General features: G+C 40.7%; 1 long non-coding RNA gene across 2 annotated transcripts; it reads left to right on the top strand.

Moving 5' to 3' along the window:
• The first annotated feature begins 6,707 nt into the window (after positions 1-6,707).
• Positions 6,708-75,021, top strand: LOC123370610. Of its 2 annotated transcripts, XR_006579478.1 has the most exons (5): positions 6,708-6,828; positions 24,753-24,826; positions 59,136-59,230; positions 73,303-73,434; positions 74,813-75,021. It is a non-coding gene; the product is annotated as an uncharacterized LOC123370610 (long non-coding RNA). The 2 variants fall into 2 exon arrangements; XR_006579479.1 differs by lacking the exon at positions 73,303-73,434.
• The last annotated feature ends 52,445 nt before the right edge of the window (positions 75,022-127,466 follow it).

Here is a 127,466-nt window from a genome sequence, read left to right as displayed (position 1 = left end):
GTAAAATAACAGAATCCACTAAATACCAGGTGCATAAACTATGTCAAAATTGGATGAAATCTCATTTGCAGAGTATTTAGTTTGTGAAAGATTCTCCACAAAACACACATATTTTGCATTTCTAAAAAATGATAGCCAGCATACTTAATATATCCAGCTATGCTATTATGGATTTGCAGATCAATAAAAGCATTAAAAAGAATCAGACAATTATCTGGCTGAGAAGAGACTGAGGAGAGACCAAATCCTAGAGATCAAGAGGAATCCCAGAAATTTAGCTAACACAGAGGAGAGGAATTTGCAACTTGACAGTGAAGAACATGGCTCTAGGTAAACCAAATAGGATGGTGTCCTTCCTGGGTACTGGGACAAGGGATGTGATGACAAGAAAAAGTACATACTAAAAATAAAGAGGAATTCCCATTTCTTGTAACCCATATGAGAACCAGAAACTTGAATGAGTGAAGGTTTGATGGAATTAAGAATAAATTTAGGGAAGAAAAAAGAAGACTGAGCCTGTGCAAGTTGTCCTCTGAGAGACATTTAAAGTAGCTAGTGTTACTGAAGAAAGGTAATCAATGACACAGAATCAAACCTGGTATACAGATTGTACAGAAAAAATACTGGATATGTGAAACAGCGATGAAATGCCTCCTTCTGACTTTTTGGGTAAGATGCCAATATATTCAGAAAACACAATGCTACCAAAAATATATATAAGCATATTAACAAATGAGAAAGATGAAGTCAACCATTAGCCAATATGTGTTATTGGCTATGTCAGTGCAACTCTATTGATGTCCTCTGGTCAGTGGAGTTCCACCAGTCTGAGTAAAAATTAGCTGGACTTTTAAAAGAGTGGTTGTGCTAATGAACTGTTTTCTAAAAATTGTTTTCAGGAAGAAAAATGAAAACAAATTGCACAAATAATTATGAAATAATGAAGGCCTCAATAGCTGTTAGTATAGGTGTTGAATTAAAAAAAATCAACAGATTACTTTGAAAAACTAAATATATAACAGTAAATAATAAAATACATCTCAAGATCTGAAAGACATTAGTAAGTGCACTTACTGAACCACTGTCAATTATTTCTGAAGAGTCATAAAATGCAAAGGTGGCCGGAGAATTGGAAAAAGGCAAATGGTAGCACAAATCTTTCAAGTGCTACTCTAAGAAGAGATTATGTAAAAAATGAGACATTTTCAATCCATAGACCTGCTCTGTATGTGTATTCAAGATCACAGTTGCTTGCTTGAGTTACAAAAATAACTTCCTTCTGCTTTTTAGCATGGCAGACTCAACAAACAGACTGAGCTAGATTCTTATTTGTTCTTGTACAGTAAAACCTCAGAATTACGAACACCAGAGTTACAAACTGACTGGTCAACCACACAATTCATTTGGAACTGGAAGTCTGCAATCAGGCGGTAGTAGAAACAAAAAACAAACCCCACCCCCCTACAAATACAGTACAGTACTGTATTTGAACGTAAACTACTAAAACTAAAGCAAAAATGTAAAAAAATATTTGACAAGGGAAGGAAACTGTTTCTGTGCATATTTCATTTAAATTAAGATGATAGAAAGCAGTATTTTTCTTCTGCATAGTAAAGTTTAAAACTGTATTAAGTCAATGTTCAGTATTAAACTATTGAAAGAACCATAGGATTTTGTTCAGCATTACGAACATTTCGGAATTCCACTCCCAAGATGCTTTTAACTCTGAGGTTCTACTGTACATCACAGGATTGGCCACATAATTAATACACAGTCAGTTATAACTGGGCAAACCTATTGATAGCAACCTAACATAATTTGAAGATTATGGGGTTCCACAGGTGTAATTAACAGAATAATTTGGCCTGCAGAACTTTAATTACTAGTGATGATGGATGAGAAGAAAACAAACATGCTTGAATATGAAAGCATGGGTAAAATATGCAGGGATATCAGTTACAAAATAATACCACTTACAAACAGTGTGCATTTGATATGGAAACATTAAGAGATAATAAACTTGGAATCACACAATGGCACTTTCAGAGTCACTTTTCAGAGCAGGAAAAGGAAAAAGAACAACCTTGGAAATGACTCAGCATTATTAGTGCTGGTCAAACTTTCTAAAAATGTGATGAAAAAAATGGGGGAATTTACGAGTTACATTTTAATTTTCTACCATTTTTAAACTAGCTTATTCCATCTCGCTTTGATAATTTGTTCCTTATTTGACAAGGCAACAAATATTAAATGTTGTAAGCTCTTACAGGATAATGGAAACAGTAAAAGCAGCATAAGTTTATCAGCATAAGTTTCCCAGACACTTGCCCTTATAAATATTCATGGTTTATGCCTTCAGATCTGTGGCTTCCAAGGGCAGAGCAATTGTCCATTCTACCCAATGTAGAAAACATCACCCTCTACAGAACTATTTAGAGAAAATTTCGCAAGAATAGTCTCATGGAGTTTTCTACTCCCTGAAATCCTTTCTCAGAGGTATATTCAGGGACTGATCCCCTGCTGTGGAAATGTTATGCAAACTGGACACATTTTCCTCCTAGTTTCCCCTGCTCAGGAGGGTTCAACTGATGTAACAGAGGAGAATTTAGCTCTCTCTACACAAGGCTGACTTAATAAAACTAATACGTTTTAGGCACAAAATTTATATTAAGATTTACATTACCATTGTGTGTATGGAAAGATTAAGGGAGCTCTTATTTCAATGTGAAGTTCATTACCAACATTTAATCTAGAGAAATGAACTTCAGTTGACATTAACAAATAATTTTGCATCATATAAAGAGTTTGCAGTATAGCTCAAAAAGAAGCAGAGCATATTCAGTTCTACTAGAACCTGGAAAAATACATTAGTTATTGAAATTATCAAATACACCTTTTGTGAGGGACCAGGTCCTGAAAAATATAACATTGTACATATTCAAGCATTCAGTGTTATCAACTGACCCTTTACCAGATAAGTGGAGTAAAACCCATAAGATCTGGCTTACTTGTGTATAAGCATGTGAAAAATGTCAGATTGACAGCCCTGGATATGGAAGTCCTCTCTTGACACACAGAGCAGGTACATCACAGATTGTGATGTCACAAACATTTCCTTGACAGTATAATTTCTCTCTGCCATGGAAGAAACATGTAGGGCTGAGAATCTCTCTATACTAAGTCAACCCGGCTTGCCGGAACTGTGAATTAGTGGCAGTTTGGGTGGTGGTTTTTGGAATGTGAACACCTGTTCATTAGGAATTACCTAATGTAGCCAGAGGCTTCAGATGGTGCAAGCATTCCATTGCTTAAAAATTTGGGCCAGAATTGTACCAGTAAATGAGAGCCTGATTGATCTCCTCCTGTGAAACAGTGGTGATTTGCAGTTTGTGTAACCAAAAGGTTGAGTACCACGAAAGCTACTTCACACACACACAAAATCCCCACAAAGATAGTATTGCAGAGTTCTTCGTAAATCATTTTGTTGGATTGTAGGGTTTGTTGTCTCCCCACCCGTGCTTCCACAGTAGGCCACAATTCTGTCTCTAACACCTTCAGATGCTAAAAATACATTAGGCCAGGGCATTCTGTACAGAGTCCCCGTGACTCTTTGCTGACCCCGGAACTCTGAGGCAGGATGGTCCCAAGGGCCCATAGAAAAAATATAATTGCTATAGATTATTACTATTTCAGGCCTAATCTCAGAGGCAGAAGCCTTCCTAGCCTACTCCCACCCAATGCAGAGTAACGGATGACAATGGTGTAGAACTATGTGGTCTTTGCCCCGATACCTAGAAGTGGAGAGATTTATGGGAGCATTCGCCACACAAGACTGGATTTCAGGAATACACTGTGCCCCACAGAGATGGAAGAGATTTTAAATCTGGTTACCAGATGCCTAATCCTCCAGTCTCCCATTCGTTTATGTTTAACAGACATTAGAATTCTAGTACAGGTCAAGGCTTAGTTGCTTTAGAAAAACACCTCTTGTTTTTGCTGTAGCATCTTTCTGAGAACCTTCAATCCTGCTGCTCTCAGAAGCAATCTTTTGTTCCTATCACTAGAGAGGCCCACCCTTAACTACTTTGGTTTCTTTGAAAAGTCTTCTTTTAGTATGCATTATAGGGCCCTATTATCTTCTTTCCTTAAAAACATACAGTAGATACTGGGAGCTAAACTCTCATTAGAGCTTTTTAAAAAAAGTCAATAGTTACAATGGAGGAAGCAAGTAGGAAAATGAAAAGGTTGAAGTTCATTGAAATATACAGGTGCTTATAATGACCTGAGGAAATGTATCAATTTATTGATGAAGCTGATAATCTCTCCAGCAAAATGCTTGTATAAGAAGGGCAACCTAGTTGTTTTTAACATTTTTTGTATGAAACTGCAGCTGTTTCCTGAAAATGCTGCTTCATGCTCACTTTATTCCTTTTTTGGAGTTTCAGGCCCTTCTATGTTTAAATAGGAACCATCAGTTTTCAAGCAGGTAAACCATGTAGTGTGTGAAAAAAGAAAACAGATGTGCTTTACTTCTAATCATCTTACATTTGCTTAGGAAAAGTAGAGGATGTATTAGCAGTATCTGAATATGAGGTGGAAAGCTAAACAGCTTTTTAACTTCAAGATGCAAGATTTCAGATATTTGTGATGGGGCTCTTTCCAAAAACTGAAATTAATTTCATAACAACATTTTAATTATCCCTCATTTTATCCTTCAAACTGTGAATTTTTTTGTGGGAAAGATTTTTTAAAAACTTTTATTCTGAAGTTCAAAGTATTCATTAAGGTAGTAGTTATATAGTAGTTATATGAAAAATACTCTTCTCTGTCTTGTCCCATCAGTTGGGTGTCATAGGCTATGGTTCTTACTGTTCAAGAAAATCTTCCAAGCTGACACCAACCTTTTTCATGTCCTCCAGCATCTGGAACCACCTTTTTCCTAGGTCTTCTTCATAGTCTTTGGCCCATAATTACTAGCTCTGGCACATTTTGGCCAACATATCATCTTCTTGTCTCACATAACCCATCCATCTCAGTCAATACTTGCTCAGCTTTTCCGTGATGAGAGCTACCTGCATCATAGAATCATAGAATCTCAGGGTTGGAAGGGACCTCAGGAGTGTCATAGGTCTCACCCCCTCTTGGAGCTGTTGGGCTCCAATGTGGGGACCTGACTTGGTTTCCCTCTAAACTAAAATCCTAGTTTAGATCTAGTAAGCTGCCACCACTCAATCAGATATGTGGATTGAGACACAGTCCTTCCCCAAAATCCTAGGGGATTCCAAGAGCCCCAAATCCATGGAGTTCTTACACCCAGGAGAAATAAACCATTCCCCCTGCTTCCTCCCCCCTCCCTTTTCCTAGGAGAGATACCGGGATCTAACTACAGAGGGATACCTCCCCCTTCTCTTTCCCTGAGAATCCACCCAAGGAAAGACCAAACAAGTCCTTAATAGAAAAGAATTTATTAAAGAATAAAAAGAAAGTCACTTGTCTCTGTAATCCAAGATAGAACCATACAGGGTCTAAACTTATCAATCTCTGGAGAGAATCCCCCCCTCCCCCTTTCTTTCTCAGTGAAAGCAAAGTAACAGCAAACAGGAATAAAGAATTTCCTTTAGCAAACACACAATTGCAAATGTAGAAATCAACTCATAAGACTAATTCGCCTTTCTAATTAATACTCACTATTAAATAGTAGAAACTACTCCAGGAGAACTTGGAGACATGACTGTCCTCTCTTAGATCCAAAGAGAGCCCTAACAAAGAACACAGACAAAGGCTTCCCTCCTCAGAGATTTGAAAAAAATCTTGTCTTTGATTGGTCCTCGGGTCAGGTGGTCATCAGGTACTGCATGTTAACCCTTTACAGGTAAAAGAGACCTTAACCCTGATCTGTTTATTTATGACAAGGAGGTCATCTAGTCCAACCCCCTGCTCAAAGCAGAATTAATCCCCAACTAAATCATCCCAGCCAGGGCTTTGTCAAGCCTGACCTTAAAAACCTCTAAGGAAGAAGATTCCACCACCTCCCTAGGTAACCCATTCCAGTTCTTCACCACCCTACTAGTGAAAAAGTTTTTCCTAATATCCAACCTAAACCTCCCCCTCTGCAACTTGAGACCATTACTCCTTGTTCTGTCATCTTCTACCACTGAGAACAGTCTAGATCCATCCTCTTTGGAACCCCCTTTCAGGTAGTTGAAAGCAGCTATCAAATACCCCCTCATTCTTCTCTTCTGCAGGCTAAACAATCCCAGTTCCCTCAGCCTCTCCTCATAAGGCATGTGCTCCAGCCCCCTAATCATTTTTGTTGCCCTCTGCTGGACTCTCTCCAATTTATCCACATTCTTCTTGTAGTGTGGGGCCCAAAACTGGACACAGTACTCCAGATGAGGCCTCACCAGTGCTGAATAGAGGGGAATGATCACATCCCTCGATCTGCTGGAAATGCCCCTACTTATACAACCCAAAATGCCATTAGCCTTCTTGGCAACAAGGGCACACTGTTGACTCATATTCAGCTTTTCGTCCACCGTAACCCCTAGGTCCTTTTCATAGCTTGTACTATTTCATTGCATAGCCTATCAGCATTCGGCTTACCCAGCATCCATCTGAACATTCTTATTTCAGCAGTGTGACATAGTAGTCCTTCCTGATTGGCCAGCATTCCAATCCATGCATCATAGCTGGCGTAGTCATGGTCTTATACTTTTGCTCTTTAGGTTACTTTGCATATTCTTATCACAGAGAATTCTTGTTGACTCTCTTCATGTGGTTCCTAGCATCCTCATCTACATTCCCATCATGGATGAACACTGATCTGAGGTATTTATATTGTTGCAGACTAACTCTGTACCACCTAGTTTTACTGGCTTCTTGTTGTCCCTCTGGAAGCATATGTATTCTGTTTGTCAGCTGATTCATAAGTCATTTTCTTCAAACGCAGACGTCTATAGTTCTTGGTTCCTTTCAAGTTTGCATTTATCTTCACAGCACATCATATCATCACTGGCTTAAAACATGATCTATGGAGCCTCTATCCTAATCTCCTGTAATGGACACCTTGATGCAATCTCACATAGAAATGGGTTTAAGGCTGATCCTTTCTTTAGGCCTATCCTCATAGCGAGTCATGCACTGTAGCCACAGCTGCTTTTCATAACTGCTGTGGCTACCCTCGCACAAGTCCATGATAGTCTGAACATATGTCTATGTTTAGTATGGAAAAATCCTATGTTTTATAATTAAATATTATTACTAGAGAAATAAAGTTGTTATGGTAATGAATCTTTGAAAGGACAAATGAGTTTAGAAAATGTTTAGGCTCCCCTCCCACCCCACCCCAGGGAATATTTTTAGTATTTAAAGCTTTTATAAACAAATTATTTTTAAAAGATTTTAGATGATGAAAACATGGAACAAAGTAACAAGAAAGAGGAAAATAAAAAAATTATTACACACAATGGGTACTGAACAGATAACATTCCTATGCTCTAAATAAAGGCAATACAAGGTAATGTAGAAATCAGATTCATAGAATCATAGAATCATAGATCAGAAGGGACCAATATGATCATCTAGTCTGACCTCCTGCAAGATGCAGGCCACATTAGCCGATCCCCCCACTCCTTTAGCAAGCGACCCCTGCCCCATGCTTCGGAGGAAGGCGAAAAACCTCCAGGGCCACAGCCAATCTACCCTGGAGGAAAATTCCTTCCCGACCCCAAATATGGCGGTCAGCTGAACCCCGAGCATGCGGGCAAGACTTTCCAGCCATACCCTCTGGAAAAAGGTTAAGAATATCATATCATTGACTCATTGTACTATTTACCAGTGTGGCACTTAATTAACCTGTTGACTAAGCCTGGCATCCTATCATACCATCTCCTCCATAAACTTATCTAGCTTAGTCTTGAAGTCATGGAGGTCCTTCGCCCCCACTGTTTCCCTCGGTAGGCTGTTCCAGTATTGCACTCCCCTGATAGTTAGAAACCTTCGCCTAATTTCTAGTCTAAATTTCCTAACTGACAATTTATATCCGTTTGTCCTCGTGTCCACATTAGCACTGAGCTGAAATAATTCCTCCCCTTCCCTGGTATTTATCCCTCTGATATATTTAAAGAGTGCAATCATATCTCCTCTTATCCTTCTTTTGGTTAGGGAAAACAAACCGAGCTCCTCAAGTCTCCTTTCATACGACAGGCCTTCCATTCCTCGGACCATTCTAGTGGTCCTTCTTTGTACCTGTTCCAGTTTGAATTCATCCTTCTTAAACATGGGAGACCAAAACTGCACACAATACTCCAGATGAGGTCTCACCAACGCCTTATATAACGGGACTAGCACCTCCTTATCCCTACTAGAAATACCCCGCCTAATGCATCCCAAGACTGCATTTGCTTTCTTAACGGCCACATCACATTGCCTGCTCATAGTCATCCTACTATCAACCAGGACTCCTAGGTCCTTCTCCTCCTCCGTTACTTGCAACTGGTGCGTCCCTAGCTTATAACTAAAATTCTTGTTAGTCATCCCTAAATGCATAATTGCATCTAGATTGACCTAGATATTGATTGTGAGATATTGATCTCACATAATCCAAATTGTAAGACATAATACAAACCAATAAACTCCCCCAACAAACCAAAAAAAAATATTCTGGTGAGATGTAGAGTGATTATTGGTTTGATTTAGAAATCTCAGAATAATCAAACTCCAATTGTATTATATTCTTTTACTAACTACTATTAATTGTTGTATACACACAATTGATGTAGGTAGATTTAGATCCATCTAATGCTATTTGTTGGTTGGGACTGTTTTATGCACTGATGCTGCACATCTGCTTGCACAGAGCTTCATTGTCTGCACCGATGTAGCGGTCCACCTGTATGCAACAAGTTGCAGAATCAGGACCTAGGCTAGTAGAAGGGCCAGAGAACCAAAGGAAATAATTTGTGGTGGCTGATGACCTCTAAAGTGTACTGTACTGCTCAATATAGTGGCAGACTCAGGCCTATACAAGGCCTGTTCCTATGCAACCGCCTCTACATAGGGGGTGTTTCTGTGCAGGGAAGGGGTGTGACTGGAGTGTATTGCACTTTGACTGTCCCTTTCTCATGGATTCCTTCTTTTGAGCCATTACTAGCTGGCAGATGCTTGGCAGATCTCAACTCAGTTGAGGCCCAGTATGTAATTGGCCTCACTATCAGGGAGCTATAACTGGGCACAGTAGGGGATGTGGGCCTTTACACCTCAAAAAAAAAAACAAGTTACAATTCAAGAATAAATTTTGTCATTGACTTTAATGGCAGCAGTTTGCTCCCACAGAGTTCTTACATTTATTTCTTCATCATCCTCAAGCCGTCCAGATTTTTTCCCCTAGCCTGAGAATCAACCTACTTACAATTTATAATGTTATAAGCATCTGAAATGCCTTAGAAAGGAAACACTACTTAAACTTTAACTATAGGAGTCACTTAAGTGCCAATAAATATTAAGGGGGTGAAGAAGAGAAGGTTCAGAGTGCAACTAGATTATATGTAGATATTATCCTTTTTGACATGAGTGATTAGCCAATATTCTAGGTCTTTCAGGTTGTTTCCTTTAGGAGGAGAAATTTATGATGGAGTCAGATATTCTTTTGATGCAATCCTGTTTATTTACAAAGAATGTACCAAAGTCCATGCATCAAGGTAGCTGCATCGAGGCACCCCCTTATGGCCAGAGGTGGTTTTGCAGCACCCAACCTGTTCCCCATCTTCAGGGCCCCTTAAGAATGCCATAGTCTTTCTTGTAACTAATAGCACTCCCACCCAACAATAGACTGTAAATTCAAAGATGAAAATAAATCCAAAGACATCCAATTAGAATTATTAGGCTTGCAACGAGCAAAGGACAACTTTCTCTGATTTTAAAGAAAATGTTCCTAATAAGAACGTCTACTGAATTGTGGAATAACTTCCCAAGGAGTCCCAGCATGTGAGTCATTTATAATTGTACAATACTGGATAAAGCACTAGAAAGTACAACATTGTGTGAATATTAACTATTCAACATTTGAGCTACTTCTAGTGGCCACAAAGGTCAATGTTATGTTTCTGCTTCCTGATTGGTAAGCATAGCTTTAGAATCAAGTTTCCATTGTGAATAATTGCATTTAAATCACAGTTTTCCTTCCATAGCTATTTTCCAAAATTTGCTTAAAATTTGCTGTTGCAGAAAATATTTCTGCCAGTAAACTTATATAAACTAGAATAGTCATAGGGGACAAACATGAAACATCAACTATAACTGAATGACTAACTGTGAAAAACTGTATGCAATATATGCTGCCCATCACTATTATTCAGTAACATAGTCACTAGCCTTTGAAAAATGAATGTTATTTCCGGCATTCGTTGACACTGCACCAGGTTTTAGTCTTCTCCAATGCTACTAAGAAACTTCTACTATACCTCCTCATCTGACTGTAATTAGTGTTTTGGAACATATCTAGTGTTGGAACAATTCAAATTGGTCCAGTGTTTTAAGTGCTTTTTTAGAACATCCCTTTCCCTTCCCCAAATGGATAGGCTACTTATTCATTGATTTGGGGTGAAATTCACCATAAGGCCTACTCAGGATATTCTGTCCTACTTAAATCCTACTTATTCTCTGTTGCTCTGAATTTAACCCCAGGGCCAAATCCTGTTGCTAGTCAAAGTCTTGATCCAGCAAATCACTTTAATACATGTGTAACTTTAAGGATCTGAGTCATGTACATGCTTATGTGCTTTGTTGGATTAGAGACCAAGTCTGTTACAATTCTCCCATTTACTCAATGGAAGCCGTATCTGGTTATTAAAGAATTGTTTATCAAATAATGTGACAAGACTTTTGCCAAAGTTTTATTTCGGGGCCAAATTATGCCATCTTACTCACAGTGAGTACGCTTGCTCCTAAGAAGAGTGGGGTGAAATATTTTTGTGACACCAAAACTTTTCATGATTTTTTTGATATTTTAATTGAATTATTTTTGGTCAAAAAACCTAAAAGCTCCTCTTCCCCCCGAAAAGGAAGGCTTTTTTCAATTTTTTTTTGAGTTTTTAGGGTTTTTGACCAGAAACAATTCAATCAAAATGAGAAAGTTTGATATTCCAATTCCAGATAAAGTTTTGATTTTTCAGTTCCAAACAACCATTCATTTCAATTTTCCTTTTATTTTGTTTTTACTTTTTTTTAATGCTAAATCTTAAAAATGTTTAATGCTGGGCTAAATATAACATTTTGTTCAAACCAAACAGTTTTTCACATGATTTTTTTTTGTAATTGCTAGTGAACAACAAAAAATGTTATTCACCCAACTCTACTCCTGAGTAATTCCTAGCAGAACCTATCCTTTACTAACTTTGCCATACATATGAGAGAAAGAACTGAGTTTGTAAATTTCCTTCCGTTTTTATATATTTTGCTCCTGATTCAAGGCCCACTGAAGTCATTGACTCCTGTTGACTTATTCATCTCAATGGGCTTCAGGTGAGGCCTTTGGACATCTATTAAAGGGATAAAAATCAGTAAGTTATGAACAAGTTACATGCTCTTTATTGTAGAGCAATGATTTTCTCTTACATGATATAAAAAAATATTTGCTTCACAAAAAGTCATGAGTGTAGTCTGTAAATTTTTAAGAGATAAATAATGGGAAAGTGAAAGGCAAGTGTGAGTTCTTTCCTTCAGGTTTTATGGACTAATACACTCAAATTCAATGACACTTCAAACTGAAAAATAAATATAGAATCAGGCCCAAGAACAGAACAAAAAGTTATTCACATTTGACATTGATTTTTCTATTAGCAAAAGTGGAAGTTCCAATTTTCTTCAAACAATTCTGTTTCACTTTGTAAGTAGAGGATCTTTACAAAATATATTTTAATCTGACCATCCACATGATTGTAGTAATTTATGTGGTCAATCCCGTCTTCCACAAATTGAACTCAAATATATTATAGTGGAGTTTAAGACGTAGTGCTATTGTGGATGGAAGTAATAGTCAACATACATAAAGACATCAGAATCTGGCCCTTTTAAAGGAATTTTTGGGTCCCTCGAAAGACAATTATATTAAGTTTGCTTCATCAAATAAAACAATGTTTTGTAGCCTGTAAAATAGCTAAATAATCAGATTATTTGGAATCTGTATTATTCATTGCCCATTTCTATTTTTATGTATACACAGAATACCTCAGCTCAAAAATGCAAATATATGCAGTGCTATTTTACAGTTCTGAAAACTGCCGTTTATATATTCTAGCTATTTGGAACATTTTCAACAACCTTCATTATTTTAGACATTTTGAGAATATATTGAAAGCTTGAGTAAATTGCCTAACCACTGAGTGCCTAGAGCAGCTAAGCACTGTCTGAAGACTCAGTGAATTGAGTGACTTAAATTAGAAATTTGCATGGTTATTTTTAATTAATTACCATAGAAAATGTAATTAGTATGCACCACTTATCGTTTGAATAGCAGTTGGCAATTTTTTTTTATTTGTTTAGGTAAATTCTTCTTACAGCATGCAATTCACAAGGAAAAAGGGAACTCCGGGGGCTGATGTCAGGAACAATCAGGAGTGATTTAACTGGCTATTTCTCAAGATATAGCAAGTAGTTTTTCACTCTCCATTGGTTGTCTTTTTGGCTCAGCCGTACAGAATTGTTGACGCTCATCATCTTTCAGTATTGTTTTTGAGTGCCAAATGCTTGGCTAAGAGGATGATGAAGAAATAAATGTAAGAACTCTGTGGGAGCAAACCTGCTGCCATTAAAGTCAATGATAAAATTCCCATTGACTTCAATGAGTAAAAGTTTGCACTCATATGAAGGAAAAATGTCTAAAATTGCTGCAAATCATCTGCAGAAACACAGAGGAATAAATAAATGCTGATGCATTCACAGGCTCAGACAACAAACCCTGTCATACTTGTTAGGATATTATACTCACTACAGCTGTATTAAATGTCACACTGAGCTAAATTCTGTACCCGATGCTGCAGAATGCTCAGGGCCTATGCTGAGATGCTGATTAGTCCCAACTCCCATTGATTCAGTAGCTTGCAAAAGGTGCTCAATAACTTACAGTATTGGGTCCTTCACTCTCAAGATCGGGAGTAACTCAAATGAAGCTCTGACAAAGACAGTTCTAATTTTAACTCCATAAAGCAACTGCACTGCACTCAAGAATGTGGCCTTGACTTTCCATAGAAAATAATTTGGTTCAAAGGGAGGATTTAAAGGTGACCTAATCTAAAGGTATATTAATTACTCTATCTTACTTAATGACAGGTTTCAGAGTAGCAGCCGTGTTAGTCTGTATCTGCAAAAAGAACAGGAGTACTTGTGGCACCTTAGAGACTAACAAATTTATTTCAGCATAAGCTTTCGTGAGCTACAGCTCACTTCTTCGGATGCATAGAATGGAACACATAGACAGGAGATATATATACATACAGAGAACATGAAAAGGTGGAAGTATGCATACCAACAGGAAGAGTCTAATCAATTGAGATGAGCTATCATCAGCATCCTGAAAACACCATCCTGGCCACTATGGATGTGGAAGCCCTCAACACCAACATTCCACACAAAGATGGACTACAAGCCATCAGGAATAGTATCCCTGATAATATCACGGCTAACCTGGTGGCTGAACTTTGTGACTTTGTCCTCACCCACAACTATTTCACATTTGGGGACAATATATACCTTCAAGTCAGCGGCACTGCTATGAGTACCCGCATGGCCCCACAGTATGCCAACATCTTTACAGCTGACTTAGAATAACGCTTCCTTAGCTCTCGTCCCCTAACGCCCCTATTGTACTTGCACTACATTGATGACATCTTCATCATCTGGACCATGGAAAAGAAGCCCTCGAGGAATTCCACCGTGATTTTAACAATTTCCATCCCACCATCAACCTCAGCCTAGACCAATCCACACAAGCGGTCCATTTCCTATTCACTACTGTGCTAATAAGCGATGGTCACATGAACACCACCCTATACCGGAAACCCACTGACCGCTATACTTACCTACATGCCTCCAGCTTCCATCCAGGACACACCACACGATCCATTGTCTACAGCCAAGCTCTAAGATACAACCGTATTTGCTCCAATCCCTCAGACAGAGACAAACACCTACAAGATCTCCATCAAGTATTCTTAAAACTACAATACCCACCTGCTGAAGTGAAAAAACAGATTGACAGAGCCAGAAGAGTACTCAGAAGCCACCTACTACAGGACAGGCCCAACAAAGAAAATAACAGAATGCCACTAGCCATCACCTACAGCCCCCAACTAAAACCTCTCCAGCGCATCATCAAAGATCTACAACCTATCCTTAAAGATGATTCCTCACTCTCACAGATCTTGGGAGACAGGCCAGTCCTCGCTTACAGACAGCCTCCCAACCTGAAGCAAATACTCACCAGCAACCGCACACCATACAACATAAACACTAATCCAGGAACCTATCCTTGCAACAAAGCCCGATGCCAGCTCTGTCCACATATCTATTCAAGTGACACCATCATAGAACCTAATCACATCAGCCACGCCATCAGGGGCTCGTTCACCTGCACATCTACCAACGTGATATATGCCATCATGTGCCAGCAATGCCCCTCTGCCATGTACATTGGCCAAACCAGACAGTCTCTATGCAAAAGAATAAATGGACACAAATCTGACATCAGGAATCATAACACTCAAAAACCAGTGGGTGAACACTTCAACCTCTCTAGCCACTCAGTGACAGACTTGAAGGTGGCAATTTTGCAACAAAAAAACTTCAAAAACAGACTCCAAAGAGAGACTGCTGAACTCAAATTAATATGCAAATTAGATACAATTAACTTAGGTTTAAACAGAGACTGAGAATGGTTGGGTCATTACACTAATTGAATCTATTTCCCTATGTTAAGTTCTCCTCACACCTTCTATGGGTCATCTCAATTATCACTTCAAAAGTTTTTTTTCTCCTGCTGATGATAGCTCATCTCAATTGATTAGACTCTTCCTGTTGGTATGCATACCTCCACCTTTTCATGTTCTCTGTATGTATAAATATCTCCTGTCTGTGTGTTCCATTCTATGCATCCGAAGAAGCGAGCTGTAGCTCACGAAAGCTCATGCTGAAATAAATTTGTTAGTCTCTAAGGTGCCACAAGTACTCCTGTTCTATCTTACTTGCACATATTGGCCCAATTTCACAGCCATGCTGCAGTTGCTGATATGCCTGAACTAGCCATCACCTACCCTTGGGGGTAAAGAGCTGAACAGCTGCCTGCAGGATTGGAGGTGGCACCCTACTTCCCTGGCTATCAGGTGCATCCTACGATAAGATCCTAAGGCACTCAGGAATATTCTTCTCTCTGATTTAAACAATAGCACCTATTGTGAAGCTTTAGGTGCTTGAAAATAATTTTGTCATACACAGCCAAACAAAATTAAAATACTAAATCCAGCCTATAACTAGCAACCCAAACCATTAAATACAACAGAAATAACCCATCCCAGGAAATCCTACACACCCCATCCACCCTGTGACACTAGTTTCCCTCAGAAGCTTCTAGTGAATTTAGCAATGTGCTCTAATGAGCTAGACTAGAAGGAGCAGTGAATTCTAAATTTAAGGGCCATTCTCAAAGATCATCTTTTCACCAGCTCCTCTCCCCCACAGCTACTAGAGCAGATGGCTGGTTTTGGTTAGTCTCCTTCCCTCTTCTACTTAATATCCTTTGCTTGCCAGTGAACACTCTTTCTATTTTTCCTCTCTTTCTTCTCCCAGACCGAACATTCAGAAACAGGGCTTGAATACATTTTTACTACCTCAGTAGCTGGCAATAAAACCATTTCCCCCTGTTGAGACCTTTTTACATGCTATTTGTTTTAAGCTGTTTATATGCTTGTAAACAGTTCCAGAGTGCTGTAAATTGATCTACCTAACACCCCTCTTCCTGGTATGGATAGCTGGGATAAAGAGGGAGAGGTTAATTACAAAGAAGATGTGTTAATGGTGTAATTAACATGTTTCACAGAAGCAAGGCAGAAAGGAAGAGGAAGATAACTGGGAAATTGAGTGAAGTACAGTAGAGAACAGTTTACAGAGCACAGAAAGCAAGGGACTAGGCTTGACAAGACACCACACCTGTATAAATATCCCCTGTCTGTGTGTTCCATTCTATGCATCCGAAGAAGTGAGCTGTAGCTCACGAAAGCTCATGCTTAAATAAATTTGTTAGTCTTTAAGGTGCCCCAAGTACTCCTGTTTTTTTTGTAATGCCCCTAGTAAGCTGTTTAAGTCAGCCCAGACATTTCTTTCCCCCTGTCATTCAAGCCAACCTAAAATAGTGATGAGTTTGCCTTCTTGTCTATGGGCTTGACTGTGTGTGGCTCCTGCTCATGGGGCAAGTGGGAAGGGCTGGGTGGGAAGGAGACCTCCCTTGGTGCCCAGAAACAGGGGCCAGGAACTCCACTGAATTCAAGTGCTATTGGAACCTGGCATCAGTAATGGTGCTAGACATTTTGAAGTGGGAGCAGGACTGGGAACACAGCCCCCACTCTCAGCCTCTGCTCTGGGGGAGTGCAAAATGCATACTTCCCCCTGCATCCCAAGCAGTCACACTCCAGGAGCTCCCATAGGGTAGGCTAGCTCCTCACCACTTGCATTTGAAGACTGTAGCTCAATATCACTCTGGGTATGTGTATACTGAAGTTAGACCTCCATGGCTGGCCAGTGCCAGCTGATTAAGGCTTGTGCTAAAAGGCTTTTTAATTGCCATGTAGATGTTCAGGCTTGGGCTCCAACTTGAGCTCTGGGACCCTCCCTTCTTGTAGGGCCCTAGAGCTCAGGCTCCTGCAAAGTGGGAGGGTCACTTTGAGCGTGAACATCTACACAGCAATTAAACAGCCCCTTAGCCCTGTGAGGCCAAGTCCATTTGCATGGGCCAGCCACAGATTTTTAGTTGCAAATGTAGATATACCCGGCCTAAGTGTTTTAGGTCTTCAGTGCTTGGGGTCTTGTTTTAAGACTGTATAAGGTAGAGTTGTAGATAAAAGGTTATTACAAAGGAGAAAAATTGTTCTTGTTAACCTCTGAGGATAGGACAAGATGCAATGGGCTTAAATTGCAGCAAGGGCAATTTAGGAAAAACTTCCTAACTGTCAGGGTGGGTAAGCACTAGAATAAATTGCCTAGGGAGGTTGTGGAATCTCGGTCATTGGAGATTTTTAAGAGCAGGTTAACAATCACCTGTCAGGGATAGTCTAGATAATACTTAGTCCTGCCCTGAGTGCAGGGGACTAGACGAGAAGACCTCTCGAAAGCCGTTCCAGTCCTACACTTCTATGATTCTATGGATTAGTGGAATGTACTCATTTGTTTATGTAAAATGAATTTGGTGGTCTCAGTCCAATCCTTCAAATATAGTTGTTCACACCATAAAATCCCTGCCCCGCCCCCACAAGTGATACTAAATGGCAACCTTTTTGGCCACCTCAGCAAAAAGATTCAGAATTGATCTAGCAAAAAGGCTGAACTATCCTCCAACCTCTACAGATAATACCACCAGTTTATGTTTGGGGCATATTTCTGGAACACAGTGAAACACCTGTACTTTTCCTACCCATGCTGTACCTGTTATGTGCTTTTTTCCAAAAAACTTCAATTACAAGGCTACCCCGCCAGCATTTTCATGAAAATTAAATTCACAAAAAAAAAAATCTTTTAAATAAACATTTGAGAAAAAAGCCCCTATTTTAATGGTATCTGCACTGTTCAGTGAAGTCACTGAATTACTGATAAATGTTTTGTTTTAAACAGTTTTTGCATTTTGAATATCGATAACTCCATGCTATTTGTTGTTTCAAAGTCTTCATTTTCCGTGATACAAACATGCAAATTTGGAAATAAAACAAGAATAAGTCATAACCTCAGCGAATAAAACATTACACACAGCAATTTTGTTTAGATATCTAACATTAAATAAAAATATTACTAGTATTGCAATTTTATTCTGATTTATTTCTAAATAACAAAATAACTAATTAAACTATATGTATGATGTATATCAAGTCAATTCTATGTTCCTAAACATTTTATCTCCAAGGGCAGGGGCGGCAAGTTATATGGGCCTGTGGTACCCATGCTCCAGAGATATGCAGGGCCCGGGGTCCCGGCTCCACCAATGTTCAGGGTGATTACCCGGGTGGCGGGGAGGGGAAGGAAGCTCCCTGGAAGGGCAACAGCAACTCAACCTCTCTCAGCTTCTAACTCCACATGCTGACTCCACCTCTTTTCATTCTCCCAATCCTGGGATTTACTGGGGCTGGAGAGAGGGCCCCACATGTGGAAAGATACTTGAAAGCATATTTATGTCTGTCTTCCTCAGTGACTTCAGTGAGTGAAAACTCCCGTGGCCAGAAACAGAGCTTTTCGGGCTCTTTATGCAGGGCCCAGCAGTGAATGACAAAACCGGGTAGCTGCCCTCCAAGTACAAACCCTGGGTGTGTTTTAGGGCTGACTAGCCCAGGCCACTTCTGCCTATGCTACCGTGGCTACACTACTATTTTTAGCATACTAGCTCAATGAAAGCTAGGACGAGTATGGCTACATTATCCAGGAATCACACCCCCAGCTTCAGGTGTAGACGTAGCCATAGATGTAAGCTTTCAAAGTTTGGGGAACTTTCTGCATGGTATTGGAGACTCAACTCCCACTGGAGTCAAAGGAAGCTGTGGAGAATCATTATCGGACCACTTCTTCAGGTGCCTAGATGTGGCTTCAAGTAACTTTAGGCACCACAGTTTGGAAAATGTGGTCTATGTTTATGCACCATTATTATCTGTTTGTATTATGGTAGCATCTGTAATCCACAGCCAAGATTGGGAGCCCATTGTGTACAAACTCACAGTAAAATACAGTCCATATTCTAAAACACAAGACAGACAAAGGGATGGGAGAAAGTGTAACAGGCTTGGGGAAAAGCACTATGTTAATAGTAGATTTAATATTCTCTCCTCCATCCCGTACCTCAACTTACCTCTCTGCTAAAGTACAGACTACAGTTTAGTCTTTTATGGGCTTTGAGATTGTAGGTAGGTAGATAGGTAGGTAGATTTGAGGGGGGAGGAGCTGCAAGAGATGGAGAGGGAGAGAGATCTCTATGCTATATAGAGTTAAATCTGTCAGGGAAGAAAAGAGATGCCAAATCACTAAAGGAAAAACATTTACTAAATCTCTCTTTATGTACTGTACAGAACAATTGTGAATACTGTCAATAACCATTTTTAGAGATAACACTTTCAGGGCATTTTCCCAAAATTGTAGTACTTATTACTACCACAAGTTCACATGCAAGATGTAAGTATGCATGTGCACATTTACATACCTGCCCATAGGGCTCTCCTCTGGGCAGATTTACCCTTCTCAGTCTCCATGGAATGGTGTCCGAACCTTCTGTACAGCATATCAGTTCCTTAACATTAAGAAACAAATCTCCTCCATAGTCTCCTTCAAACACCCTTTCAGTTTTTGTGATATCAGTCTACAATTTGGAGAGCCTGCATCAAATTCTAGTCTTCTTCTTCTCAAGTAGGGTGAGGGAGCCAACAGTCCAAATCCAATAAAACCAGCAAAGTCCCTAGAATTCACTCCTTTCAGTAGACATTACTGCTCTACCACTGAGTTCTCCAGTCTAGCTCCCACTCTTTTTATGTATAAATTCCCCCCTTTGAACTCCCATTGGTTCCACTCTCAGAGAGTGACTGCGGGTGTGTCCTGCCAGGCTGCCTACTCATAATGGAAATGGAAATCATGCAACTAGCATCAAATAACTAATGAAATTGCCTATTACTTGCCATACCCAGTTTCTGGATGATTCTGACCCATCCAGCAGGATCATACCCCAGCAGAATCACACTCTGGCAAGTGTCAAGGCACACAAAGAATCCCAAACAAATCCAAGAACTATGTATCCTTCTCACTATTTCTCCCCTCGCTCCCTATTTACACCACTAAATGCTGCATCTGGGTTAAAAAGGAAATACTATTATCCTCATTTTGCAACTAGGCCCCTGGTGCATAGAGATTAAGGCTCCAATCCTGCAAACAATTATGCTATGTTATGTCTAACTTTAAGACATAAGATTAGGACTGTTGGGTCCCTCACCCTACCCTAAGGGTATTCCCAAGTAAGTCAATGAAAGTTAAAGTTAAGTAGGAGCATGAGTATTTTCAGGATCTTAATTGATTTTCCTGTGGTCTCTCTCTCACACGCAGACACACACACCAAAAAAACCCCACCTTTATGGGAAAGCCAGGAGCTGAAGCTACATGTCTCGAGTCCTTGCCCAGTGCATTAACTGTAAAGCCATCTTTCCTCTGTGTGTGTGTTTGTTTTATTTGCCATTACTAAAGAACTGTGGGGGCCTTTATCGAGGATCTAAAATGTGTGCCTGTATTGCATGCTTTGCTAGAAAATGTCTAATAATGCAGTACTTCAAAATACCCCATAAGCCAGCAGCTTCAGACCCTGTTTAAAACATCCATATATGTGAATTGGCCTTCTCACTCTGCTCATATGCTATTAGCACTGTTGTCAATGATCAAAAATCCAGGAAAAAGACCTTGGGAGGTAAGCAAGCTATGATTTATACTTGAAGCTTTGATCATACTATATACTAGCTGCTGCATGATCTTTGTGAAAGCTGGAATTGTAAGTCCCTGCTAGCGATGGAAACCAAACATTTCTGGAGTGACATAGTAGATCCAATCCTGCTCTCAGTGACGTCAAAGCCAAAATCTGGGAGCACAATGGTGTCCACAATCAACGGTAACATTAATGCAGTTAACTATATCTTTTTGTCTGTGACACTTTTGTGATTTGTTTGTTACATGTCTCCACGCTTTCTTTGTTAGGTATAAGGCACTGATTTTGTTCAAAATGTTCCTTGTACCTCAGTATTGCATAAATGTCTTTTTTTTTTTGACAATTCTGTGGCACTGTTTCCATTTTCTTTATGCTCACTGAACATTGTTCAGCTTGTCCACTACAAAATAAGAAAAATTAAATTATCTGAATGCTTCTGTATATCAACATGTCATTTGCTTATGAGAGGCATTTGACAACTTCATTTAATAAAAAACTGTCCTGTTAACTTTACATCTGTACTCACCAACCTAAAAACATAGCGGGTCAAACTTATCCCTGGGATAACTTCTATTGACTTCCTAAATGGCCATAGATAGTAAATTATACAACTGACTTTCACCATTGTCCAATGACAAGGTATAACTACATGGCCAATTATCCACTGACATTTCAATTTTAACCAAGATGTAATTTTGTCATGATAAACTTGTAAGGAAATGATAAAAATTATATCCTCTATACCAGCAGAGAGTTTAGGCTTTAATTTAAACATGTTAAAAGATGAATTTCAGTCATCCATTCCAAATACCTGTATCTTTACAGGACAGTTTCCATATTTTTTCCCCATGTAACTGTTATTTGTAATTTAAAAAGTATTTTCCATAGTTAGGTTCACAGGATAATATAGCCGCATATACAAAGTAGACAGACAGACAAGGTGGGACTTTCAAAGTCACCTAAGAGATTTAAACATAAAACTCATTCATTGCTATGGGAATTATGCCTCTAGACCTTTGGGGAAAAAATCCACCCATAAATGTTATAAGTGATAAAATTGTTTCTTTTGATACAGTGCTGCTACATTCAGTTTGGTATACAGGCAATTACAGCAATACTTTTATGTTCCATGAAAAAAGGAGCATTTTTGTGGGGTAGCATATTTATCTTTTTTTTTTTTTTAATTTGTGTCTGCACTACATTTGTCAATTAATCCTTTAGATCTGCCCATTTGAGGCAAATCTACCCCTTGCCAGTCTGCTCTGTAATGGCAGTAATGCAGGCAGAGGAGGAATTTGTAAAAATTGAAATTGGAGAGTTTATATTGTTTTAATTGTTCAAATGATTTCAGATCTGAGATCCCAAAAAGCTAATCTAAATGAGTCAAATTATCCTGTTCCCTTCATAGAGTTTGTAAAGCATACTGATCTCATGGGAACAATATGAAAGGATGATAACTCCACTCATAATGATATTGTATATGGGTATCAAAATGCAAGCAATTAAATATTTCTGGTAGGCTGCCTGATAACATATGGTGAAATTGAGGAGAATCATTTCCCCAGGATTCTATAGTATGCTGCAGACATTTATCTTTAATTCTGCTAATTTAAATTCCTTCAGTAAATCTGGAAATATATGTAGCCAGAGATTGAAAAAAAAGATTTCTGGAAGTTTTAAGGGTCAGATATTAGGATAAGATTAGGAATTTTATGAGGGCATTCTTTTTAATTATTTCAGTTTTGTTTGCAAAAATAAGATGCAATGTGGAACATTTTTTTTTTAATTTGGTCAAATAATTTCTGAATAATTTTGTCACATAATGACTTTGTGTCTGGTTGTACTGTTACTCTTAACTAAGGCCCTACCAATTTCACGGCTATAAATGAATGGATCGGTGGACGGACGGATGGATAGATAGTGGGATAAAAGCAGAGTTCTTTTATGGTATCCCGCTTACACTGTGCACTCAGTCTCCTTGTAGGAGTATGAACCAGTTTGGGCATATGGATGGGGGGCGGTATCCCTGTCACAAAGAACTTGCAATCTAAATATAAGACAAGAGACATCAGATGCATACGGACAGACAGATGAGGGAGTACAGGGAAACAGTAATACAATATTCATCAGTATGATAGGCAGAGGTTTCAGTACACAAGCAGCCTATACCTGTAGGCATCATGGCAAAGTAGGTAATAGTAAGCATGCCACTAAGTATTATGTGAGAGATGCTACATGGTAACAAGGGATGATGCTAGCATTGTGATGATAGATACAGCCTTCTAGATGCCGTAAAATTAAATCACACTCTCCCTTCTTCTGTTTGGCATAATATCAAGGTTCCCAATAAGCTTAAGATGTGAGAGTTCAACTTTTGGCAAGGAAAAGAAATATTTTATACTTAAGATTTGTTTTATAACACTAGTTATTACTTTTGTATACAACTGTAAGAGATTTGATCTGCCTCTTCAAAACATATTTCCATATATACAAAGAGAAAATTGCTTAAAGCCCACTTTGGGACCTGATACACCAGTGACTCTTTTAAATCAGTTACAATACATCCTCTGAGGCATAATATTGCTGATGTTTATCAATTGCTTTAGCAATAAGGAAAGGCTTCTAATAATACTTCCCATTTGCCTTGGGACACAGAGTTACATACACATTATTCTTCTAAAGATATTAAAACTAATTCTATTCATGTGCTTATACCATGCTCATCACAGTGGTATTTGAGCACATTCTAGCAATGCATTAAGCTATGTGACTAGCATTCATCAGATTTGGCTGTTTCCTTCTTCCTATTTCTTGTACAAAATCCTAAGAGATGATGAGCTCCCTCGCTGATCTCAGTGGAAGCTACAGGAGCACTATATGTCTTAGGGTTTGGCCAGGAGGAAGATTTTTCCTCTGACTACAGCTACTTTTATTATATCCCTGCATTGCTTATGTGAGGTTCTATGGATAACAAGCTGACTGCTAGGCCACAGGACTCTGGTTCTGCAGGACAAGCGGCATTTGAGACAAGCCAAAGGAAGAGCGACCATTTTACATCATGCATTCCTACAGCAGAGTGCAGTTATTCTAGTGGATGCTTATACATAGTACCTGCCTGAATGTGGCAGCAAGGTTTGGAAGAACAACCTATTCTTCTACTACCATGGTGGGCAACCTGTGGCCCATCAGGATAATATGCTGGCAGGCCATGAGACAGTTTGTTCACATTTGCACGGCCTTCCACAGCTCCCAGTGGCCACGGTTTGCCATTCCCAGCCAATGGGAGCTGCAGGAAACGGTGGCCAGCACCATTATTCCATCCCTGTTTTACTACATCAAAACATGTCATAATCCTCAGTTTGTGAAATCTCATTGGTTGCTGTGGAAATCATTGAAAGTAGTAGTTACGTGAACATCAGGTGTAGTCATAATCTGTTCGAAGTGCAGACTCCCACATTCATGCTCTTAGGTAATTGTAAATGCATTCATATTGCCTGTGAGTTCATATGCAGATAAAGTATTGCTGAATTTGGCTTATGGCCCCATCCTCAGACAATCATTGGACTGAAAATGAGCATATAGAAGCTGAAGCAAGTAAAATAATCTGGTGGCAACAGCAGGCTCCAAAACTGCCATACACAACAAACTGTTCTCAGTGTGTAGCCATTACAGAGGCATTATTTAACCTTACTTTTGCACTGCACAGAGATACCCAACCCTCTCGAAAAGGCACATACACCATTTTATAATATTTTGGATTCTATGACACTTTACCACAGATTTCCTGTCTAGTTTAGAAAAATTCAATGGATGAATTCACTCTGAAACGTAGCAACTTTTGCGCATGTATGCAGCACATCCAGAGTTTTAACTGTAACTCTCATTTAGCAGCATTTCCTGCTGCACATGCATTCAGGCGATAATATATATAACTGGCGTTTTACAACAAAGTTTCCCAAAATTTAAAAAGTTTTTCCTTTTTAAGTACATGGGGCTGAAAGTGTACATCAATATTTAAATGAGGAACACTGTTGGAACTGGTTCTCTCTCTTAGACTGGAAGAAACTTGAAGTACATCCCCTGTACTACACAATGAGCTGATTGATTGGAAGCCCACTGAAGCACGTGGTGAGAGAGATCTTTTGCTTTGAATTAACTTAGCTTGTTAAGTCAGGTATTAGTTGCATTTTACCTTTTATTTTGTCTTAACCAATTTTGACTTTTATGCCTTGTTACTTGTAATCACTTAAAATCTATCTTTCTGAAGTTAGTAAAATCGTTTTATTTAAACTAGTGTACTTGGATTGAAGTGTTTGGGAAACTCCATTTGAGGTAACAGGATTTGTGCATATAATTTTCTATGAATAAAATTACTTTATATGAGCTTGTGTTGTCCAGGAGAGGTATGGGCAGTACAAGACACATATATCTGGGCAAAAATCTGGGAATGGAAATTTGCTGGCATTGCTCTTCAGTGTAATTCAAGAGTGGCTGGCCAGAGCACTCATACAGTATAGCTGGGAATCATTTACATGCTGGTGGCTGCGTATTAGCAGATTAGAAGTGGTTATGTTCACACTGAAGCAGTGTGAAAGGTACCACAGGCTGAAAAATTGTGAGGAAACACAGCTGTTCAACAATCCAGACTCTACTCCGGGTAATGTTAGTCATATTCACATTTATTGACATGGGAATAATATTTATTGTTTATATTACAATCACTCTCATGTCAGTAGTCCCATTGAAATGATAGTTTTTTACTATATTTCATGTTTAAAATTGTAATGGACCTACTCAAGTGAGAAAAAATATATACATGCTTACATGTTTACAGGACTGGGACCCATGTTTATTATTTCAATAACTTGCAGATTGTATTTGTTCAATTTACATCTAAAAATATATTTCTCCCATCTGGCAGCCCTAGCAATATAGTCTAGGACCTGAATCTCATCGGTGTTCTTTTCTGCTTGTGCATCACTTAACCAGTTGAGGTTGACTTAAAGTGGAATTGAAGATTATCAGTCACGTGGTATCGTTACACTTCCTTGTTTGGTTAAGCATATGAGCAAAGATTTTTCCAGGGAAGTTAGATCAACTGAATGTTCACTGAAAGCAAATTGAAATGGGGTGAATTGGCTATAGCCAAAGCTAGTTAATTTTAAAATGAACACGTGTTCACTATTTTTTTCTTTCCATTTTTCAATAAGCAATACTCAAGTTTCCAGACTAAACTTGTTAGAGTACAGCAAGAAAAAAATATAATTTTGGAGCAGACTCTGATCTCCTTACTCATGTTTAATAGTATTTTAGCCCACAAGTGGTCCACTGAAATCAGTGGGACCAGTGGTGGAGTAAGGTGCTAGTACATCTCAGAATCCAACTCTTTATTTGGAACTGAGTAGATTTTATCCGACATTACTGAATGTCAATAGACATGGAGATCCACAATGTTATTTTGATACTCATTCTTCTGATTCGAGCCATTTTAAGTGGCAATGGCAATAACTTTTATGACCAAAGAGAAGCACTTACCTTGAGAAAGAACCTGTGCTCCTGTGATTAGAGCATGGGGCTTGCAGTCAGGAAATGGGGGTGTTCTAATCCTGATCCTTGTCCTGCAATTGCAAGTAATATTACACAGTGTCAGTAATAATTCCAACTCATCAACCTGCTAGTAGCAAGCAGGTGGTAAAACAGAGAAGAGAATAAGCTCTCTGTCATACCCATCAGCCTCCACACATTCGCAGCACCTAGCTATGATAACTTTACCTTTTAAAGAGTCAGTAACAACAATTAGTTTATTTTTCCATCTGGCTGAAAAAATGAGCTTGAAATTATATACATTGTGATCAATCCTAAAGCAATTAAAGACATCAGCAGTGAACTCAGGAGAGTTATCAACTGTATATTTTATTCCAATATTCCTCCTCTGCCTTAGAGCAATTGACCTATGGTGTGAAGGGAGTTCCAGATAAAAGATACTGTACTACCACAGCTTTTCAGATGATGGATTACCTATGCTTGAAAATTGACAGTGACTCATGAATTTGCTGTGTAAAACCAACAGCCGTATATCTTCACAAGCTAGAATTCAAGTTTTAAAACAAAACTACAAGATCTTCTTAGTTAGGTCACCAACTAACATTCTACGATACTTAGTGAGAAAATGAGGAAAATTAAGTCCACTCCCAAAGATATAAGATATGCAAAATCTCCCTTGAGCAAAATGAATACCCTAATTGGGTCCATGGATGTTCTTTTCCAGGCTCTACAATGTTATGCAGCAAAATCTTTGAGAGATTGATTTTAGCCGCCAAACTTTTAACTGCATGTGACCTTTTGGGCATTAAAACATAGAGGGAACTTATCTGAATGAATCTTAGATAGTTATTACAGAGAATGACCCCATGTCAGGTCAGTGCAAATAAGGAAAATCTTGGCTGGTCTTAACCTAGAGAGCTATAAAATATGTCAAATGGATGTCTCTCAAGTGTGTGATAAAAGTGCATCTTCACTGCCTCCAGCAATATTGTATCTGACCTTAGAGCATTAGTGAAGAGAGACCATACTGAATGCTTTCATTTCCACATAAAATGCTGATCCTAATAGTTCAGACATGCCAGATGGCAGTAATAGTGACAAATGGTGTTGATGCCTCAGGAGAAATGAGCTAGTAAAGTTATATTATATTCAGTTGGGATTTAAAACATGTAATATAGTCAAAAGTGTTATTCTCCAGCAAAATCTTACACCTCATATTTCAACAATGGGTCATATGTGGAGAAAAAATGCTCATCCTCGTGTGCCATGCAAGATGAGTTTTACTCTTTCCATGTTGTAACAGAGCAACTGTGCGTCTGCAACCTTACACACATAAAAATTAGCTATTTGTGTAGGAAAATTCAACCATTATTTCTCTTCTACCTGCTGTGCTAGGGGGCTTTTTTTTTTTTGCCTGGGTAACTCTGTGGCTCCTGTGAAATAAGGACATATCATTAGACTAAGTGGCACTATTGCCATAACATACATATATGTGCCCATCCACTCTATGAATTGTTTAGGATGTCTGAGGTTAACCAGAGTTAGCGAGATGCTTTTAGAACTGTAACTGATCTAGGCTGATCCTGCAAAGCTCCTTTGGGGGTAAGGTTGTTTCTCCCGTCCTGTGGATGGGTTTGGCCCCAAAACTCTACAGACTTTGTAAGCTTGGAAAAAGCCATCCACACAGAGGCTCTGAGCGTCCCTTGTGCTCCTGTGACTCTGTAGCTTGCCTCAGCTCCCTGTCAACACGATTCCATTAAAGCCTTGTTCTTAATGTATTTTCCACTATTGGCTGTCCCTTTGGTCCACCCATAAAAGAGGTTCCAGCATACAGAGGAAGCGTGGGGGGAAAGGAAGGCTATACAAAACAGGGTCTGTATTATTTGTGGGCTTGGATTTTATTTTGTAGAGTTCTGAGCTAGGGTCCCTTCTCCCTGCAAACTTCCCTCGGGCTCCCGTGACTTCATGCACAGAGCCCCAGATTCCTCTGTGGAATATGGGTCAGGGAGGACATAGTGCCAAGAAAGTGTCTGATCTACTTCTTCCATGTAAGAAAGGTGTGATCTGTTCATGGAGCGAGCCGTTCACATGCAGATCTCTGGGGAATGATCTCAAAGCCTTTATTTTAGTAATCAAAACCAACTGATGCAGTTAGAGGCCTAGATTATATCTAATAACATCATTGAATGAAATACATAGCTTAAATTATTGGCAAGAGCCAGCCAAAAATTAAACAAAAACAACAATAACCGCCCCCGTCAATCTATCCATATCTGTCAAAGTCACAATGTGTATAACGATCATTTTATCTATGTTACACATAACAATACATAATAGTCATAAACCTGAATTAACCTTGATTCTTGTTTGAGCAATTAGATTTCCTGAGAACAATTAAGAATAGCAGGTTAATGAAAAATCAGTGTAGTGTGAAACAGAAAATGAGCATGAATGGTAAGGATCTATCACTTTAAACTTAGAGAAGTGAGAATAACCAGGAGTCCGGTGGCATCTTAAAGACTAACAGATTTATTTGGGCATAAGCTTTCATGGGTAAAAAAAACCAAAACACTTCTTCAGATGCAAGTGGATTTTTTTACCCATGAAAGCTTATGCCCAAATAAATCTGTTAGTCTTTAAGGTGCCACCGGACTCCTCATTGTTTTTGTGGATGCAGACTAACACGGCTACCCCTCTGAGAAGTGAGAATGAAGGCTAAAACTCAACCCACTTCTGATCCTAATAAGATTTATCAGCCCTTTAGCATCACATGCACATTCATATTTTGCACATGGCAGGGAAGAATTCACAGTGGGGAAGCATTATACAGTAACTGTGCCACTTTAAACGTACCAGTTCCTAAGTGATGTAAGTCAGGAGCATGAACACTGGAATTGTAGGCATACAGGAGATGTTAACAATTGTACCTGGGCAACCACTCAAGCGGGGGCTTCATGGTACTATCACTCAGGTACTGTCACAACATAGGTAAATATTGCACTTTCCATTTTTTGCCTTCTGTGGCACAGCTGACACTTACACCAAGCTGTTTTACTCCTGTCCTTATATCAAGCCCAAGGCTTACAACATTTTTCTCAGATCTGGTCTCAGTAAGAGCTGAGTTGCCCTCAGTTACATGGCTACAATTCCCATGGATAACAATAGTGGATCAGATGCTGATCTCTGTTACATCGGTATAAATCTGGAGTAACTCCATTAGCTTCTATACCCCTCATGCAATATTTACAATGACCTACATTAAACTGAGCACTACATTAGCACATAGATCCCAAGAGCTATGGTCTTTATTTTCTGCTTGTTTGTTTGCCTGCTTCTGGTAAAGACAGACTCAGAGAAAGGAAAGAGATGTTATTTCTCCAAACGTCCCTTTACCTGAGCTGTCATCGTTCTCTCTCTTGTCTTTGTTCATCTTGTCACTTTTGAGATTACAAAATCTTCAGGGAAGGAATATGTCTTAGTCTGTTTGCACAAGGCTATATAATTCCATACCACCACACATGTGATTACTTTTATTGGGCATGGTGATAAAAACAACACTTCTCGTCTCTTTTAGAGGGACAATCCCACTTTGGGCCAGACTGTATAACTTACAGCCTGGCCTGCACTGGGTGTGGTGTGCAGCTGCATTACCTCAGGAGTCACTGCAGGAAAGACTGTGCTCAGAAGGTATAATCCCTCCCCCAGCTCTGTGGAGCCCTACAGCATTAGTTTGAGCTCCCGTCAGTGCGACTAGCTTACTCTGTATGATGATGCAGGGGGGAGGGCTATCCTCTTCCCTGTACCACCTCCCCAGAACACATATACCTCCTTTGGTGGGATTTGTACTTATGCACGCACTAGAAGGGATTGCTGTTGTGTCTGATCCTTCTTGGGATCCCTCTCCTGTGTGGCTCTTCCTCCTTATGAACCCAGGCTAGGGCCTAATATATCCCTCTATTTGCTAATGCATTCATTGGTGTTTCTAAAAAATTGAAAGTTATTAGGTCCAACTCAAAGAGGGTATAATTTGGGTGTATTCAGCAGAAGTTATGCTGCTTACCATAGTGAAGCCCTTGCACTAAGATGGTACAATGGGAGCCTTAACTCTGAATTTTCATACTGGATATAAATCAAATGCTTTACAATTTTGTACCTGAGAGATTTAGTTTCATTTGCCTTAGTTTTCTTAATTAATTTGTTTGAGTAAATCTTACCCCTTTTAATACTCTTTTTTCTTGTATATTAAATACATTTACATATGAATGATTCTCCCAAAATCTTTATGGCAGTATTGAAGAGCGTGTTTGAATTCTAAGGCTCAGAGCATTGGTTCTTGCGAGTGACCCATATTGAGGAATTTTATACGATTGACTGTTGGACTGTATATAATTATCCCCAGCATCTTCAGGTCTGTGGGAATCCACAAGTCCAGGGAAAGGACTCCCTCTAATTACTAAAAGTGTCTACAGAACTGTGTTATACATAAAACTGGGCAATTGATAAGGGATACTTGCTATGGCAGATGTTTTCTGTAATGGATTGGGTGATGGATAACAAATAATTATTATTACTGTTGGGTTATATAATGGATGAAACAATGACCCATTGAAAGATGTATTTAACTCATTGAGAACTGTTGGTTTCCATAGCCATTACTAATAATGACTGGAATAGAGATTCCTTTTGACTCATCAGTCAGGTAAACTTAGGTCTGTAAAACAAACCCCATCAATAATTAGGAAAACAAAACACATGGTAAATTTAACCATGGGAAAGTATTTTTCCCTCCAAAAAGGAGTTTCTTTGTCTCATACCCTATAAAAGACAGAAGATTTGAAAGTTAGGTTGGTGAGTGCAAACTACCAGCATCTCACCAGTTACACAGGAGAGAGACACAGAGGCCAGCTCTTTACCTTGCACCAAGGTGGTAATGTATCTATTCTTTCTGTGTTTTGTACAGTGGTGTATTAATCTCTGATTAAATAATTCTATTTGAGCCTGTTATTTGACAATCTCAAATTGTTATTAAATTCAAACTCAACAAATTTTACTAATCAGAAGAAAGCTGGATTTAGAAGAAATACATCATAAAAATATATAAGAACTGAAACAGTAGATGAGTCTATCATGTAAAGATTAATTTAGACAATTTCAAAAAGTATATTACAGTATTTTATAGCAGACAAGTGATCCTGGGCAGATGGTCGTTACAATTTATCACTGCAGGAAGCTGTTAAAACGTCAATGTGGATATGTGTAAAATGTGATGAAAAAAATTACAGGAGATAATTTTCAAATGTTAATAACTTGTCCTTTTTAAATTAAAAAAATCATCAGAAGAGCTTATTCCAAAAGTCAATTTTAATTTTAAAGTGTGGCAATGGATATGTTCTAGGAACACAGACATACCATCTACAAATGGCAATTTTTTACTTTCATTTCATGATATACTTCTAAACTTTCCCTTCAATATAAATGTTTTTTTTAAAGTGACTTTTCTTTCTAATTTGTTTTAGTGGGGAGATTTGCAAAGACACAAAGGGAGTTAGGTGGACACCTAACTGATGCCTTTGAAAAAATCTCCCCTTCATTTTTCTTTTGCAATCATATAGTTTATAAATAGCAGCCAAATGTATTATTTTGAGGTTTAAAAGAAATGTTCTCAGGCACTGATCAGCTATATTGAATTGCTATGGCAGAGTTATAAACTTCCCAGTACCAGGGTTTATAATGGAACTGCTTAAAGTACGCTAACTCCTGTATGCTAACTTGCACTACCGGACACTGCTGAATGGACTCTCATTATAAACTAAAGAAAGAATTTTGAAATTCTCTCTTTATTGCTGCTAGCAGCCAGTTGTTGCCTCTTTTCAACAGCAGCCTGGGGGACATTAAGGATGCTTTATGTCTGTCTGTCTGTCTGTAAACATCTTCGGAATCTTCGGGGAATTTTTGTTTTAAAGATCTGTCTGTGGCAGCTAAAACGTTAATTAATATACATATTAATTAAAACATTAATATGTTTGTATTATGGTGTTTTCTGTTTATTCTTGAGTGGAAGGCGGTATGTTGGCAGTGTTGGGATGCAACAAAGAGTATTTCTGCAACCGTCGAATGATTCAGGGATGATGGCAGGAAAGAAGAGTAGAGGGACCTCTGAGGATGGGGAAATGTTCAACAGAGCATAGCAGGAGGTAGCAGGAAGATTGTAAACATTTTGATGCACTGCCCACCTTTTTGTTATATATTTGTACACTGCCTAGCACAATAAGACTAAGGTCTGTAGACATTACCAAAATATAAATGAACACCAACACAGATCTGGTCTATACTAGAAAGTTAACTTGGCTTAACTACATTAGTCAGGGCTGTGAAAAATGTAATTAAGCTGACCTAAGCCCTGGTGTAGACACCATTAGGTCAACAGATACATTCTTCTTTCGACCTAGCTACTGCCTCTAGGAGAACTGTGTTTACTACAGAGATAGAAGAACCTCTTCCATTGCGATAGTACGTGTCTACACTACAGTGGCACAGTAGCAACACTGAAGCTGTGCCACTGTAGTGTAAATATGCCCAAAGAAGGGGCCCTTTGTGGCAAAGGAAAACTTCAAAAGAGTGGGGAGCTCTAGGACAAGGAAAAGGGCACATGAGACAGGCTGGGCAGTGGATGGGAAAAGAAAGGGGACCAGACTATATTTAAAATGGCCACTGGTACTGATAGCTACAGCCATATAAAATATTTATTTGGACATTTACATTCATCCAAAACCATTTAAAAACAGACTCCAGATCATAGAAGCACCACAGACCGCTCAGTGCTGGGAGGGAGCGGGGGGAATGAGAAAGAACTCCTGGCTGGCTGCTGGCCCTGAACATAGAAGAGCCCTGAGGTAAGGGTGAAGCTGTGATGAAAGCTGGGGAAGTGGCCCAGGGAACTGAAAACAGTTTTCTTAAAGGGACATGCTGGTGCATGGCTGCTATTTTTAGGGTCCCTGAGTTAGGACCTGGAGTAGTGGGTGGGCCTGGGTCTCCCTCATAGGCCACTGGGGAAGTGGACTACAATTGTACAGTGATTAAACCCCTAGAAGGGGATATTAACTACTTAGTGGAAAGCTGGGCTCAGTAAGGCCCAGAGAGGGCAAAACCAATGCCTCCAAGGACGAAGCCTTTGGGGTCTGGCCTAATCTCAGAGCAGGGAATGTTTAAAGAGAACAGTCACACTCCCCAAGAAGGGGGCACTCATGAGAGGAGGGTGTCATGCCATTACAATTGCTGAGCAAAAAAACCTCAATACACTTTTCCCCTCTACATTTTTTGTTTCACTCTTTGGGGCAAAAGAAACTTACAATAAACACATCCTGTTAATTGTGTCTGTCAAAACTTATTTTTAAAAGTGTTACTTAAAATTGGCTTTGCTTGTTAAAATATTTTTTTCATAAAAGATATTTTAAAAGCTTGATACACACTCCAGTATGGGGTATCAGCATGCATATATATATATGTGACATCTTCAAATGGCATTTTGTACTTCATTGTGTATATATATAATTTGTAATTCATTTAAAAATAATTAGTGCTCTATTACATTCATTTTGACTACATTAAATCAAACATTACTTGTAGCCACATAGCCATATAGGAATGCTTGTCTTATTCCAACATGATGTTGTGAGTAATAGGTTTTGAACTGATTACTAAGCAATGCAGTTGTGCTATGCAGACACTGACAATCACTGATAATTAGTCCAGTGGCAGGAGATACATGGATGAGTATTCATTAACTTTATTTAAATATTATCGGAATTAGATCCCAGTGTTTTATTCATATTGGATGCTGATATTCAAAGCTGTTTTAACAACACTATTGCCTGAGTAAAATGATTGTGTTTTTGTGTGTCCTGAATAGCATGCATGACATTCATATCCATATGTATAACCTTACTACATTTTCTCCTGTCATTTTCATACATTTTTTAAATGAACAAAAGTCAAAACACAGACTCCCCAGGTCACTTTTTGACATCAGTTATGCTTTGTACAGGCACTCTTTGCTAATTGAGTGCATATTTTATTTAAACAGGCCACAAAATTTAAAGAGATACCATCAATTTGAAAATTGCATTTGTCTGAAAATTCTGTATCTGCTATATAATTCCAACACCTAATGGCCTTAATCAATCCTACTCGGAGACACACCTGGACAGTTCTATCAGCTCAGGGCTTTCCCATTGCAGCACCATCCTCTCCCCTCTTTTCCCCCAGGCCACACAGAAAGTACTCCAGAGGTTTAGGGTGCATACAGGGAAGAGGGTACTGACTGAGTTGGACAGAGAGAGGAGGCTGGGTAGCAGTGGGGCCAATAGGACACACACATCATTCCCCACTGATCCTAAAGATCTTAGGTGATCTCAGGCTGTATTATCTTTTTCAGTGTATGCTCACCACTAGAGAGATCAGCCACAGATAGGGGAGTCCCTGAGTGTGGAAAGAAACAAGGACACTGTGGAGGCACAAAGCCTCTTTGCAGATGCTCCAGGCATCCCATAGATCCATTTCTTTAAATTGGCCTCATGAAGTCAGACAGCAAGGCACTGGGGAAGGTTCCAGGCAGAAACTCTGCAGTGAAGCAGAGAGAGACAGAATAGCTGTAGGGATAATATTGTTTTCCTTATTCTAATAAAGCTCTTTGTTCAGTAGAGCCAGTCAAAATCTTTTGAAGGAAAAGATTTTAATAAAAAGGCCTCTATCAAAAGCAGCTTCCATGAAAAGCTTAAGACTTTTGTTCCCCACCCCAATGCAGTTTTTATCATTAAAAAAATATTGAAATTGTTGTGGAAATGTTTCCATTTACACAAAACTGGGGAGTAGATAAATGAAACTTTTTTTGTTTTTAATTGGTTTGGGGCAAAAAAAAAATGTTTGTTCATGTTTTCAAACAAATATTTTGCAAAACAAATTCCAAGTAGCATAGAAGATCTGAAGGACCCTAAAATATTTTGGGTCTTGTCCACTCAGTGTGATAACTGATGGCTGTTTTTAGAGAGCAGATAGTGCCAAAGGCAATCCTACTTTGTGATCACACACAGTATACTGTACTGGCAAACATCTGCTTGGAGGGACTCAGAGCAGACTGAAAAATTATACATCAACAACAAAAACAACCAGCCCCTGGAAAAAAAAATGTATTCTAAATTAATAATGCTGAGCATAAAAGTCACCTGAAAGTCAAACTATCAGAAATTGCTTTTTGAGTGAGTTGACGATCTAATAGAAATCAATTGATCTTTGTACTATGAGAAAGAAAACATTTTTGCTGGAGATTACTTTTTATTTGAGAGTTTTACTAGTTAATTAACACTTTTCCCCATTGCCTTTTGTGCTGAAGAGATTTACTGGCACAGATTGCTTAGAGGTTTTAATGCTTTCATTGAACAAGGGGGGAAATGTGGCTGAACTCCACCTCAAGTATTTAAATACCTAGTCATAGCATTCTCCAATGGCTGTTAATCAACAGGCTCTAATTTTTACCTGCCTGATCCAGAACAGTGAGAGAATCTGCATTACTTAGTGCTTACATCATTCCTTGGAGAAATGACCCTAATTTATTGTAATTTCCAGTTGGAAGTTTACCAAATTGGTTCTGAACCTAAGTATCCCTGTGGGTGCACAGTCATTTACTGCTGTCTTATATGAAGCACACCAATTAGTCTTTTGTAATTTGAAGCAATCTGTGTTATTAACTTACACGTATTAAGTATATTCCAAAACCCCCTAAATATTTACTACTATCTTGCATTTATATAGCACCTTGCATTCCAAGTTTCCCCAAAGAATTTTACAAATGGAAATACATTCTGTATTTTACATCTATCTCAATATCTCTATATACATAGAGATCATTTTGCCCATCGTTAAAATGCAGCCATTTCTGGGGTGAAGAACATTGGCTGTTTAACCAACTGTTTAGGTTAGGAAGAGAATAACTTCTTTACTTGAAACTGAGAAGAATTTAAGAAAGCAAAATATACCAAGTTATTTTTTTCTTTAGCACTGACAGCTTATGAGGCACCGTACAAGGCACTAAGGAAGTCTTTGCTCTGACGAGTTTAAATCTAACTAGAGAAGAATTGAACACACACTTTTGGAGACCCACAGGATGTTGCTAACTTGGAATATTTTTTAAAAGTCTTTTTTGTTTCATAATTGACAGAATTTTACTTACATGGGTCAGTGTTCATGGGCTTCACAGAAGTGAGTTTTAAGGAGGACTAGAGGTGTGAGAAATAAAAGCAGAGATGCAGGCAGGATCAACAGTATGCAGAGATTTGAAGGCTGGGATGAGATGCTTAAACTTCATTCAGAAGATGAGTTGAAATTTGGAGACCTGTGCTGTATTTTGGACACAACTACTCTTACAAGAAGTGCCAGGTAATATTTAGTAGCAATAAATGATCAGGAGCTTGCTCTTATATCCCATATGAAAGATGATAGTCTTGTTAAAGGTTCCCAAATGCAGTGGAGCTATCTGATGGAAGATTTCTAGTGCTTCAAGAGCACTCTTCAATACCAGAAAAAGAAAGTTACAATATTGTTGGTTACAAATAATGGTGGAGTATATCTATAAAAACATCACAGAAGCAAAAGGGCTTAGAGGCAAGGACAATAGAGGTCTCAATCCTGATAGGGAGCCACAGATGCTACAATACTAGTATTACTTCTAATAACAAATCACCACCAATGAAGAGGTTCAGCAAACTGAAACATATTAAAATCTGTGAAAGAGTCCTACAACATTTATGATTTCTGATTGATATCTTAGATGTCACTGTACTGGACACACTCACCAGCTTTCACAGTATACTCATGTGATTTGAAAACTTGTGGGATCAGTGGAGACCAGATTTTTTAATCTCACCGGTAACAAATTATTCCCAGTGATTTTTTCCCATCCCCACAGAATTTTTATCACAAACCTAAAGGCCCCTCACTTTTCTTCATGTAACCTCCTTCCCTCAGTTCTCTAGGAAGCCTTGCATCTGGCTACCATTTTCCTGGTTGAGGAAGGTTAGACATGATTCACTTCAGAGCCCATGAACAACTTTTGATCATTCACCAGCCTGTTGTGGGAATTTTTGCTGCCAACAAATATCCTCATTTTTCACTTTGTTGCACTGGGCTCAAGGTTTTCTGATTGCAGCTGTTTGATCCATCCTATAGGGACTATACAATAAACATCCCACAGGAAGTCCTGATAAAAGCTTAATACTGGGTAGATCCTCCGTGAAGAATTCTCACCACAGGAAACTCCAGAACAATTAAGAATTCTTCAACCGATGAAGAAGGGTCTTTTCCCAGTAGAATTTGAATTGGATGCTTTTGCTGCTCTTTTCTTTCTCCCTTCATCTTTTTTTTTTAAATATATGGACTGTGTTTCATATTTCCATCAGTGAACAATATTAGGGAATTAGGATTCCAGTGGCAGTGAATGCAAAAGGATCCTTAAAAACTCAGAACTGACTCCTGCTTAAATTGGAGCATTTGTCATCCCTATTCTGGTGATATCATAATCTGTGCATAAAATGATAAAACCTTGCTTAAGCACACCTGACTGCAGTAATCTTTTATAGCATTAAACACAGTTCAAACACAGCTTATAATTTCTCTGTGGTCTGAATGCCTACTAGGTTTCTCTTCCCTTCCCTGACCCTATTTTTATACTAAAAACTCACAAGAAATTCATGTTTGTCACTAATAATCATAACCTTATCTGTCATTAGAGCAAACTGAAATAAAGATAACCCAGGTTTAAGGTCATAGGGATTCTCTGTGGATATAATAGACAAAGTGAAGTATTTGTTTTAGGATACCCCCCTCTCCCGTTTCTTGACATGAATTTTCTTATCTTGTTATAAGATGTATCTATATAGATCTAGTCCTTTGATTTGCTGAGTAAATGGCTCAAACTGGAGCTTTACAAAATATTCTTCATTGGTTTTAAACTATTTCAGAAATATTATCAATATTTAATAAACTTTAGGGATATGCTACCCAATTTTAAAAAAAATAAATATTATACTCTTGAATATCTGCCCTGTTTTGGGAATCCAAAATGTCCTGAATAGTAATTGGGGGGAAGGGGAGAACAGGTTCTTCAGCACTCCCTCCCCTTTTTTGAGGTCTGCACCATCACTTCTCCTTCAGAGCTCTCGGGTCCCCTCAAGGTCATATTAATCAGAAATTAGAACTTAGTGCACAGGAATTGTGGGTTGCCATTTTAGAAAGGAAGCCACTGTGGGCAGGCTGAGAAGCAGTAGCAGTGAGGAAAGTGTATGAATAGAGGAATCCCCAAGGTGTGTCTGACCAGCCATCATGAATTTAGATGCCATACATATACTGGGCTAGAGGAGGAACTGAAGTCATGAAAACATGATAGCAACAGAGCTGATGAGGCAGCCTGGGGCTGGGGAATAAGAAAGCGGAGGCAGGGAAGGAGCTGCAAAGTCAGTTGAGCAGCCAGTTCTATACTATTTGTTCCTGAGTAGGAAATTCTGGGAACATTGCAACCCTTTGATCTCCAACCTAGGGCACTTGTAACAAAACGGTTTTGAATACACAGAGGACTGCCCAAAGTTTTCATCCCTATGGACAGTCATTGGGTTGGTCAGACTTTGAGACTACCTCATTACTGAGAGCTCAGAGGTCTTCAATGCCCCTCCTAGCTCTTCAATGACATTCACTGCACTCTCTTCAGGATGGCTGGCTGCTTCCCCAGCAGCCATTTCCGGGGCTCCCTGCTGTAGACACTTGTTTGCCAAGTTCAAAAACAAAGAAGAAGTGGAGACTGTAATCTATCAGACAGGCAATTATCTGGGTTGACTGCTATACTGGATTACTGACTTCCTGGGGCAGAATATGTCCCATGTTCTTTTGTGGCAGCTGATAACTAGGAAACTCTTAGGTTTAATTAATGCCAATTAAATCTGCATGACTGTCTATATGTTAGTCTATCAAAGAATATACTATAAGGTTAACAATTAAAATGACAAACACCCGTGAGTCAAAATTATCTTTCCAAGAAATTGAGGATTTGTTTTGTTTCCATCACTAATCATTTTGTGACTTGCCCATCTGCCAAAATCTGTGTGTAGAGTTCCCACTTGTATAGAGTAGTTTGAGATAACTATTCATTTATATACATTAATACTGGTTTCATCCTGCTGACATTTAAACAAGGATTAGTCAGTTCATATGGGCACTCAGTCACTTGAGTCGTTACTGATAAAGTGTTTTTCTTTTCCTTTTACCCTATTTGAGTAGGTTTGACATAATAGTAACTTGCAGCTTTACCATGCTTTGTTTTACTACTAACCAGTAGTTTAAAGCCCCCTGAATGCTGCTGAACAGCTGATCATGACAGGCAGGAGGCACTGGGGGAGGGGAGGGCGGGAGCTGATCCACAGGGCTGCTGGTAGGTGCTGAGCATCAACTATTTTGTTTCCATGGGTGCACCAGCCTCAGGGCATCCACGGAGTCGATACCTATGCCCTTTAGTATCTGGTATTTTCTCCCCAGTGAAAGTACTCATACACGAGTTGTGTAGCCTCCATGTCATAGTGCATTTACTCCATTGCATGGGGTGAAGGACAATGGGTGACTTTTTGTGTCCATCACCTCCCTATTCCATTTGGACTAATGTGTGCCCAGATAGAACAGTAGCATTATTCTCCCGAACACAGCATCTGAAATTATGACTAGCTTGTGTGTGGGGTGACAGGCAGACATCCCTTGTGCTCATTTCCTACACTCCCCCAGAAGGAACACTCATCACCTGGTCCAAAATATCCCTTGTCCTTATTGTAAGGATTTAATAAACATTGATAAATTCTGTAACTTTTTTTGGGGGGTGGGGGAGGGTTAAGATTAAGAGTATGCAGCCAAACTAGAGACATTTACAGAGTTACATCTGTTCGCAGCTAGTAAAGCTATTCTTACCAAGGTTGTGTGAAGCCCCTGAGCTCCAATTTTCAACTGGACTCTTTTCTCATAAGTATCAGAGGGGTAGCCGTGTTAGTCTGGATCTGTAAAAGCAGCAAAGAGTCCTGTGGCACCTTATAGACTAACAGACGTATTGGAGCATGAGCTTTCGTGGGTGAATACCAACTTCATCGGATGCATGTGATGAAGTGGGTATTCACCCACGAAAGCTCATGCTCCAATACGTCTGTTAGTCTATAAGGTGCCACAGGACTCTTTTCTCATAAGCACCTCCTACCTGAACCTGCATTTCTTTGTGTTACCACTTCAAAGAAAAACTGCTTTTGAAAGCATCTTCAAAACTACTTCCTTACTGTAATTTATTCAGTAATATTTCTGAATTACTGCAACTGACATTTCATCTATAGAAATATTTGCCTATTCAGGATGCAATTACCAGAATATATTAGAACTCAGTTAGATGTTAAATACATAAAATTAATAATAATAATTACAATAATGTAACATTTATATAAAGTGTCACATCATTTTACATAAAATATCCCTGTCCCTAGGGGTTGACTATCCAGGAGCCCGATCCAAAGTCCATTGAAGTCAATGAAAATAATCCCGTGGATCAATGGGTTTTGGATCAGGCCTGAGGGAGGCGACAAGTTGTCATGACAGAGGATATCATGTAAGGAAAAGGAAGGGAGTGGAGTTTACTTGATTTCACAAGGTATATAGCATGTTTCATTTTTAAAAAGTACATTACTGACACATTAGTTGACTCTGGAACTTGTGTAGGTGTGTGGAGTTCAGGTGGTGGGGAGGTCAGTAATTGAAAGTTTGCACAATGATCAGGGATGACTGCAATTCCGGCACTCAAGAGGAACACAGGGCTATTCCGTCCTAGCTTCTACTCCTGGCTGGAAGGAAGCAGAGCATCAGTACCATGCATTAGTCTCATGCACTGTATGCCCTATGCCTCCCAAACTCCAAAGGAGAGAGTCAATCCTTTTCCAAGCTCCCTTTAGTGTGGTGCAGCCCCCCAGTAAGGGTGGTGCTTAGTTGGCATGACCTACTGTAGCCCTCAGTATAGATGTTATTAGGTTGGTATGCAAACATGGGTTAATGTTCATGATATTTTAATAAGAAATTTGTATTATAGTAATTATGGATTACAAGTCTTTACCATTGCTCTGAATTGCTTTTCTCATCATTATTAATTTCTACCTTTATGGGGGTCACATAGGGTTAGATGTTGGAGGGACATGGGCAATTACAATAGAATCGGAGGAGCAATATGAGGGAAATCAGTGCGGGAATCAGCTCAGCATCTTAGAGGTCTATACACAAATGGAAGGATTATGTGGAATAAATATGAAGAACTGAAAATAATACATAAGTTAAATTATGACTTAATTGGCATCACAAAGGCTTGGTGGGATAAGTCTCATACCTGGAATATTGGTTTAGAGGAGTGTAGCTTTGTCAGGAAGGACAGGTATTGTAAAAAGGGAGGAAGTGTTGCATTACATATCAAGAATATATTCATGTGTTCTGTGGTCCAGAAGGAGGTGGGAGGCAGACCAGTTGAAAGTCTCTGGGTAAAGATCAAAGAGGTAAAAATGTGTGTGAAATTTTGGTAGGGATCTATTATAGACCATCAAATCAGGAAGTGAAGTGGATGAAGCATTTCTAGAACAAATAACAGAAATATCCAAAACACAAGACCTGGTAGTATTTCCAATAAGTTCTTGGAATGTACTAGGATAACTTTTTGTTCCAGAAAGTGGAGGAAGTAACCAGGGAGAAAGACATTTTATATTTGAAAGGAACAGGGAGGAATTGGTAGAGAATCTGAAGGTGGACGGCAATTTGGGTGAAAGATCATGAAATGATAGATATCATAATTCTAAGGAAAGGAAATTGGTGGTTGTCTGGTATTTCTTTGATGTAGTTTTATTTACAAAGAATATACAAAAGTCCTATATCTAAATGCAAAAGGAATTAAATAGTGTGACAGATCCAGACTTGTGGGGAATAGGAGTCTGGTAGAAGGCAAATATACTGGCCACTGGATGAACAGTTTTCTGTTCCCTGAGTGACCAGAGCAAGGGCTGCCCTAGAGCAATCAGGAACCTGTAGAACTAATTAAGACAAGCAAGCTAATCAAGACACCTGGAGCTACTTAAGAACTTTCTAGAATCAATTATGGCAGGCAGGCTAATCAGGACACCTGGTTTAAAAAGGACTTCCCATCAGTTAGTAAGGGGTGTGTGCAAGGAGTCAGAAGGTGTGTTGCTGGAGGAGTGAAGAGTTCAAGCATGATCAGGCTTCAGGAAAAAGATCCTGCACTGAGGATAAAGAAGGTGCTGCGGGAGGCCATGGGGAAGTAGCCCAGGGAGTTGTAGCTGTCATGCAGCGGATACAGAAAACATTGTAGACAACTGCTATCCACAGGGCCCTGGGCTGGAACCTGGTGTAGAGGTTCTCCCCAACTCCTGATTGGACAGAGGAGGAGTTGACCTGGTCTGTGAAAAACATCACAAGGGAAGGTCTAAATTGGAAAGGGATCTGGCTTGTTCCCGACCCACTAGGTAGGACACAGAGACTGTGGGGATTGTACTCAGTTTTCCCCCATGCTGGCCAGTGAGGAGGTTAGCTGAGTGGATGGCAGGTTTGAGCCACTAGCAAAAGTGGCCAAACTGAGCACTGCCATGAATCTCTGAAGCAAGCAACTCCGCCAATAAGCGCAGGACCCACCAAGGCAGAGGAGGAACTTTGTCACAATAGCAAGAAACAACTCCTTTGCTCACAGCACCAGCAGCACTCTTTTCAGACTGCTCCCTAACCTCAAAACCTCTCCCCAGGTTTCTTCCAGGGCCAGTCACTGTGCACTCAGCTTCTCCTTCAACTGGGAAAATCTACACCAAAGTGATGCAGGTATACTGACCAGACTCCTGGTGTAGATAACGCTGTGTCGCCAGGAGAGCTTCTCCCATTGACATAGCTAAAGCCTTTCAGGGAGGAGGAGTACCTACACTGAGGGGAGAAGCTCTCCCATTGGCATAGGTAGTGTCTTCACTGAGCACAACAGCAGCGCAGCTGCATCAATACAGTGCTGTATATGTAGACAAGCCTTTAGTCTTCCTGAAGTTTTTTTTTTTCTATTGAGCTTTTCCTCCACACACTTTCCTACCCAAAACAATATTTAGCAAAAGCTCCCTCTACTATACCCCATCTTATTTGCTTGCTGCTTGTATCGAAAGAGGCAACAGTATGCACCAGAGTGCACTGGCTACAATTTCCAAATGATCAAAGCATCATACCGTTGGCTGCAGTGAAGCACAATACCAAGTCAAATCAAAACAAAGATAAACATTTCATGAAAAATCACCCTAGGTCCCTTTTCATAAGGCTTTGAGCTCTTCTGTTCCAAAGGTCAATATGTCATTGACTTGTTTGTTACTACCATCCTTTTTCTGACAGTCTGGTAAAAATCCCATTTACTGGTTCCCTGAACTGGGTTTTGTCAATATAATATACCAGCCTGTCAGCCTGTTGCAGTCTGATGGCCTTTCAATCGAAGCTCATGTGGTATGAGGCCCATGGAGAAGGGCACAAAGACATTGCTCTGGATAGGGATCAGTACCAAATATACTGTATTATGGGAGACCATCCCAGAGCAGTGGAAGACCAGTGCCAGCCAAAAGATGCAGTACTCTAGAAAGGCAGCCAGTCCAAGAGCAGCTGAGGCAGCTGTTAATATGAAAGGGGATATTTTGTTAAGAGGCAGACAGCTGCACACAGAGGCAACTATTTTATAGGATTCTTAACTTTCTGTAATACTATTAATAAGGTTTTGCTAATTATCAATGGGACTTAAATCTAGCTGTGAACAGAGTAAACATTTCCTTCTTTGAACTAGTTGGCACTTAATTAGTTTACTGTGTGTGTTCACTTCAATTTTAATTTACTGTGTAATAAATCATGCTGAAGATTGCTCACATCAGCACATTTCTGTGCTAAGCTGTTCTTTATAATAATCCTGAATTATGTCTTCAGTTTTGTTCTTTCCTTTTAAGATGTGGCCTATATACAAAAATTAATCTTGCAGTCATTTCAATTTTTGCTCTTATTTCTGGCACAAACTCAAAGTAACTATTTATAAAAACACACTAAATCAATTACATATTTTTAACTTAGATAAATAAAACTAAGGAAATACAATTATCTACACTAAGTGTCCATTTGCTCACAAAATCCATTTGTCACAATTTGTCACTATTGGAAAGCTCTCTTCATGGGCCCAATCCTTCCCCTCATTGAAATCATTAAGAGTTTTGCCTTAGATTTCAATGAATGCAGGATTAGGTCTTTTTGTGAAGCAAAGTTCTGGGTTAAGAATAGTGCTGAAAGTCAGGACTGAAGAACATTAGCACAACTGTCTAAGCAGGACGGACTCATTAAGTGAATCTGGGGTCCTCTTCAAAACCATTTGAATGAGACTCTTTTGCTGCAAGGCTTAAGATTCAGTGTGTGACCCTTTCTTCTCACCACACCTCCCACAAAATGTTTTTACATCAGCTTAGGGTAGGAAAAGTTAGTCCCAGGGATATGTCCACAGCTGGTGTGTGTGTGGATGTTTCTGGAGAGAGTTAAGGGAAATAGTGGAAGAAGTTTCATGTTAAAGAGGAAGAAGGGGAATCTGTGGTTTGGGAAAGGAGAAGGAGATACTGGCTCCAATGGAGTCAGAGATTCATTCAGTCTTATTCCTGATGGCACTAATGCTATTGTCCCAGACCTTGCAGTTAGCACAAAGCAGCTTATAATCCATATCAAGTGGCACTTGGAACAACATCATACTAGAATTTTAACATTTTATGGTGGGGTGGAAGATATAAGGCAGCTGGCTGCCTAAGTATTAACCAAGTGACAGAAGTTAGCCCTACCCAACCTTAGTGTGGGAAAGAAATGAATGATGATGATGATAGTGGTGGGATGCAGTCACCGTGAACTGGGATTTCTGTACCTGCAGGCTTGGTAGCATTGGCTCTGTGCATGAAGAATCTTCCATTGCACCAGTTCACATTATATTTAACAGAAATCAATGCTCCCGGGCCTGAGCCAAAGCCTATTGAAATAAATGGAAAGTCTCCAACTGACTAATGGGTTTAGACCAGGCCCTCACACTAACAACATGATCATTGAAAGTGACGTTCAAGATGTTAAAAAAAGGAATTTTGTACACACAAATCTATTTAGCCATAAGGTTTGCCTAAAATCTTTAGTTTCTTTACCTTCACTTGGGTCTACAGTTCTGTGTACTGTAAGTAAAGGATGAATGGAGGATACTTGTCATTGGTAGGTGTCATAGGTTTATTCCCCACTTTGAACTTTAGCGTTCACAAGATGGGGACCTGCATGGACTCCTCTAAACTAAAATCCTAGTTTAGATCTGGTTCTCGCTGCCACCAGTCAGTTTTCTAAGTGTCTGACACACTCCCTGTTCCCCCAAAACTTTTCCTGGGAACACAGATGCAAACTACCTTGAATCTCAACACAAAGGAAAACAAACCATTTCCCCCCTCCCCTCTCCTAATCCTGGGGAGAGATACCTGGATTCAAATGCCTTGAATCAAACAAAGAGGGATTCACTTTTCCCCCCTCCCCTTCCCCTGAAAATCCAAACAAGGGAAGAAATCAATCAAGTTCTAAAAAGAAAAGATTTTATTAAAAGAAAGAAAGAAAGAAAGTACACTATCTCTGTAATACCAGGATGGAAAAATCACAGGGTTTAACTTATAAAAACTGGAGAGACTTCCCCTCCCTCCTTCTCAGAATAATCAAAGTAACAGCAACAGAAATAAAGAATTCTTCCAGCAAACACACAATTGCAAATATAGAAAGCAACTCAAAAGACTAATCCGCCTTTTTAACTAATACTCACTATACTGGATAGTAGGAAATACTCCAGGAGAACTTGGAGACATGTCTGGCCTCTCTTAGATCCAAAGAGAGCACACAGAGCAAACAAGGAACACAGACAAAGGCTTCCCTCCACAGAGATTTGAAATTATCCTGTCCCTTGATTGGTCCTCTGGTCAGGTGTTCCTCAGGTTACTGAGCTTGTTAACCCTTTACAGGTAAAAGAGACTTTAACCCTTAACTATCTGTTTATGACAGTAGTTAATGCTAAATTTACAAAATCCTCTCGTATTTTACATTATAAATGGAGCCAGTGGTTCAGAGAGCCTGTTGTGTGGCAGCGGCTGGCTCATTTTGTCATTCTAGATACTATTTTCATGTTGAAAGAGATTATTTGGATTTATAAATGTAAATCTCTTCGTTCTGAATCAGCTTAGATCTGCTATTGCCAGATATTTTCCTCCTTCATTGGCTAGGGAACAGGGCTGTGCTGTTTTGTGATTCTGAACAATGAATCACACTCATGTTCAGAGCAGACATGCCATTTTGGGGGAGTACAGTACTTTGACTGACACGTTAATAGATAGCTCTACATGTTGGCTCTGTTGGCCACTAAGGCACAATTTAAAACAAGGCAATCAGAGTGAGATTTTCTTTCTTTCTGAACAGATTATAAGCAGACACAAGATAAGCATGAATGCTAACTTGATTTTTTTTCAGTAACATTTAGGTTTCTAAGCTGCAGAATTAGACATTTGTGGAGGGGAGGGAGGGGTTAGTAAACTTTTGCTAGAATGCCATAATTAATCAGTATTCAAAGGCATGATGAAAACCAAACAGAGTTTCTGATAGTGGCTACTGAAAACAGACTTAAACAAGCTTTTCATTTTATGCTGTACATTTGCAGAACATGAAAACAACAACAACTTGATTTCAACCTGATCCAGAATTTGAGGTCTATCATGACCTGGGGCAAATCTAGAGCCCTCTCCTAGACTAATATAACAGTGCAGGCTCCTCTCTTGTCCTGAGATCCTTCATAAACCCTGGACACCAATGATTGGTTACTACATCTGTGTTTTGTTTTTTTAAATTATTACTACTTTCACCAACCCACCCTCACAATCCTGTGCAGCTAACCTATTTACAGCTTTTCCTAATCCTCAGACCTTTCTCCAGGAAAAGGAAGCAAAAGAGATCTTTTCTTCTTCTGGGATCTGCTAGCCTTCACCTTTTGCACTTCCTTCCCATGCTTTTAACTAGCCTCCCCTGCTGATGGAATAATTAGCTTCTTAGCTCATCAACCCTCTGCATAGGCAATTAATAACTTCTTCCTTCATCAGGCCTTCTCTGGTGGAGCTAATTAATGCTTAAGTGATCAGAATGCTGGGTCAGCTACCGGCTCTCAGCATTGTCGCAACTGGACAGATGGACGAGGATTAGGAAAAAACAGACCCATTCCCCCAAGCCGGGATGTCTGTGGAACCATTCCATGGAGGCTGCTGAAGCCCAGTGGATTGAAAGGTCTTGATAGTCACATATATGGTTGCCACCTTGGGGAGAAGGTAGGGACATTTTAATAGCTTGTCCTACAGTTCCACCTACAGCCTGCCTATGTCCATCCCACACCTACAGCCTGCATGCTGATGTGCCATGACACACCATGGCACACCTCCTCTGGAGCCCCTAAAGGCATAGCCTCCCATACTGCCAGGGTCCTTCTGTGACCATGAAGGTACAGGCAGTATTTCCCCCTTAAAGACTAGATTAGAATAGGACAACCTAAACAGATTATGGACTAAAGATTCAAATTCTCTGCTCAGTTACCCTCAATTCACTGGACATCAGTCATAAATTATCATAGCATAAATTAGAGCAGGCCTTAGTCATTCTGGAACTAGTGAGCAGGCACACCTTCTTCCTCCAGCCATGCTCTATCCACCAGGGGGGTTATAAAGGAGGGGGCTTAGAAAAACCTGGAGGGTGGGTCTGCTCCACCTGGGTAACCAATTAGTCATAGCAAGACAGAGGATGTGGCCCACAACACAGATGGACAAGTCCAGTGGAAAATAATACTTACTGGCTTAGAGTTTTCTAGTTAAAATATAGTTCTGTGTACATGGCATTACTTTTTGCTGTCCCAGAAGCAACATCAGCCATACTATATGCAGCTTGCCAATTAATTGGAACAAGATGATTTATCTGGAAAAAGAGTACACAGACAATTTACCACTTCAGATGAAGCCTAACCAAAAGCTCAAGACTAGAATTGAAGGATGCTAGAACACAGGAAGTAGAAACTAGAATTATGATTGCATGACAGCTGTTAGATCACTTGAGGAACAATGAACCAATGAGGACATCTGTGTACTTAGAGGATAGCCAGTAAGGCTACCAGAATTCAGAAAAGCAAGAGAGTGAAGAACCACCAGCTGCATGGAAACAAGCTGGAAACACAAGAAGTGTGAGACATCCATCACTTAACCAGTATCAGATACAATCAGAGTTTAAGTGGCTAGGAGGACCAGCGTCAAAGAGAAAACTTGAGTCTACTAAATAATAGAGCCAAAAATTGGAAGGACCAATTAATGAGCAGAAGGCCAGAAAAATACTCCAGATATATAAGCTGCAGGAAAAAAAAAAAGTAGAGATAGCAGATAAAAATGCCATGCAACTGCTTCAACCAGTGGGTGAACTTGATGGGATCAGCAGTGAAAAGGGGACAGTCCTAGTATCCAGGGAGGAAGATACTCGCCAAGGGACAATAGAAAGCTCCCCTTCCCTTCCCCTCCTCCCCGGAGTTCTCTGGTACTCATTGGTCAGCTGGGAGAGAGGGTGCCGATTTTCCAGCATTCCTCAGCTCCCAAGATTTATCCCAGCACAGGAGCCCACTGGAGACTCTTTTGGGTCTGTTCCAGCATCCCACCCTACCCACCTGAACTAGGAATGGGAATCTAGCTGGACAGATGCTACAGGTCTAGCAGATTGCTTGTTTGGGGGTCAGGAAGGATTATTTTCTCCCATGGGGCCAATTGTCACAGGACCAGGGAGGGTTTTTTTTTGCCTTTCTCGCAGCACCTTCAAGCCACAGTGGGTTAACTAGGAAGAGGGTGACCAGATGTCCCAATTTTATAGGGACAATCCTGATATTCAGGGCTTTGTCTTATGTAGGCACCTATTACCCCCCAACCCCCTGTCCTGATTTTTCACACTTGTTTTCTGGTCACCCTAACTAGGAATATGCGTAGTACCTAAACGAGGTACTTGGATGGTGTTTATTTGTCACAACTTGTGGCCAGTTTCCCCTGTGGGTAAGAGAACAGAATGAATGGTTCCCAGAGGTCAAAGGCTTGGGCTTTTTGTGATGGACCTTGGGCTCACGTGAGGGGTGAGACCATGTGGCCCTCATGGGGCAAGGTCCCCACCCTGCTACACCCTCTGTCCCCTCTGTGGGAGAAGGATGCTAGGACTAGGTGAAGGATGCTGAGTCCTATGGGTAGGCTGAGGAGAGCCTACCCCATGTTATGGGTTATAAAGTAAAGAGCCTTGTAACCCTGGCACCAGTTAACAAGTTATATAAAGAGCCCTGTAACTCCTGCACTGGAACCAAGTAAATGCCTGGTATAGGAATGTATGGGTGATGGGTGGGTAGTGACCCTCTCATGTTAAAGTTTAATAAAAGTTGCAGCTGGCCACTTAATTTCATGTACCTGTCCTCATTTTGCCACTGTATCCACCTAAATTCCTCTTGTCCAATTAAAGTCTTACATTGTGCTCAAAATCTTTTAAACGACTATCTTAAATTAAATCCTACCTCTTATGAAACAGCATGTTATAATTCCAGTCCACAATTTGGGAAAAAGTGTTTAACAAATTAATTTGAAGGAAAACAGTAAACAAACCATGTGGCCTGAGAAGATATATAATGTGTATAATGGATACATGTAAATAAGCTTCATTATGTTTTAAGATAAATTAAGGTCTGTGGCAAATAATTGCTTTTCCTGAGACTGCAGTTCACACAAAGAAGGAAATATTAGAAAAAAAATCTCCACATACTTTTATATATTTTGATTTTCACATCCTAGTCAGGTCAAAAGGAACAGAGTATTCTAATGAGAATGTGATTGTGTTGCTCTATGAACATTTGTAACTTTGAAACTACACAGCTTCACTAAGAAATTGTTTCAAGGAACATTCTGAGAAGAGAAAATTGGAAGGAGTTTTGAAGGGCAAGAAAGAGACTTGCTTATTGCATAACTTGTTGAAAAGAAAACAAAGTTAAGAACTTACTTATAGTCTACATACTCAGATGAGGAATTTGGTGAGATATGATTACCCTCCAGAAACATCTAGAGAGAGTGAACACCAGAAAGGAGAGAAATGGTCAAGGGAATTTCCAAAGGAATAATGTGATGAATTTATGAAGACACTTTTGGCTGACTACAATGAAAAAATTCCTTATGGTGAAACCTTTCAGATTGTAAAATGTTCTCTTGTAGGAAGTAGTAGCACAGTTGATTGAGTTATTCATAACTGGAGTGGATAACAACACTGACACACATACTTATGGGGAAAACTAGCGAATGGATGAACTATATGACCAAATGGATCTCGTTTCCTCTCTACTTTCTAGTATTATATAATCAGTGGAGATTTTAAAGCTAGAATGAGCAGGAAAAGAGAGAGGCTTATGGTTCTGATTCAGTAAAGCTCTTAAGCCCATACTTCTTTGTAATCACATACTTAAGCCCCATTGACATCAGATAATTAGTTATTACTGAAGTTGGTGGGTCTTAAACACATGCTTAATTGGGGCCTCTGTGGGTGGTTGTGCTAGGGAGGAAGTAAAAGGTGTTGGTTGATGGCATGTGAGATGTATTTGGAACTCCTGAAAGGAATGAATCCTGCCTTATCCTGCTTCCCATCTATCAAACCACCTTTCATCACTCAGCCTGTGCTTCTGAAAAAAACTCAAAAAGTGCTGGCTACCACACAGTTCCTTCAATTAGGAGCCAGGAGGAAGAAGGCAAGTCACACTGGGGAGTCACAGCAGCGGTAAGGCATAACTAGCCTGAAATTCAAGTGGGTAAGAGAGAAGGTAGTGATGATGACAGAGATGATAGCAGGGAGTTTGATGCTATAAACCTGTTGGGTCCGACACATCCTCTGGAGCCCAATTGGATTATGGTGCAGCAGGGCCGCCCAGAGGATTCCGGGGGCCCAGGGTCTTCGGCGGCGGGGGGCCCTTCCGTTCCGGGACCCGCCGCCGAAGTGCCCCGAAGACCCGCGGTGGGGGCCCCCCCGCCGCCGAATTACCGCCGAAGCGGGACCCGCCACCGAAGCGCAGCCCGGTCTTTGGCGGTAATTCGGCGGAGGGGGGCCCCGCCGCGGGTCTTTGGGGCACTTCGGCGGTGGGTCCCGGAAGGGAAGGGCCCCCCGCCGCCGAATTACCACCGAAGACCGGGCTGCACGTCGGCGGTGGGTCCCGCTCCGTCTTCGGCGGTAATTCGCCAGCGGGGGGTCCGTCCACCCCGGAGCGGAAGGACCCCCCGCCGGCGAAGACCGGGAGCGGCAGAAGATCCTGCGCCCGGCCGCACAAGAGTTTGCCGGGCACCCCGGAGCGAGTGAGGGACCCCATTCCAGGGGCCCCTAAAAACTCTGGTGGGGGCCCCCGTGGGGCTCGGGGCCTGGGGCAAATTGCCCCTCTTGCCCCCCCCTCTGGGCGGCCCTGTGGTGCAGCACTCAACCAGAGATAGATTTTCCTATTTCAACCATTGGTTACAATTTTGGCTGCTTGAATTACACCTTGGGAAGGCTGAAGGTTGAGAGGTATGTCTCCAAGCATACTTGCACTCAAATGTTTGCAACCCATTTTATTTCCAAACATCAGTGAAATTAATTGATGTATATTAAATTCAAGAATATTTTGAAATACATTGGGCCTTGCTCTATTAAAATAAAATTAATGAAACATTAAAAATAAAATAATTTCCTACATTATTAAAAACATCTCCAATTTTCAGAAATGAATAAATTCAATATACATTTGACTATTTAAACTATGTTATTTGCATTTCACTCAGCTTGCATAGTGACGAGACAATTTTCTCTTCATCATTTGCACTATGAGGTTCTCAATGGTACATTGATTTGGGTTGCAAACACTGCAAGGAAATTATTTGCCAACAACAAATATTGCCAGTGGAAAATAAAGAAAGATGTCACCATGATTGTTTTTTTTCTATCTCACGCTTATAACACAAAAAGCAATGCTTTGTTGTGATCTACTCTGCATACTATATATAATGTTGAATATGCACATTAATGAAACAGGTTGATATTTACACTGGTGAATCTGACTGTAATATTATATATGCTTGAAGCCAATTGAATTCAGTCCCTAAGGATTGAAAAAAACATACTATTTTTCAGTCTGAAATTCCAGTCTGAATTTTATTACATTTCTTAATTTATACTACAAGACTTCTATCAAAAATAACCATTTCTAATTAAGCTCTGGAAGAAATTGAGTTTAGCTGGTGGAGTGTTATGGATATTTTACATGGTTCTTGATTCCTCTGGGCTATGGCTTTTTATAAATGGATTGCATTTCTTTTCCTAGTGATCATTGCTAACTGCTGTTCCTGCATGCCATAATGATGCATGCTTGTAATGGTATAATTTCAAAGGTTATACTCTGCGAAATATAAATTTGACCATTAGAAACTGTGCAATTTAATGCAAAACACAGCTTAAAACATTCTCATTTTCAGCTTTTTCTCTCTATTTTACACTTCTGTTCATTAAGGAATTAGTTATCTGATACGAAGTGCTCTTGAACCATATTTTTTTCTTAAGAAAAACTAACAATACATACTAAGAGATCCATTATATCCTATGACCCTGCAATACTTGAAACCTCTTTCCTTGCTAGCCATTAAAGAAAAGATTTGTTTGCCTGTCCTGGGTTGATTACTTTTTTACATTTATTATCATCACAATATAATCCATCTGCAGTATTTTTTGGCTTGCTATTGCAGCTGAAAGATATTATGATGTGGCATTAACTATGTTTACTACAGCTGAAAAAACAGTTTCAGGGGCAAATGCAAAGCTATCTGTTCAACGGGATTCTAAATGGACACATTTTTGCAAATACTTGTGACATTTTAAATGTTTTTATTAATATACTTTCTTTTTGAGATTGTGTTTGAAATAGCTATAGAACATCTGCATTTACCAAGAATCACAGTCAAACTTGTAATTATTTTGAACACAATATGGATAAAAATAATTCAATAAAAATCTAAATTATTGTGACAATTTTTTTTTTCAGAAATGGAAATGGAAAACTTTTTCCAATAAAAAATTATTCTTTATGGGAAAAATGACAGAGAATGAATTTTGTCACTAGTTTGCAAAGGAATAACGTGTAGCTGTAACACGATTAAGTAAGGAATTTAAAAGATATCAAACCTTAATGCTTCCCTCTCCCCCAAATATTAATGATTCGTAAGGACCCTGTCTGACATCCTAAGGTTATTCAAGGATGTCACAAAGCTGATAGCTTTAGTATTAGCAAGGTAAATTCACTTATTTGCCTACTGGAAAAAGAAAAAAAAATCATGTCTATGATCCAGCAGTAAGAACTTATGAGATGAGTCCACTATGGTACCTACTGCATACACACAATGCAGACATTTATAATGACTGTTTTTCTGCTTGAAGCTGGGGGAGACAGAGGGAGACGTGTGACTTTACAGTAACATTTTCAAAAGCTTTGAACACTGACCTAACTCTACTATCACTGAAGTCAATGGGACTGCATCTCCAATATCCACTCACTTTCCATACTGCTAATGTCATCTACTCAATTCTGTTGATATCATCAATTGCTATAGGAACATTTTACACACCTGAGCTAATTGCCACAGTAGTAGATAATCTGATGCCTGTTGGGCCTGCAGGAAGTGTAAATAAGGGGCTATTGCAGCATATAGGAAAACATTATTCTCTATGGAATATACATCCTCATCCATATTGTACCTACTAGGTGCTGCTCACATTACAAATTTACATGGATTTGGTGAGAGAATGGGGTACGAATAATACTTCCCTGTCTCTGGTATTTAGAGCATTTTTTCCTTGCACACTTAAAAAAAAACCCAAAATCCCCAAAACCTCCTGACAGCAAGATCAGGCCAGGAGTGTAGATAAACAGAGTGTGCTTGATGCCCACTCAAAAAAACCTGAAACCACTGTTACAGTAGCTCAGTAACAAGTATGCCATCTCTTGAATCACCAATACCACATCTTGCAGCACGTGTCTTTCTGAGCACCCCTGTGCTAAATACTGATTCACCCCAAACCTGCTTAGTTTGTGAGTAAGGACAGCAGCACAATACACTGCAGAATGTCCCCCTTTATCTCATGCCTATTTCAATAAAGGTGATGATCAAACTTGCCACTGAGTTGTTTTGTTTTTCTGTCTCATAGTGAGTTTGTTTTCCTAAAGCACGAAAAAGTGGTTTTTGGTTTGTTTGTTTGCTTTTTAGATTGCCCTCACCATGAGAATTGAAGCAAATATATGACAACCATGCAGTTGGGAAAAAGACTGTAGGGAACACGTATCAGAGGGGTAGCCGTGTTAGTCTGGATCTGTAAAAACAGCAAAGAGTCCTGTGGCACCTTACAAACTAACAGACATATTGGAGTGTGAGCTTTTGTGGGTGAATACCCACTTCGTTGGATGCATGAATATGAAGCCCACAGATGTGGTGATGTTTAAGACTTTTTAAAGTAAACGTTGATGACAAATCCAAATAAAGTAAGTGATGTACAATGTCCTAGTGACACGAACCAATCTTTTTTAAAGATATGTGGCATAAGCTAATATGACACAAATTATAATATAAGATCTACAGAAAAATGTTCTTTCCTACAGTGTGCAATACATTTCACAGTGCAATAAATTGAAACATGTCAATATCCACTCTTTTCTCCATGTGTGAAATGCTGTATTATTTCAGTGTAGTGCAATTTTCTCCAGCCTGCTCCAGATAAAATGTTGAAATTTACATCTATGCTGTAAATAAAGTAATATAGCAAAGTATATTCCCAGTTATGTTATGTAGGAAAACAGTTCTGGCTTGTGCTATCTTTCACTAGAAAAATCAGTATGCAATACACTAGTCATGTTGACAATCACAATTCAGGCAGTGTTGGAGTTGCAAGTATAATTGTTCCTATATGTGGTGTAATTATTTGTTAGATTAGCTAAGTATAAACAAATTCAAGAAATATAATTGAAACTACACCTTTCAGCTGGAAACAAAAGATTTGAAGCAAACCTCAGACTCTTTCAATATTCTCATAAAATAATAGCATTTTGTATTTACCGTTAACCTGGGAGTCTTTTATTCTGTTTGTACATCACTTATCACAACGTGGGAGTCCAATTCTGATTAGGGCTTCCAAGTGCTATTCAACTATAGTTAACACTAATAATCACATTAATTTTCACTTTACTAATCCATGAACACATTAATTCTCAACCAAACAGCTAGTGTTTTACCCCACTTCTGAGCAAAATATTAATGGTAGAGTGATGTAATGAGGCCTGGTGATATTAAAACACTAGTATGTTTACAAAATGTCTGATTGTACTTATACTGTAATACAAAATATTTAATAAATAATTACAACTAAACTATGCCCTACAAAATCACAGACACAGGGCCGTTTATGATGTATGGGGTCAAACATCAGATAATTGTAGTCTTTGTTCACTACTAATTCTGCAAATTTGATGTGAGATTGGAGATAACAATCTGCCCTGCGTAAGGAGCAGAAAACTACTGCATTGCTCCTGGAGTAGCTAAGAAGGCTCCACCCATTTCCCTTCCACTTCTTCTGCCCACCAAGAGGGATAAAAAGGAGCTCTTCAGAGCTTGCTTCCACTGCCTTTCTGCTAGGTGTGATGTGGTTTACACAGGTAGCCAGTGTCCCTTTTTCACCTCTGCATGACTGTACAAGCTGGGCAACAATTTGGCCCCTGATATGCCACCAAAGGTTTCTACAGTTATTAGTATGATTAGCAAGGTTCTTCTCGCATGGACTATTTCACCCCAATGCTTCTAAAGGAAAAGTGTTCCTGCCTACAGCTGGGGGTGGAGAGGCTGCAGGAGATGATTTTTATGTTCTTCTTGTTTTTCTTGTTGTTTAAACTATAAAATATGAATGCTATTTTTTCTGGGCTACTAATCAATAAGAATCCTTCCCATCTGGAAATTTCATATCAGCACTATTACTCTATAAATTTCTATCTGCTCTCCCATCAGGCTTTTTCATAAACCCTTTCAGAGGTCTGCTGTTCATCATCAGATTCTCAGTAGGAAGGTTTTTCCATTTAGGGTTTTTTTTTGGTTTTTTTTTTGGTTTTTTTGTACTGAAAGCATAGGAGTTTGTGTCAACTGAATGAAAACTTTTTTTTTTACCTTGACTGACCGTCCTTTTCTCATATCAGCAGTTCTTTCTTCTTGTTCCTATCTAGTAACCAAAACCCAAGAAATACCAAAATTGACTCAAATGACCCTTAGAGGTAATACAACCTAATTATTTCAAAAACAGCAAACAAGTTAGCCTTAGGTAGTTGGAGTGAAGGTTATAAAATTGCTGCTAAAGTCACTGAGCCAGATCTTTTGCTACGAGCAATAAGGGTCTAGGCCAAAGAGGGTGCATGAAGATTGTGCGAAGCTGCCCTTTGAAATCTGCCCTGCTGAGACTCTACATCATTGGAGGATCCTTTTCCCACTGAGCTGATTCTCCTGGGGTCATCAGATATGCTGGCTCTAAGCCGGATTCTGCTTCTCTTTGGAGAAGAGGTGCAAGGCAGCACCACCAAACTATAATATCTCACTGACTGAATCTGCAGCTTGTCCTTTGAGAGATTTTGGGTGAACAGCAAAGCTTTTGTTATAAAATAGGGGTCAGCAACCTCTGGCACATGGCTTGCCAGGGTAAGCACCCTGGCAGGCTGGGCCAGTTTGGCCTGAGATGGCTGAACAAGAAGTAGGACTGAGTAGAATTGTAGGCTCTAAAGTTTTACATTGTTTTCTTTCTGAATGCACTTATTTTTTGTACATAATTCTACATATGAAGTTCAACTTTCATGAAAAAGATTGCACTACAGTACTTGAAAAATACTATTTCTTTTGTTTTTTACAGTGTAAATATTTGCAATCAAAATATAAAGTGAGCTCTGTTCACTTTGTATTCTGCGTTGTAATTGAAATCAATATATTTGAAAATGTAAAAAACATCCAAAAATATTTAAATAAATGGTTTTTGGTTATTGTTTAACAGCACTATTAATCACGTGATTAATCATGATAAATTTTTTTTAATCACACGATCACAATTAATTTTTCAAATTGTTGACAACCCTAATAATTTGGTTTTTTTTTTTAACAGTTATAAAGCCATCCAGCACCTGCACACAATACTCAACAACACAAATTAGACCAAAGTGGGTCAGACATCCTGTGATCTACCCACATGCCCCCCATGGTCTGTTTCCTCCTGTCACTTCCAACTGATGAGTCCCCAGCTTATAGAAGAAATTCTTATTATTAGACCCCATCTGCATCACCTTGCACTTTATACTATTGAATTTCATCCCATTTCTGTCCATCCCGTCTTCAAAGTCATCCAGAATTTCCTATATAATATTACAATCTGCCTCTGTATTGATGATGCCTCCCAACTTTTTATCATCAGTTGTTTCATTAGCACATTCCTACATTCTGTGCCAAGGTCATTATTGACTAAGATCGGTCCCAAGACTGATCTTTGCGGAACTCCACTAGTAACCTCCCTCCAGTCAATCATTTACCTTTCAGCACAACCTGTTGCCTTCTCCCCTTTAGCTAGTTCCTTATCAATCTTACAATTCCTGTACTGATTCCCCATCTTCCCTAATTTAACTGAATTTACCATGTGGTACAATGTCAAATTCCCCCTGCATTGGCCAGGAACCAAAGGCTGCTACGGTACTCAACAGCTCCCTGCAGTGGGGGAACCTGCAGCTCTTGACTGCTGCAAGCTGAAGTCATGGAAGTTACAGGAAGTCACGGATTCCATGACTACATCATAGCCTTACATAGAATGAAATAAACAAATATATGCATATAAGAACCATAACTACCATAAGTAATGATGAATATATCCTAAGCTTCAATGAAGGCACAGGCCAGTTTAATAACATTTAAAAAGTTATATCATTAATATTACTTTTGTATTAATACTGAGGTCTCTCCCCTACAAGTATGATCACTGGGTGTTAGGCTCCTAAATACCTTTGAGGAGCTAGGCCTTCTTGGTTTGTTTGTTTATTTTGCCAACCTGAACTCTCACACAAAAGCAACAAAACTCACCCTATTGTGTATTGCATTTATAATACAAGTTATTGAAGTTCTACATAGTGTACAAAAATGAGCAACTAACTTAAAAAACCCACTTAACTCAAAGTCTTTCAAAAGAGATTTAAAAGTGAGATGTTTGATACTCCTATTTTTATTTAAAATCAAAGCTAAAAGCTGTTCAAAGCCCAATATTTATTTCAACCTGTCAAGCTTAGAGGTTCTTCAGGGAATGTTAGTGAATATTGCTAACAGCTGGATCCAATTTATAAAGAGCTAGGCAGAAACAATCAAGAGGAAAGGAAATTAAAAAGAAATTAAAGATGAGTTGTGACAAAATTTATAAAATTATGCTCTGAAAGTATTCTGCCCACTGCTGGATTGCAAGGTTTTGGAGTTGAGGTGCTCTTCTTTAATTAAAAAATGATCCTGAATTTTAACATTTAATTATTTGTAAGGATTCCTTGCTAACTGGAGTATGTAAAATTGCTCCCAACTCCAACTGTGCATTGTATTTAAAATATTTCATATGTTTACTGAAAGTGGCATATGTTTTTCAGAATTCTCTTTGGAGCAACAATGTGCCCCAGGATATGTGCTGCAATACTTCAAGCCAGGCATGGCATCCACTGGTGCTTCTGGGCTCAAGAGAAAGGTATACCCCAGAATTAACGTCATAAATACAAGATGTGCTTCAAAGGAGGTGCTCTGTGTACTGGTGTATTCAGGACTCTTATGATCCCAGGTTCTTCTCTAAAATCTGTCACTTAAGCCCGAATGAAGAGATCATAGAGTTTAATCTAAAGGAGATAGTTTGTACCTATTTAATCCATCATCCTTGTAGGGGCTGGAGGTCCACTTTCCCCCTAGGTTTTATGGTTTGATAAGGATCTTCAGTGTTACTTCTCTTTGAAGTCCTTTTGACCAAATTGTATTTACCAGTTGCAGTTTTTCAATTAAAACGCCTATCAAATATTTTTACACCAATCACAACAACCACACACTTACATCCATTTTTTAAATCCTACTATAAAAGAAATTGACACAGAAAGTTAAAGCAAGATAGAGTTTAAAATTCAGTGTTTATGAATTGGTATCAACATTCCTAGGAATGAGAAACATGGTTTTATGGTTGTGGAGTAGTTATAGACTGAAGTGTACTGTACTTCAAAACTGAATTTTCGGACACATTTGTCATTAGAAACATTGAAAATGACAAGATGAAGAGTAAAGAAGCAGTTGTGCAAACACTGGTTCTGATCTTGCAAAAAGTTTCACTCACTTCTCAATCTGTATTCACATAGCTAATCTCTTTGAAGGCAATGGAACTGGACACAAGATTTTTGCAGGACTGGGCTCATTGTCTTATTCCATTGAATTGTATAACCCATTAAATTTAATGCATCAGCAGCAACTGAATATTAGCCATTGTTTTTAGTTGGCTTCATTGGGCCTTATCTGAATAAGACTCTGTTTTCATGGCTCAAAAGAGAATCAAACTGATGGAGAAGATATTGAAAAGCCCTCTTAGGTTCTTATTTTGTGTATGTGTGTGGCTTTTTTTAGGGACAGATTTTATCACAGAAATTCTTTTCAGATGACTGACTGGCATCTACCTCTGGCTTCACCAGAGGCAAAAACTGACTACTAATGCTCAGTAAACCTTTCTTCATGATCATTAATTTTATAAAGCCTTTTGAGTTCTATTACAATTCAAAACTTTTACTGTGGAAGTTTGTGCCCACTGAAGTGAGGTTCATTGTTAATTTTAGATTATTTATATCCTACCAATGGAGTACTATATTCATATGACTGGTTAGCTTTAGTCATATGATAATATATTTTTCTCCAGGAGATTACCCTGTTTTGCATTTTGAGGAAGTTTAATAAAAATTAGGCTGAACCATTCATACAAGGAGTATTGAATGTCATAGTATCATTGATTATACATTAAGGGTGGCATGTTAAATTCTTGGCCGAGGCTAGAGTCACTCCAATTTTCCAATAAAGATAGGCATATACATAATGCAATCATTTATCACAAAGATGCTGAACAGCATTTTTAATAAGAGATCTTTTTCTATGGTCATTCTACAGTGTATACAGTATTTAAATAGAGAATAAATTAAAATGTGTACCTTAAATTGACTAAATGAAAAATGAATAAGCCCCAGTGTCCTAGTTAGCATTTAATACAATGTTGTAATTCCATATAAATCAACTATTCAGACACGCAAAGACAGTTTACCATTTATAAAGCCAAGGAGTAATGATAGAAATGTCTTCTACAGTTATGACTATACCTGGGGAGACAGCAACAGCTATAATAGAGGTGACGTGACCATTTCCATTTTAACCCTTTAAGTCACTAATAACTTTTTTAAACTTTCATCTACTGGGCTGAAAATTTCCAGTCACAGTGCCTGCTCATGGATTTATTTATTTTTTTGGTCAGAGCCAAAATGGTGTAACAATTTGGAGACCTACACTTTTTTTTATAGCAGCATTAACAGTGAAGTGACTGGGGTTAGAAAGTTAAGATTTGGCAATGAAATAGCCCTCATCACTTCGTAAAAACATCTGTAAGGGTTCTGGTTTTGTTTCTGAGAGGTTATTAGGGATTGAAAGCACAATTTCGGCACCTACAATACCTTAGGTATGACTTTTTAATCACTCTTGCCAATATTCTAGATAGAAGTTGGTTCCATTGCACACAATATTAATTTAGGTGGACAGTAAATATATGTGTAATGCTGGCAGACCACGTGCAAGCTCTTGCTGAAGCCCTAGGGCAATTAATAAGAACGGACATACTGGGTCAGACCAAAGTCCATCTAGCCCAGTATCCTGTCTTCCGACAGTGGCCAATGCCCCCGAGGGGATTGAATAGAACAGATAATCGTCAAGTGATCCCCTTCCCTGTTGCCCATTCCCAGCATCTGGCAAACAGAGGCTAGTATTCAAGATGTGGGCATATCATGGATTTATATAGAGGCAATATGATATTTTCTCTCTTATTATCTATCCCTTTCTTAACAATTCCCAACATTGTTTGCTTTTCTGACTGCTGCTGCACACTGAGTGGATGTTTTCAGAGAACTATCCACAATGATGCCAAGATCTCTTTCTTGAATGGTAATGCACTTCAGTATTAGTGTAGATCAAAGCAATTGCTATATGTATAAGAATATATTTGGTGGTTAAACTTCACGAAAACTGTAAATAATGCATATGTGTAGCAGGGTCCCTGCTGGGCCCACCTGGCTCCTGCCCCCACTGGGCTAAGAAAGTCACTCAGAGTCCTTTGCTGCAGTGCTCACCTGGTGCTTTATTTTACAAGTAGTGTTCCCACCACCTTTTCACCACAATACACACAATCCCTTTCTGCTTGTCTACCAGCAGAAGAGAGAGGAAAAGCTACTCCTCCCTGCTTTCCCTTGGTGCAGCTTCCCCCTCTTCCCAGCTCTTTCTCTGGCTTCCTTCCCCAGGGCTTTTATCCAGCCCCAGCCTGATGAGGCAGCAGCTGTTCCAGCCTCCCCAGTCAGGGCCAGGTGATCTACCCAGCTCCAATTCACCTCCCTCAATTGGAGCTGGAGTGACAGAGGGTTGGCTAAGCAGCTTTCTGCTTAGCACTCTGTCACAAGATGTAACATCCCATTAGTTATCTATATCCAGTTATAATGTAATAGCAAACATTTATCTTGTATGTACCCCGCATGCCCCCCCATCAATCTTCTCTTCTCTGACTAAACAAACCCCATTTTTAAATCTTCCCTTGTAGGTCATGTTTTCTAGATCTTTAATTATTTTTGTTACTCTTCTCTGGACTTTCTCCAAGTTCTCCACATCTTTTCTGAAATGTGGCGCCCAGAACTAGACACAATATTCCAGCTGAGGTCTAATCAGTGCAGAGTAGAGCAGAAGAATTACTTCTCATGTCTTCCTTACAACACTCCTGGCAAATACATCCCAGAATAATATTCTCTTTTTTTCAAGTGTTACACTATGTTCACTCATATTTAGCTTGTGATCCTCTATGACCTTCCTGATCCCTTTCTACAGTATTCCTTCCTAGGCAGTCATTTTCCATTTTGTATATGTACAACTGATTGTTCCTTCCTAGGTGGAGTACTTAGGGGAATTTCATCCTCCTTACTTCAGACAATTTCTCTAGTTTGTCCAGATCATTTTGAATTTTACTCCTATCCACCAAAGCAACTCTTCCCAGCTTGGTATCATCCACAGACTTTATAAGTGTACTCTCTATGCCATTATCTAAATCATTGATGAAGATAGTGAACAGAACCGGATCTAGAACTGATCCCTGTGGGATCCCACTCGATGTGCATTTCCATCTTGACCATGAACTACTCTCTGGGAATGGTTGTCCAACCAGTTATGCATCCACCATATAGTAGCTCCATGTAGGTTGTATTTCCCTAGTTTGTTTATCAGAAGGTCATGCAAGAGTACCAAAAGCCTCACTAAAGTCAAGATATACCACATCTACTGATTTCTCCCCATCCACACAGCTTGTTACCCTGTCAAAGAAAGCTATCAGATTAGTTTGACACAGTTTGTTTTTGACAAATCCATGTGCACTGTTTCTTATCACCTGATTGTCTAGATGTTTACAAATGCACTCCTCTTTCTGTCCACCAATCAAAGAAAGATCCCACATGAGTGGTGACCTTGTTAGCTTGTTTTCTGTGAGAAGCAGCTATAAATATGGATTCAGGGACAGATCCTGTACTTCTGGACTGTTTGAATTCTAACAGATCAAAATAACTGAATGAGAACACGGTGTCTCACCCGTGTATATATATTTTACCTGCTTTAATCTCTCAATAACTTTAATTCCCCTTTTCTTAGTTAATAACCCTTTAGTTAACCATAGAATTGGCTACCAGCATTGTCTTTTGTATGAAAACTAGGATGAAACTTGATCTGCGTGAATGATTGGTCTCTTGGGGTTGGGAGTAACTGGCAATATTTGTGATTTTTTTTGTGTGTGTGTGTTAGTGACAATTATTCCAGCTTACCTAGATGGCAAAATAGATTGGAGTGTGTAAGTGGATTGTCTGTGAACATAAGAATATAAGAACATAAAAAGAACTAGATACATTCAAGGAGAATAGGTCCATCAATGGCTATTAGTCAGGATGGGCAGGGATGGTGTCCCTAGCCTCTGTTTGCCAGAAGCTGGGAATGGGCAACAGGTGATGTATCACTTGAGATTACCTGTTCTTTTCATTCCCTCTGGGGCACCTAGCATTGGCCACTGTTGGGAGCTGGGCTAGATGGGCCTTTGGTATGACCCAATATGGCCATTCAAGTCATTCTCCTGGCAGCTTTCTCACCTTCTCCAGCTCTACTTCCCTTGTGGAGCCACAGCTGAGAGGTTGCTTCCTGGAGTCACTAGCCCCTTACTCCCAAGACCCCCCACCAGTGTTAACTCCACTCCAGTGTGCCTTGGCTCCCCAGGACTCAGTCTGTCTCAGTCCTCCTTGTCCCCAGCTGCCTACTAGCAGCCTTTATAGGCCCAGGTGTAGCCCAGCCTTCTTTAATTAGCTGGATTGGGATCACCTTCTCTAGTCCAAGGGCACTGGGCTCAGTCTTGCCCCAGAGACCAGCTACCCTGTGACATCCACTTCAAAAAGTTAATTATTAGTAAGCAAAAAGCTTATATGGAATGGGAAAAGGGACTGATCAAAGAAAGCTGTATCTTGGAGGTCAGAAATTGTAGGAAATAAGTGAGAATTGCTAAAAGTCAAACTGAATTATCCCTTGTCAAGGAAAATAAAATAAGTGGATTTTTGTAAGTTATATAAATATGCTTTTTTTAATAAATATATAAAAGAATAAAGTTGGGCCACTCTGCAATATGGATGGGGACGGGATAAAAAATAATCTAGGTATGGCCCAAAACTAATTGGCTACTTTGCCTCTGTTTTCAATAAGGCTGATGAAGGCAATACAGCTGATGAAAATGAGTATAGAATTAGCTATTACCACATCTGAATTTAAAGAGTTTAATCAAGAGAGTGGCCCATTACAGACAGTTGACAAGGTGGTGTGAGTAACAGTAGAGAGTAATTAGTAGTGAGGAAATTAGGTTTAGGTTTTGTAATGACCCAACCACTCCCACCCTTTATTCAGGCCTAATCTGATGGTATCCAGTTTGCAAATTAATTCCAGTTCTGCAGCTTCAAATTGGAGTCTGTTTTTGAAGTTTTTTAGTTGAAGAATTGTCACTCAGTAACAAACCTCAAAATGGCCAGAGAGATTGAAGGGTTCTCCTACCGGTTTTTGAAAGTTATGATTCCTGATGTCAGATTTGTGTCCATTTATTCTTTTGCATAGAGACTGTTGGGTTTGGCCAATGTACATGGCAGAGGGGCATTGCTGGCACATGATGGCATATATCACATTGGTAGATGTGCAGGTGAATGAGCCACACCATCTAATTTCTCCTTAGTGTTACTCACTCCTTCTTGTCAACTGTCTGTAATGGACCACTCTCATTACCTCTTCAAAAATTTTCCTCCCTTGGTATCCTGCTGTTAATTGATTTATCTCATTAGACTGATCTCACACTTGGTAAGGCAACCATGTATTTATACCTGTTCCTGTATTTTCCATTCCATGCATCTGATGAAGTGGGTTCTAGCCCACAAAAGCTTATGCCCAAATACATTTGTTAGTCTCTAAGGTGCCACAAGTTGTTTATGCTGATACCGACTAACACGGCTACCACTCTGAAACCTAACACTGTACCTATATTTAAAGAAGCGGGGCGGGCGGATGGAAATGATCCAGGCAATTACAGACCTGTTTGTCTGACTTCAGTAGTATGTAAGGCTTTAGGACAAATTTTGAAGGAAAGAATAATTAAAGTGTTCATTCTAGAGAGCAGTGATTGTCTGTTTTCACCCACATAGTAGTTGTAGGGGTATATAGTGCACTGGATGAGGTACACCACATATTGTAATAGGCATGCTTAAGTCCCATGGATTTTGAAAGATGTGTTGCGGAGGAGGTGTCACTGCTCATCATAGCAGTGGAGATATGTCTTCAGGTTTTGCATCTGTTGTTCCAGAAGGGTCTGATGCAGCTTTGAGTTGATGTGTCCTGGTCTGTGAGGAGCTTACTTCTGATTGTGAACTTGTGGGGATTGTTTGAAGGTCAGAAGAGGGCATTTGGGAAATATTTATTTCAGGATGTGGTCCCCATTAAATGTGGGTTGTAATTGTTTAATGATAGCCCATGTGCATTCCAGTGTGGGGTGGTTTTGTCCTATGACTGCAGAGATGTTAACTGGCCACTTCACCTTGAATGGTCTCTTACAATGTGTTTTAATTATTAATGCTAAACAATCTGTTCCACCTTTTTATTTAGGTGTGATACCAAGTACCTTTCGCAGGCCTAAAAAGAGCTCTATGTAAGTTTGAAAGTTGTCTCTCTCACCCACAGAAGTTGGTCCAATTAAAGATATTGCCTCACTGTGACTCTGGTGCCAGGAGGGGCTACACTGAGAATGCTTATCCAGGGCAATCTGCAAGGAATAGGGCAGATGATTCCCCAAAACTGGTGGTTTATTTCTTTCATTAGATTCACTGAGCCAGTAAACAAAACAGATTCTGTGTTACCACACTGGCTACTAAGAAGCCATATTTCCGTTCCCTTTAAATAATCCAGCCTTTGGCTCCCACCAAGACAGCCATATCTAATATAGCCAGAGGTTACTAAAAACCTTATTCACCATATATAAAGCTTTACCAATCCCAAGAGACTGGACTCATTGCCCACCAGGTCAATGAATATTTCACACCTCACCCAAATTCACACTTACAGCCAAATCCTTATTAACTAAATCTAAAATTTATTAATAAAAAGAAAAAAGAAAGTGTTGTAATGGTTAAAAGCTCAATATACATACAGATATGAGTAAAGTTCTTAGGTCAGTTTCATAGCAGAGATGTGAGGTTGCTGATTTGTAAATGTCTTTCTAGAATCAGTTCAGTAGGTCATAGTCCAATAGGCAGTCCATGTGCAGAGTTTGTTCAAATTCTTCCATGAGAATTCCAGGGTTAATCCAGAGTAGACCTGGAGACCTCAGTTTTGTGGGTTTAGACTTTCCCGGTCAAAGTTTAAGTGGATCTAAGATAAAAAGGATCAAGTCTGAAGCTTCTCTTATAATTAAGCCAGCCTTTCCCCGCAAGGCCTTTCTTGGATTAAGAATAGGTAATGCATATTGTTGCTCTGAAGCTATTCTGTTTCCTATGTATATACCAGTAAATAGTTGTATTCATTAGCATAAGGCAATTAATCATTCAAATTGTTCACAGGTAGTTTACTATGTTGAGTTACAAATTTCAAAGAGAAATGAGGCCAATAATAATATTACACCACAAGTTTAATCTAAATGATAATACCCTGTTTTGATTTCTGAATCAATAGAATACAGTAATGAATCATTAAAGATAGCTTTCAGATGCCAAAATTCTGTCCCTAACTATACCACATTGTTAAACTTCTAAAAAAATACTGGTGAACACAGCAAATACAAATACTCTTGATTTTCTAACAATAAAGGCCAACGGTTTCTAGTCAATTTAACATGGCTTTGATAAACAGGGCCATTCCTTGTAGAAAGTCATTTCAATACCTCCTGTTAAGTTGTTATGGGTCACACACACGTTGACCAAGACTGTCAGTGTCTCACTCACCCATAAAAACAACAAGGAGTCCAGTGGCATCTTAAAGACTAACAGATTTATTTGGGCATAATCTTACGTGGATAAAAAACCTCACTTCTTCAGATGCATGGAGTGAAAATTACAGATGAAGGCATTATATAATGACACATGAAGAGAAGGGTGTTACCTCACAAGTGGAGAACTAGTGTTGACATGGCCAATTCGGTCAGGGTGGATGTAGTCCACTCCCAATAATAGATGAGGAGGTGTCAATTCCAGGAGAGGCAAAGCTGCTTTTGTAATGAGCCAGCCTCTCCCAGTCCCTATTCCAGCCCAAATTAATGGTGTTAAATTTGCAAATGAATTTTAGTTCTGCTGTCTCTCTTTGAAGTCTGATTCTGAAGTTTTTTTGTTCAACAATAGATACTTTAAAATCTGTTATAGAATGTCCAGTGAGATTGAAGTGACACTCAGCCAGAGTGTCTCACAAATAATTTAGATATTTTGACTTTTTTCAGCACAAAAAAATAAAAAAGTTTAGATATTGGGATTTCCTTAGAGAGGGAAATTCTGATATTTAAGGAACTCTAAAGAAACACATTTCCACATCCTACACTTCATGGGAATTATTCAGATCATTTCCTTTCCATCAACTAAAAAATGCACCTTAAACTGTTCAAATGCTTTTCTACTACTATTCCCTATCCAAGCTAAAACCCCTATTATTAAAACTAAAAAGACTTCTACCAGCCATTTCATTCTGATTGTAATTTCCCTCCCCACCATTTCATCCTACTCTATGTGCTATTATTGAAGAACGAGGCCCTCTGGTGCAATATAGTGGACACACACAAAAAAGCACTAATGCATTTGTTCTAGCAGGCAAAGGTTTCCAATAATTTATCCATCAAGATTAGGAAGCATCTTTAATTACATTACTGTATAGTTGCTGTATGCATATTTTACACATCTGGGATGATTCCAATGTACCGTGTATTTCAGTGGTGGCCTAGTAAAATGAAATATTTTAAAAAGGATAAGTCATTTGTAAAAGAAAGTTAGTGAATTTTAATATTTTCCCTTCTTACAAAAATACTAATTTGCCATAAGTGAAAAAATCCATGCTAGGAAAATTGAAGAACCTACTATTCAATTTCACTCTTGCATTGTGAGTAATGGAGTTGTACAGGCTACTCAACTATATTTTAATTTAACAGTTTCAAAGTTGGAGGGAAAGAAGTCTATTCATTAGATCAGTACAGTTCCCTTTAATACCTCTCTTGGTAGGAAGGATCATTTGGGCTTTGTTCCAGTTCAGGGCTGTTTGCTCCCCTTTTCACTAGTGATGAGAATCTAAGGCCCAATTGCATATTCATTTAACATACTATAGAATAACTCATGCTTGAAAGAGTGAAGCGCAAGGAGAAAACCTCTGCTATATTAACAAAGCTATTAGTCATTTCTTTCTGGTTTTTGGCATTTGAAATGCTTATGTTTCGCAAATCATCATAACCAAACTCATAAAATTAATGTAGCAGGTTAAGAAAACAATCCAAACTAGATTTTAAAGTCCAAATGTGTCATCAGTTTCTTCAGCCTGGTTCATCTCACCAAATGTTGCTTTCACTCTCCTAGTTTAGAACTGTGGGGCTGGAAGGGAGCTCAAGAGGTCATGTAGTCCAGCTCCCTGCACGGAGACAGGACAAAGTATACCTAGACCATCCCTGACAGGTGTTCGTCTCATCTGTTCTTAAAACACACCTGTGATGGGTATTCCACAATCTCTTGAGAATCTATTGCAATACTTAACTATCCTTATAGTTAGAAAGTTTTTCCTAAAATCTAACCTAAATCTCACTTGTCTTAGATTAAGCTGATTACTTCTTGTCCTACCTACGGTGAACATGGAGAACAATTGATCACTATTCTCTTTATTACAGCCTTTAACATGTTTGAAGACTTAAGACTGAAGGAGAATCTCTTTCTATTATTAATACTGCAAATAATTATAATTTACATAGCTCCATATATTTACAATGAACTTTGCAAACAAGATGACTAGGGAGGCATATAAAAATATTGCTCGAGCATGCAGGGGTGTAACGGCATATTGGGCTGCATTAGTAAGAGCATTGCCAGCAGATCGAGGGAAGTGATTATTCTCCTCTATTCAGCACTGGTGAGGCCACATCTAGAGTATTGCATCCAGTTTTGTGCCGCCCCCCGAAAATGTGTGGACAAATTGGAGAGAGTCCAGCAGAGGGCAACAAAAATGATCAGGGGGCTAGGGCACATGACTTATGAGGAGAGGCTGAGGGAATTGGGCTTGTTTAGTCTGCACAAGAGAAGAATGAGGGGAGATTTGATAGCAGCCTTCAACTACCTGAAGTGGGGTTCCAAAGAAGATGGAGCTAGGCTGTTCTCAGTGGTAGCAGATGACAGAACAAGGAACAATGGGGGAGGTCTAGGTTGGATATTAGGAAAAACTATTTCACTAGGAGGATGGTGAAGCACTGGAATGGGTTACCTAGGGAGGTGGAGGAATTTCCATTCCTAGAGTTTTTAAGGCCTGGTTTGACAAAGCCCTGGCTGGGATGATTTAGTTAGGGTTTGTCCTGCTTTGAGCAGGGGCTTGGACTAGATGACCTCCTGAGGTCTTTTCCAACCTTGATATTCTATTATTCTAAGGTAGACTGTAAAATCCTTGGGGGTTGGAATTATGTCTAAGGGTTAAATCCTGTAGGATGCCAATGAGGTTTGTCAGGCAGAAGTGCTAAGCTTAACATTTTGTAACTCATAGTCCAATAAAGGGAAATGAATTGAAGAGATGGTACTGTAGGCTGGTGGGGTGACTAAAACACTGTGCCTAACATGCATTATGAAAGTGTGTTTTTTTCCCAGACCTCTCTGGCTCCTGGTTACCTCTGCTGTCAATTTCTTCTAAGATCAATTTTTAAGCACATTCACAAATTTCTCTATAATTGGTTGACAGAAATAATAACTGAAAATCCTAACCACAGCCACTACGTGTACTGGACCAACTTGTCTGCTGGCATAACTACTGATATCGGTGGAATTATGCCAGCAAAGAATTTGGATCACTGCTTGCATTTACACACCTATCTCCTGGCCACATCCTGTCTCCAAGCCCCATCATGCGCCCTACACACCAGTGCTCAGTTCAGGGCAGGAACAAAGATTTACTCATATTGCTAATCACTGTGTGCATTTCTCTACAGCATGCAGATTCTTGGCTTCACAGATCAGGAGCATTAGAATTTTGGCTTGCCATGCTTCTTTCAGCAGTGCTCAGCAGCCTTTAATATCAAGCCTTATTTAGGCAAGAATCACACAGAACACAGACACACAGGGAAAGTGAAAGTTGTGGAGGAGAAGAGGAGGTGCTGGTAGGAAGTGTTCATGGAGAAGCTTTCCTTTTAGGAAGGATTTGAGGAAGCGACATGGGAGGCTGTTTCAGACACTGAGAACTGCATGATTGACAGTGTGAAACAATGTGAAAAAACGAGTCACAGTTCATAATAAATACAACTGTATTACCCCTCTATGGTCCAGCAAGGATGACCACTCTTAGCTTCTGGCTCCCCAGCCATTGGCTTTCTTGGCTGGATATATGGATCTCTCACTCATCTGATAGGGCGATTTGCAGGCTGCACACTCCCCTGGCTATATGGAAATCTCCAGCAAATGACAGGCTGCTTAAATGGGCTTCTTTTGCCTTCTCTTCAGATACTAATAGATTAATTTTGTCAACAGTTAAGTTACCACACGCAGTTCTTTCTACGCAAGTATGTTGATTTTTTGAGGTATAAAGCATTACAGAGACTTTGCCGTGTCCCAGAGCTCAGGCTCCAGACAGAGCCTGAACGTCTACACAATGATTTCCCCCCCCCCCCAAGACGTGGAGGCTGAGCCCTGCAAACCCTAGTCAGATGATGTGGGACAGCTGCATTTTTTTCATCCCTGTTTAGACAGCCTGAGTCACTCATTTATCCATGGGCCTTTAAGAGACAAGGAATAGGTAATCAGCCAGACAACGGGTTTTCTGCTCAAGGCACAGCTTTGAATGGATGGATTCGGAAGGGGGGCATTTGCACTCCCCCAACCTCAAGTGTTTCCTAGGAAATCCATTTCACATATATTATCCCCAAAAGTTCTTAATCCTACCAAGAGATTGCATTAATCCTGACTCCCTCCTAAATAAACTGTGCACAATCCCCCAAAAGTACATGAACACTTGCATTTCTAATACAATGCACTCCTGAATGCTTAATTTCATAAGGTTTGTCTAGGATATTGCAGGATATGGTCATATCTGTCAAGAAGCGAGAGGCTGTTAGTCATTGGGGACAACATTACTGACAGTGTGAAAACCCCACTAACAGAGCAGTAAGGAAAAAAGACTGGGGGGGGAATATAAGTGGAAGAGTAGTAGGACATCAGATAAAATATGTGGTTGAGGAGCTTGAATTCAATGCAGTAAGAGACAGGAAGCAAATGAAGAAAGTTGTACAGGAAGAAACATGGATGCAGTTGAAGATAAATTAAGCAGCAGCATTCTGGATAAAGGGAAAGGGTAACAGGTCAGAATAAGGAAATTTCAGTGTTACGAAGAGGAATGATCAAAGTGTGAACAAGGAGTTAAGTAAAAGATGGTAGGGGGAGTGGATTTTGGTGATAAGAAAAGAGGCATGGCTTACTGAGACTGGGTGAGGAGAGAAGGAAAGAAAGTAAAAAAAAATATATTATATACACACACACACACACAAGTATTCATCCTGGGAGGTACAGGGGTTCCCAATAGTGATTAAAAAATGCAATAGCCACACATTTACTCCTATACTAAGAAACACAGATAATCATCCTTCAAGCACAAAAACAAATCTGCAGCTTTATTTTTTTATGTTATTTTCAAATTAAGAAAAAAAAATACCGTTAGTCTTTGTTTTATTGTATTTTCAACAGCATGCACTGAAAGGAAGTGCTTGCTAAGATTATCTTCACAGTAGACTGGGCTGAAAAATTAGTAGCTCAGCTTTTTTCCCCTAATGTCAACTGAGGACTGATGTTTGCAATGAGATTTTTACAGAATGACCTCCATCCCACTGGAATGGAGATGTTACTGAATAATGCTACATTTATTTTGCCATACTTAGGGGATGTGTACCTATGAGGTTTAGAATCTAATATAAATAATTCTTGATGAGTTTTGTGGATCCTCCAGTATCTCTTTTGATGATTCATTGTTTGTATTAGAATGCATAGTCTCATCTCTAAACTAACACAGAATTCGAAAGATAAATGTCAACCCTTCCTAAAGGTCAAACATCCAAGCGCAAAGAGATTGTTGTTAGAGATAGATATTGAAAAAACATTATTGCTTTATATATCACAAGCACAGCGTGTACTAAGAAATCTTTGCCAAACTTTGGGAATAGCCTCATCTTGTGATGCAGCACTGTGGAGATGTTGTTTGACTAATGTAATCAGACAACCTGGAATTTCTGGTATACAATATCTTGTAGTATAAATTTACTTGTTAGTCTATTCAGGACACACATTGCTCTCATAGACACGAGCACAATTCCTATTGTCCTTTTCCAGATAAATTTTAGTGTAAAATAATGTTGGTTTTACACTAAGTATTAAAAAGGGATATAAAAATAAGTAGCCGAGTTTCTTCACATCCAATTCATAGCATTCAAGTTGGATTAATGTGTCTAGCTATTGATAGGCAGTAAAAGTGTTCTCTCAGTAGTATAAAAATGTGATCACTGGGTTTTCCCAAAAAAATTAGATTCAAGTTTTCACCATTTGCATTATCACTCAGGGTAAAATTCATTCGTGTACATAGGGCCAGTAGAAGATCTATATACCACTTTGAAAGTTTAAGGTGGGATTTAAGTGGAATATTAGTTTGGGCTAGTACTCTGCAGAGTGATAGATTTCACTCACAGGTACCATGTTGTCCTCCATCTAAACTAACATGTTGCAATAACTTTCTTCATAGGATCAAATGCATGTGAAAATGGTCCCCAAATCTGTCAGAATTATTCGATATGAGCATGCTACAGACTCTAGGTGAACTGAGCAATTGCTAAGGAAATGATTTGTTGCAGTCACATTTTCCTATATGGAAATGGTAAGGATGTGATTTACCTGCTGTTCGGTCTATTCACAAATAGTCAAATGCTGGCAGGAGAACTTCTCTGAGGATACCAAAAAAAATTGTGCCTGCATGAGACAGATAAAATTCTTCATGCATTGATTTACTCGTTGTTCCACAGAACGGCTCCAGTTTAAACACCACCACCAGCACCACCAGGAAAACAAATTTATTTCTTACTTTAAGTGAACTTGGATGATGATTGGGCTCAAAAGATGTCTCCTTTGCAGCCCAGTCTGGACTTTCTATCCTCATCTATTCAATATTGCTTTCATATTTTCCATCTGTGGTTGTGGAACCTATGGCAATAACAAGGAGTCCTGAGGGCCTTAGTTTTACCTCAGGAGCTTGAGTTAGGTGTGGCAGTGACTTGCTTTAGAGAAAGGAGTTTCCTAGACTTCCAAATCCATGTGAGTAGTAGCATAGCATAGTTAAACTATTATTATTTAGTTATACTTAAGATAGAAGGCAAGGAAGTTATGGGCTTTTGGAATTAATTCTAGCCTTTCCTGTGACATTCTCAGGTGTCAAGTGTTTTCCTTACCGAAGTGAGGCAGCCTGCCTTCCCAGTCTCTTCAATTATTTATTGTGTGCGTGCACGCACATGCGCTCAGAGTGATTTGGGCCAAATACTGAAGTTCTTATTAAGGCAAAACTAAAGTCAGTGGGAAATATGCCCTGAATAAGGACATCAGGATCAAAAATATCCTGACCATCAGTGTGCTATTTCACTCCATATTCATTTATGATATGAACATGACATAACACAGGGGTCCCCAACCTTTTCAGGACCAGGGACCGGTCATGCCTGCGGAGGGAGCGCTCGTCCCGCGACTCAGCTGGACCGCCCGCTGGCGTGCCTGCGGGAGGTCCACCGGCTCCGGTTGAGCTGCCGCAGGCATGACTGCGGACTGTTCAACCGGAGCTCAACCGGCAGCTCAACCGGACTCAGCATGACTGCGGCAGCTCAACCGGAGCCGGTGGACCTCCCTCAGGCGTGCCTGCGGGCGGTCCAGCTGAGCCGCGCGACCAGCGCCCCGTCCGCAGTCATGCCTGCGGGAGGTCCACCGGAGCCCCGGGAGCAGCGGACCTCCCGCAGGCATGACTGCGGAGGGAGCGCTCGTTCCGCGGCTCGGGTAGTGCCTGCGGGAGGTCCACTGGGTCGGTTCGCGGCCCGGTTTGTAAGAGGCCGCGGCCCGGTATCGGGCCGCGGACCGGGGGTTGGGGACCCCTGACATAACAGATATATACTTTATGCAAGATGGGTCTTGTGAGGTATCATTGGAAAGGTTATAATTTACTGAATGTGTTTATCTAATTTGTATGCCTGTATCATTTCTGTATCTCACTTTAGGAATATTGACTATTTCAACTATGCTACTTTGGGTGACGCCCACTGCTAACACTCCGGGTACAACAATGGAAAGCCAGACAGGCCCATTAGCGAGGACAATGGACTGGGAAAAGGCTTGGCCTTCCTGTGGACGCTCCATACTGCCACTGACTCATGGACTCTGATACTACAGAGTCAGGTGGTCTTGTCACCTGATACTAAATATTACCTGAGACATTTTGTAACCAGTTTCTTTAGTATATTGAGTTTAGCTTGCATGTTTTGCTTTATTTGGTCATTATTCTGCTTTGTTGTGTCTGTTATCTCTTATATTCACTTAAAAGTCACCTTATGTACTTAATAATAAAACTCAGTTTATGTAATTTCTAACTGTGGGGAGGGGTAGAAATTGTGCATCTCTCTGCCCATTGAGGGAGCAGGCAAATTTCTTAGAAACCTTTGGGTTTGTACCCCTAAAAAGAGAGAGGGCATAAGAGTGTTGGGGAAAGCCCCTAAGGCTGAATCTTTCCTGAGAGGACCTCTGACTCTTTGTGTAGCTGGGTGTGGCCCTGCCTGTGTGCTTGGCTGGAAGAGGCTTGTGAGGCCAGGTATAGGAGACCCAGGCTGCCATAATAGACAAGCTCAGTGATGTCTCAGCACATCAAGTGATACCCCAAAGGGCTCAAACCCAACACAGAGTGTTCTATTAATAAAATCCAAAATCTAAAACTACAGGCATTTGATGCCATTTACTTTGATTTTTAATACTGATAAACACCTGCCTGAGCCTCCATCACTGTATTCCCTTCTATTATTAGAGGAGAAACTAATAATGATTTCTATAATTCGTTACCTAACACTTTCCATCGTAAAGGATTCTTGGAAATATTTTTAGAAGCTGTAACATCTCCTTTGTATATACTATGGCACAGTATCTAACAACATGATCATATGGTATTTTTCCAAGGAATTGTGCCTCATTCAATGCACAGCTTGGATGCAAAAGGGGACAGAATTAATATTGCTGGGCAACCAAAGAGCTGGCACTTCTTAACTTTTAGACACGTGACATTGCAAACTAACTCATTTTCATTTAAAACTTAGTATTTTGGAATAAAATATGCAAATATATCAGCATTTTATGCTATAGTTGTCACAGTGAATCAGCATATATATTTCAGTCTTCAGCTCTAGTCACTGGTCTCTGAGTTTTAGTAACCTTTTTTGTATTTCAAGTTTACATAAAGGAACATACACTAGATGGGATGTGTGAAGTTCTGGGGTGCAATCTAGACCAGACAGGGCCTGTCTCACTGCCTACCTTGCAACCTTGGGTGCTTCACAATGCTTTGCTGTTGTAGCTCCCAATCTGGCCTCTCACAGCATGCAAGACACACACACACACACACACACACGCACAGTGTCTGTGTATAATTATAGACCTGGTCCAGCACTCCATACGACAAATCCATCAACTTCATGAAAAAACTTGTACAGATACAGACAGACATCATCTTCCTTTCCAAATGCAAGCAGATGGACATCATACCAAAAGGACTAAAGGTAAAAAATCCATTACGATCTACAGATCACACAGACTCTGCTGAGAGATCGTGCCCCACACACTCAAAGAAACTGCAAAACCACCTGATCAACATCCTATACAGCAAACGGGAAGATTAAGACTGAATCTTCTTGAGGGTTACCACTAGGTAAAGTTAATTCCAGCTGTGAGGCCCATGGTGAAAGAGTTTCCATGATATTATTTGCTAAAATGCAGATTAATCTGTTCCTGCCCTGCTTCATTGCCTCAAAATGGCCACTTGTCAGATGATTACCAATCAACTTTGATGAAACCTAGGTAGAGCCATGAGCTTGTCGTTTGTCTTTGAGAAACCAGTTTACCTCCTCCCCAGACTTGTCTGGTAAACACATTGTAATCATAATTTCAGCTTTTGTTCATAAACTCTTAATATGCATTTTGTACATAAATTACACAAGAATATTGATGTGTTCATTTTTAAATGATACCTCAAGGCATATTTTGCACAAAGATATTACAATAATGTGTAGGGAGTGAATACAGGGGTGCTTTCAGTCACAATGTTGCTTGAGTATGAAAATAACTAACTACTTACTTGAGGACTTTGTTCTATATTAGAGCCTTTGAAAATTGAGAGATGGTGTTGGGAATTCAATTTCACATTCTAGTCTGAAAAGCTCAGTACCAATAGGACCCAATCGGGAACCAGGAGAGATAGGTGCTTCCTCCCATGTCAAAGAAGCTTTTGTTGCTCCTCAACCTATAAAGAATAGAAATTTGAGAAGGAGAAAACATTTTAGGTAATCTAGTCCATTTACTTGACAATGCAAGTTATATGCAATAACGGTGTAATGTTAAAGTAAAAAAAGAAAATTAGGAAAAATATCTGGATATTCTGCCCAATGTCCTTATGGACTTAATCCCTACAGTTTAGTAGGGATTAAATCAAGAGAGTCCTTTAATATAGAAGGATATTATTCTCGAGTTGTATGAACAATTCTATATAATTTTATAGAACACATTAATCTCTATTAGATTCTGGAGAAGTATCCCAAAATGTATAGAAAAATTACCTTTCTTCTATTACATTCTAATGGAGTTAGATCTTATATTGTGAAATAGCCTCCCAAAAGTAGTGATGGAAGCTGAAAAGTATGGTTTAATTTAAACCTGGACTTGATAAGGAACTATACTGTGTACTATAGTCCTAGGCACACCCTCTCTTTGCATCCTAAACAGTCCCTCTGAATCCAGTGTTAACATCCTGCAATGCAAGCATACAGTTATTAGATCTCCCTTTAGTCATTGTCTGGGCAAGCTATATACATATATACTATAGATATACCTTTTCACTGTTAATGTAAAATAACTATAGGTTAGGATAAGGGAACCTCAGTGAGCAAGCTCTGAAACTCCTGACAGCATATCTTATCGTGAAGATGACAAAGCAAAGAGAGAGGAGAGGTTAAGTCTTTTCCAGGAAGGCTGGCATCAAGCCAGCAACTAAATGATGCCAGTTGTCGTCTTGAACTTTCTGCAATAAAAATGTCAAAAAACAGCAAAATTTTGATTCAAGGTCATATATCCACTTCAAAGGGAAAGAGAGAGAACCTGATTGAACCAATCTAAGTTTCACATAAATAAATGAGAGTTCATATTTACCAGATGAAGTCCACAAGAACCTCAGCTGGTGCTGAGGCTTTTGGATGGCATAATTGCCTTAACATTTCTAAACGAACTGATTTGAAGTATGGATTGATGACCATGGGAGACAGAGATAAAAAGAAAGAAAGAAAAAATGTCATGTAATTGAGAGTGGTGCAATGACATTTTGTGACTCTGGCCTAAGTAAAGCAAATGAAATTGGAGCTCTCCTGTTTTGATAAGGATTAAGTGGAACCTATTGGCAGAAACCCTGGAGGTTTTTCGCCTTCCTCTGCAGCATGGGGCACGGGTCACTTGCTGGAGGATTCTCTGCAGTTTGAGGTCTTCAAACCGCAATTTGGGGACTTCAGTAACTCAGACATAGGCTAAGGGTTTGTTATAGAAGTGGATGGGTGAGATTCTGTGGCCTGCATTCTGCAGGAGGTCAGACTAGATGATCATAATGGTCCCTTCTGACCTTAAAGTCTGAGAGTCTATTTCATTACTTCACTATAGGCCTGATCCAAAGCCCACTAAAATCAGGGGGAGTTTTTTCATTTAGAAGAGAGACAAAGACACAAACCCATAACTGTTTGCATTAATTGCTATGTTATCTTTCTGTGGAGAGGTGTCTATTGGAGGCCAGGTTGGGAGGAGAGACAATTCAGATGAGGAGTCAGAAAAGTAGGAACTGGGATTTGCTGTGCAAGGACACTGGCACTTGTATGATGTGCATAACAATGGAGACTGTAATTAGGTACCTGAGGAGACAGGGATAGGGAAGAGACTGGACTGGGACAAAGAAAAGTTGGAGGGGATTGGGCAGAAGTGTGTGTGTCCATTACAGCACACTCCCCTCCAGAATCTGGAATGGAACCCAAGATTCCGGAGTCTTACCATTCTCTGCTGTCAGCAAATTCTGTGAAACCTCCTAGCAAAGCATCCATCCCACTCCCTCTAGTACTGGTCCACATAGAAGATAAGCTACTGTTTTTATGTGTCTTTTAGCTCAAATGGCAGAGGTTGGTATGTGAATCTAAAGGTTCCAACGCTGTTGATGATCCATGTGGGTGTCAACATGATGACACATGATGGGATTTCAGTTTGGGGGTTTTTTTTCAGTTAGAATTCTATAAATTTTATAAAGCTAGGAAATCTCACACACACACACACACACACACACTACTATATTACAGTTAATGTATTAATGTTACTAAGGCCTGGTCTACACTAGGACTTTAATTCGAATTTAGCAGCGTTAATTCGAACTAACCGCTCAACCGTCCACACCAGGAAGCCATTTAATTCGAACTAGAGGGCTCTTTAGTTCGAATTTGGTACTCCACCCCGACAGGTGGAGTAACGCTAAATTCGACATGGCTAGCTCGAATTAGGCTAGGTGTGGATGCAAATCGAACTTAGTAGCTCCGGGAGCTATCCCACAGTGCACCACTCTGTTGACGCTCTGGACAGCAGTCGGAGCTTGGATTCTCTGACCAGCCACACAAGAAATGACCCGGGAAAATTTGAATTCATTTTCCTGTCTGGGCACTTTGAATCTGACGTCCTGGCTGGACATCGGGGCGAGCTCCGCAGCACCTGCAACGATGCAGAGCTCTCCAGCAGAGGAGTTCATGTTATCTGTGAATAGAAAGAGGGACCCAGCATAGACTGACTGGGAACTCTTCGATCTGATCGGTGTGTGGGGCGAGGAGTCTGTGCTTTCGGAGCTGCGCTCCAAAACATGGAATGCGAAGACCTACGAGAAGGTCTCCAAAGCCATGAGAGACAGAGGATACAGGCGGGATGCAACGCAGCGCCGCGTGAAAATCAAGGACCCCAGACAAGGCTACCAAAAAATCAAAGCGGCAAACGGACGCTACGGAGCCTGCCACCACTGCCCCACCAGTGACCGTGGACTCTGACGATGGGACAGTGTCGACGGCCAGTTCCTCGGTGATGTTCTGCGCGGACGGGGAAGATGAGGAAGGGTTTGTGGAGGACGAGGCAGCGACAGCGCTTACAACGCTGGTTTCCCCGACAGCCAGGATCTATTCATCACCGTCACGGAGATCCCCCAACAACCCTCCCCGGCCATTAACCCGGACCCTGAAATCAGGGGAAGGAGCAGTCGGTAAGTGCTTTAACCATGTTAACTTTTATTCTTAATATAACAGGAATCTTAACTGTGTGAAAAGGAGGTCTCTCTAGATATGGGGATAGAACAGAAATCATCCTTGGAGATCTCCACGAAGCTCTCCTTGCGTTAATCGAAAAGCATCAGCAGGAGGTTCCTGGGGAGAGCTGCCTTATTGGGAGCTCCGTGGTAGCACAGTTTTCCGCGCAAGGCTTTCATGAGGTACTCAGGGAGCACTGTCTCCCCGAGCACGGCTGCATCGGGCCCTGGTTCGTGCTAGCTTTCACGCAGCATGCGCTCTCTATCTCCTTCAGTGACCCTCCTCAGGGTGATCTCGCTCGGAGACTCCTGCATCTAATTAGGGTAATTACTGTAATTTTACGCCTGGTCCAAAGTATTTTTAAAAAATCTATGGACAGACGGCATAGCACAGACTCAGCACGCAGCTCTGTCAGCGGCATCTAGTACACATACGGTGACATACACAAAAGGCAAAACAGTGTCCATGGTTGCCACGCTGTGGCGTATGCCAGGGCAATTCTGGGAAAACGGGCTTGAAATGATTGTCTGCCGTTGCTTTCCCGGAGGAAGGAATGACTGGCGACATTTACCCAGAATCCACCGCAAAAATGATTTCTGCCCCAGCAGGCACAGGGGTCTCAACCCAGAATTCACAGAGACAGCCTAGACTCAGTTAATTGTTCGCAAAAATGTATCTTTGCAAGGAATTCACTCCCTGTTTCCCATCTCACAGCTTCCACTGTCTCCAGACCTGCCACAGCATCCCCCTCGCAGAGGATGGCGAAGATTAGGCGGCGAAAGAAAAAGACAAGGGACAAGATGTTCGATGAACGTATGGGCTGCTACCTAGCAGAGGCGGACCAGCAGAGCCAGTGGAGGGAGACCGTCTCTCTGTGCCAGCGCTCACACAGCGAACGGAGGAGAGGTGGCGTGAGGAAGACAAGCAGGTGACTGAAACAATGCTTGGACTAGTGAGGGAGCAAACGGATACGCTCAGGCGCCTTGTGGATGTTCTGCAGGACCGCAGGAGGACAGAGACACCCTGCAGTGTATCTGCAACCGCACTCCCCCGCCACAAAGTCCCATACCCCCCTCACCGAAAATAATCAGGAGGAGGGGCGGGCCGGGGACATGAATACTGTCACTGCACCACAGCACAGTTGCTCAAGTACCCAAAAGCTCTCATACCCTACATTTGCCGAAGTCCTTCACTTCCAGACTCACAGTAGTCCCAATCCCAGTCCCATCCCCCTAACTGTCTACTTAATTAATAAAATGCTTTGCTGTTAATTACTGTTTTCCGTTATGTTTTTTCAAAGAAGACTGTGTTTGAATGGAGGGGCGTGGGGAAGGGGGTGGTTAATTGCATAGGACAGTCACCTTTCCCAGGGTACAGACACGGGGGCAGGTATCAGCAGCGGGTTCACACACACGGTGCAGTCAGTAGGCACCCTGGTCGGTTTTTGGAGGTGCTTTCCAGGATCTGTGTGGGCGGGGGAGATGTGACTTTGCAGCGGGGGAGGGCGGTTACAGATCTTATACAGCGGTCCTTGTCCTGGAACCGCTGAGTCACGCAGCTGAGGAATCTGTATCCGTCCTCCTCCACCACAAGGGTCACATATCCGCCCGCACACAGAATTCCATAAAGAGGGATGGCAGGCTCCGTTGAAAGAAGCATTCCGGCACTGCGGACCGCTCTAGGAGCAGGAGCCTGTCATTCCTTGAGTTTAGAGGCGGTCTTTACATCACCGCACACCCTACCCAGCACAGCCTGCGTCCCAGTTTCAACCCTTTCACGAAAAGTCCATGAATAAAGAAACCTTTGCTAAGTAATAATGGGACATGTATTTTATTTTTACACGTGTGCTGGATAGTGGGGGTAACGGGTATGTAAACCGAAGAGGAGAGTCAACAGTAACTGGGTAAAGAAACAGGGGCAGGTTCAGCTTCTCTGTAAAGAAACTGAACAGTCACAGGTCACGCTGCTCGCTGGTATTTGAAGAGTTCCTTGTCGCTGTCCCAGGCGCCCTGTATAGGGCTTCATGAGCAAGTGCATTAGCAGGCAGGCTGGGTCCCCGAGGATGACTATAGGCATCTGCACATCCACAACAGTTATTTCGTGGTCCGGGAAGAAACTACCTTCCTGCAGGCGTCTGAGCAGCCCACAGTTCCTGAAAACACACGCATCATGAACCTTGCCCGGCCACCCGACGTTGATGTTTGTAAAACGTCCCCTATGGTCCCCCAGTGCTTGCAGCACCATTGAAAAGTAGCTCAATTTCTCAGCATCTGACTGTGGAAGACGTGGACGATAAAGTGCGAGGAGGAGAAAACGGCGATGATCACAGCGGGCTCCGTGCTTGCAGTGCTGTGGCGTCCGCGCTGTCACTGACCAGAAAAGTGCACGAACAGATTGCCCGCAGGCGCTTTCAAGGAGGGAGGGAGAGAGGTTGTGATTGACGGTTCAATGACGACACTTACCCAAAACCACCCTCGACACATTTCTCTCCCCAGCAGGCATTGGGGGCTCTACCCAGCATTCCAATGGGCAGCGGGGAGTGCGGGAACTGTGGGATAGCTTCCCACAGTGCACCGCTTCCAAAGTCGACGCTGGCCCCGTGAATGTGGACTCAGAAATTCGAATTAGTGTATTTAGTATGGATACACAAATTCGACTTCATAAGGTCGAATCCACAAATTCGAACTAAGTTGATTCAAAATAGTCTTGTAGTGTAGACAAGGCCTTAGTTAAACACTCAGAAGTTAGAAAATGGCAACCTAAATTTGGTCCCCTGGTGTGTAAGCATTATGTCCTTTTACACAAGACCTCGCCTCATTCAATGAACAGGACAGACAATTATTCAGAAAATGTATCAAGGCTGGACACTGAAGGAGGCTTTCTGGGGGACCTTGACTTCATTTGTGGCTGAAGTTGGAAGATGGGTTGAGGTAGGGGATTGCTGGAAGTGAAAAGAATGTCTCACGGTTAAGACAGTTGAATGTTGCTCTGGAGAAATGTATTCTCTCTTTTTCTACCACAAAGCTCCTATGGAATGCTGGGCAAGTCACTTAAACCAGATTTTCACAGCTGGTCTTTAATTGTGAGTTCTCATTTTCTGGATGCCTGCCTTGACACCTGCAAATCGGACTCCTAGAAATGCTGAGCACTCACAGCTGCAATAGAAGTCAACAGTAGGTCTCTGCTTTGAACATTGCTAGAGGTAGGTATTCTGAACAATCCAGCTCCTAGGGATCTCAGACTGGGCACCCAAAATTATTGTACACTTGTGACCTCAATCTCTGAGCCTCAGTTCCCTGTCTATAAAATGGGGGATATCATCACACAGTTCACAGAGGTGTAGGGAAAATAAGATATTCATGTTGGTGAAGAACTTTGATACTGTAGTGCAAAGCACCATAGTAAAAGCCAGAAAAAAATGTGTGTTCAGAGCAGGGTTTGAATAGTGTGTCACAAATAAGGCTTAGGGGCACATGTCAAACAATGACGAGAAAACAAAATATTGAATAGCGGCTCATTAAGTGAACACCATCCACCCAGTGCAATGAATGAATCTGGAGTCCTATGGGGAAAAAAAAGTGTGATTATGTAATTAAAGACTGTCATATAATAGATATGTACAAGTGGTCAAATTAAGGTTGCACTGGTAACCTTAATTCGGACATTTCCTAGTTTTAGAGTGCTTGACTTTACAACTCTAATAATGTTTTTAACATAATTACACACAAACTAGCTATAGATTAAATCTTATCCATGCAAAGTAACTTAAAAATTGAATACTATTTATATAATAAGCACCTTTCAGACAAGAATCACAGTGTACTTTACATCCCAGTGAGGCACATAAGTGTTTTTATATCTATTTGACAGAGAGTGTTAAACTGAAACACACACAGACATTACATGTTTTGTTCATGGTCACAGAGTGAGTCAATGGCAGATCTGTAAAAGATACCCCAGGACTTCTAGCTTCCATTCTCTTACTCTAACCCCTGGTTCCTGCTCCCATTCAAATCTCATTGACTTCAGTGGGATAGAATCTTGGTCTAATCTTTCTAAAATAAGACACAAAGAAAGTATAAAAGGTAATGAAATACAAATACCAGCCACCTCACATTCATTGCGAGAAGAATCTAACATGCACCTGGATCCAAGGCTATCACAACAACAACATTTAATCACAAAGACCACTCTCCCCTTATGTAACCACATTACATGGTTATTTTTATAAGGGGGATGACTTTCCCATCCTTCTTTCTTATCCTCCCATTTAATATGAACCCTGCACAGAATGCATCACCACTCCCCTCTCATCCACACTTTCATCTCTTGAATCCAACTCTCTTCACCTACAACCCCCTGTAGGCACAATGGCAAAGTAAGATGGTTTCAATCACTAAAAAACGGACAGAATTTCCTTTCATTTGGCATTTTTCATGGATAAATCTACAGAAAAATGTATGCAGCTGAAGCACAAGTAACATAATTCATTTAGGATGGTACTTCCAAATATATGAAGATCTGAAAGAACTGATTTTTACTTTTCCAGTTTATCTCCAATGGTGATAATGTGTAGAAGCAAAGATCACTGAACTGAGTTATTTTTATTCAACAATTGCTTTAGTCATTCATATTGTAAGGCAAAAATAAAATGACAGATGTTAACTAAGACACCGGGATTTAATTCTTATTAAACTAATATTACTTTTTGTTGTGGTTGTAATTTGTTAAATAGTCAGAATTAAACGTGCTATTTAAGAATGAACAATATTAATACAGTATGATTAATTCACTTCAATTACTTTCAAGAATGAAATCAACATTAGTCAGTTCAGATTAGGTTTTATGCACACTTTCTCCAACTGTTTCCTTTGCTTTTAAATGATAAGAAATTTGATACATTCCCCAGGTTCTCTCACACACAGGTCTCTTCTCAAGCAACTCTTTTTGCACCTGTCTCTTCATCCACAGCGATAAGGCAAGAACATACAGCCTCTCTCTCTGGGCTCCAGGCAGAAGGCACAGGTTGAAGTGTAATAAAAAATTGTCTCCTGGTTTGCTGTGTATAGTCTCCTGCATTTCTCCCCCCCTCCCTTCTCTGAGAAGCATCAGTCGATGGTCTCAGCACTTCAGATTATTTATCAAATTGAGAAAAGCTGTCTCAGGCAGCTTGGACCTCTAATCATATATTGACAGATGAGATCCTTTTGGTGATAAAAATTTATTTAAAACTCAGAGTGACATTACTTGATGAGTATCATAGCCTGCTTGTTAAAGTCATGATAAGGTGTATGATGCAGTCTAAGCCTACAGATGAATGTACAATATTACCTTTCCTAAGTATAATAAGATAGACATTCTTATTTAAAGCCAGGGTCAAGCCCCCACAATTTAGCTTAAACACATTCAGTTTGCATTGTTCCCCTGATTGATAAAGAGAGACAAATTAATGACAAAAACCACTTAAAGTTTCTACTGATTCAAAACATTATACTGGTTTGAAAAATAATTTCCTGTAATGAGGAATACTAGTGTAACTGTGAAAAATCTTTCAAATCAAGTTAGTATTTAATAGTAGGTGAGTATTTATTGTATATACAGAAGATTAGTAGGTATGTGTATCTGACACTTGTTTTTCCACAGTAGGAATGGTAAATAAATTCTAAATACCAGCAAAGTACAAGACAAGTGTACCTAAAGCAACCACAAGTTAAAAAAATTAAGCATAGAAAAATCATCCTTGCAAAAAGACATTTCTTCACGGGTGCAAAAGGGATAAGGACAGACTGTTGGCTGCTATGCAAGCAGAAGTTATTAAAAAGAAAACAAACACCACACCCCACAGGTTCTTAGCCACATAAATTAAAAGGAATTAACTGACTGAGTTTTAGGTAGTATTTTGGTTATTCTAGGTCTTGTTTCTCATGTGACACAAATGAAGAGTGGGGTGAGAAAGCTGTGTTTACTTGCCCATGGAATCTTTGGCAAATTTAGGGCCAAATCCAGTAGCTGTGAAAAAAAATATTTGCCATTAACTGAATTGGGCCCCTAAATGTTATGCAAAGAGTATTTCCATGTTTGTAAAGCAGCACTTAATGAAGTGATATGTTCAAAGATAGAGAGTAAAATTCTATTATGTTGAGGTACTTACACTGCACCCATCCCCCTGGCATGTGAGAGATTGAATGCTGCCTATGAAATACCTTGAAGTACATTTTTATAGTTACATAAGGACACTTAGATAAAAATAATAAAATGATAGAGCCATTACTACTGCTCTAGGTCTGTCATCACATGGCTCATGTTTTTATGAGCTGTTCCTGTGAATCTGTTTTTAGTTGATTTGTGGCTTTCACTTAGGGTTCAGTCCTATTCCTTTTGAAGTCAGTGGCAAAATTCCTATTGGCTTCAATGAGAACAGAAATCGGCCCTTTACTCTATTGTAAATCTGTAATAAATTCATTGAAATCTCTAGTGTTGCTCTGGACATGCATTGATGTAGCTTGCAAGAGAATATTACTCTTATCTGAAGAATTCTATTTCATGTGGATATTTAAGTGACAGTGATAGATTAGAAAGACCCAGTTATTTATTTTTATTATTATTATTAATATTATGACTTTCATGTTCTCTAAATTTATTAAATGACCTATTCATACACAATCACAATGTACAAAGGATGATTTCTGGTAGAGAAGGAGAGACATAAATTGGTAAACAAATAGCTTGCCAGCTAAACAAAAATCTTACCCAACCAGTCATTTTATATATATAAATATGGAATCCATCCTGGAGTTGAAAGGAATATAGTAGGTTATACCATATTCCAATTAGATGCTGCTACAGAGGGAGCCAAACAAATTGGGGGCACTGGAGATTGGGAAAAGGAGGGAAAAAAACCCAATAAATCTTTTAGTCTATGATGTTTGAGCTCTGTATTGGATTAGAGGTGTTTTAATGAATATCAAGATCTATTGGCTGACCTTGGTTTTGTTTTGTTATCAGTACTGTAGAAGTCTATAGTAACCTGTTACAATCAATTAATCATGGGCCAATGAACTTTTGGCAATAATGGTTTTCAGAGCCTACATATTATAGTAGGAAATAAGTTACATAAATTGGACTTCATCTCAATGAAGGTCACTAGTTATAGAAAATGTCATACGTTGCCATTTTAAATAGAGCTGGGTTCTTTCACTCTCACCATTGCCGGACTGGCTTTAAAAAAAGATGTTTCTTGGAATTACTGTAGGGAAATAGTTGAGAAAAGGACATTTTCATATACACAGTAGCACATTCTTCTAAAAAGAATATTACGAAAACAGAGTTATTAGCACTCAAAGTCAGATTCTGTGGTAACTGAGGAATTGTCAGCATTTACCAGGAGGTACCATAAAGAGGTATCTTATTGTTATCTATTCCCAGAATAATAAATAACTGGTAAATTTTAACTCTTTAAATGGTGACCACTCTGTCTGCTCTCTGTGCAGAATACAGAGTGTTTGGTTCTGCAGAAGCCCAAGAATGGTTTGCACAGATGGTGCCTCAAATACATAGGCACATTGCAGTTATTCTAGGAAAGGAATGTAGCATAACATTTGTTTCTTCACATTGTGTGCCTCTCACCCACATAACTATTCAAATAGCATATTTAAAGCAAGATTATTTTTAATTTTTTACTGTCAATATACTTTTCACGTATAGACAAAACTATATTTTTGAGAGGTGTTTCACACTAAAGGTCATTACTAGAAACCAAAAATCTTTACAACATGGCATAGCTGTATATTTTTGGAGAGGAGCGTTTTTGGTATGCCCTCACTAATATACATATAAATAAATAAAACCATGAAAGTAAAGCTTGCTCCTGTTAACACTGGATGAAATTAATCTCTTGCAATGGCCAGCCTCCAAAAAGAGCTAAAGTGTATAGGTCTTAAGTGTTGCTTAGCTAAAAAAAAAAAAAAATCATTTAGAGGCATGATGGCTTGTATTTTTGATGGGGTTTTAAAAATATATTTAAATTTTGAATTATTTTAAACATTTTTCTTTAGTTGAAGACTTCAGTGAAGAGTGGCTGTAGCCTTGGGACTGCCAAATTTACCACATGCCATATTGATATGAAGGAGTTTATGAAATATGGTACCAATTTAGTTTATATCTAGATATGCCATCCTAGTAGACCGCCTCAAAACACAGAACATTACACTGGGAGCAGTGTACAGTCAGTGTACTAAGGCAGGGATGAGTAGAGTAGAGCTGGTAAGGATAATTTTTTTAAACATTAGAAAATGCATATCTGTCACCAACTGTCTGTGGTAATCTCAGATTCAGATCCAGTGAGAAGCTCTCCGGTTCATGATGGATTTCTTGTTTCTCACAAAAATCTTCAAAAAGCATCTGCTTCATTCCCATGCAGAATGGGAAATGTTTTTTGAAATTTCAAACTTTTCATGTGCCAGGAAAACCACTTCCCGCCCAGTTTCTGTAATGAAACACTTTGTGCAGTGCTCTAGCAAGGGAGGGAGTTGAGGGAGTGTCCAGAGCTGCTTTTTTGGGTAACAAATTGTGAGGAGTGCACTGCTGGGGTTTGTCACTTTTCACAGAAGCATCTGATATTAACCATTGCTAGAGGTAGGATACCAGACTTGATAGATCAATAATCTGATGTAGTATTGCATACACTAAAATTACAAATATGCATTATTTCCATGAGTGGATTCTAGCACTTGGCTTCTTAAAAGTGTGGCAGGTCACCCAAACTATTGGCCTGACATTTCCTTTGCAGTTGTTATAGTATACAGAACACAACACTCTGAAAAGAATTACTGAACTATTAAGGATGTATTCTGTCCATATGTGAAAACCAGTGAGGCAATTATTCCATTTCACTGTACTTGGTTAGACCTTAGCTAAAATACTGAAGTCAATTCCATTTTGGGCACCAGACTTTAAAACAAAAAAGACAAACTGGAGAAGGGTCAGAGGAGAGCAACAAGGAGTAAATGGTTTGGAAAATAAGAGCTATGAAGCAAGGTTAAGAGAACTGGTCTTGTTCAGACTGGAGAAAAGAGTGAGAGGAAACAAATTGTTTAATACATATAGGAATGTCGTAATGACATTAGTAAACAAGGACACAGCAAGCAGTAATGTGCTTAAATTGAAAGGAAAAATTAAATTAGTAGATTAAATATCAGAGAATCTTTATAGCTATTAGAATAGGAAATGGAACACACTGCCAAGGGAAGTTATGTAATCTGTCAGTGGAGATTTCTACCTTAGCCATTGATAGCACTCAGCCTTTAATGCTTAGCACACAAGGCATGAATTAATAAACACAACCTGTTCTCTCACATATCTGTTTTCTCATAGTCCAACGTTTAAGAAAAAAACTTGTGGTGTAACAGAAACTGACAATGAGCTACTCTTCTTTTATCTGTATTTTGAGTGTCTGGACAGTAAATTGAGTTGATTACAGTTACAATCTATAATTTACCAGTCACTAGATTTTCTGGCACATTTTCTAATTCACTTTATTAATAAAGTAGAAGCATCGTTACCAGACATTTAAGAGGCAGTAATACAAACATTTTAGGGGGCTAATGTAGAGGAAGATCCTGTTCCATACAGATTGAACAAGCTAAACCAGAAGACAGTCTTTCCCAGCCCTACAGTCTATTGTTCTCTATTTTACCCAGTAATCTCACTTCATGTATCATCATATCAAGCATTGCCTATACCAGGGGTAGGCAACCTATGGCACATGTGCCGAAGGCGGCACACGAGCTGATTTACAGTGGCACTCACACTGCCCGGGTCCTGGCCACCAGTCCGGGGGGGGGGGGGTGTCTGCATTTTAATTTAATTTTAAATGAAGCTTCTTAAACATTTTTAAAAAAACCTTATTTACTTTACATACAACAATCGTTTAGTCATATATTAAAGACTTATAGAAAGAGACCGTCTAAAAACATTAAAATGTATTACTGGTATGTGAAACCTTACATTCTCATGAATAAACGAAGACTCAGCACACCACTTCTGAAAGGTTGCCGACCCCTGGCCTATACTCTGTAAAGATTCCTACAGGATTCCCACTCCCCCACTTTGAGTCTTTTGCTCTCTAGCATGAGACAGTCGGATCTTTGCAGACTATAAAGTTTTGGTCCCCAAGGGCAGCAGTAATGGGTTCAAGGCATGAACTAGTGGTCACATACAAGCCACCCAGGACTATAACTCCTAAACTTGGAACCTTCCAAGCAGATTCTTCTTGACCAGTTAGTGAAGAAAATTCCCCTGAGGAACTTCACTTCTCCAGTGGCTGCTCCTACTCTTCACACACAGAGCAGCCAAAGCTGTAGAGCATGAAGATTAATGACTGAGAAAATACAGCAGAAAAGATATTGGCTCAGATTCTAAGATGCACAGCAGTCACTTTGCACCACACCACTGGCAGTTAGCCACAGGAGAATCTCCTCAGCGTAATGAGGATTCTTTGGTGCAGAGCCACCCTATTGTTTTCTATTCCACTTCCCTTCCAATGCCCAGCATATGGGGCATAGCTACCTTGGACCCCTATTTGCCAAGTCATCGCCTTGGGACTGTTGGTAGGTAGATCAAATTACAGCTAACTTTGAAATCTCTCTCCTGACCTGCACTATGATCTCCTTGGTCAAGGGTCTAGGCTGTATGGTTTTTAAATATATAAATTCATAAATCAAAAATTCAGGAACTAGAGTTAGGAGAGGAGAAAAGCAGTGAAAATTTAAAAGTAAAAATGTATTAAAATGTTTTAATCTGAAATTAAATTGACCCCATTTTCTCCTTTCCTGTTGAATTATTTGACAGGTTTAGGCTGTTACAGTAAATGGATGGTGTTTAGTGAGCATGAGTGTGTTTCAAACAGCACTAGGTGAATGTGCACTTGGGAACTTTTAGTATGCAACAGCAGGGTCCACATGGCCAGTTAGTGCCCAACACACTGGAGTATTTTAGATTCACAGTCCAGCTGTCCTGCACTAGTTCACTGCAGAGAGAAGCCCTCAGGAAATTTCCTGTCAGCTGTACATGTCCCCTTTGTGAAAGATGTAATCTTTCAGGAGAAAGTATGAGGGTCCTACTAGTATAATGGGAAGGAATACGAATGTAATAATTAGCTTAATACCAGCATGTCTGCAGAAGAATATTTGGTTTCATTGTTATTAAATGCTGTATATTAAATTTACTGTGAAATTCTGTTATTATGGAGTTGAAATGTAGTCTTACCAAGAGGACAATCTCATCCTTATTTTCATCTTACTTTAAGTATTAAATTAATTACTTTAATAAGGTGAGCTGTGCTTCCCCAGGTCACCTTTAGTTCAAGAGCTGCTTCTGTTCCTGAAATGTAATGAAAAATATTCTGAGGTAATAGCTACCAGTAAGATAATATTACATTCCTGTTACTAACAGTAACATTTGAAACACATGCATTTTTTATAACTTACCAAGGTTTTCTCATGTTAATAGACTTAAAGTGCTTGTGTGAGCAGGACATGGCTTTTGAGATTTACACTCTCTCTTTGGGGTCTGTGAACCACTGCTGTATACTGCTGAGTCTTGTTAACTTGTATAAGGGCATGATGTATTTGAGGTCTAATTAGGTGAGGCACCAAGAAAAGAACCTGAACAGAACAGAACTGTTGGTGAGAAGGAACAGGAAACTTGTACATAATATACAAAAAACCCTCTTCTTGGGACAAAAATTTGAATACAGGATTAAAAACAGATTACTTTGGGTTTAAGGCACAGGTAGTTTCAATTGTCTAAAGGAAATGAACATTTTCGGTTTACCTGTCCATTTAAATAATGTTATCATGGGAGATTTAAAGCTCATACCCTAAAGTTTGCAATGTGCTTTCCTGCAAATTGGGTTCCCATGAGTGTCTCACTGCTTCTGAAACAGATGTAAAGATAAGATAGCACCAAGACTTACATAAAAACAAAATAAGACTAACTTTCTATACAGGGAAGCTTTGAAAATCCACAAACATGGTAAAAGGTAAGATGGAGATTTTGTGATAAAAAACTATTAGAAACTGAAGAAACTGCCAGGCCATAGAAGGCATAATCCAATAAAGTTACACATATTGAGGAAGCTGAGGGTCCTACTCTCCCTTGCATAGAAGTGGAAAAATGGGGTTAATTTCCTACTACCATGAACCTATTTAAACCAGTGCAAAGTGGGTATAAAATGTGTTTCAGGACCATTTTGAACTGATGTAACAAAAGGTGCAGCGTTTCAGGCCCTCAGATCATTCACTTACAGAGAATCTGTAGATTTCTGTGGCAGGGTTGCTCACTTGCATGTTAGAGCAAGGGTTCTACTCCCTTACACATACACATCCCTGAAGATACGTTTGGACCTCGGAGGACCCTGGACTCTATACTTCTGCCCAGTCCCCTAGGCTTGCAGCTATTAAAAGGTGAAGTTAGCCTTGCCTCCTGCCTCTCTTGCTTTCCTTGCGTGAGTCCTGCAGGAGGGTGCTCCCTGCCCATCCCTTCCCCTCCAGAACTTGTCATCAGGCCCCTGCCCTGTGAGCCTCCCAGCTGTGAGCAACATCCAGCCAGTCCACCTCTGAACCATACCCAAACAACATCTTTATGTATTCGTGCTTCATGCCATCCACTTCCTTGCCCACCCTGACACCAAGTGGCGGAATCTACTGCCGCCCTAGGTGAGGAACCACAGAGGGCCAGCCTGTAGTCACCACTATGGTTCCACAGCCTGCCAGGGGTATTAGCTGGCAACTCCTCCAGCGAGCTGCGAGCATGGGCATGTTCCTGGTGCAGTTAAACTCTCTCAACACCTGTCCCTTTTGCAACAAGAGGGAGACCCTGGTACACATCTTTGTAGGGTGCATCAGGTTGCAGACCCTCTTTGAGCTCTTTTAGAGCATCTTACTGAGGTTCTGGTTGCACTTTTCCCTGCACATCCTAATTTATGCACACTTACATCTGTGGCCCCCAAATTGGTGGGGATCTCTATATCAACCTCCTCCTGGTACTGGCTAAGCTGGTCATCCATCACTCAGGAGGAGGCTGGGTAGGTGTGCTCTGTGACAGTGGGGCCTATTTATGATCCCTTATCCAATGACACCTACAGGCAAAGTTCCTCTGGGTGGTGTCCACTGATTCCTTAAATGGCTTTGAAGAGGAATGGGCACTATTGGAGGTTCTCTGCTTAGTGTTCCCTTCCGGTTACATGAGATTTATCCTTTGATCTTCACTCATTTGTTGTCCCCAGTATTTACTTGTAGGATGGATTCAATGGCTCCTCCCCAGTTGAGAGGGAGGGTCTTTAGTTTTGGGCAGGCTTTGGCCCACCATCTCCTGGCAACCACAATAGGTAGGCTTGCAGTTTATGGGCTCTCCCAAACACTGAATGCCCACAAGAATTCCCCCCCCCCCGCCAAAAGAAGGTCCATAGCACAGAGAATGAAGCAGCACAAGTGAATGTGAACCCTGTATTAGAGCCTTCACTTGACATCAGGATTAAAAAGGGACAAAAACACCCAGATCTATGGGAGTAATATGGTATTATCACATGCTATATAAAGAGACAGACATGCAAACTTCATTCTGCTGTGAACAGTGAAGACTTATGTTTTGTTTCCACATACAGTTACTCAGTGGTAGTGTTACCTGCGGTTTTCGGAACCCACAACAGCGGCAATTTAACTATTTCACTCCAGGCGGTGTCAGGAATAAATCAATAAGAACACAGCAATTCTGTCTGATCAAGGATTAAATGCAAGTAAGCATGCTCTTGTCTAATACTGAAGATTATTAGATTTAAGCACACACGCAAATCCAGAGCAGGGATTTGAACCTGGGATCCCTGGCAGTGCAGATTCAGTGGAGCCACACTGCCAAGGAAAGGGATGTGAAACTGGGGCCTAGAGCAGTTGTAGATAGAAGGTCTTATGCACATCCACCAGGTTTGTGAGCCGCGGGGAGGCAGCAAAAGCAGAGGATTAAAATTAAATAATGTAAACTTAAAGAGCTGCCAAGTTTTACTGAATGCACAAAGATTTTAATTTAGTAAGATCAACACCTGTTTACAGGTATGCTAATGGTAAAGAAATAGCAATATGACCATTCACAATATATTTAACTTTTTTAAAAACTGTTTAAATACACTTAATTGTTTTGTAGTGAAATAGAGGCCCTTTTTAACAATAACCATTTTAAACTATTATAAACTGTAAACAAGGCCTGTGTACAATATAAAAGTCCTCAACTGAGGATTTAAATGTTATTTTAATTAAAATCAGCATTCAATAAGGCCTATTTGAAGCAGCATGTGAATTGCCCAGAATACAAAAAAAGATAACCAGACAAAAACCACTCTACCTGTAAATTGTAAAGAAAGCTTTAGAAGTATAGGGTGCAGTTTAAACCCCACCACATGTGATGGTTTTACAATAAAATAAATTAAAATGACAAAAGCCACAGCCATAGAGACCAGGACATGATAAGAGGGCTGTCCTGAGTTAGGGGGAATAATTTATTTAGTTAAAACCGTTTTGTACGCAGCCACTTTATTTCTTGTTATGTTTTAGCATGGGCAAGAGTTTGTCATTCAGAATCACTTTCCCAGTTTGAGATATTATCTCTTCCATCCAACAGACTATCAGAAATAACAAAAACATACTTGAAGATACTTTGGTCTTCCTCCTCAAGTAAGGAGGAGCTTCTGTTTAAAAGAAGCTTAGTAAGGGTTTATATTTTCCTCAGATTGTAAAATTCTACAGACATGGTTTACCAGAAAATGACCACATGATGGCACAGTTTGCAAAAGGGGAGTGGGGAATCAGATGTGTCCAGACTTGTCCCAAACATCTTTCAACATGTCCAGATTTGCCTGTCTTTTTGTGAGTTTAAAATGCACATCAATAAAGCATACATTGATTTTTGTTCAAGTCTTATATTTTAACCACTTTGTACCTTTAACCACTGAGGCCTCTTTTTTTTAAATTAGGTACATTAAAAAAAAAAAGTTAAAAATGTGATTGATTATTGCTTGCTTTTCAGGCCCTGTTACAAAGTATCTTCAAGTATGATTTGTTTGGTGATCAGATTCTTTTTTACCTTTATATTTCCATCTTCCATTTCAAAATAACTAACTCTTTACATACTCCTGTCTCAACCCACCTTTATATTTTCTTCTTTTATTAAATAAACCTTTTGCTTTTTTAAAATTAGCTCCTCTCTCAATCTAACTTTATATTTTTTCTCTTATTTTAATTTTCTTCTATTCTATAACCACCTCTTTACTGTCTTTAAAAAAAACTTTTCTTTAAAATGCTCTCCTTAATAAATCTAACCACATTTTTTTCTTTAATCAACCTCTTCCCTTGCTAAACCTAACCAATTTTTTTTAAGTTCTCTTACAAAACCCAGCCAAACATTTCAAAACACAAGCACACAACAACTTTTCCGGTCCAAAAATTTTAAAAAAATAATCAAAATTCAAAATGGCCAACAGCAAGCCTGTAAACAACCGAAAACGGAAATGGAGGAGGGGACAGAACCCTGAACTGGGCTTGGAAACCTATCAAAGAATACATGGTGATGAGTGCTATAGAGGGGTTAAGTACTTCTGTGTTTATAAAACTCAGTCCAACATTTTGATGCAAACTCTATGAGATCCCATCTGATCTCCAACTTAACTAACAGTGGCTGTTCACCTAATGTGGCAGGATAAAGCTGATGTACAGTTTGTCTGCGAAATGTCGGTATGATTACCAGTGGATTTTCTTGATGTAATTAGATACATTTACCTTTATAAACAAATATTATCGTTTATAAACACTCACACTATCTTTTAAAGTATATAACTGAGAATGAAACAATAGAGAAACTTATTTGAACATTAGGCTCTTGCCTTTCATTCTAACGAGAAGTCAAAAGATATGAGCAACAGAAAACTAAAGAGCAAGTTTCATTTTGCACTATAATTATGACAACATAATATCTGATTGCAGATCAGCAGAATAGGATATTGCTGCAGAGGCAGCTGATTTCCCTTCCTCTACCTCATGTACACACAGAGGAAAGAGAAATTCTCAATGGGAGGAAAACTTCCCAACATGATGTAGGAGAAGTATTACTTATATGTTTGTAATAATTCTTTGGCTGAGATTTTACAAGGGTTCTTGCATACCTTTAAAGAATCACTTTAGGCTAAGATGGGACAATGTTCAAAGGAAACTGATGTGCTATGCATATGGCAGGACACATTTTTCATGTCTAAAGTAGTGCATATTCAATGACATTTAAATTTATTTAAAGATGCTGTCTGAGGTGTCTCTTTCATGACACTCTAAGATTTTATAACACTTTGCATTCTTTATCGCACCTCTCACCTGAAGATCTCACCATCCTTTATAAACTTTAAAGAATTTAGCCTCAGAACATCCATATAAGACTGAGAAGCAGTATCCTCATATTACAGGTGGGGAAACTGATGTGCACATGGACATCAAGTAATGCGAATAAGGTCATATACAAATCCTCAGATATCTGCTTTGTATCCGCAGATATCCACCTCACAGATGGCTGTAGATCCAAATTTTGTAACCGTGCATGGCTCTGGTCATATATTAACTCAGCTGGAAAACTAGATTAGAATCCAGGGCTGAAATCCTGGCCTCACTGAAGTTAGTGAGAATTTTGCCTTTGACGTCAGGGGAGACAGAATTTCACCCCTTATCCCCAGATCCATGCTTTAACCTCTAGATAAGATTATGCTCTCTTACAATTGGCTACCAAACATCCAGGTAAAATGTTCAGCAGTTACACAACAGTGATGTTGCTGAACATTAGAAATATGCCATACTATTTAACTATGAAAGAGCACCACAGCAAGTGACCCAGAGAACTAGCAACACAGGTGTTAAAACAAGCTATTAAGATTCTGATCAGAGCAGTCCCAAGAGCATTGTTGCTCTGACAACTGACAACACCCACTGTTCACAGATCTATTCCAGTACATTTCATCTCACTGATTTTCAGTGTTCCTCTGCATATCCTTACCTCTACCATATTTTTCCACAAATTGCAGACTCACTGGGATGAGTGAGATGGAAAGCGGTCACCAAAACACACATCTTTCTATTCAGCATTCACAGGAAGTGTTCATAGAACACAAGCTTTTTTGGGAAAAAATAGCTATTCTAAACCCATTACATTGTTTCCTAAAGGTATTTTATAGAGGTGTGTGGAGGTGGCAGTGTTGTTGGGCAACCAGAAAGTGTGTATTGATGAAGTTTACTCATCTTCCCCCCATTGTTTTTCCAAAAAAGATAAAAGTAAATATAAGAGTTAGGTTGATAAAATATTAAGGCTCAGTCTAAGGCCTGGTCTACACTAGGACTTTAATTCGAATTTAGCAGCGTTAATTCGAACTAACCGCTCAACCGTCCACACTAGGAAGCCATTTAATTTGAACTAGAGGGCTCTTTAGTTCGAATTTGGTACTCCACCCCGAAAGGTGGAGTAACGCTAAATTCGACATGGCTAGCTCGAATTAGGCTAGGTGTGGATGCAAATCGAACTTAGTAGCTCCGGGAGCTATCCCACACTGCACCACTCTGTTGACGCTCTGGACAGCAGTCCGAGCTTCGATGCTCTGAGCAGCCACACAGGAAACGACCCGGGAAAATTTGAATTCCTTTTCCTGTCTGGACAGTTAGAATCTCATTTCGTGGTTGGACATCGGGGCGAGCTGAGCAGCACCGGCAGCAATGCAGAGCTCTCCAGCAGAGGAGTTCATGTAATCTCTGAATAGAAAGAGGACCTGGCATAGACTGACTGGGAACTCTTGGATCTGATCGGTGTGTGGGGCGAGGAGTCTGTGCTTTCGGAGCTGCGCTCCAACAAACGGAATGCAAAGACCTACAAGAAGGTCTCCAAAGCCATGATCCAGACAGAGGATACAGCCGTCATGCAACGCATCGCCGCGTGAAAACCAAGGACCCCAGACAAGGCTACCAAAAAATCAAAGCGGCAAACGGACGCTATGGAGCCTGCCACCACTGCCCCACCAGTGACCGTGGACTCTGACGATGGGACAGTGTCGACGGCCAGTTCCTCGGTGATGTTCGCGGACGGGGAAGATGAGGAAGGGTTTGTGGAGGACGAGGCAGGCGAGAACGCTTACAACGCTGGTTTCCCCGACAGCCAGGATCTATTCATCACCATCACGGAGATCCCCCAACAACCCTCCCCGGCCATTAACCCAGACCCTGAATCAGGGGAAGGAGCAGTCGGTAAGTGCTGTAACCATGTTAACTTTTATTCTTAATATAACAGGAATCTTAACTGTGTGAAAAGGAGGGCTCTCTAGATATGGGGATAGAACAGAAATCATCCTTGGAGATCTCCACGAAGCTCTCCTTGCGTTAATCGAAAAGCATCAGCAGGAGGTTCCTGGGGAGAGCTGCCTTATTGGGTGCTCCGTGGTAGCACAGTTTTCCGCACGAGGCTTTCATGAGGAACTCAGGGAGCACTGCCTCCCCGAGCACGGCTGCATCGGGCCCTGGTTCGTGCTAGCTTTCACGCAGCATGCGCTCTCTATCTCCTTCAGTGACCCTCCTCAGGGTGATCTCGCTCGGAGACTCCTGCATCTAATTAGGGTAATTACTGTAATTTTACGCCTGGTCCAAAGTATTTTTAAGAAATCTACGGACAGACGGCATAGCACAGACTCAGCACGCAGCTGCGTGACGACCGTAACGGAAAGCCAAAGAATATAATGGACGCTCATGGAGGGAGGGGGGAATGAGGACGCAAGGTATCCCACAGTTCCTGCTGTCTCCGAAAAGTATTTGCATTCTTGGATGAGCTCCAAATGCTTCTAGGGTCAAACACAGTGTCTGCGGTGGGTCAGGGCATAGTTCGGCAATTTGCGCACACACCCCACCCACCACCAGAAGTGAAAACAATCCTCTGTTGACTCTTTTACATGTCACCCTATCTTTACTGAATGCTGCAGATAGACGCGATGGTGCAGCACTCAACACCAACATCCTTGCTCCCCCCACGCTATGGATGGCTGATGGTACAAAACGATGGAAATCCATCCTCATCATCAACCTATTGGCACATGGGGCAGTGCAAAAGGGCTGGTAACCATGCCGACTAGTATCAGTAAGGTCAATCAAGGTGCCTGTCCCTAATTTTTGATGGCTGATGGTACAATATGGCTGGTAACCGTCCTCATCATTGCAACAGGGGGCTGAGCTCCATCAGCCCCCACCCTTCATTGTTAATAAAAGATTCAATTGCCCCTGGACTAGCAGAGGGATGATGGACTCCTTCATCCACACTCCTTAATGTCCTGCCTGGACTATCATTGCAGCTGGAGGCTTCCTTCCAGTCATTTCTCACAAACAAGTCACTGTGTCTTATTCCTGCATTCTTTATTACTTCATCACACAAGTGGTGGGACAATGGTATGGTAGCCCAGGAAGGCTGGGGTAAGAACGGAATGAACAGGTGGTGTTGTTGCAGGAGCACCCCCTGTGAATAGCATACAGCTCATAATTTATGCAGGATCAGACACAGAGCGGCTGTGCTCTCTGGTTCTATGATACAGTGGTTCTCTAATACACTTGCCCATAATCTAGGCAGGACTGATTCTATTTTTAGATACCAAAAAGGAGGGATTGACTCAGGGAGTCATTTTTTGCTTTTGCGCCCCTGGCTGCTCGGCCAGAGGCACTTATGACAGCAGCAAATGGTGCAGTGCAAAAGGACAGGTAACCATGCCCATCTTATTACCAATTTATGGTATGGTTGATGGTACAATATGGCTGGTAACCATCTCTGCTGTCATGCAAAAGCAAAAGCATGCTGCTGTGTAGTGCTGCTGGCCCGCCTCTGTCAGCGGCATCTAGTACACATACGGTGACATACACAAAAGGCAAAACAGTGTCCATGGTTGCCACGCTATGGCGTATGCCAGGGCAATTCTGGGAAAACGGGCTTGAAATGATTGTCTGCCGTTGCTTTCCCGGAGGAAGGAATGACTGGCGACATTTACCCAGAATCCACCACGAAAATGATTTCTGCCCCAGCAGGCACAGGGGTCTCAACCCAGAATTCACAGAGACAGCCTAGACTCAGTTAATTGTTCGCAAAAATGTATCTTTGCAAGGAATTCACTCCCTGTTTCCCATCTCACAGCTTCCACTGTCTCCAGACCTGCCACAGCATCCCCCTCGCAGAGGCTGGCGAAGATTAGGCGGCAAAAGAAAAAGACAAGGGACAAGATGTTCGAGGAACGTATGGGCTGCTACCTAGCAGAGGCGGACCAGCAGAGCCAGTGGAGGGAGACCGTCTCTCTGGGCCAGCGCTCACACAGCGAACGGGAGGAGAGGTGGCGTGAGGAAGACAAGCAGGCGACTGAAGCAATGCTTGGACTAGTGAGGGAGCAAACGGACACGCTCAGGCACCTTGTGGATGTTCTGCAGGACCGCAGGAGGACAGAGCCCCCCTGCAGTGTATCTGCAACCGCCCTCCCCCGCCACAAAGTCCCATACCCCCCTCACCGAAAATAATCAGGAGGAGGGGCGGCCGGGGACGTGAATACTGTCACTGCACCACAGCACAGTGCTCAAGTACCCAAAAGCTCTCATACCCTACATTTGCCAAAGTCCTTCACTTCCAGACTCACAGTAGTCCCAATCCCAGTCCCATCCCCTAACTGTCTACTTAATTAATAAAAATGCTTTGCTGTTAATTACTGTTTCCGTTATGTTTTTTCAAAGAAGACTGTGTTCGAATTGGGGGCGTATGGGAAGGGGGTGGTTAATTGCATAGGACAGTCACCTTTCCCAGGGTACAGACACGGGGGCAGGATCAGCAGCGGGTCACACACACGGTGCAGTCAGTAGGCAACCTGGTCGGTTTTTGGAGGTGGTTTCCAGGATCTGTGTGAGCGGGGGAGATGTGACTTTGCAGCGGGGGAGGGCGGTTACAGATCTTATACAGCGGTCCTTGTCCTGGACCGCTGAGTCACGCAGCTGAGGAATCTGTATCCGTCCTCCTCCACCACAAGGTCACATATCCGCCCGCACACAGAATTCCATAAAGAGGGATGGCAGGCTCCGTTGAAAGAAGCATTCCGGCACTGCGGACCGCTCTAGGAGCAGGAGCCTGTCATTCTTTGAGTTTAGAGGCGGTCTTTACATCACCTCACACCCTACCCAGCACAGCATGCGTCCCAGTTTCAACCCTTTCACGAAAAGTCATGAATAAAGAAACCTTTGCTAAGTAATAATGGGACATGTATTTTATTTTTACACGTGTGCTGGAAGTGGGGGTAACGGGGTGAACGGGGTATGTAACCGAAGAGGAGAGTCAACAGTAACTGGGTAAAGAAACAGGGGCAGGTTCAGCTTCTCTGTAAAGAAACTGAACAGTCACAGGTCACGCTGCTCGCTGCTCGCTGGTATTTGAAGAGTTCCTTGTCGCTGTCCCAGGCGCCTGTATAGGGCTGCATGAGCAAGTGCATTAGCGGGCAGGCTGGGTCCCCGAGGATGACTATAGGCATCTGCACATCCACAACAGTTATTTCGTGGTCCGGGAAGAAACTACCTTCCTGCAGGCGTCTGAGCAGCCCACAGTTCCTGAAAACACATGCATCATGAACCTTGCCCGGCCACCCGACGTTGATGTTTGTAAAACGTCCCCTATGGTCCCCCAGTGCTTGCAGCACCATTGAAAAGTAGCCCAATTTCTCAGCAGCTGACTGTGGAAGACGTGGACGATAAAGTGCGAGGAGGAGAAAACGGCGATGATCGCAGCGGGCTCCGTGCTTGCAGTGCTGTGGCGTCCGCGCTGTCACTGACCAGAAAAGTGCACGAACAGATTGCCCGCAGGCGCTTTCAAGGAGGGAGGGAGGGAGTTTGTGATTGACGGTTCAATAACGACACTTACCCAAAACAACCCTCGACACATTTCTCCCCCCAGCAGGCATTGGGGGCTCTACCCAGCATTCCAATGGGCAGCGGGGAGTGCGGGAACTGTGGGATAGCTTCCCACAGTGCACCGCTTCCAAAGTCGACGCTGGCCCCGTGAATGTGGACTCAGAAATTCGAATTAGTGTATTTAGTATGGATACACAAATTCGACTTCATAAGGTCGAATCCACAAATTCGAACTAAGTTGATTCGAAATAGTCTTGTAGTGTAGACAAGGCCTGAAAAAGAAATCAGGGAATGCCAGGGTTAAAGTTGATACTGCAACAATAACTATAATCCATATGTGTTACAGGGTTTTCTCTTTCCTTGTTATACATAAACATTTGTTAAATGTGTAACAAACGGTGTGCAGTGGGACAAACGTAGTACTGCTGGTAATCCAGGGAATTAGCTCGCCAGCCTCTGGAGTACCTTCTGCCTGCTGGTGTCTTGCCTTGCCACTGCCCCCTCCCCCGTGTCCCTCCTGGACCCCAGTGCCCCTTCTCGCAGGGTTCTTCCCCCCTGCAGTCTCACTGGGTCTCCCCTCCCTGGGGAACCCCCAGCCCCCTATCCCAACCTCGCCTCAGTCTTGGGCTACTGCCAGTCACCATCTAGCCCCCCACTCACTGGGGCAGACTGCAGTATAATTGCCACTCATCATTGGCAAGGAGGGTTTGGACCTGCTGCATCTGCCTACCCTTGGGCTGCCCCTCTGCAACCCCAGTACCCTTCTTGGCCTTTAACAAGGCCTGCAGCCTGGGGGTTTTCCAGACCGGAGCTCTCCAGTCCTCTAGCCTTTTCCCAACTCTGCTTCACTTTACGTACCCGGCTCAGCAACCAGGCCCATCCCTTCCAACAGCTAAAGCGACTGTGTCCTTCTGCTAGCCCACAGCCTTCCCAAGGGCTGCATTTAACAGCTGTTTACTGGAGTGGGGCAGCTGCCCCACCACAGGCACATTATCTGGAAATGGGTTTTAGCCATATTCTATCATGGATTTTTAAACAGAATACACCATTAATTTCAAACGATGTTCTGCCTAAAAACCAATGGCTGTGCAAATAACTGATTTTCTGCTTTGCTTACAAGTCTGAAAAATTGGAAAAAAGTTTCAGGTCAATAGAGTTTCCAACCTATTTCAAAAATAGGGTTTTTTTAGCACCCTCATCCCGTCCCTCCTCCCAATATTATCATCATCAATAAATAATAATAATAATTAATAATTAACAAACAGTACTCACCTACATTATCCAGGGGTATTTCTTGGTTCTTTTTGCAGCACTTAGCAACTTCCAATCTTGTTGAAGATGACCTGAAGAAGAGCTCTGTGTGCTTTGAAAGCTGGTCTCTCTTACCAACAGAAGTTGGTCCATTAAAAGATATTACCTCACCCACCTTGTCTTGCTAATATCCTGGGACCAACATGGCTAAAACTACAGTGCATTCATAAAATGAATGAATTACATTTTTGTATTTTTGGAGACTGGGAGAGGAGTGTGACGGGTTTGAGCCCTTTGGGTGTCACCTGATGTGCTGGGATGCCTTGAGTCAGCCTATTCTGTAAGCTTGGGTCCCATTTACCTGGCCTTGTTGGGTTAGGCTCACAGGCTTCTTTCAGCCAAGCACACAGGCAGGGCCACACCAAGCTGCACAGAGACACAGATCTGCTCTGGAAAGATTCAGCCTTAGGGGCTTGGCACCAGAGTGTTAGGGCCACTGCCTTTAAGGGGTATAAACCCAAAGGTTTTATGAATTTCACCCCCTCCCTCAATGTGGAGGGAGATGTGCACAACTTCTTTCCCCTCACAGTTAGAAGTTATTCTTCCCTGATGGGAGGGATAGCTCAGTGGTTTGAGCATTGGCCTACTAAACCCCAGGTTGTGAGTTTAATCCTTGAAGAGGCCATTTAGGGATCTGGGGCAAAAATCTGTCTGGGGATTGGTCCTGTTTGAGCAGGGGATTAGACTAGATGACCTCCTGAGGTCCCTTCCAACCCTGATATTATAAACAAGAAATAAGTTTAACTACAAGTGAATATAAGAAAAAACAGACAACAAAGTAGATTACTGACAAATAAAGCAAAATATGCAAGCTAAACTCAATATACTCAAGAAACACATTACAAAATGCAATTTCTTACCCTAAATGTTATTTGAGGCTGGTTGCAAAGTTTCCATGGTTCAGAGTTCCAATTACATTGCTTTTCAGACTGGATCCCTGGCCTCAGTCTGGACTCTCCTTCCCCCCCCCCCCACTGCCTTCCCATCAGGTGGCTTTAGCAGTCTTTTTTCTTGGGCAGACCAGCCATTGAGAGGAGGAGTCTCATACACTTCCTCCCCACCCTTAAATAGGATTTACATAAGGAAGGAATCCGTTGTTTCCCAAATTTGACCCCCCCCCTTCCCTTTCAGTGGAAAGTTACAAAAAATTCCAGGTAATGTTTAGTATCAAGTATTTAGTATTTAGACCAGACCACCTGACTCTGTAGTATCACAGAGTCCATGAGTCAGTGGCAATATGGAGCATCCACAGGAAGACCAAGCCTTTTCACAGTCCACTGTCTTTGCTAAGGGGCCATCAGCTCTGTCTGGCTTTTTCATTGTTGTAGCTGAAGTGTTAGCAGTGGGTGTCACCCAAAGTAGCATAGGTGAAATACAGATACAGAGTCAATATTCCTAACTTCAAAAACAGAAATGATACAGGCATACACATTAGATAATCATAGTCAGTAAATCATAACCTTTCCAATGATCTCTCACATGAGCCATCTTGCATAAAGTATCTCAGTTATGTCATATTCATATTATAAGCATATTTTCATAAAGAATATGGAGTGAAACGTTACAAGGGGACAGACCAAAACAATTTGGTGAAATGTTTTAGTGGCTCCAAATCTGCATTTTTAAAGCTGTTTCAGCTAAAAAAAAGAAAAAAAAAGTTTCCAGCTCTAGCCAAGACTATACTCTTCAACAGGATTTGGCAGTATTATTTGCATATTCTTGGTAGACAGTACGAATATCTGGAATTTCCTCAGTCACAATAGGGAGATTTCTGCTGCAGAGAGAGACTGCTTGTCTTACCTTACTAGGGTTCATTTCCTGGCATTGAGGCAAAAAGCTATACTTTGTAATGGTGACATAGGCAGGTTACAAACATCTAAGTTAATGTGTGTCACTGGGTACACTTTTTTTTTTAATAAATAAAATGAAGATGTTGTGAGCAAAGCTGTGAGGGTTAGCTGTGAGCACCTAATCACTCTGATAATATTAACCAATTATTCTTGGTCTTCTGTTTTTTCTTCTTGTATTTGAAGTGAGATCCGTCCAAAGTAAAACATTCTGCATAGATACAAAGCAACCTAAAACAAAACAAACCATCTCCATAATTTCGCAGCATTTGGATAGTTAAAGAAAATTACATTCATGACAACCAAAAGGGCTCCAGAACACTATGTATTCAGACTTCTGACTAGCTAACAAAACAAGGTAATGATTTGTAATGAGCAAAATCTTTGCTTGGTAGATTTGCTGGGCAGTGCAATGCTGGAGGCCTGTGCTATAGCACATGCATATCAGAATTAATGGAGCAGCAGCTCATGCTGCTGGGAACAGCTGGGGGTGCTTAGCTTGTTTTTCCCTCTGAAGAACTTTTGGATTTAGTTTGTTGTTGTCATTTACGTAAAGCAGTAAAGGAGAGACGAGAGAGATGGTGAATGAATGGAAATAGACCTATGGAAAGTAAATCAAGAAAATAGAAGGTAGTTTGTTCCGTGGCTGGAGAAAAGAAATTACTTTTAAATCTCTCAATGTCTAGTTCTTGTTCATGATCTCCCAAATTACAATACTCAACTATATCTTGAATAAAACAAAACAGGAGCACCTCTGTCTCATGAACACCATGATACCACTCAGATTTACTGTATATGGCTTTTCATCCCTGCTACATTATTTTTCGGTCTGGTATATTCTCTTTATATGTTCTTGAAAGAAGGAAAAAAACCCTAAACACTGTATACCCTAATTGCATTAACTTGTTACTTTTGCATAAGGGAGCTGCAGATGATGCAAAATATTCTGGATCTGCTACCGTAGAGCTTTCAGTAGAAGGCAGAGGGGAAAAAAGGAAGAACACTGAGGGTTTCAGCACTTTGAGGAGGTTTTGGGAGGAAGCTATGGAAAGTTTGAACCTATAGGACACTTCATTTTTCTTGTATTCCTCTAGCCACTGCATCTCCTACAGAGTGGTTGAAAATGCCACATTACAGGATCCTGTCTAGTATTCTTCAGGGTCTAATTTGTTATTGGATTTCAAGTCAGCCAAAGCAGTGAAATGCTCATTGCTAGGGTGCATTTAGATTGTTTTCTTGTCTTCTTTAGGCTATTCAAAGAAAGGCAGCTGCTACATTTTGCCTTTCACAATCTCATATACCCGAAGGCTCATATTCACTGTCAAAACAGTTTAATCTTACATCACCAATATGCTTTTATATAGTTTTCCTTCTAGTAATCACCTACTGATCCATCCTTTCATTTAGTGAGTTTCTCCCCACCATTTACCTAGCAGTTCATACCTTGAATTATTGTTCATTTACAACATAAATATACACAGGAATGTACAGTAGTAGTTCAGTATCAGATCAAAAGACCTACGATCTAAGGGCCTGAAGTACTACAAAGTGCCATCAATGCTTACTGAAAGCAATTTGAATTGAATGCTTTCAGCAGCTCACAGGAAAATGCATAGAATTAGCGTCATACATTTTCTGTGGTCAGTATGTTGTACCATTAGGACCCAAATTTAAAAGGAAAAATGGAAAAGATGGAACATTCACAGATAAAGTGGAGTGTTGCCGTTATAGTTTGACTGCTTCATGGAGTGGATGTTTTTAATACAGAATTGCTTTTGAAGGAGACTGAATTAATTGATGTCCAGTAGCGGTTGATAATAGCTAGTGGCACTTCATGGATACAGCACTGGACTGGAACTCAAGAGACCAGGTTCTATTCCAGGTTCTGCCACCTGCTGATCTTGGGTAAATCATTTCACTTGCCTCAGTTTCCCCATTTGTAAAATGCTGGCCTCCTTTGTAAAGCATTTCAAGGTTTATGGAGGAAAAGTGCTATATAACTGGATATTATTAGTAATTGTCCCTTTTTAGCTTTTGCAGGGATTTTTCAAACTAAATTGTTCCATAAATAGGAACCTCACACTGAGTAGGGATTGGTGGGGAAGGGAAGGACAACTTACAACTATACTATAAGACACAAATATAAATCCATTTTGACATACTTTTCTAACTTTCTTTGATGCTTTTCCAAATGATCCAAGTCAGGTGTGTGAACATGAAAGCTTCTTCCATCACATCCCAGCTTGTAGGTCTTGATTCTGCTACAAAGCCCTAATGCTGAATTTCTAATATTACAGTCAGTACTATTGCAACACACTACGATATCATACATTTGGCATCATAGCTTTATTCCTGGAGTAGCCCAAGCAGAAGATGATTTTGAAGGAAGAAGGCTCCTTTTAAAAAAATGTATTTAATAATTAGCAGTAATCACAAGGAAAATACAGACAATGGCTGTCATGGGGTCTACTCACCTCTAGGGCACCTGCTCCTCGCTATTCAGGGGATTAGTTTCTTCCAGGTGCTGAACCCTCCTCTGGTGGTCTCTCCACCCACCATCCTCTCTTACCCTGAAGCCCCTCTTGCTCCAGGAACTACAGCTTCCTGACTAGACTCTCCAGCCAGGTCTCTATGGTCCTCCCCTTCTAGGGTATCAAAGTCTTCAGGGACTAACTCCACTGCCTGGTCTGTGTCACTTCCTCAGTGGCTGGTTGGGGACCCTGGGCCCACTCTCTACTCCAGGGTCCAGCTCAGAGGCCCTCTCAGCCACCCAGGCCTGCACTAACCTATGCCTTACTGCTTTTCCCCTGAGCTTTTCCTATTTTTGGCTTTCGCCCTCTCTGGGTTATCCAGCCACACAACTCCCTCCTGTCAGCTACCTGCCTCTATAGTCCCAAACACAGCACTCTTCCCTCAGGGAATGGCTGCAAACTACTTTCCTGCAGCCCCCAGCTGTCCTCAGCTACTAGTCTTTACACCAGTCCTTCCTGTTCCTATCCAGCTGAGCCTCTTCTCTAATTAATCCCTGCTCCCTGGCTCCTCATCCAGGTGCAGCCTGGGAAGTTAATCCCCCCCCACCCCACCCCCGACACCTTTAACCTCACCACAATGGCTTTCAACATACTATAAATTGATCTTTAATCAAAGTTCTCTCTCTTCAAATCTGGCAGAAGACAAAAGGTCTTATTTGGTCTACTTATATTTGTTACTACATTTTCCCAGCAGTTCCTGAACACCAGGTAGTAAACACAGTATCATTAATTTCAGGCACTAACAAAAAGTGTTACTCATTGTTTTCACAAACAATGCCAGATTCTGCCCTCAGTTACACCCCATTCAATCCACCGGGGGTGTAACTAAGGGTTGAATTTGTCCCTGTTTTTCTACAGTAATAAATTACAGGATTCCTCAAAAATATGGAATGAAAGGCTGAAAAAGAATGCAGCTTCTTTGTTTTAAGCAAAGAAAGTAATATATTAGGAGGAATGCACACCATGTTGGCAGCATTCTGACATGGCTTGCAATGTATAAAGCCCAGGGACAAATGTCCTCCTGGTGTCATTTTCTGGCTGGAATCCCAGGTAAAATTGTAAAAGGAGTATAATACTGCAAAGCCAGTGCACACTAACTGTGTTGCCATATGCATGCTAATTTTCTTTGCAAGTGACCCAGTGGATCAGAAGTAAGGCCTGGTCTACACTGGGGGTGCGGGGGGGGAAGGGGAATCAGTCTAAGTTACGCAACTTCAGCTATGTGAATAATGTAGCTGAAGTCGATGTACTTAGATCTACTCACCACAGTGTCTTCACTGCCATGAGTGGACTGCTGCCACTCCCCCGTCGACTCTGCCTGCACCTCTTGTGGCGGTGGAGTACGGGAGTCGATGGGAGAGCGCTTGGGGGTCAATTTATCGCGTCTAGACTAGACGCAATAAACTGACCCCTGCTGGATCAACTGCTGCCCGCCGATCCGGTGGGTAGTACAGATATATCCTTAGCAATGTTATTCTAGATTTGACTGGAAAAATATATATTAACTTCTGTTTGACTAGAAATTTTCACTGACAACAGGTAAGTTTGGGAGGGAAGGGGACTCATTCTTCAATGATTTTCACTGTTCCAGCAAAACAGGATTCACAAATATTAATTCATTAAAGTCTCACAGTGAGTCAGAGAGATAGGAAAGCACTATTATCTTCATTTTATACATGTGGAAATTAAGGCACACACAAGGTCACACAGGCAGTCTGTGACAGAATGATGCATGCAATCTGGATCTCCCAGCTCCCAGGCTTGTGCAAACCCCACAAGTCTCCTCTTCCCTGCACTTTAGGGCTAAACTGTGGCTTTTAAGCAACACTCCTGAGTAGGGGGTGATAAAGAGCTGGCACATCCTAAGAGGACAAACAGACAGTTGTCTGTGCCTCAGACAGTTTATTTCATGCAGAGGGCAAGCAGTTAGCTACTCAGCATACACATTCTTGCTCTATGGCCCAGTGCAGAGTTGGGGATAGGGCCAAAGCTCTTCCTTCCCTTAACCTTTCTTTCAAAGTCCTGCTTCCCAGAGTGGGATGGTAGAAAGCCATCTCTATGCTCCTCAGAGTACCAGGAGGGCAGCCTCTGAGCATCCTTGCACAGCCACACAAAGAGGAAACCTCTAACTCACCCATCCCATCTTTGTATGGCTGTTCAGGAGCCACTTGTGATCTAGACCTTAGCCTCTTACCAATAGTTTTTATATTCACAGGATTCTCATTTTTCTTTTCAGAAAATGTATTTTCTGTCTGTTGTTGGGAATTAATAGTGGTAGCATTGATCAGTAAGGACATCCTAATCCTCACCTTGTGCAGTGAAGTGGAATCTTGTCCACCACCTTCATGGTCCACTCCACTCTGAGTATGTGGGGAAGGAGGGAAGGACAGAGGAGGTTGTTAAACATGCAGCTTTATGAAAGGTGTGGATCACTGACATTTAGCATAGTGCAGAGGCGCTGTAATAGGCCATGGACACTTCTATAGCTTATAGGCGATAGCATTCACAGAAGCTGCAATTTTCCAAGTTGCCTAAGAGACTTAAGCACCTGAATCTGACACACAACTCTTTTAGTGTCCTTTGAAAATCCTACCAAAGTGGTACCACAGATGCTCTGTATCTTGCCTCTCCACAGTCCTGCCTCCTCATTTACTTGGGCTTTGTATGAGGGAATGTAAATTTTAGCCATAGGCCTCGGTCATTCACTCATTGCTTGGTCAATGCTCCCACTGACTGCAGCCAGATTGTTGGCTCAGTAATGATGCCAGGGTCAAGCCAGGTCCACACATTTATGCAAAGCCAATTGTCAGTCTATAATGTATCATCTTTCCTCACACAGTATAAAAACAACAGATAGCTCTTAGCTCCTTTCAGAAAGAAAGGGTGGTTATTCAGTGTCATGGATAGCATCTGTCATTGGTTAACCATTTATTAAAATTTGATAAATAGCTTTCTACCCAAAAATGTGAAAGCAGCTCAAAAGTTTTAACATTTGAAGGGTAGAAAAGCAATTCTTAAAAGTTCTGCATCTGACAAACTTGTCAATAAGAAACTCACTGAAACAAAACATTAAATGGATAAAGGAGCATGGATAACTAAAGTTCCTGTTAGCATATCATACTAAGAAGTATTGCTTTGGATTAGCAAGAACTCTGCATTGTATTTGTAACAAAAAGTTTGTTTAAAACAGCATTTTTATTAATGATGTTTTAAATAAAATTAAATACACACTGTACATTTTACAGAGAAGGCCCAAAGGCAATTAGCATGATAAACTCCTTCCACCCATTTCCTCAAGCCTGCTATTCTGCACTCTCCAGTTCTTTTTTGCTTTAGGTTATTTGTTTCTAACTTTATTTTCTATTTTCAATATTTAAACATGCAGTTTTCCCATGATTAAGGAATGTGGAAAATACTTCTTATATAATTTAAAAAAACCCAAATTCTGTGGAATATAACAAAATTATTGATGCATTTAATTACACTTTAAAATGTAATCAAATATCATTTAAAATGTGATAGACTATTAAAATTCCCATTATTGCTTGCTGACTGTAATCCACAATTGGGAAATCTACAAATATCTATATATGTCAATTTGTACACACAAACACACCAAAATATTAGATACTAGACTTTGGATGCTAATATTTTTTTTTCTTTGAGTTGAATTAAGTATTCTAGGTACTGGCAAACAAATGAAGACCAGGGGGCCAAATTTTGTTTTTCAGCAAAACATACAGCCAAATCTTTTTGCCATTTACTTTCATGGGCTCTGGATCAGGCTCTAAATCTGGAGTACAATAACTCCACTGACTTACTCCACATTTGTACCAGTTGAACAGAAAGCAGAAGAGGGCCCCAATGATAGACAAAGTTCAAAAATTAAGAAAATGAGTAGACTATGCTTTAAAGACTATGGGTACAATTTGTGAGCTGGCCAAGTACCTTCAATCCTATCTAAAGCCCATAAAAGTTGTTACTACTCAGCATTTCGTACAATCAGAGCACTTGGCTTATGAAAAAGCATTAGCTATATAAATTCAGTTTTGTGACTTGATCTTCACAATGGATGTATAGTAATTGACTACAAGCACAGAGGTATAACACCATGACTATATAGCACAGAGCTAAATGTCAGTTGAAAATATCTGATGGATCTCCAAATTAGGCAGTATAAAAGTAAAATGAACACAAATAATCTCACTTTGCTTTTAACATTCCTATATTTAATATCCAAATATGGCTTTTTTACAAAACAACCATTTTCCCTGGCTAAGATGTCAAATATTGGCCTATTCTGGTCCCTGCCACTCAAGTATGTGTGTTGGTTTGGTTTTATAACAGCTTTACCTAAGCCACATAGCTATACCGTGTCCCTGTATCCAAACAGGCTGAAACTCAAGTCCCTGGTTATCAATAAGGGAAACTTCTTCTCCAGGAGGAACAAGAGCAATGTGTTTGTTTGTTTGTTTTTTTGTTATTGTTGTTGTGCCGAAGATGGGGATCCTGGAAACAAAGTGAGACACCTTATTAAAAAAAAAATCTACATAGTGTAGACAACAGATGTAATTACTATATCACACACACACACACACACACACACACACACACACACACACCCCTACCTGTGTGCAGAACAGTTGGCTCTCCCACTTGAACTAACATGGAATTTGTTTAGCTGATTATTGCAGGTGTTGCGTCCCCCTCTGCAAATCAGCCATTACAGGATATAATCGTACGATCATAGACACAAAGCTAGTACATTACACCTTGAAATACTTGTTTTCTGGCCAAAAGAAATGACTGCTTTTCTAGTTGTTTCTAAATGAAAGCAGAGGAGAAACCAGAAGTTGAACTTCTCTGATATCACTTAACCCTGATCCGTATTCGCCGTGGGACACTCATACACTAAACCATGAGATGGCATTCTTTTCCATTAATCTTTATTGGTTAATTTATTAGTTCTGCAATATTCTAATGTTAAAGCCTGTATTTTTTAATATTTTTATTAAGTTGTACTGCTCCACATAAAAATATCAAGACTTTCACTTGCCTAGCAATTAAAAAATCCACTACAATAGCTCATTTATCGCATTGTTTATAGTTGACATTAAACCATGGTGGTAACACAGCTGATGCATTTCTACACTTTCTTCTTTTTCTTGAAGTTGACTTCTCAATAACTTAAGACTTTGTTCTCCCGTACATGCAGAAGTTTCCATTTCCAAGATGTAAACAGAACATGTAGCCTCTTCAGGTAGGCCTATTCCTATCAATTTGTTTCAGCTCTGGAAGTGCTATTGCTTCTTTGGGTATTGCCTGTACAGATCCACGCACCATTGGAAGTTGGTGACTGTTAGAGGCAGTGTTCTTTCTCATAGATTTGAATGTTTGGACAACTCAGGGTATATATATAAGTAAGGACTCAAACAACCTCTATTGCATTATGGAAACTGAAGACAGCAAAACCGGAACACACTAACTTCCTCATACATTTCTCATGTGCTGTGTGTCCAGAGTGCAGCTACAATTCAGTTCAGTTTCTGATAAAGCTCTTCAGTGTAGCATCTAACTGACTTCTGGCACTGGACTAATTGATGTGACTAGCTTCTGTCACCTGTGCTTCTTTCTTGCTTCCTCTATCCTGCAGAAAGTGTGTGTGAAAGTTAAGGTTTTTGCTTTAAAAAATTATGCATGTTGTACTATATATTTTTATTAGTTAAAATATAGTTTATTAGTCGAAGAATGTTCTCTTTGTAGTTTGAATGGAAACTAAAGAGGTTCATAATGATTTTTAGACTCTGAGAAAATCTTCCACAGTCTTGGATCAGCCCCCAAGAAAGTTCAGTCTATTGCACACCAGACAGATGGGTTATATCAGCTGTTATTGGTGTGATAGCTCATTTTCAATTTGGCCAATTGCAGGGAAAAAATAATAATCAGGCTCAATTCACTTTGTCTATTGAGAAGCTGCAATGCTGGCCTCTGACAGACTGATTTGAACTGACTAAAGGTGCATTCAGAGAAATATGGTCATGTATCCTTCACCCCTCCAGTCCATAAAGAAAGAGTCTCAGGCCTTGTCTACACTGGCAAGTTTCTGCACAGTAAAGCAGCTTTCTGTGCTGTAACTCACCAGGTGTACACACTGCCAAGCCACTTAGTGTGCAGAAACTGCGCAGTTGTAGTGCTCTAAAAAAGTCACCCCAGTGAGAGGTGTACAGCTTTCTGCGCCGGGGCTACCATGCTGCAGTGCCAGTGTAGACACCGTGGCGATTACAGCACTGCTATTGGCCTCTGGGAGGTATCCCACAATGCCTGTTCTCACCTCTTTGGTCATCGGTTTGAACTCTACTGCCCTGCCCTCAGGTGACCAACCGTCATCCCCACCCCATACACTCTTTGCAAATTTGAAAGTCCCCTTCCTGTTTGCTCGGTGATGGCGTGCAGTGCTCTCAGCGCATCTTTCCAGGTGGCTATGCCTGCTCCACGCACGAGGCGATCCCCCTCTTGGAGCAATGCCGAGCTGCTGGACTTCTTTGGCATTTGGGGAGAGGATGCTATTGTGCAGTCCCAGCTGCACTCCAGCCGTAGGAATTATGATACCTATGGACAGATTTCACAATGCATGACAGAAAGGGGCTATGACTGGGACACATTGCAGTGTAGGGTAAAAGTGAAGGAGCTGCAGAACGCCTACCACAAGGCACGGGAGGCAAACCGTCGCTCCAGTGCTGTGCCCACAGACTGCTGTTTCTACAAAGAGCTGGACACAATACTCGGCGGCAACCCCACCTCCACTGCAAAGGCCCCTGTGGCTATTTCATTGGCTCACATGCCATTCGAGTGTGGACGGAGCCAGGAGGAGGAAATCTTGGATGAAGAGGGGGAGGAGGACCCAGAGACAGATGATGACTCAGAGGCCAGAGGTGCATGCAGCCAGGAGCTCTTTTCTACCCCAGAGGAGCCTAGCCAGTCACAGCAGTCGGATCTTGGCGAAGTGCAAACAGGAGCGGAGGCCCCTGGTAAGTGGATCTGATTTTGGGAATCGCTGAAGCAAGTTGTTGGGGGCAGGTGGGTTGCAGAAAGCAGGCTTGTCACCCACCACAAGCCTAGTCTGAGTGGCAGAACAGGCTGTTAATAGACTCCCTCATTTCACAGAAGTCTCCCTCAGAGAGCTCCAGGAAACTCTCGTGGAGTTACTGGGCAATCCGCTGCCGTGGGTTCCTCGGCAGAGCTGCTTTGTTTCTTGCCCCATTAACAGTAATGTTCCCATGCCACTGTGCCATCATGGGGGTGGTGTGGGGGTGGGAACCATTGCTGCACACAGATGAGCCACATAGGGACTAGGGAGGAAGCCGCAGGCTTGGAGAAGACCCTCCCTTGATTCCCTGCTCACCCTCAGCAGCGAGTTATCTTCCATAATGATCACATCCTGTGGAAAGTGTGGGGACAGGAATGATTATCAGGCTCTCCCCAAAAGCCACATGCCCAATGTACAGCAGAATTCAGGAAGAGTGATTTACCCTGCCCCTGTGGCTACTCACCATTTTGGGGGTCTTGTGGCTTGTGTGCTTGCCTGGGGTCAGCTGGTTAGTGACAGGTGTGTGAATACTGGCTATGTTTTAAAGCACTGAATCAGTGTTGTCTGTGTTGCAAACAACACTGTTTCTGTAAAATGTTATATTTAAACTTCACAGAGATGACTTTGAGATCCCATCCTCCCTCTTTGTTATTGATGGCAGAACGGCTGCGCAGAATTAGAAAGCAACCATGAAGAACTAAAAAGGACTTTCTCCATGAGGTTATGATTCCCTTCGCTGCCAAGAAACAGGAATTGAAGGAGAGGCAGGACAGTGAGAAGAGGGACCAAAAGGAGAACATGGCACACCAGAAAGAAGCCACGGAGTGGCTCTTAAACGTTATGGAGCACCAAGTGGACACACTCCAGGCGATACTAGCTCTTCAAACCGAGCAGCTCCATGACCGCTCTCCCCTACAGCTGCTGTTGTAAAACTCTTTCCCATGCACCCCACAGACACACTCTTATCAATCTCCTGGCTCCAGTCTGTACCCGCAGCATTCTACTCCTCCCCCCTCACAGTCCAGCACTGTGGACTCCCCTACCCACTGCACTCAACACCCATCCCTCTGCAGTTTGGCCCTGCTGAAGTACAGCATCTGCTGCATTTTACTCCAAAGGAAAAGGTTGGGTATGACCCCTGGATATACACAAATCTGTAGCCATCCCGGGACCTCTCCTCCTCTTGAGACCTTCCCTTCCCCCCACCCCCCTCCCTGCTGATGATTTTTTTCATTTGACTCTCTCTTCCAGTTGTGGTCTTTTAATAAAAGAATTGTGTTGGTTTGAAAGTGATCTTTATTCCATTAAGTGAAAGCAAAAAGAGCACTGCTAAGCTACATTCAATTATGTTAAGCCCCCTTTTTGCATCATGTGCACCAATCACCTCCTAGCATTACAAGCACTGCAGTCCCGAGCATAGAAACAAATACTAGTGGCTTTCAACTTCAAATTGCTGCCTCAATGCATCCCTGATCCTTATGGCCCCGTGCTACACCCCTCTAATAGTCCTGGTCTCTGACTGTTCAAACTCAGACTCCAGGCGCTGAAGCTGAGCGGTCTAGCCCTGAGTGAAGCTTTCACCCTTCCCGTCACAAATATTATGGAGCATACAGCACATAGCTATAAGCATAGGAATATTGTCATTGACCATGTCCAGCTTCCCATACAGGCATCGCCAGCAGGCTTTTAAATGGCCAAATGCACACTGAACCGTCATTCTGCATTTGCTCAGCTTGTTGTTGAACCGCTCCTTGCTGCTCTCAAGTTGCCCCGTGTATAGCTTCATAAGCCACAGCCTTAAGGGGTAGGCAGGGTCTCCCAGGATCACAATGGGCATTTTGACTTCCCCTATGGTGATCTTCTGGTCCGGGAAGAAAGTCCCTGCTTGCAGTTTCCTGAACAGACCAGTGTTCCGAAAGATGCGTGCATCATGCACCTTTCCGGACCAGCCTGCATTAATGTCCGTGAAATGCCCATGGTGATCCACAAGCCTGGAGAACCATTGAGAAATACCCCTTGCAATTAATGTACTCAGTGGCTAGGTGCTCTGGTGCCAGAATTGGAATGTGTGTGCCATCTATCACCTCTCCACAGTTAGGGAAGCACATTTCGCCAAAGCCATCCACGTCATGCATGTTGCCCAGAGTCACGGTCTTTCAGAGCTGGATGTGATTAATGGCCCTGCACACTTCCATCAACATGAGTCCAATGGTCGACATACCCATTCTGAACTGGTTAGCAACCGATCGGTAGCACTCAGGAGTAGCCAGCTTCCACAATGCAATCATCACGTGCTCCTCCAGCGACAGGACAGCTCTCATTCTCATGTCCTTGAGCTACAAGGCTGGGAGGGGGCTCATCACACAGAGCCATGAATGTGGATTTCCTCATGCAAAAGTTCTGAAGCCACTGCTCATCATCCCAGACGTACATCACAATGTGATCCCACCACTCAGTGCCTGTTTCCTGAGCCCAAAAGCGGCATTCCACTGTGGTCAGCACCTCTGTGAATGCCACAATCTCGTGTCATGGCTACTACGCATGGCAAAATCCATGTCACACTTCTCTTGACTTTGTAGTTTAAGGAATAACTCCACTGCCACTCATGATGTGTTGGTCAGAGCAAGCAGCATACTGGTCAGCAGATCGGGATCCATTCCTGCAGCCCAAAAGAGGCAGGGTGTGCAGTACACAAACTGTTGAAAGATGGCGCAAAATGCAGATGGAAGCAAAGGGATTGCTGAGATGTGAAGCAATGCATCACAGGGTATTGGGACAGGACCTAGGATGCTGCGCAACCCCCTCCGCCTTCCCACATGTCTTAGCGGCAAAAGAGAAAGAGGTGCTCTGTGGGATAGCTGCCCAGAGTGCACCGCTCCAAATATCGCTGCAAATACCGCAAGTGTGAACATGCTATTGTGCAGGCAGCTGTCAGTGTGAAGACATAACCGATTTTCCTTCTACACTGCCAGAGTGGTGCTGTAACTGCTGGTGCTGTAACTTTGCCAGTGTAGACATGTCCTTAGACTCAACTGCTCCTGCTAGATGAGGCACTGAAGACCAACCAGACAGAGTCTGAAAGTCGCTGATCTTCATCTCTACTTCCTTTGGTGTTGAAACCTCCAGTTAAGGTGGCATATTTGAGAATGTATGGGAATTGCAAGCTCTTGCTTTAAGTGTGTGTGTATTCATTGGTTTCTGGTTCTGTGGTTTGCCGTTTCAGGCCAATGGAGGCTGCAGGAAGCAGCACGGGCCAAGGGATGTGCTGGCCACCGCTTCCAGCAGCCCCCATTGGCCTGGAGTGGCGAACCGCAGCCACTGGGAGCCGCAATTGGCTGAATGTTCAGACAAGGCAGGTAAACAAACCAGCCCGGCCCGCCAGGGTGCTTACCATGGCACGCCGCGTGCCAAAGGTTGCCAACCCCCTCTTATATTTATCCCTCCTATAAAGAATAACTAACAGAAAAGATAGAAATTTGCTTGTAGATTTTAAACTAAGCTTTTGCTTTCTAACAGACCCAGCCAGATGAATGAGCTAAATACGTCAACTCATACAATTTTACAACAGGCTCTTTTTAATAATGTATTTTTATGTTTTAAATATTTTGACAGTTTTTCAGAATATTTTTTCTCCATTTCTATGATAATGGAGTTGTAACGAAACACTTTATTTACTTGAGTCAGCTCATCTTTCCTAACTGGCTGTTGATAAGTAGTAGCAAGATTATGGACTAGAAAAAATGAAAATAGCTAATTTATACACTTCAATATAAACTCAATTCTGCACACCTTTTTGAGCCAAAAACTTTCATTAATGTCAGTCCATGATTAGACCCCAAAAGAACTTTCTGTTTTGTCATCACTAGTAATAAATTGAAGTTTTGTTCAAAAGAACAGTCGGTCATATTAAGAAATGGGCTGATATTGTAACAATTTAATAGCATAGGGCCAGATTCACTCCATAAACCCAAACGTTAAGCCCTTCTCCACCTGTGATTGAAAATTATCAGGGCCAAATGCTTCAAAAAAAGTTGACAGGACTGCCCAGGAGGGGATGAATCAACATTTTTTCTGGGAAGCCTCTGTTAGCCAAGGTCCTCTGGAAACCCGCCTGAATTTAAAGCTGCTTTCTCCCTTTGGTAAAGTTGTACAGCACCTCCATCTGCCCTGCCTAGGGGAGAATCCACTCTCTGCCACAGCTTTGAAAGTGAATATGGCTTATAACAGGGATCGGCAACCTTTAGCATGCGGCCCACCTGGGTAAGCATCCTGGCAGGCTGGGCCGATTTGTTTACCTGCCGCGTCCACAGGTTCGGCCGATCGCAGCTCCCACTGGCCGCGGTTCACTGTTCCAGGCCAATGGGGACTGCAGGAAGGGTGGCCAGCACATCCCTTGGCCCGCACTGCTTCCCACAGCCCCCATTAGCCTGGAGCGGTGAACCGTAGCCAGGGGGAGCTGGGAGCCGCCGAACCTGTGGACGCGGCAGGTAAACAAACTAGCCCGGTCTGCCAGGGTGCTTACTCTGGCAGGCCACGTGCCAAAGATTGCCGATCCCTGGCTTATAAGATCTTTGTGGGCGCTGCCAACATACTCAGTAGTAATTGGTCAGTCCTATCTTCAAAACATGCCACTATATAGTACCAATACACACACATTTTATATATAGATAACGTTTTAAAACTTATTTATTAAAACTGTACACTTTTATATATATGTTTGTGTTTTCAAAATTACAGCTATGTATGTCTGTGTGTATGAAATATCTATGTAGAGGATTAATTTGTGTGATTAAAGCATAGACTGCCACAGTAGGGGGTAGTGCATACGTTTATTGTTCCAGTGGAAACTCCTGAAGGCATAACATCTCAGACCTGGACTACATGTGGAGTAAAGTACTAGTGTGTGTGAATCAGGAAGCAGAATCTAGCCCTCTGAGTTCAAGGGTCGCTCTTGTATTCAGACCCTTTACAGGGGGAAGGTTCTCCTACTCGTTCACCTGCTTCGCGTATATGTCATACATGGAAAAATATATTAAAGTAATGTAGATTTACAGATCTGAAATACTTAGATGTTAATGGCTAAGTCTTAGCGGGTTGGGGGCGGGAGGGGGGCAGTGGAGGGACTGACAGCGTTGTCATTGACTTGAATGGGAGCAGACATGGGCCAATGTGGAGTGATTTTGAAAAATCCCATCCTTATTTCAGAAAGTAACAGTTAGAAAAGATTCTATAATAAATGAAATACAAACAGCAATATCTAAATACATGGCTGCATATACAGGGTAATGCATGTTAAGCATAAATATACTGGATATAAGTTAGCAGTGTTGAAAATTGCAACATGTTATATATATTTAAATTTAAAGGGCCAAACCCTGCTCACCTGTCAAAGATTTTCATTTACCCATCATTTACATGCGTAAGATGAGCAGGATTTGGTCCCAAGTAACTTAGATAAACTCTTGTGTAAATGAGAATATGTGTACATCTCACTCCACAATCACTGAAATAACAATCAAGAAAAAATGCTGAAAGGGTAATAATGAAAGTAGCTAAATTAAGTTGCTGATATACTCATAAATCATTTAACCAATTTATTAGTTAGTCAAAAAATGACATTAATATAAAAATTACATTCACTGTTCATATCCAATAATGTTCAAAAGTGTTGTTAAAGTGGGTAGATAAATAAAATGTTACCCTCCTCCCCCAAAAAGTAAGGAATTCAATTAAAACTTCTGTACAATATGTACAGGGTTTTGACATGAGGAAATTAATTTCTTTTTGTCTTCGGCTGATGAAGATTTTGGATGCTGTAATTTGCAGACTGCCAAAAAGATTCATCACTAGATTGGTGAACCTTGTCTATGTTTTCTGTGTTTAGTCTATAAATTTACTCTAATGAAGGTAACAAGTGACTTCTATTAACACAAATCATTGTTGTGCTTTTCCATAGATAGGTCACTAAGGTAAGGTAGAGTACCTCAACATTTATTGAGCACAGTGAGAAATGTGACGTTTTCAAGAACAATACACCCAAAAGAATACATGAACATTTAGGGACAAAAATATTTCCTAACCTTTATGAAAAAGACATATAGGGTATGTTTACACTGCGATAAAAGACCTGTGGCGTGCCTGAGGATGGTTCAGGTCAGCTGCGCCAGCAGCATGGATATAAATTTGCAGAGCCTGGTCTCTAAGACCCTCCCCCTTCATGGATCAGCTAACCTGGGCTGTGACACTAGCTGTGGCAGATTTTTTAATCACAGTGTAGATGTACCCATCACAGACTTTAATAGGGATTAAACCTATGGAGTTCTGAGGATATTTAATAGGGTTCTATACAAATAATTCAAAAATATATATAGAATTTAATAGAAAATAAAATCCCTTTCTATCTTTTTTTTTAATCATAGACTTCTATTGCTGGGATATATTTCTCTATTAAATTCCATAAAGCCTGACCTACACTAAGGCATTAGGAGATGTGCACTATCCAGTGATACAGGGCCAATATATTACGCTTTAAATGAAATAATACCTGCAGAGTGGTTAGGAGAGTGTGGTGAAAGTGCCCTTTACAACATCTACACAATAGATGTAGCCAGAACTTCCCTTTAAATAACTCCACTGGTTTGCAAGGAAGTTTGTTGTGCTGTAGATTATTAGTTTCTGTTTTTTAAAAAAGTTTGGTTAACCCTAATATTACACACACAAAATTCCCACATGACATCTTTATTTCCTGGCTTCAGAAGAAGTGCTAAAATACTGGAGGAAAGCCTGTACTCACAGTTTTTTTGGCTTACCGAGGAGTTAGTGAAATCTCACCAAAAAGCATATTCTTAGGAGAGATCCATAACAGTTTTGTCAGCTCAAGAGATTCAGATATTTTTTAACAGTTGAGGAAGCACCCGAGTTTTGGGGTGTTTTATCTGAAACAAACCCAAAATGTTGAGCTCTGCTCATTACTAGTAATGACTCAGTTTATAAGATAGCATTGCATTCTAATAACCGTGCTGTACAACTGGGAATATTCACTATTACTTTTCAACAAATACGTAAAAAATGCACAAAAATGTATTTATAGCCAATATTTCCTGCTAAGATGTTGAGTGGCAAGTGGGCTACTATGTAGTCAGCACCTACTCAAACCACTGTTGCTCCTTGTCACAAATGTGAAAGTCTTGTGCACAACAAGGCTGGGCCTATTGTGAAAATATAATAAAACTAGTGAGAAAAAGCACTATTTCTCACACAAAAAATTGGACATGAAACCATTTTAGTTTTATTTGAAATGTTTTTTCCCAAAATGGAATTTTTAATTTCAGTTTTCATTGAATAATAGAATCATAGAATATTAGGGTTTAAAGAGACCTCAGGAGGTCATCTAGTCCAATCACCTGCTCAAAGCAAGACCAACACCAACTAAATCATCCCAGCCAGGGCTTTGTCAAGCCAGCCCTTAAAAAGTCTAAGGATGGAGAGTCCACCACCTCCCTAGGTAACCCATTGCAGTGCTTCACCACCCTCCTAGTAAAATAGCGTTTCCTAATATCCAACCTAGACATCCTCCCATGCAACTTGAGACCATTACTCCTCGTTCTGTCATCTGCCACCACTGAGAACTCCCCTTCAGGTAGTTGAAGGCTGCTATAAAATCCCCCCTCACTCTTCTCTTCCGCAGACTAAATAACCCCAATTCCCTCAGCCTCTCCTTGTAAGTCAAGTGCCCCAACCCCCTGATCATTTTTGTTGCCCTCTACTAGACTCTCTCCAATTTCTCCCCATCCCTTCTGTAGTGCAGGGGCCAAAACTAAACACAGTACTCCAGATGTGGCCTCACCAGTGCTGAATAGTGGGGAATAATCACTTCCCTCAATCTGCTGGCAATGCTCCCACTAATACAGCCCAATATGCTGTTAGCCTTCTTGGCAACAAGAGCACACTGCTGACTCATATCCAGCTTCTTGTCCACTGTAATCCCCAGGTCCTTTTCTGCAGAACTGCTGTTTAGACAGTCAGTCCCCAGCCTGTAGCAGTGCATGGGATTCTTCCTTCCTAAGTGCAGGACTCTGCACTTGTCCTTGTTGAACCTCATCAGATTTCTTTTGGCCCAATCCTCCAATTTGTCTAGGTCACTCTCGACCCTATCCCTACCCTCCAGCATATCTACCTTTCCCCCTAGCTTAGTGTCATCTGCAAACTTGCTGAGGTTACAATTCATCCCATCATCCAGATCATTAATACAGAGGTTGAACAAAACTGGCCCCAGGGGCACTCCGGTTGATACCGGCTGCCAACTAGACATCGAGCTGTTCAGCCCCACAATCTAGTCAGCTTTCTATCCACCTTATAGTCCATTCATCCAATCCATACTTCTTTATCTTTCTGGCAAGATTACTGTGGGAGACCGTATCAAAAGCTTTGCTAAAGTCAAGATATATCACATCCACCATTTTCCCCATATCCACAGAGCCAATTATCTCATCTTAGAAGGCAATCAGGTTGGTCAGGCATGACTTGCCCTTGGTGAATCCATGTTGACTGTTCCTGATCACCTTCCTCTCCTCCAAGTGCTTTAAAATGGATTCCTTGAGGACCAGCTCCATGATTTTGCTGGGGACTGAAGTGAGGCTGTATACCACTCTGTAGTTCCCCGGGTTCTCTTTCTTCCCTTTTCAAAATATGGGCACTATATTTGCCTTTTTTCCAATTGTCCAGGACCTCCCCCAATCACCACAAATTTCCAGAGATAATGGCCAATGGCTCTGCAATCACATCAGTCAACTCCCTCAGCACCCTTGGATGCATTAGACCTGGACCCATGGACTTGTGCATGTCCAGCTTTTCTAAATAGTCCTTAACCTGTTCTTTCACCACTGGGGGCTGCTCACCTCCTCCCCATACTCTATTGCCCAGTACAGCAGTGTGGGAGCTGACCTTGTCTGTGAAGACCAAGGCAAAAAAAAGCATGGAGTACTTCAGCTTTTTCCACATCATCTGTCACTATGTTGCCTCCCCCATTCAATAAGGGTCCCACACTTTCCCTGACCTTCTCCTTGTTGCTAACATACCTGTAGAAACCCTTCTTGTTACCCTTCACTTCCCTTGCTAAGCTGCAACTCCAATTGTGTTTTGGCCTTCCTGATTACACCCCTGCATGCTCTAGCAATATTTTTATATTCCTCCCTAGTCATCTGTCCAAATTTCCACTTCTTGTAATCTTTCTTTTTGCGTTTAAGCTCACCAAAGATTTCACTGTTAAGCCACGCTGGTCACCTGCCATATTTGCTATTCTTTCTGCCCATTTGGGATGGTTTGTTCCTGCGCCCTCAATAAGGCTTCTTTAAATACAGCCAGCTCTCCTGGACTCCTTTCCCCCTCATATTAGCCTCCCACGGGATCCTGCCCATCAGTTCTCTAAGGGAGTCTAAGTCTGCTTTTCTGATTTCCAGGGTCCGCATTTTGCTACTCACTTTTCTTCATTTTGTCAGGATCCTGAACTCAACCATCTCATGGTCACTGCTGCCTCAGTTGCCACCCACTTCTACTTCCCCTACCAATTCTTCCCTGTTTAGTCAAGAGGAGCACAGCCCCTACTTGGTTCCTCCAGCACTTGTACCAGGAGGTTGTCCACAACACGCTCCAAAAACTTCCTGGATTGTCTGTGCACTGCTGTATTGCTCTCCCAGCAGATGTCAGGGTGATTGAAGTCCCCCATTAGAACGAGGGCCTGTGATCTGGAAGCTTCAGTTAGTTGTCTGAAGAAAGACTCGTCCACCTCATCCTTCTGATCTGATGGTCTATAGTTTTATTTGAATCTAAACAATCAGTATTTTTTGTATTTTCCCCATTATCCTCTTCCTTCCCACTCCTCTCTTTTTTATCATTATAGAATAGAGGGGGACAATGAAGAGGGGGAAGGAAGAAAACAAAACTGAAAAAAAATATATGTAGCTTCAAATCAGTTTTATTTTTTTTTAATTTTGATGAAAAATTGAAGATTTTCAATAATACAAAAGTTTTCATGTAATTTGAAAGGTCACTTTTTGACACAAAACTTGGTTGGAATTTTTTTCATCCATGTCTAGAAAATAATCACATATAAAGATATGGACAACATTCCCCTTTGGAAATAATGCAAAATATTCATTATTTTATAACAGTTTGTATAGGATACATTAGGAAGCTCAGCAGGCAGATGCACCCACTTTTCAAGTGATACAATCAATTAGCAGCAAAGAATCCTGTGGCACCTTAAAGGATTCCAAACAGTGCCATGAAAATCAGCAGACCGATCGTCCTATCTGACCTTTGTAGACGTCAGTGTGAGTTGGAACAGGTCCCACATAACTGGCTTTGCTTTAAGGATTCTTGCATTTAACACTGTCACAAGAAGCATTCTTTCAGTTTGTGTCAGGTTTAACCTATTGGATACAAGATTTCTGAAGCAAAATGATACCACGGTGATGAATGCTGCATAAATGCTTAGCTGGAGGGATGGCTGTAGGTTATTTGTGATCATTTGCATGTTAATATTAATCTCCCATTCATAGCTACTGTAAATCATGGCTTATATTTGAAATATGGAACAAGCCTAATATTTTGAGGCTCCCACTGTGACCACTGATTTTTTTGGGGGTGTGGGAGAGGTGGGGTTCTTTGTACACTGGAATTTTGGAATGACATTTTAGGCTTCATAACCTGAACACCACATGGGTTTTACTTCTCTTTCATTAGGCAAGGTTAGTGAGATATTTAAAATCTCTCTATTTTAAGATCAAGGTTGGTTTTCTTTGGCAGGGTGGGGGGGGGAGAGAGAATAGATTGCAATATACATCACCATCTTACAAACATATATTCTTCATAGCCATGACTTCCATGGCTCTGTTTCACTGCTGAATGGCATATAATCAGTGTTACTTCTATGGTCTTGACTTAGTATGTGGGTCAGATCAAGTACGTTATATCCCCCAGGCAGCTAAAATTTAACAGCTCCATAAATGTGTCATGATGACAAAAATCTCATAAAGTTGATATAAATTTAATATGAATGACCACTATTCTAGATTTTCCCCTCAGGTATTGGTAAAATTACTTTTTTATATATATTAACAACTGCTTCCTTACAGAAGTGGCAGACCGGAATTATAGTACAGTATGTTTCAATTTACATTAGAAAGCATTTTAAATAATTTGAAGTCCATAGTCAGACTATTTGTTGGATGTACCCTTCACAGCCCTGTTTATTCTGTTCAGTAATAGAGATGCAAAAATTATTTAGAGTTAGAAGATCCTTGTGGGGGGTTTATTTGTTGTTTTTTTTGTTTTTCAGTAGAATACCCACTATAAAAGGAAGGACGCTCAATAATGGGAAATAAACATAGCTTGTTAATAATCCTGTTTTGTATTATTTTTATCACTTTTAAATATTTAATATTCAAACCACAATTAAAATTAAAAAAACCTAGACCATGCAGTCAGGGGTTTTCAGGCAGGAACACTGAATACATAAAATTAAAGTCAGCAGTGACTTCAAGTAGAAATGCTTAATAATTATCTTACTCAATAATATGTGTTCAAGAGAGATAACAGCAAAGGTCGACTGCCTTACTTTATGCCATACCAAAGCTGAATCATTTTTGTATTCCATAGCTTCAATATTAACAAAATAAGAAGTCAAAGGATAATGCCAGGCTTCGGTGATATTTTAAAAGTCAACTAAGTGTGTTAATGTTTAAAATTATTAATGTTTCTCTTCAAAATTTGTGGTTTCTTGAGTGCATGGAAAATGCTTAATTGACAGACACACAGACAAAGTTACATTCATATGTTTCCATAGAAGGTTTTTTAAAGCCTTTTATGGATTACTGGTAAAAAGGAAAATAGATTGAAATCGCCATACAAAAATGAGGTTGTCCAAGCAATAGAGTATGACAAGGTCTTAATTAAATTATAACCCTATCCACAGCTAGTTTCGCCTATGCACATTAATGCATAAACAGGTGATAATGTGACAAAAATGTTACCTACATTTTCTTGTTTTCTTTTATTTACTTTCTAGTTCTAGAGTATGCCACTGTAGCTTTTGCTTTACGGCATAGCAAATTTCCCTAATGTATAAAGAGATGAAATCTGCTGCTGCTTTGATTCTCCAGAATCAAGACAATCAAATAATAATACTGTTGGTTAGTACAGGCCGCTCAAGTGTCAGACTATGCCCTTATTGGAACTTAAACCTAATGAACAAGAAACTATATTAGTGTGTCTTGCAAAATAAGTCTTGCGTTCACCTTTTTACCTTTCTGTATTTGAATAAGAAAATACAGTACTAGTGTTAATATACAAAAATTGCTTATAAGCAAAGAGACTTCCTATCCTGTTCTGAAGAGAATCTATACACACTGTGAAATCTTGGCCCCATGGCCCATTGACTTCAATGGGGCCAGGAGTTCACCCACTGTATGTAGTCCAAATTACCCCTTCCGGGGTTTGGTTTAATTAGTAACACAGATAACCTTAACTTCAGTTTTCTTTCTAAGCTTGACTGTTCCT

This window comes from Mauremys mutica, chromosome 5 (assembly GCF_020497125.1).
Source record: "Mauremys mutica isolate MM-2020 ecotype Southern chromosome 5, ASM2049712v1, whole genome shotgun sequence".
NCBI lineage: Eukaryota > Metazoa > Chordata > Testudines > Geoemydidae > Mauremys > Mauremys mutica.
This window is presented reverse-complemented; position numbering and strand designations above follow the sequence as displayed.